Genomic DNA, 144,179 nt, shown 5'->3' with positions numbered 1-144,179 from the left:
AATGTAATTTATCTGTGTATGTATAAATGAGAACGCGCAAGAAATGGAGAAAGGGGAGGTGTGGGGGAGAGAGGGGGGTGGCAGTATTATGAGACATTAGAGTGAAAAATGAATCTAGCGAAGACGTAACAAGATGAGAGGAGAGAGAAAATTGACAGATGTAGAATGAGGTGAAAAACAGAGGAGAAACAGATGACAATGGAAAGAGGAGAACTCATGGCTCTTTACCCCTCAATGGAAATATTTTCATTTTCATTGCGCTTCTCTCTCATGGAAAACCAGGTTACCCACTTGCATTGCACTCTGTGCTGGACTGCTAAGATTCCCCCAGATGGTCCTAAAAATAACAGTCCGCTCTTCCTCTCAGTTTCTTTCTCACTCATCCTGTCTTTCCCTCCCTCTGGCAGTGCACATTGTTGACAAAGATACTATCTAAGGAATGACGGATATTGCAAACACAAGCATAGCATTGTCACTAATAAACTAGAGTTATTAGGCACCTTCCAAGAATACATTACACTTCAGTGTTCCAAGCCTGTTTAAAAAAACTAAAAAACATTAGAGGTGTGTAGAGTGGAGGAGGGTGGGGCCGTGCTGGAATGATGCACACCCGGTCCCCAATCAGCCCTATGTGTCTGTGTGTGTGTGTTTTTATTTTATTAAATATTATTATCATTACAACATTTTCTGAAGGTCAAACTTCTTTTCACTAACTATTTGTTGAAGAAGAAAAAAAGATTATCTATATTGTAGATTATTTTCCCATTCATAGAAAGTACCATTATCAATTAGCAATTGCCCCATAATATGATGAAAAGGATAGAGTGTGTCTGGCGACTTTAGCATCAAGCAGCAGTACCTTTCAGAGTTGCTGTAATGGATGCAGCAGAGAAAGAAACTGCTTGAGTGTTAAAAAAAAAAGGATGTTTTCTGATTAGCAATCATCACCATGGTATTGGAGCAAGTGCATAAAACAGAAAAAACTGATTCTGTAGACAAGTGCAGAAAATTGTATTACTGAGAAACGGCTTTCTAATTAAAAAACAAAAAAGCATGCAAAAACTGAACTCTGTTCAAACTGTGTTCAGTGTGTGTTTGCCACAAGAACAAATGTGTTGCAGGTTGCATGTGACAGCTTTTTTGTTGTTGTTGTTTTGTATGCTTTAAATCTGTATTGTGCTGTTCCAAAAATATGGGGTACCAGTCAGTTTATTCTTCAATAGTTGATGCATAAAGTGTCCATAGATTTGTTTTATTTTATTTATTGTTTATTACATTTGTTTTTTATCAGCATTAAGATTCTAGATTAAACTTTGGATGAATGTATAAGGGAAAGTGTATATCTTAGGTTGTGTGACTGATCACAATTTAGTTTTGTTTTCACAATTTTCTATTAACTTTTTGCATAAAACGTTCCTGCGGTGTGTCAAGTACATTTTAAAAGTGCAGATATTCATTGTAGTTTGAAGTGTGTGAGATCATTAAGCAACATGCATAATAAAGTATGACAACTACCACATAATGATAATTGCACAATAACAACATTAATAGTTTAGTGTGCAGAATAACTTGTTTGATTCACCAATGTTATTCTGCCATTGGTATTTGGCAAGAGGCACGCTATCATATGTGTGTGCACAACACTACTTCATATACTGTATGTTTGCGTGTATGTGCATTTTGTGTGGGTGTTTGTTTGTTTGCATGTGCATGCATGGATATTGTGAAACGCTTGTGTCACGCTTGTTTTGATTAAATATGTGTGATATCAGCATGCTAGCATCATGATACTGACACCCTTCCAAGTTATCAAATCATCATACAAATTCTTCTCCTCTTTTCTCCATCTTTTTTGGAGAGTTGCATGATCAACTGTCCCCTGAGCCTCTATTTCAGATTCTTCCTTTTTTGTCGAGAAAGAACAACAGAGCAGATGATGATCACCCTGTCACTCCACATGCGTGAGTGTGACGTCAGAGCCCGCCTGTGTGTCTCTGATTGTCTCCTAGGCATTCGTTGTGATGTGTTCATCTCTGTAGGATTCACTGCCGTGGGTGTGAGACTAAAGCTGCCTTTTTGTAACACCCCATTTATGGCTGTTTAATCAGAGCCAAGTATTTATTTCTTACCTCACTGCACTCTCTCTTTCATGTCTCCTTGCTGTTTTAGTTTCTTTCAATTCTCTTTCTTTCTGTCTGTCTCTGTCCCACTGTATTGACAGAAACTTTATTCCAAAACCTAGTGAGCTACTTTTCTACCTACATAGGCAGCACTGCCATGCAAAGGCAAAATGCAGTAACTGCACAATTATTAAAAATGTTTGATTTAAAAAAAAATGTATTACTGAAATCAGGTCTCTTAGACTAGGATCTTTCATGTGACAGACAGGCTTGACTCACTATGCCTAGATTGAGAGAAAATAAAGTGCAAAAATTGCTAACTATAAACTAAAGAGTCAACGCTAAGCTAAGGTTTTCCCAATGCCAAATTTCTTAGTTTCAGTGTTGGTGTAGTGCCCTTTGTTGGGCAGAGCTGTCCTCTTAGACAGCATCCAAAATGTCATGAAACCTCATAAGTAAGTTAGTGATTTAGAATGCTCTACCAACATGAGGAATGTTAGAATGTTGTTTCCGAAAGTTCCAGTACACTGGAATAGGACACAGTATTCTGACTCTCTGACAAGCAGCACCTCCCTTGAGACATTTGCATCTGCTCAAGAATGTTTATTTAGCCTGTGGCACAACCGGAAGTGCATTGCATTGACAATGTGGGAGACCCAGGTTCAGATCATGGGAAAACCAAGAAGTAATCACTTTCGCACAATCAGTAAGAGCATGTTTCTGAGGTTGCATTTTTCCTTCTTTCAATACATTTTTACGCCACTCGTGATCAGGTTTAGGTTTGGGGTTGGGTGGTTTAGGTAATAAAATATGCATTTCTCTTTACTGTATTATTTGATTTATTGCACATTTTGAAGGTGCTGAAATTTGACTATATATATATATATATATACTGTATATACAAATTTTCCTGTCAAAATGTGTTTAGTTACTTGCCAAACAAAACAATGTGTACCAATAGTCTTTTATTAACATTTTCCAAACTAAGCATTCCACAGTATAAAGATAGAAATGCACAAAAATAGCACCAAATTTTGTAACATTAAACGTCCCAAAGTCTAAGTGAGAGGTTGACTAATTAAAAGAAAGAGTCTCCATTGTTTGAGTATCCATTGCATTGGCCATTACATTTCTAAAATCCTCATCCTCCACAAAAATGTGGCTATCCACTTTACTAAATAAATCGTGAATCCGCATTAACATGATTTACGCCATTTGTCCATAAAACAGAAGTGCAACGCGGCGAAGAGGAAGTGCGGGTGCTGTACTCCAGCAAGCTTATATGAGTGTGGTTTTAGTTTGCTGCGCATGTGATAGACAGACCTTTCATGGGAGAACTCCAACAATAGCCTGATGAAACGCTCCCTCATGAGTGCCATGTGTAGTGTGTTTGACATTTAGGTGATAGTTAAGACTTGACGTGCTGCTGTGGTAATTAAATTCCACCTTACATAGGGTGCAAAATACTTTATTTTGTCAAGTCTTATCAGGGTTTGTTTTGTACAAACAAAATTATGGTTAAGAGGTTAAGTTGTATTTGATTCCGGACATGCAATGTTCCAACCAGTGTTCAGAACTCACATGAAGCTGAATTTTATGTTAGAATCTAATGTCAAGTTGTTAAATGCATCATGTGGCTAAACATGTATAAATAAACAATTAAACATAAATAAATCTGACAATTAAAAAAAAAAATGCATAGTACACACAAATATTGGGCAAAAAATACATCTTTTAACATACATAATTACATTTATAATCATAATTTCTCTCGCCTTGTCTGCCATCTTGGATTCTTTTTTCACTGAACTTGTTACCGTGCATACTGCAGCAATGCTGCTTCAGAATCTCGTCAAAACAAGGTGAATTTTTCCACGTCCACGCTAACATGTTTTGTTTTAAAAAGCATTGATTTGGCTACATTTACGCCTCTTTATCAAACACTCTAGAATGGCATTTTTTTTATCCGGAAACTTTGAAAAATTATTACGATATGAACTTTATTGGTGGTCTTAGAAGCCAGCATAATTAAGATTCCTACTTTTTGGAACAGTCTTCACACTGGGAGTGCGTCTTTGATGCCTTAAAATGCCGCCTTCATATGCAATTCGATACGTTTTTGAATAGAGTCTGTAATTCCCCTAAACCTGATTTCTAGTTTGAATGTTTTGTTGGAATTCACTGGAAGTGCTAAATGTCCTTGTGAAGGACATTTCAGGGCTTTCAATTGGGTATTGCTGTAATATATCAACACACACAGTGGAAACACTGACACACATATATGAAGAGAGTGAATTCCAGAAGAGCAAGCCAATGTTTTTCGATAATTCAATCCTCCTTTTTGCTGAAGTTGCTATGTGACAGAAAAACGACAAACTAGAATACCTAGTGAACAGCACCCAGGGTGCTGCCTTCTACTTTTGAATTTGAATCACTGCAGATCTGATTTGCTGCCAGATGTGGAGAGGTGGCACTCGTTATATTTATGTGTGTCTACAGTATTGAACATTAAATTAATTTTGAATAATACGCTCATAGGCTGCATATGTTCCTGTCTCAAAATGTTGCACTGTCTGCCATTTAGTCTCTCTTGCCTTAATCTCCCTCTGGATGTGACAGACAGACAGGGATGTATGTATGTATGGATGGATAGATGAGTAATACTAAGCTGTGCAATTTTGCTTAATATTTTTCCCCCATCCATCTCTAGTTCCCTAGCAGCACCCACACCTGCTCTGATTGCTCTCACTCTGCTTACCTTCCTTATTCATCCTTCTGCCCTGAACACATCACACACACCTATCCATGTTTCTTTTATAAATCAACCTGCCTTGCTGTTTACATACACTACATGGATTAAAGTAAGTGGACACACAGACACCACATTTATGCGCTTAATGAGCATTTAATTTCCTTAATAGGTAGTTGGTACTCGTCTAGGAAAACCGTCACAAAATGTTGGAACATGGCTATGGGGATTTGCTGCCATTTAGACACGAGCTTCCTTGAGGTCAGGCTCTAATGTTGAGTGATGGTGTCTAGCTAACAGTCAGTGTTCCAATTAATCTTAAAACATAATTAATGGAAGGGGTTCACTTTTGGACACAGTGCAGTGTACACGCTTCACATATATACCAATACGTTGATTTTCACTAATCCATTTAGCGCATTATGCTGCTTATCTATTAGGGCACATCATAACACTATGGATTTATCCAAAATGAGCACATCACCATCCAGTTTACATTTGTGACTGCTGTAGAATCGATATCTGCCTGGATACACTCCTACTCCATGGTAAAAATACACATGTACACGCTCTGATTTGCCCACCAGGCTCAACCACAGTCCCTCTGCAACACCTACTTGTTATGTCACTGGTCATGTCAACTCATGCCAAACCCATCTTCTCTCCAAATGGAGGAGTTACTTTACGTTATCACCACGATCTACACAGTAGCCCAGCCTATATGGAGTAATTCATTTGTCATGATGTCTTTCTCCAAAGAAATTTACTGTACATTTAAGAATAAAATTGTATTAGTATATTGGTTCCCTGGGAATAAAACCCTTGGAGTTACTCATGCCATGCGCAACTTGTTGATTTTGGTAATCGCTTGATGCAGGCTTGCGAAGAGTGTGACCGATGCAGTCCCAGTGTCGCTTCATGATTTCATTTTGGGCTGGAAGGATGTCTTCTGCCATAGGTCATTTTACTGATGGTGTTTGGCCAGTGGATTTGGAGGATTCTTCATTGAGATCCATTGTTAAAAGTTTGGAATTCGTTGGTTGCGATCAAAGTCTCTGCTCCATACAGCAGGACCGACTTCTTGTTGGTGTTGAAAAGTCTGATCTTGGTTTGAAGTGTTAAATCCTTGGAGTTCCATGTGTTCTTTAGTTCAATCAAAGCAACATTTGAATTTTTTCTATGTGGATGCTGAACCCGAGTTAGGCTGCCATGTTGTTAGTCTTCTCTTGCATCTTTTGGTGCGTAGTAGGGACCGATTGTCTGCAAAGTCCAGATGATAGAGCTGTATTCAAGGTGTCCACTGGATTCCATTTATTTTCTGTGCTGCAGATGTCTTCATAATCCAGTCTATATAGCCTAATATAGTCAGCAAATAGAAAAATTGAGAAAGCAAACAACCTTGACTGACTCCTCACTTCAAAGGCTTCAGTGAGTTGCCCTCCATGTACTATCTTCCAGGGCATTCCCTCGTATGAGTTCCTGATGAGTCTCATGAGTTTATCTGGCACCCCGTAGTGGCGGAGCAGTTTCCAAATGGTCTCTCTGTCCATACTGTTGAATGCCTTCTTTTAGTCGATAAAGTTGACGTAGAGGGGAGAGTTCTATTCCATCGACTGCTCAAACAAATATGCACAAGTTTGCAAACTGGTCTATGCAGGATCTACTCCTGCGGAAGCCAGCTTGCTTGTCTCGTAGCTAAATGTCCACTTTTTCCTTTATTCTGTTCAAGATTACATTCTGTTCAGGTCACCTTTCTTCAGAATCGTGATGAGGTATCCCTCTTTCCATTCTGATGGTACTTGTCCCTCTTTCCAGATGTTTCCAAACATTGGGTTAAGCATGTTTACTGATGTTTCAATGTGTGTCTTTAGTGTCTCTGCAGGCCCTACTGCCTTTCCATTTTGTTGTTGTTGTTTAATGGCTTGTCTTATTGAAATAAGTCTTTAGTTGATCTTCCATAGTCAATAGGCAAATCCAATCTTTTTGATAGCTGTGCTTTATTGTACAAAAAAACAAATCTTTGATGCCTTGAATGCCTTGTTTTGCATAGAATTTTGGTCATAAATACTGCATGCGCATTTGGTTCAATTCCTGTCATATGCTGTATTATTGTCGTCTCACCTCTTGTATCCTATAAAATTTGTCATTCTTCTAAGAATTAAAGATAGCTGCTTCAACAAATAAGTGTAAGGAGGTGCTTAGATAAGTGTGTGTGTGTGTGTGTGTGTGTGTGTGTGTGTGTGTGTGTGTGTGTGTGTGTGTGTGTGTGTGAACGCAATGTAGCAAGAATGTTGCACACCTGTGAAACCGCAGTGGTCATTTTATTCACAAGCAGTAAAGTCACACCTCCCCTGCTGCCCTGCTAACAGCCTGCCAAGTGATAGGCCACAAACCATGTCAGGGATACACAAACACACACCAACATGCACACAGATCGAAATAACAGGTGTGTACTTTTCTGTTTGTGTCTGTGCTATGATATCAGTTGCCAGATCCCTATGACTAAATGGGCTTGAGTCCGATACGACTGTGTCCTGCTGTCTGTAACTGCATGTGGCTCATTGGTAAATGTTTAGGATGAGAGCCAATTTCACGAGCAAGTGTGACTGTAGAAAATTATGCAATAGCACTGTCTGCAATAGAGTGGTGATCAGCTGGGATAGTTGGATGCTGGCATTCCTAAATTTAGGATATATTGGCAGATTATTAAAAAATTCAGAGGCTAGATGTGCCAATATCTCTTGGACTGGTTTGAACACTAGCATAATTTCAACAAAATGTGATGCCCACCACTTCATTAATGCAAATAGTCTTCTTCATCTGAATATCATGATGGTTTGTGTGACTTTTTAATGATTATGTTGCAAAATTCAGAACATCTGCTAAGATGTGCATTTTAAGTTTGACAAAGTAATGCTCATCCATTCCATAATAAGACAAGTCCAGTTACACACATGGCACATTTTATTTTACATATTTATCTTAGCCCTACAAATCATACATTATAACATGTTTCTCAGATGTACAGTGTAGTGTTGCATAATCTGTTGCCATTTATAACAACTAGCTAAGTTGCTGAAATAGAGAGAGAGAGAGAGAGATCTTTGCCTCGGGGAACAAATGACTTCCTGTTATAATTGCCCTAATGAAGAAGAGAGGATAGCTGTGGAATTCATAATAGGTGTGCACAAGTATAAGTGTTCTCAAAATTAGGTGCAAAGGAGAGAATGAACAGTAGGAGAGGAAATGGAGCACAGAAAGATGGGAGATTGATGCATGGTGAGCTAGCCATGGGAAGAGTGTCCCATTCTGTTGTTTTCTCTCACATCTTGCCAGGGTTTTGAGCCCTGACAAATTGTTATATCTGTGTTATAATCCCTGTACTTAAATCCTTGTTTTCACTGAGATGAATGGCTGTTTGTCTGAGAACAGAACTCCATAGGAAGTCAAGAGCTACGTTTAAACAGCAGCTGAACATGATTGTCATGTTTTAGAGTGCTAAATATGGTTCTGTTCACATGTCGTTCTGTTAAAACCAAAAGTGACAACCGCATTCTATAACCAAAGTGTCTTTCCACCAGAACAGCTTTCATCAGTTTTGTGGTCTTGAGTGCAAGCAAAGTGATGTACTCTACACCCAGTGAAAAAATAAATAAATTATAACCACTGTCAGTTAATTAAGATTTGCCAGATGAACCTGCTCCTCGATTGAACTCATTTATTAAATAACGTTGTGTTGTTGTGATAACACTTTTTTATTGAAGTTGCCATCTTTGACATTTACTGTACTTTAGTCACTGTCAATATTGTTAGAGGTGTTATCCAAGTTATTGCAAGAATAATGGGGCTTGACTCTGCTTATTCATTCATCCAGACAGTATTGAAACCTTTCTAGTAATCTGTTTGAAAAGGACAATTCGAGAGTCACACCTGTTAGTAAATGCAGTTGTAATCCCATAAACTGATGTGTGAACATGGCAAAGATGTTTGCTCTAACATAGAAATCACATGACACTAGTGCATTGTACTGCAGTTATCTGCACAGAGAGAAGCCCTGTGTGAGAACACACTTGTATTAATGTAGTGGGTTGAAAAGTCTCTAAAGTGATATTCTTCCACCTACACACATACACACCTTCATTAGAACAGCAATCCTCCTCCATTCTGTTTAGCAATGCCTAAGCAAATGTATCAGTGTGGGTGGGTGTTTTTCTGGATTACCCATCAGGATGAAGAGAAAGAGAGTGAAAGAGAGCGTGAGCAGGATAGAGAAAAAACCCAGGAAGAGGTCCAAGGTTTCTTTGTACATTTATGAACATTGGTACACATATAAGTGGTCGAAAATAGCTCACGAAGCAAGGAGCATGTGACTCATTTTGTGTGTGGTGAAAGCTCCTCACACCTCCGAACTGCATCAGATGAACAACCTGATGCTGCATGCATCTCTATATCATTTTACATAGCTTACAGTAACAATTGTACATTTATATCTGGTTACTACATTACATCTGTTTGGGTATGTACATACTCAGCTGTAGTTTGGGGACACATTTGTCCCCAGAAATAAGCTTAATCTGACAAAACCTTAGTTTGGGATGTCCTCATTCATAAAAATGATCCATAAATACATTTAAAATGTTTTTTTATTATTCTAAAGATGCATAAACTTTTCTTTCTGGGTTAAGAATAGAGTTTGTCTATAGTAGGGGTGTAACCGTTGTGGCGGTTGAATTGTGGCATGATACACAGACGTTAAAATTTGTAAAATATGCATCGTGGAGATTGGACACGCTTTTGTTTGTTTGTTATAAATTTTTTAATTTACAAGCATCTGAATCAAATATGTGCAAAGCCCTACGCCTACGTAATGTGACAGTGGGCGTACACATAGAAATCACTTCAATGCACACAAGGAGCTCTAAAATGTGATTACTAGCTGAATCTGCGAGAACTGAAAGTGTATCCATGTAAGAGAATGTAATACAGTGAGCAGTAGAGAGAAGCGCCTTCTTAGGCGGACAGGATCTGGGAACGTATATTACAGAAAACTTCCTATCTTGATTTAGGATTCTTATCTTATTGTGGCAGTGGGGGCGCGGTCAAGTGCCCATCCGGAGAGAGAGAAGAGGTATGGGCACTTACACCTGAGCTAAATTATGATAAACACCTGTCTTTAATTACAGTGAGCGCAGGGAGAGCGGCATAAAAAGAGCCACACCGCCAGCAGAGCGCCCCTGAAAAGCCAATAAAAGCTCACGTAACTGAGTTTAAGTAATCTGTATTCCTGTGTCCTCCTTGACGTCCCTCTAAACCTATCTTAAAAAATTGTATCTTATCTTTAGTTAGGAAATCCTAAACCTCTCCATCGAGTTCAGTAATCAACTCTCATGTATGTTATCGTGTTGTCTCGTGTGTATTCGTTTTCATTGTTGATGGGTTTTCAAGCGGGGTGATGACCAAACTGAATCGCACAACCTTAAAGCCCAGGGCCCCATGGGCAGTCAAGGGCCCCTGGGGACTGGCCCCATTGGCCCAGTCGGTAATCCATCCCTGCTGTTACCAAGCAACCAACGATGCACAAACAGCTGGTGTGAATTAAACGTTAGCTGAAAATTGAGAAACAAAATTGACGTGCTTTTATTTTCATGGCTGCAGAAATAAAAATGTTTGATAACTGCTAGGCCTGATGTGATTAATAAATAACGTTTGCACACGGTTATTGATCTAATCGCGGTTATTTGCCCACGATTATTGCCCATTCTAATTCCAATCACATTTTGATGCCCAAAAAAGGGAATTTTAAGCAAATATATTGTATAAATGCCATGAACGCCACATTTGTGTGTCATTCAGTTGAACTCCAAGTCCAAGGGTCACTGAGCCACTGCGGATGTCAATCAGCTCCTGTCCGGAAGAGCGTGTGGAAAGCCTTAAGCGCTCTGATGCACATGCTGTCAGCAGAGGCTCGTGGCAAACTCCCGGAAAAATATAAACGAACAAGAATACACCTTATTCCTACACCCTGTGATGTTTTGCGTGAAATGTGGGAGGTAAACGCAGTGTTAGTTGCATCATACGTTCATAAGTTTTTTCTCTGCGGTGTTGATCATTAATTCCTTCTTCGATGTGTGAGCACAGCCAAAGGGAGCTTTCTCATTACAATATACATGTGGCAGGGAGGAGGGCGGGGCCGAGTTGTGATGCTGCACACCACTAATCAGGCTAATCAAGCCCTCGAGAGGGATAAAAGTGACCGGAGGCGGCAGTTCCAGAGAGAGAGAGAGGCTTTGTCTCATTTGAAAGGCTGCATGCTAGGTAGGATGCATCCTTTGAAGGCTGCAGTATACAGAGTGTCCTATTTTAAACAAGCCTTGTTTAAAAAAAGCTTACCTTCGTATGACAAACAGAACGTAACATGGTTGCTATGAAGGCACGCCACTCTTTAACTAGCGCGAGTGCTTTGAGAGAGAAGGGAACAAAGTCCATCTGGAAGGGGATGCATGAGGTACATTTTAGGAGAGTTATAATGATGTAAAGAGAAAAGAAAATTGATTTTGGGGTGATCAATGCTTACGTAATATACTCTGTGCATCGGAGAGCTATCGCAGAAACAAGTTAGTCACACATACTTTTCCATGTGTATTTTCATCTTACATACATTGTAGCTTACTTTGGAAAAAAGTTATTATGATGATGATAATATTAACAGCTTTGTTTTGTTTCTATACATAGATGTGGATTCATTCATGGTATATTACAGTAATACAATAAATCTTCATTCTATTTGTCATGTTTAGTATGTTCATAATTATTAAAAATAATAACAAACTGCCAACAGGAAAAACCACACCTGAACAAGTGTATTTTATTAATTTATTTATTTATTCATTTAATATAATTATTTATTTAATATCATGAAACTCTCCCATCCAAACTGTGCTGCGTTTTGAGAAAAGATCACGGGCGCATAGTGTCCTCATCTGACCACAAACAGTACTGATGTTATCAATAACAGTAATTAATAAGATGAATGCATTACCTACAGGTGATAACCCATTTACATCTTTTTATAATTTCCTGTGTACAGTTTTCTGAATTCAAAATGTCACCTCAGAAATATTGAGAAGAAAAGCACTGGTGCATTAAGATGAATTAGTGGGGTAAAAAAGCAGCAATTCATTACAAATAATTATAAATTTAGCTCACTATATTTAACTTTTTTTTATCAAGAAATGTATTTATGTGTGTATATATATATATATATATATATATATATATATATATATATATATATATATATATATATATATATATATATATATAGGGCTGTCGATTTAACGCGTTAATTCAGTGAGATACATTTTCTAAAAAGTAACGCGTTAAATTAATTAATGAAATTAATCGCAATGCCCCCGAACCATAATAAGGAAGATTCCTGAGAAATGCAAGCTTGTAGTACCACCTTGTGGCAGGGCGGAGGGCGGGGCCGGGTCGTGATCATACCACCCGGTCCCTTATCAGTCTAATTAAGCCTCCGAGAGGGTTAAAGGCAGATGACAGACGGTGGTGCGAAGAGAGAGAGAGATAGTTTACGGACATGTCCGTCATGAGTGTGTTTGTCTTTTGTTTGAGTTTGAAATTAAATAATTATTTATATTGACAAGCCGGATCTCGCCTCCTCCTTGCCCATCTAAATGGGGTTACCCTTTCACACCTGTTTACTCCAGAGGGCAGTAAGTGAAACTTCATCTGTGTGATAATGCGCAGTTTATACAGTGAAGAAAACAACCATTCAGCACCAGCACAACAAAAACTTGTGTTACGTTCTTGCGTTCAAAATACTTGGAGCGCAAATATGAACTAAGAGATCTCAAGATGTGTTCTAAGTATTAAACTATATTTAACTTGACACAGTGACCTAAAACATTTATGTTTATGACGCACCCTGAGATGCTACACAAGCATGTCTGACGCAAGTGTACATTGACGTGTCCTTAAACAAGCCCTCATAATGAATCTCGAACTGATTGACAAATTCACTTGTGAAATGGATTGCTGTGAACTGTGTGCCAATGATTGGCTTATGTTCAATAATATGGTTATTTTAAAACCGCTTTTTGTATTGTCTTATCAATGATTAACTCTTTTGCCACAAGAATGTAATGCATTTTAATTATCTGAATATTTATATATATATATATATATATATATATATATACCACAGTTAGTTCCGGTCCTCGAATCTGATTGGACAAGAGACGTTCCATGTGCACTGATGGTGTGACAGCATCAGCACTCAGACACTTCACTGTGTGTGTATCACTCCGCTTGTGTTCAGGCTGTTCTAAACTAAAGTGTAAGTGTAGTGCATATGTGTTAGGAGTTACTGTCTTTATTTTTGAAATTACATATGTTAGCCAGCAGGTGGTGGCAAAAGATCATTTTTGTGTGTAATATGAGCCAGTTAGTGACGTAAAGTGAATCCGTTAGTCATTGTTTACAGCGCTCTGTGAGTTTCCACATTGGATACATACTGTTTAAAATGGTGGAGGACATCGCTATTTCTATAGTAAATTACATTTGCTCACCGACTACCCCGAAATAGAGAGGAATACCCCGCTTGGACGTCTATATTCCACTGAGAAAACTGACCTTAAGAAAGCTGTAAGCATCTCTGATTGGGTGTGGCAACAGGTGATTGTACACGCTCCATCTCTCTCTCTCTCTCTCTCTCTATCTCTCTCTCTCTCTCTCTTTCTCACACACACATAGACAAACACACACATCCAAGCCGTGATACTATTTCTGAAGTGAACATTTTTAATTACTAATGGAGGCTTGGACGCATCATTTGTTTTGAACCAGCAACGGCAGATTCTGATCGTTCGTGTAATAAAATGTTATACTATATTATGTGTCATGTAAATCATGTCACATACACAGAGTGAGACTGCATTTTTTATCATCTGAAACCATGTACAATGTCTTTCCAATCAAATTTTTTTATATAATTTATTAAATGTCCCTTTTTATCTGATAAACTGTGAAAGATGCGGGAACAATACATGTTGTAATTTATGGACTTAACGTGCTACTTAACAATGCTAGATAATGGGGGCCTTGGTAGCTCAGCGAGTATTGATGCTGACTACTGGAGTAGTGGGGAAACATCCTCGTGGTCGTGATTAGTGGTTCTTGCTCTCAATGGAGCGTGTGGTCATTTGTGCGTGGATCGCGGTGAGTAGCATGAGCCTCTACATGCTGGGAGTCTCTGCGGTGTCATGCACATGAGCCACGTGATAAGATGCGTGGATTGACTTTCTCAGAAGCGGAATCAGCTGAGACTTGTTTCCGCCACACGGATTGAGGTGAGTAACCGTGCCACTACGAGGACCTACTAAGTAATGGGAACTGGGTATTACAAAATGGGAGAAAAAGGGATAAAAAAAAAAACACTGCTAGATAATGTTGCTTTTGGGAAACGTTCTAATAACGTTCAATTTAGAGCTTCTGTAAACCCAGCCGAAGCATTACCCATGCCAAGCGGTACTGCGCGAATGTCTATCTGGTTCTTTCTCCTGAATAAATTCAGTTCATACACAACCGCTGCAGTGTTCGGATCCCAATAATAACTTTGTGCTGATGTGCCAAACATGACAAAGGATTTCTTTGTTGCAAATACCTAAACTAAAATATGATTTAACTAAATCATCCACATCCATTTCTTGCATTGATGAAGCTGCTGGTTATCCTTGTGATTTATGATGCATTGTGATAATGGCACGCTGTTTCTGGTCATTTTGACTTTATCCTCTAAATATTCCGACTTTAATCTCATAGTGTTATGAATTTATTCTCGTAATTTTTTACTTATTCTCAAAATATTATGACTTTATTCTCAAAATCTTAGATTATTTTTCCCCTCATGGCACCATTCTGCCATCGTACATATACCTATTTTATTATTTGATTTATATATTTCAAGTTAAATGTGTAAAAATTACATCTTAAGGTGTACAGTTTGAAGCACACATGCAGAAAAAAACACACATTAAGAAATTTGACAATTTATATGGCAATTAATCGTGAAAGCCCTTAAAGAGACAATTAATCATCATAGCCATTAAAAAAGACAATTAATCGCCATAACCGCAATTGTTTGTTTGACAATTAATCATCAGGCAAATTTCATAATTGGGATGGCTCTATAAACTGCATTATCATATTTTGTGGGAGTCTGTAATTATTTTGAGTGTTTTGACATCAAAGCGCATCATCTAGGTCTTCCGAAAATGTTTCCACCATCAAACATTTATTTTCTGCATTTTATGTCACTAGTAATTGTTGCACTATTCTGTAACAGTGCAAGAGCTATGTTTAATAGTATTTTAATGTGACTAACCATTGGCTTTCAAACAAGGTTTCAGCTATGACCACAGTGGGGTTGTACTAAAGTTAGGATACTTAAAGATTTTTGGCAAATTAGATTGCTTCTCTGAGTGATATGCTCTGACTGCACGTTTGTGTGTGTGTGTGTGTGTGTCTCCTGCCACGTTGATGCAGTGCTGTTTTCAGTGAATGAGTGTTGATGATATCACTGGGGTGATTCATCATGCTGCGGAGAGTGGGCCCCGGGGACTGAAGGGCATGAAGGCAACACACAGGGGACCAACAGAGTCAAATATCTACAGACATGGCTGTCTGATTCTGCTGTATTACACTGCCCAAAGCACAAGAACATCTCAAAACATTCATTCAAGTCAAAGCACAAGTATTTAAGAACAGTGAAAACAGGTTAATCTCCCCCCAAAGTGTAAAACTGTGGCTCTGGGGTGCATTCAAAACAGCACTCTGTTTTTTTAAGCCTCCTACCAGCCCGACACAGCAACATTGGCTCAACTAATAATGTGAGTTTGGGGTGGGACTATCTGTTTGTTGACCAATAACAAATTAGAAATTGTTTGGTAAACCTGTTTGAAAGTAGTTTATTTTATTTATTTATTATTTTTGAAATTTCGGTTTTGTGACATACTGTAGCTTAAGTGTATCCAATCAATAAAAATGTAAATGATAAATTATAACAGGCTTTTAAATGCATATTTTCTCCAGTAAGGTTAAATGTCATCACCACACTGAAATGTGCTGACCCAGTAAGTGCTTTTAAATAGCAACTATGCAGGTAATCTCAGCAATAGTAACTGTTACTAGGTGATGATGTCATCCTCTTTGCAGCCCAGCATGTACTGGAGTTAGGTCATGCAGTTTTGCTCTTTTAAGTGTCTCTGGCTTTTGTCTAACTGAATAATTTATGAATTTATATCATTGACAGAGAGCAGTCTACATTGTTCCCCAAAAGACCAAACATGTCCAGAGAGGTTCAGAGGTTCACAAACAAGTGTTTGTGGAATATCAAATATTGGACAATAAATATCCAATATCAACCCATAACGATAATTTTTTTAAATCACCAATATCGGCCGATAACTGATAAGGTGCCCATATGTATTGTGCATCCTTTGCATGGACAGTGGTGTAGATGTCAATACTAATGAGAAGTATAGCTGAGAAAGGAAGTAATTACCCTCTGTAGGGGTGAAGTGGACCGCATAGAGGGAAGGACATGCACCTCAACCAAAGTGCTGAAAATGCTGTTAAAGATGAAAGAACTTGCCTTCCAATGCTGATTAGCTCAGATCTTTTGATTTACATAAACAACTTCACCATTCTGTCTCCCTTCCTCTCTTTCTCTGTCTTGCAGGTTGAGAAGGCGCAATGGAGTCTCTCTTTGGGGGACAGTTGGGCTTGCTGGGGGGTAATGAGGGGCTAAAAGAAGATGGCTGCGGGGTGGGCTGGTCAAGCTCCCCCTTATCAGAGGACATGTACTCCACCTCCCACTACACCCTCATCAGTGCCTACCAGGACATTAAGACCCGACTGGCCGGCCTTGAGAGAGAGAATGCAGACATCAAAAGAAAACTCAAGATTTACGAAATAAAGGTACAAAACACCCGAAAGATCTTTTAGCCTCAGATAACCAATATCAGCGGAAGTCTTAGATCTTAGATCCTTAGTTTTGCATTAATGATAGCATGCACTCAAGCTGGCAAGAACAAGTTTGTGCAAAACCCGTTGATCCATGTTGTTCCAGAATGATTTGTGAAGAGCATCTTGTGTGGTTCAATAGAAGCAATTAAAATCTGTCCTTTTGTACAAAGGAGTTAGCATGGTTAATGTCTCAAATTATATATAGATTATATATCACAGATGATTATATCCTCACTGCTTTAGGTTAATGTAGATAGTCTTTCTCTAAAATAAACTATAGTATTTATGAAAAAAACCAATAGCCTAATCATGTTTCGAAACCTTTAACTACAACTTTCACAGTTGTAAAAATAAAGTCACGTTAATAGATTTAATATGTATCTATAGCAGTTACCAGTAAAACATTTTAGTAAGATTGTTGTATTTAAAAAAATTAATAATGTAATTTTTTCTCCTCTTTCCCTCATCAGTAATGTCTATATGTCGGGACGGTATAGTCATTTGATAGTTGACTTCCTCCTTATAGCGCTTTAAAGTAGAACATCCAGAATTGAAATGGGTCACGTAGGTTTTGTGGTTTCTGCCATGATACACAGTGTATATAGCCTGAATGACACTGGCAAGTTCCGCTCTGTACTATCCCAGAGCTCTTGCTCTACAGTTGAAAATTACAGTTTACGACTTCTATTTTGTGCATAACATGAGTAATTTTCCAGCAATTTTTGACTATAATTAATTGACTATATCAGAATTCCAGTGGGTTAGAAGTTTGCATACATTATGCAAGTTAGCTGCTCCTTTAAGCAGCTTGGAAAATTCCAGAACATTATGTCAAGCCTTTAGACAACTAGCCAATTAGCTTCTGATAGGAGTTGTACTGAATTGGATGTATTTTAAGGCCTACCTTTAAACTCAGTGCCTCTTTGCTTGACATCATGGGAAAATCAAAAGAAATCAGCCGAGACTTCAAATAAATATATATAATTTTGGACCTCCACAAATCTGGTTCATCCTTGGGAGCATTTTCCAAATCACTGAAGGTATCTGTACATCTGTACATCTGTACGCAAGTATAAACACCATGGGACCATGCAGCCATCATACCGCTCAGGAAGGAGACACATTCTGTCTCTTAGAGATGAATGTAGTTTGGTGCAAAAAAATCCCAGAACAACAGCAAATGACCTTGTAAAGATGCTGGAGGAAACAGGTAGACAAGTATCTATATCCACAGTAAAACAAGACCTATATTGACATAACCTGAAAGGCTGCTCAGCAAGGAAGAATCCACTGCTCTAAAACCGCCATAAAAAAGTCAAACTACAGTTTGCCAGTGCAAATGGGGACAAAGATATTTTTGGGGAAATATCTTTTGGTCTGATGAAACAAAAATGTAATTGTTTGGCCATAATGACCATCGTTATGTTTGGAGGAAAAAGGATGAGGCTTGCAAGCCGAAGAACACCATCCCAACTGTGAAGCTTGGGGGTGGCAGCATCATGTTTTGGGGGTACTTTGCTGCAGGAAGGACTGATGCACTTCACAAAATAGATGAGGAAGGAAAATGATGTGGATACATTGAAGCAACATCTCAAGATGTCAGCCAGGAAGTTAAAGCTTGGTGGCAAATAGGTCTTCCAAATGGACAACTTGGCATCAAGCATACCTCTAAAGTTATGGCAAAATGGCTTAAGGACAACAAAGTTAATGTATTTGAGTGGTCATCATAAAGCCCTGACCTCAATCCGATAGAAAATCTTTGGGCAGAACTGAAAAGCATGTGCGAGCAAGGAGGCCTACAAACCTGACTCCGTTACACCAGTTCTGTCAGGAGGAATGGGCCAAAATTCCAGCAACTCATTATTATAAGCTTGTGGAAGGCTACCCAAAATGTTTGACCAAGTTAAACAATTTAAATGCAATGCTACCAAATACTAACAAAGTGTATGTAAACTTCTAACCCACTGGGAATGTGATGAAAGAAATAAAAGCTGAAATAAATAATTCTCTCTACTATTATTCTGATATTTCACATTCTTAAAATAAAGAAGTGATCCTAACTGACCTAAGACAGAAAATGTTTTCTAGGATTAAATGTCAGGAATGTTGAAAAACTGAGTTTAAATGTATTTGTATAAGGTGTATGTAAACTTCTGCCTTCAACTTTATCTGTGGAGCACGCTGGCTTATGTGCTGCGGTCGTGTGTGAAACCACGCTTCATTCGCACTGATGCATGTGTAGCAAAGACGCTGAATATGGCATGGATACAATTAGCAGCGGCCCGAGTCGCCCGACATTTCCAAGATTTTCAATGCAGAAAAAAACTCTGCCAAAGTTGCTAGTAAAGGCCTTTGCACACCAAATGCACCAATCACAAAGATCGCCACGATTAACATTTCAAAACAATGGATTCCAGTGAAGCCATTCACACAGAGCGAACATTTGAAAAAATAAGAAAGTTTTTTTTTTTCAGCCTGCAATGAAATGCCCTGACCAATAAATCACGTGACAGGAGCCACTGCAGTAACCAAAAAATGGTGGCGCTAAAGGTAGCACAGAAAGCTTTTTTTACCAACATTAAATACGGAAGGAACTCGAAGAAGAAATCTTGAACCAACAGTGAGGATGTGTATTTCATTTGCATCAAATGCCACAAAAACAAAACAAACATAATAAATAAATCTTATATCGGTTCTCTTAACATGTAAATGATATTGATGCATTCTTTGCCTTTGCTTTTAATCTTATGTGAGTTTTATTTATCTCAAATATAATATACTGTATTCTGCAGCACCTTGGCCTTTTGTATCACTTTTTAAATAAACAACTTTTACGGATCTTACATATTTTATTCACCAAATATAAATAATATTAATACTATTGCTGTGACTGTCGGTGTGCCTTTGTATACCAAATACATGGTGGTTTATCCACATAATTATGTAATCGTTATTGCTGTGCTACCGTTAAGTCATTAACAGCTGTGCTGCCGTTAGCAGTAGTAAAGTATTAAAAGAGTTACCTGTCACTGCTGATTTTTACCTGCATTTGACGGGTTGGTTGGTGTTAATGTCAAGCCCTGCATACAGTATAGGAAATTTCTTGGTATGATTCATCTGTTTATCTTCATCAGAATAAACAAACTGAATTGAACACCAGTATTTTATTAAATTTCTTTACATAATTTAAGGAGAGAAAACTAAGAAACTGACCTTTGCATGCCTTGTGAAAAGATGCCTTGAGAGATTCAACTTGGTTGAGACAAATAGACTAGTGTCAATATTGAAAAATGAAAGTGTTATATTTCCATGTATTTTCAGTTAATTCTTCTAGCCTGTGGGAGGATGGAGGTTGCAGGGGGCCCATCAAGTGTTTTTGCCCCAGGCCCATATGATACTAGTTATGTCAATGATGCTGGTAGAGTCCAAACATTATAACTGTTATAGAGTTGCTTTACTGTGAGTGGTTCCATATGATGCTAATGGTGATCTATGAGTATTCAGTAGTTGAATAATGTATACCGTTGGCAGAATTTATGCTTAAGCATGTAAGATTGAGTTGATTAATGACTGCAGTGTGACAGCCCTCAGAAAGAGCTGTGCCTGGGCCTTCTTACATAAAAGAGGTTTATTTATAACCTGGCTGGCACATGAGCTGAGCTGTATAAATACAAGTGCATCCTCTAGGTAAGTAGGAAGTCAGGCAGGGGACATGTAGACTCTTGCATAAACACCAACTCCTTAAACACAATACAAGATACTGTTTAGAATACGCAGTTGTTACGAAAGTAGATCATGCCTTCATAAATCTTTAAATATAAACACTGAAAATTTTTGAGGATCATTCATATACAGTAGGAGTTTTACTTAAAGGAGCATTCAGTAATTTGCGGCGATTTTACGCATTAACAAATAAATTGTGTTTTTGTGAAGAGTGATCTGAATGGTGCACTCTCACATGAGAAGAAAACTGTACACATAATAGTTTTCTTTAAAAAAGTGTTTTTATTATACATGGTGCGGGTCACCACTTGGCATGGTACGCTGTGATCTAATCGTCAAAGAAGAGAATCTCCGCGCTCATTGGCTGCAGCCTATGTAGATAGGCATCTACCTCCACCTCTTAATTCGTTTATTAACTTGGCCCAGCGATTGTTGTGGATTTTGAGTAAACCATGATGTTGGTTTGCTTGGAAACAAAATGAGTTCTTCATATAAAGTATTCATGGACAAATTTGATCATAAAAAAATTCTAATTTTTCCTTTACTTGACATTGATGCTATTTATTGATCCAGTCACCTGAGTCGAAAATGCTTTGTGACTGATCACTACATATTAGAATTTCATACAGGGATTTTTTTAAAAAACGTTTATTTGCTGTAACATTGTAACAGCCCTCCAAAATCATAAAAATTTAGTTTTTGTGCAAGATGCAAATTACATTCATCTGATGCATATATACATAGACTAACAATTAAAAAAATAGCACAGGCAGCACTCGATTCATTGCATTAAAGGAATAGTTTATCCAAAAATCATAATTTACTCAACCCAATAAAATTGTTTTATGCTAAAAACACCATAAGTTCTTGCATGAACATATATTACGCTTTGAGCAAGTTTGTCTCTATAGCGTTCGTGAACATGCAACATCAAAATTTGTTTCATGGTCATTTTGTATGCCTTCAGGAGACTTGGACTGCTTGATAAGCTTTAAAATATAAACTTTGTAAGCTTTAAACTATATAAGCTTTAAAGTGAGGCACTATCTATTTTAATTCCATTAAAACTATAATTATTAAAACATCTCCATTTGTTTTCCACATAAGAAATAAAGTCATACGGGTTTGGAGCGGCATCAAGGTGAGTACATTATTACTAAATTTACATTTTTGGGGGGACTATGTCTTTCTGTTTATTAGAAAGTATTTATTTTCCTTTCTAATACACAACAGGAGTTCATTATTTATGCTGTGCTGTATCCTACTCAACAGAGTGTGCAGCTGGTTCATTTGTTGTGATCTTTGGGTATGACTAGGCAGGTTGGGCAGCTGTCGGGCCTCTGGGGAGAGCTGCAGGTAGACGATGCTCCAGATTGGGCATCTTTAAAGCTCTTTGGTTTATCCCTGCCCAGACATATGCACATACAGTATATGCACCACTGGCGCCTATCCTCTGAAGAGCAGCTGTTTTTGCAGAAGGCGAGAGAGAATGCCTCCAGGGTTCTGCATTCAGTATGGCTCACTGCCTAGTAATGGGCTAAATGTGGGGAACAAATTCACGCTGCATTCATTTCAAAGCTCCAACTGCTACGTAGGAGTAAAAAATGTATAAGATGCAGCATGTCAATGCACATACATTAGCATCTGCTGATGCCAGTAGTATGGTAGAAGATGATGTAGGAACTGAACCTGTAGTCTACAAGAGACAACCTTTTTAAATGGAATGTACTACTACACCACCGATTATAGCCATGAACGATGAATGTTTTACTACTTGATAGTTGGTTGCAGGGGAGGAACATTCTCATTCTAGAGAGCATTTGATTGGACAACAATATGTGCAGTGCAATATGAGTTATCAATACTCTGTGCTATAAATACATTTTGTCACCTTTTAGGATTACACTAGCATATCTAGCTAGTACTAGCAGACTTCAAAGCTAATTGACTAGATGTTAATTACAAAAAAAAAAAAAAAAGAAGAAAAAAAAAAAACTGTGTTTGTGTGTTTGTGTTCAGTTCCCCATGATAAATGAGTTTGGCGAGGACAGAAACTCCTACTGCTCCTTTGAGCCCAAAGACACTGCCCTGCTGCAGTCAGAGAATGGCAGCCTGCAACAGAGAGTCAACATTCTTACCCTTGAGGTAAGAAACTCAAGCACACACTCATGTTTACAAAAGCACACACTCTCCTCTGTCTCGCCTTAATTCCAGGGTTTTGCACCAGTCCAAACTGATATTAATTTCCATTCCTGAATTTGAATTGTTTTTACATTGAAGTAGCAAAAAGGAAGCAGAATTGTATTTCGTATTGGATTTAAGAAAGTGAAATGGAATGGAATGAAATTCAGGTCATTCATATATCTGCAGTAAGTGTTTAGTAATACATTAAAATGTTTTATTAGGACATTACCCATAAATATGTTATTATACAGTACATACATGTGGAGTATTTACTAATACTGTATATTAAAGGACTACTTCTGGTTCATTCAATACAAGTTAAGCTTAATTGACATTATTTGTGGAATAATGTTGATTACCACAAAATTAATTTAGACTTGTTCCTCAATTTCTTTTAAAAAAGCACAAATCGAGGTTACAGTGAGGCACTTACAAGTGAATGGGGCCAATATTTGGAGGGTTTAAAGGCAGAAATGTTAAGCTTATGATAATCATTGACATTAAAAGCACTTACATTAATTGTTCTCTTAAAACACATGTATTATTTGAGCTGTAAAGTTGTTTAAAAGTAATTTTTACAGTCATTTTAGAGTTTTAGGGTATTTGACATTACACCGTCATGGAAATAAAGTTGTAAAATTGGCAATAACTTTACACAGAAAAGTTTAGTAAACAATTGTATCACACTAAAATCACGTTTACACGCATATTGTTTATGTCTTACGGCGATGCTTTTGAATAAGTATTTTAAAGTATAAAAATTGGTCCCCATTCATCTTCCATTGTAAGTGCTTCACTGTAACCCAGATTTCTGCTTTTTTTAAAGAAAAGAAAGGGCATGTCAAAATACATTTTTGTGGTAATCAGTACAATGCCACAAATGCTGTTGATTGGGCTTAACTTGTACTGAACACAGAATATATCTATATTGTGTGTATATATATAAAAATCTATTGCTTGTTATTTTCACACGCAAATGAGCTTGTGATTCGCCGCAAATATTTGCAGCTCTTCACCAATAGTGGTGAACCTCCATCAAACCTTTGGGAACAATGGACAATTTGTGTCAAGTTTGCAGAAAATTTGCCATGAACTCTCACTATTTTTTGCATTATTAGCATTTCAATATATAAATTGGGCATGTGAAAATTCTTCAATTCTTAACTTTGCTCAACCCTGGTAAAAACACACACACTCACTTATAGATATCAACATATATCTATATGTTGTGATTTACATTACATTTTATAACTGGATTACACAAACAGTAACAGAATGGAAATATTAGATTAGGTAAAAAGATTAGTAGGGTAATAATGTTGGCACTAGACTACTTCGGATGCCCAGTCATTCATAACAGGAACACCTTACATAATGTAGATCACGAAGCGTTCAGTTCTGTGTGCCTAAACCCCGCTCTTATCCGTCTCTCCTGACTGGCTGTGATGTGGAGTGTAAATGGGCTGATCATTCTGTCTCTCTGAATCTCTTGGCTTATCGCCCAGCGAAGCATCTCATTAATTAATGATGCTTGCTATGTGTTTCCATAGCCACCCAGCAGCTTTCCCTTCATTTCATGATGAACCCGATTTCTCTTTGTCATCTGTTCTTCTCTCTCCCACACCTCCCTCGCTTTCGCTGACGTTTGGTACTTTGTGTGTGCATTCCTTACTCTTCCCTGCCCTACTTGTTTTCCTGAGCAACTGCGTCCTTCCTCCTTGATTTTTGTCTTGTTCTGTTTCATTACTTACATTAATTCCTTCCAGACATTTTTTCCTCCTTTTTAACAGCCAGAGCTTTGCAGTCATGATCTGTTGCTGAGATCTGATGCAGTGCAATTGGAAGTAAATACCATGTTCTGTTACATTTATTTAAAAAAATAAGCTATATTATCCATAAAGCCAAAGCATCCATTCAAAGATGTGTGTTATGGAATAATTGGAGTAGATGCATATATCTGGTCTAAAATTAAAGTGAAGGCAACAACATGAGAGTGAGAGTGTTTGTTTCATTTTAATGGGTTTAATCAGGCAGAACAACATTTGGGTTTATTAAAGCAAAACGCCATGAGAGACTGTGCATTACAATTATTTTAACATGGGTAAGGGGTGTTTTTAGGCATGACACTTTAACAGTGGTGAAATCACTGTAAAGGCCTATCAAATGCGAGACAAACTCAGGTAGCATATTGCTCTAAAAAAATGGCAGTAACAGCAATATGATAAAAGGCATCAACGTGTACACTTAATTACAGTTTCTCTAATAAATTCTGCTTCTTTTGTAGCCAATTTCAATTTCAGATTAAAAAACCTGTGTGAGATCCTGTAGCATTGGCGCAATTCAATTCTCAGTCTCTTAGAATCACGTTATTATACCTACATTTGTGCAGTATGATTATTACTTGTTCTACGCATCACAACACTTTCCATGTGAAGTTAACACTAGAATTGCAACAACAATGAGCAAAACTGCAGATTATCAGTTCATAAACACAAACTTTTTGTTCCTCGCTGTTTCTCACAATGCTATCACATGACATCTAAACTCTTTTACTGTAGTGCATGATTTGTCATGCAGTATATTTTAACGTCTGCATCACATAATCAACTACATTTGCAAGCTTGTTCAAGTGCAACCAAATTGCATGTTAGCTCAACTGATAGAGTGTTGCACTTTTGGTACAAAGCAAATAGTTTTATAGAAGCTTCACAAATTGATGTGGTCCTGTCACCAATTGCATTTATCTTGACCATTTGCTTTTTATGACAATATCAGTTAGGATTAATGTTTATGGTTGGGAGTTAGCTTTTGTTCATTTAAAACTCAATACAGCTTTAACCTTAAAAACCTCATCTGTTAAATTGTTTAAAATGTAATGCTCTTTTAGCGCCACTCAGGTGTCACTGCAACTCTAAACTGCCACAATAAGTTTAAGGAATAACACACAATCATTTTTCAAAAATATCACCACATTTGTGTAATTCTAACAAGATCTGGCTCAATTCTGGTTACAATGGCCTATCTAGGAGCACCTAGGAATAGCCATTGTTAGGTCAACAATGACTGTTGATTCCCTGTCATTTACTTCACTGTCAAATATTTATTTATAGATTTGTATCAGGCTAGCATTCTGCAAACCTGTTACCATAATTAAACTTTCTAAATGACATAAATCCAAAAAGATAAATAAACAACTCTGCGAATTACAGGAATGGCCATAGCGAGAATGCTATAAAAGGATGGGAAAACATCATAAAAATTTCCATTAGTGCCACTATTTTTACTGCTGTTCCAAATTTTAATACATGATCATTATGTGTGGTTGGGTCTCAACCCATCGGATTGGTGGAACACCAATGTGTGGCGAGACAGCAATGTATTTACAATGTCTGTTTGTGTGTGTGCATATATGTGTGTTCTCCAGCTTCAGAAGAGCAAAGAACGTGAGGAACAGCTGGAAGATGTAATTCAGGCTTATGAGAAGATCCACATGGAGAAGACCAGCCTTCAGCGAGACCTGGACAAGATGGTGAGGCTTTTTCCAACACAGCCTCCCAAAACATTAATTCCATGCTTCAGACCCACCTATTTCATCTGTGCTAAGTTTGGCTACAGGCAGAAGGGCAGTTGTGATAATTAGCCTCCCCATGTGCTACAGCCTTTAATCCAACCAGGTGTCCACTTGATTAATCTTGTACTATGCATACAGCCTAACTGGCTGCAAAGCTGTGTTAATTTCATTTGGCTCTAGTGTTACCCAGCCAGACCCTTATATTAGTGGACGATGCTTGATATTAGGGTTGTTCCGATATCAAATTTGGCTTCGGTAGGAGACCAGCCCTGGTAACTCGGTATCGATACTTAGGCAACAAATTAAAAAAACTCAGATTTGATATACACTGATCAGCCACAACATTGATACCACCTGCCTAATGTGTAGGTCCCCCTCGTGCCGCCAAAACAGCATCAACCCGCATCTCAGAATAGCATTATAGGATGCTATTCTTCTCACCACAGTTGTACAGAGTGGTTATCTGTGTTACCATAGACTTTGTCAGTTCGAACCAGTCTGTTGTGTGTGAAAATCCCAGGTGATCAGCAGTTACAGAAATACATAACCAGCCCATCTGGCTCCAACAATCATGCCACAGTCCAAATAACTGAGATCAAATTCTGATGATTGATCTATACATTAACTGAAGCTCCTGACATCTGCATGATTTTATGCACTGCACTGCTGCCACACGATTGGCTGATTAGATAATTGCATGGATGATAGTTGGTGCCAGATGGGCTGGTTTGATTATTTCTGTAACTGCTGATCTCCTGGGATTTTCACACACAACAGTCTCTAGAATTTACTCAGATTGGTGCCAAAAACATCCAGTGAGCAGCAGTTCTGTGGATGGAAATGCCTTGTTGATGAGAGAGGACAATCGAGAATGGCCAGAATGGTTCGAGCTGACAAAGCCTACGGTAACTAATAACCGGAATGTCCAATTGTGGTGAGAAGAATAGCATCTCAGAATGCTATTCTGAGATGCAGGTTGGCACTGATTTGGTGACACGAGGGGGACCTACACAATATTAGGCAGGTGGTTTTAATGTTGTGGCAGACTGGTGTGTGGGTTATTTCAGCTTTTATTTCTTTCTTCACATTCCCAGTGGGTTAGAAGTTTACATACACTTTGTTAGTATTTGGTAGCATTGCCTTTAAATTGTTTAACTTGTGTCTAACATTTTGGGTAGCCTTCCACAAGCTTCTCACAATAAGCTGCTGGAAGTTTGGCCTCCAAACTGGTGTAACTGAGTTAGGTTTGTTGGACTCCTTGCTCACAAACGCTTTTTCAGTTTTGCCCACAAATGTTCTATCGGATTGAGGTCATGGATTTGTGATGGCCACTCCAATACCTTGGCTTTGTTGTCCTTAAGCCATTTTGCCACAATTATGGAGGTATGCTTGGGGTCATTGGGAAGACTCCTTTGCGACCAAGCTTTAACTTCCTGGCTGATGTCTTGAGATTTTGCTTCAATATATTCACATAATTTACCTCCTCATGATGCTATCTATTTTGTGAAGTGCATCAGTCCCTCCTGCAGCAAAGCACCCCAACAACATGACGCTGCCACCCCCATGCTTCATGGTTGGGATGTTCTTCGACTTGCAAGCCTCACCCTTTTTCCTCCAAACATAATGATGGACAAACAGTAAAATTTTTGCTTCATTAGACTAGACTAGAGGACATCTTCCTGAGAGGTATGATGGCTGCGTGGTCTTATGGTGTAAATACTTGTGTACTATTGTTTGTACAGATGAATGTGTTACCTTCAGGCATTTTGAAATTGCTCCAAAGAATGAACCAGACTTGTGGAGGTCCACAATTTTTTTCTGAGGTCTTGGCTGATTTTCCCAAGATGCCAAGCAAAGAGGCACTGAGTTTGAATGTAGGCCTTAAAATACACCCACAGGCACACCTACAGTTCAGTACACCTCCTATCAGAAGCTAATTGTATAAAGGCTTAACTTAGTGTATGCAAACTTCTGACCCATTGGAATTGTGATATACTCAATTAAAATTGAAACAATTTGTCTGTAAACATTTGTTGGAAAAATTACTCGTGTCATGCACAAAGTAGATGTCCTAAATGACTTGCCAAAACTATAGTTTGCTAATATGAAATCTGTGGAGTGGTTAAAAAAATGAGTTTTAATGACTTCAATTTAAGTGTATGTAAACTTCTGCCTTCAACTAATATATATAAATAAATATATATATATATATATATATATATGCTGATATTCAGTAAACTTACTTATGTTATATTGCTTACAGATAATAATACTAATAATATAACCATTTAATATTATATTATTGTTAAAATGAGTATCATTGCAACTGCTTTGAATATTACACTTTTATACAGTAGTAATTTTTTTCTGTTGTCATGTCTTCAATTTCATGCAATCAGTTGAATAGAGCTCTCATTTCAGGTGCACATTTATTTTGAAAGGTCTTTAAAGTTCTTATTTGTGAAGGGTTCTTTATATCAAGCTACCTGTGATTCGCACGCTGAAATGTCTGAGCTGCAACGGGGAAAGAGTTACATTACAGAGTTCACAGCCATTAATACTCACAAAACACTGAACTGTGGCTCTGCAGATGGATACTATTGGACACATTGCATGAAAATCAGGCATTAGTAGAGTGTGTTGCGTTTGTTGGTGTGTTCATGTGTGTGACTGTGTTTTCATTTGCATGCCAGTGTGTATTAAGGAGATGACAGGGCAGAGAGGCACCTCTTATTCATACTGTGGCGTGAAGCGCGTGTGACTGTATATTATTTCATTTAGGGATGCACCGAAATTTCGGCCGCCGAAAACTTTCGGCCGAAAATGGCACTTTCGGTTTTCAGCCGAAAGAGAAAAAAGGCCGAAAATATGAGCCGAAAATATATACCTCCTCGCCCCGCCCCTCAGTGCTCAGATTTCACTCTGGATCGATCTAGCCCTTATCACGGCGCTACCAAACAAAGGCCGATCATGTCAGCGGTGTGGAAATTCTTCAAAGTTTCTGATAAGGACATCACATTTGCGATCTGCACTGTTTGTTCAGCAGAAATTTCAAGATATATATATACAGAGTACAGCAAGAGATTCTACAGGAAAGCACCCCGATCCACAGCAGTGCCACAACTAGCGCTGCTACAACACAACTTGAGACGTATCTAGCTGAACTACGCCAGAAGCGACAATCCCCTTGACTATTGCCGCATAAACAAAGACCGCTTTCCTTTGCTTGCGCGGATTGCGCATAGGTATTTATCTGCCCAAGCACCAGCACAGAGAGTGAGATACTGTTCAGTGCAGCATCTCATGTTCTTGATGAGCTTTCTGACAGGAGAGACTGTCAGAAAGTTTAGCAACTTTTGTTCTTGAAGAGAAACCGGTCACTTGTACTTAAATATAAAGCGGTCCAATATGATGTGTATAGCAATTACATTACACTTGTTCTTCACTTGAGGATACATCTGTCGTTTACAGTTGAGGTTGGATTTAGTTCAATTACTGCTGTTTTGCACTGTTGTTTTGCACAATAATGTTCACTTAAAGTGTACATACGTTTACATAAACAGAATAGAGCACTGATCTATATATATAATTATATATTATAGTTATATATATAGATCAGTGGAATAGAGGCCCTCTGCCATTCTGTGTTCTGCCTTTTTGTTTTAATTAAAATTACTGTTGCATATATAAACTTTTTGACAGATGCTAGCTAAGTTCATTACTTGACTGTTGTTTTGCATATAATAGTTTTCTAAAACTTTACATTATTTGGATAATTGTTAATAAAATCTGTCAAATTAGATTTTTACAGAAATGAATGAAGAATAATATTTAATAATGTTTTAATATATTTTTTGTCCAATTTTGGTGTTACTTTCAATAAAAGTGTGATTTATTTTATTGGTTTGTAGTTTTTCAATTCAGATTCATTAAATTCATGAAAAAGTATAATGTTAATACAATTATACACAAAAAATATATTTATTTTTTTTCTTAAATAGGTAAAAAAAAAAAAAAGTAGGTTTCGGTTTCGGTTTTCGGCCAAGTGCATCCTGGATTTTCGGTTTCGGCCCAGAATTTTAATTTCGGTGCATCCCTAATTTCATTAAATGACATCCTTCTGCTGTTTAATGATCACACTTGGCCATATAGAGGCTTTTTAATTATTATTTTAAAATGGTCTTTGATTTGCTCTCAAAACTCACATTACATTACATTTTGCTAATGGCAGCATACTTTAATATGGTACCAAAATTAACAACAAGATTATATCGTACTGTTTAATTTGTTTGTTATCGCAATATTTGTTTTACCAGTATACTGCGCAACCCTTCTTGATATAAGAAACATCATTGCATTTGCGCATTGGCATCCTCAGTTTTATGGCTGAAATTTGTAATTTATGCATCACCAGTTTTGGAATAGCATAAATAAGCATCGTTGTCAAATAGCTTTCCTGAAGACTCTGCCATTGGCCAAACAAACTGATAGTCAACCCCAAACTCACACCATTGATTGAGTCAATTGGTCTGGATGCACAAACAAACAGAATAAAGTTCTGAGTTTACACTTTTTGGGGAAATTTACCTACAAATTGTTTACCTATCCTTGTCTCTGCATATTAAGTTGGGAAATGAGAAAGTAACATTGAAAAATGTACACACATCAGCTTTTAGCAGGTCTCAAATGGTTTTGAAAATTTCATGTTGCAAGAATTTGAGCATCTGTGCCTTCCACCTCTCTGAAATACTGTTACATCTACACATTCTAATCTTTTATTGCTGTAAAAAAAAATAAAAATCTTGTGGATATGAACGTGAAAGTAAAGGTGAAAGTAAAGGTCTTTCTGCAATTGCATCTTTTGATCAGTCTATCTAACTCTCTGTACAGTTCTCTCGTGGTGTTTCATTTTTAATATTTTATCATCTCTATTTTTGCCTTTCTCACTCTCTCTGTGTTCTTTTCCTTCTCTTCTTTTATCTCTATCAGACATCTCTGGTGGAGAAACATGTTGAGCGGATCCATAGTTTAGAGTCAGCTCTGAGACAGAGGGAGAGCTCTCTACACAAACTCAACACACAGCTACACAACAAAGACATGCAGTATTTGCAACTACACAGTTCTGAATCACATAGTAAGTCTTGTGTTGTGTGTGTGCATACAGGTGTTCTTTCTGTTATAATTTCATGATATCATATACATTTATTGAGGATAACACTTTTGACTCTAGTTAGGGATGTTCATCAGGCTAAGGGGCCGTTCAAACCGAAAATTGTTTTTCTATAGTACAATAGTATGTGAACATGCACTAGACAAACGTCTTTGACTGTTGCGCCACATCTCTCACAGAAGCACCACGTTTTGTAGGCGCTGTGTCAAGAACTTGGAGTGGTGGTGACGTAGTGGGCTAAAGCACATAACTGGTAATCAGAAGGTTACTGGTTCAATCCCCACAGCCACCACTATTGTGTCCTTGAGCAAGACATTTAACTCCAGGTTGCTCCAGGGGGATTGTCCCTGTAATAATTGCACAGTAAGTTGCTTTGGATAAAAGCGTCTGCCAAATGCATAAATGTAAATGTAAACTCAAGATTTTTGCGTTCTGTTCTATTCTCTGCACTCTACCTTTTTGTAGCGCAAGAATGTGTTCGGTCTGAAAGGTCCATAGCATGTGTCCTAACCAGCCTCAAGCAATAAAAAGATATCTCTTCTAGGGCTGTCACCTATCGATTATTGTGGTAATCAAGTAATATAAAAACAATTCTGACGATTAATCATGTGATCAGAAAAAATATTTAATAACTCAGATTGCACAAAGTTGTTGAGGTGAAGTCATGTTTGGCTAAGATGCATTCATTAGCCTAAGTTTTGATGTATTTTACGATTGAAAAACAACAAAACAATTGTGCAAATAATATCTAAAGCCAACAAACACGTAAAGATGTATATAGACTGAAAGAGATTGGCTTCTCCATATGTTCCCAACTTTTTTTTTAAATACAAGATCTACTTTTATCTTTAAGTAGTTCAACATGATCTGACCATTTTATTTTAGAACTCAAATATGAGAAAATCGGCCATGGACACAAAATATTTATCTTTTCAGAAACAATGTCTGCCCACCAATCTTGATTATTGAGGAAAGTTATATATGTGGATAAACTATTTTATTTATTTGTTGTTTTTGATTTATTGACATTAATTTCCTTAATGAGTAAAAACTTAATTTCACCTCAGGTAAGCCAAAGTTTTATATCGAAATGCTCAGCTGTGGCTTAAACAGCAGACTCAGGTTGAGCTTTGAATCAACTTCTTTTCCCTTCACTCACTTCACTTTCTTTCCTCCTAACAACTTTCTATCTATGAGGTGAGGCTCACCACAAAGAAACAAACTTAGTGGAAAGTATGTTTTTGACAATGTTGTAATTTTCACCTGTGACCACTTCTGGGATCCAAAACAGTTCAGTCAAACCTAAGTCATGCTAAAATGTTTTTCTCCCAAGGCATGCAACGAAATCTGATAATTGCTGAAAATGTAAGCAAATTATCTATTTTTGTAAATTATGCACAATATTATCTGTTACCCTATAAAATAATAATACAGGAATGATGTTAGATTTATGCAAGCTCATGAATACACATATTACATTCAAATGTAGGAAAGAGTGTACAGATCTGTTTCACTGTGGCTTGGTGTGAGATGTAGGCATACATTCTGCTTGCTTATTGCTTAACCATCACAATAGCTGCTGGCTCAAGGTCTTCTTTTCTATGAGCTGCTGAATCATAGTGCCCACGCTGGAGAGGAGAGTAGGATGCTCTGACAGGAAATAATCATGCATTCTCCATCTTCAAGGTTTCAGGTGTGCATCGAGTAATGGCGGCGTGTAGGGGGACTTTAGGTGGATCTTTGCCCTGTTGGCCCTGGAGCTACTCTCACCCAGACCTCTAACTTGCCATTTGTTTAGGTCCATGAACAGTCAGGGAAGGCGGCATATTTAAAGGAATGTTCAGAGTTCAATAAAAGTTAAGCTCATTTATAAAAATAAAAAGATTCTGGTGATAGCCACTCACAGTGGACGTGAATAGGGCCAGTCCATAAACTTTCAAATACACATTGTTTCAAAAGTTTAGGTAAAAGATGTAAACATCATTACCTTACTGATCAGCTAGCCAGTTGTTTGTATAGTTGACCATCATAACCTATCCCTATCGTATAACTTGGTGTTGATCACAACATTGAAAATACAGTAACTAAGGTATTGACTGTTGGAGGATGCACTTTTGAGTACATTGCACATAAAAAAAAATAGGTGTTTCTCTGTTTTTTTTATTGGCAAGCTAAAGCCTGTTTTGAGTGGCAGATGAGGTCAGAGGATGATCAAAGTCTGTTATTTCAAAGACATGTTGCTGGACAATTTGTCCTCGCATCAGATCAGATGGATATTTTGAGATGACATGCAGTGGCCCTTTTGAGAAACACCTGTGTATTTTTATGTTGGAAGAGTGAAAAAGGGCAGCTGTCTGCCAGGTGCAAGTGCTGTAGGCTGAAATTAAGATGTCTGAGTTTGCTCTAGGCCTAAAGCTGAAGCACTATATCAAACCACTAAATAAGCTTGTGGATTACAAACCACTAAATATAGATTGCATTATTATAATCTTTTTCTTGCATTTTGTGCATACTGCATTCTGATTTATCCTTGCGTTCTTGCATTATTTGCATACTGAATTGTGATTTTGTTCTTTGTTTCTTTCATCTTTTTAAGTATTCATAGCTGCCTTTACACAGCAACAAAATTAAATTAATTTTAATTTAATTTACACTGAAACAAAGTCTAAAACCTTACCTTTTGCTGCCTTTGGGAAATTCAAACCTCCTAGGTATATATATATATATATATATATATATATATATATATATATATATATATACCTTGCTGAGAATATTTCTTTGATGACACACACTATAGTACAATAGTACAATACTACTGTGTCAGCAGTAAAAGGCACTTGATCAACATGTTGATTGTCTGTTTTGCTAGCCTAATAATAGTAATTTCATCTGTCCATCTCTGTTGCTAGACTGCCCCATGACCCTACAGAGCTCCCGAAGTCTGGACACCCTGTCCGACCTCAAATTGCAGCGTCTGGAGGCAGAGCTAGAGGGGGCACGGCACGAGGCTCAGGGGGCATGTCAGAGAGAGGAGGATCTAAAGGCTGAATGTGAGAGGTTACGGGTAGAGCTCAGAGAGCTGCAAAGCAACCATAGGCAACGGGTCAGTGACACCAACATGCATACCACATTTACATGTTTCAGTTAGAAACATTTTCCAGAGAATGTCTTTCCTAAGATCGTAGATCAGAGCTTTCGTGTTTTCATGAAATCTGACTTCAGTCTCACATCCATGCGACAAACCACTGATTAAGTATTTGTAATGGCAGCAGCCAAATACTGGTTCTTTTCTCCACTGTTCAAACTGCATGTGGCTCAGAGTGATCAAATGTAAAAGTATAAGGATCTGCCATTTGAAAAACTGGTTGACAACTAATCTGACTATGTGTGTGTATTCGGGTTGGGGGAGCATATTCTTCCACTTTAATGTCTATTAATGTACTGTTATGGGCCTGGATAATATACAGCAGGTTAAAATCTTGACATGTTTCTCTTTTGCACAGGAGATGAGTTCAACGTGTGGACAGTGTGATGTGGAGTGGATAAAGAAAGTTGGAGATGAACAGTAAGATTCTACATCCATAGTTCACAGACCACAACTTCACAACAATAGCTGTGCAGACTCTTTAAAAAGCAGAGCGTATACAGGGCTAGTTCTGACACTCGGCAGGTCGTGAGCCCCAGCACACATTATGAGTCCGTTTATCTGATAATCATACAGATGCAGTGGTACACGACATGACGTAACGAACTGGCAAATTCTGAAGCAATCGCACAAATTTATGTGCTATTTATCATTATAAGACATAGAGCCAGAGGAGGACTTTGCTTTCATTCCTTGTAGCTTGCAATTTAGACATAAAAAAGAAGACTGGCATGGCCAGGGGCTGCATTATCTGAAAACTCATCTGCCAATTAAAATGTATGTATATATATATATATATATATATATATATATATATATATATATATATATATATATATATATATATATATACAGTTGAAGTCAGAAGTTTACATACATTTAGGTTGAAGTCTTCAAACTAATTTTTTTAATCACTCCACATATTTCATATTAGCAAATTATTTTTTTTGGCAAAGTCGTTTAGGACATCTACTTTGTGCATGACACGAGTAATTTTTTCAACAATTGTTTCACATTTAGTTGACTATATCTCAATTCCAGTGGGTCAGAAGTTTACATACACTAAGTTAACTGTGCCTTTTAGCAGCTTGGAAAATTCCAGAAAATAATGTGAAGCCTTTAGACAATTAGCCAATTAGCTTCTGATTGGAGGTGTACTGAATTGGAGGTATACCTGTGGATGTATTTTAAGACCTAATTTCAAACTCAGTGCCTCTTTGCTTGCCATCAAAATAAATCAGCCAAGCAAACAAATTGTGGACCTCCACAAGTCTGGTTCATCCTTGGGAGCAATTTACAAATGCCTGAAAGTACCACGTTCATTTTACAAACAATAGTATACAAGTTTAAAAAACATGGGACCATGCAGCCATCATTCCGCTCAGGAAGGAGACGTATTCTGTCTCCTAGAGATTAATGTAGTTTGATGCGAAAAGTGAAAATCAATCCCAGAACAACAGCAAAAGACCTTGTGAAGATGCTGAAGGAAACAATATCTCTCACATATCCACTATCGTTTATATACAATTATAACAGGCGCTATACCCCCCTAAATGTCGTTGCATTAGACTAGACTGAATAAGATTAGATTAGATTAGATTAGATTAGATTTTTTTCATTCTGACCATCATTTGAAATATTATTTGATATTTGCATGTTCACAGCAAGAGCATTGTTAATTTCCCTTGGTCACTGATATGGGCATACTGGTAGCCAGTAGAGGGCAGTATAACTATTGGCAAGCCTCCAAACCACTTCCACAATCTCACAGAAGTGGTCTGAGATGTAACTGACAATGAAGAGAATGCAGGTGAACTGAAAGTTGCCTGGGTTTAAGTGAAATGAGGAGTCTTGGCACAGTAATGCCTACGTCTCTTTGCACGTCAGGTTTCACACTCTACTCCCCCTCTCTCTTTGAATGGCTGATTCTTGTAAAAGTCGTGATTTAACAGAAAAGATCCAAAACTTTCATGCAGTTACTCAGATGTCTTTTTTTTCTAATGAGGGGTTTATTAGGAAAATAAATCGATTTGTTTTCATTTTCAGACTGGAATTGGAATTGGCATACCTTTTTTTTCATATAAATTTAGTATAAATGTGTTATATTTTTATTATACAGTTGAAGTCAGAAATGTACTTACGCTTAATTTTTTAACCACTTCACATATTTCATATGAGCAAACTATAGTTTTGGCAAGTCGTTTCGGACATCTACTTAAGTAATATTTAATATTAATATTTAATATTATAATATAAGAGTAATATTTCCAACAATTGTTTACAGACAGATTGATTCACTTTTAATTGAATATATCACAATTCCAGTGGGCCATAAGTTTACTATGCATTTAAGAAGCTTTGAAAATTCAAGAAAATTAGGTCTTCAAACTCAGTGCCTCTTTGTTTGACATCATGGGAAAATCAAAAGAAATCAGCCAAGACATCAGAAAACAAATTGTGGTCCTCCACAAGTCTGGTTAGTCCTTGGGAGCAATTTCCAAATGCCTGTTCAAACAATAGTACACAAGGATAAATAATTCTCTCTACTATTATTCTGACATTTCACATTCTTAAAATAAAGTAGTGATCCTAACTTGCCTACAACAGGGAAGATGTTCTACGATTAAATCTCAGGAATTGTGAAAAACTGAGTTTAAATGTATTTGGCTAAGGTGTATGTAAACTTCTGCCTTCAACCTTATATATAACCAGTTGAATAATAATAATAGTATTTTGAACATAAACTCAACCTGGATTACATGTGCTTTTTTAGCCATTTTCTCTAAGTTGGTTACTTTTTAAAGCAGAACTATTATTGTAAAGTCAGAAGATTTTCTTTTATATGTCTTTGTGTGCGTGCACATGCATGTGTGTGTGTGTGTTTGTGTTATAAATCTGCTGACATGACTTGCCAGCCATAAACATGAGGGAGACATTTCACTGAGCCTTGGGGCTCATCTAAGCAGCAGGACAAAGGCAATACTACTTGTTTTTGCTACTAGATTATATATAGAAAGAGTTTCCCACATTTAAAGGTGTATTTTTGTGTACAAAATTTTGACATTCAAGAAGGACCTTATGAAGTTTTAAAGATAACTTGCATGTATTTGCTGACTTCATTCACATGTCATTTGGGTGGATATCTGATACCATACTTTAAGGTGTGTGTGAGAAACAAATGAAAGCAAACCATTTATATGTTGAATTCCCCAAAAAGTGTAAACACAATGTCTCAGTGGCAGTTTAAATCATCACTCTGTTTGAGCCTTCCAGCCAGCCCAACATTGCAAAACTGGTTCACAGTTGAGCGAATTTGGTTTGTGACTATCTGTTTGTTGACCAATGGAAGACGGGGAAAAAGTTTTTGCAAATCTGTTTGGTGAAGCTAGTGGTGGCCTATTGATTCAAAGGGATGAGAAAGATGTTTTGCATTAATTTGTAATAATGCTCCCTGTGGTGTAGTATTTATTTGTTTCTGATTATGCTTAATATCTAGTGGGCAGTATGGCCTGTGCTGATTAAGTTTTTCAGGGTTATATTTCAGTTTTGATTAAAAACCAATGATAAATTCACAGAGCCTTATAGCCAACATTTGTTAGAGAAGACATGAAGAAGACAAAAATACATTATAGTTTCAGAGCAAAGGTCAGGCATCGCTAAACCAGCCCACATACCTATCCACCCACACTTATACACACACACACACACACACACACACACACACACACACACACACACACACACACTCATACATTTGTTCTTTTTCTACTTAACTGTACATGCTTGACAAAAGCACTTGCTCATACTTTTAGGGCTGTTTATTTTTCCTTTATATAAAAAAAGAAATACATTTAAGGAAACGACACACCAAAAATGTTAAATCACAAATAGATTCCCACTTTTTGCCATTCTTATACTATAGTTGACAGCTAACCCATTTGATACATATTTATCGGAAGGTGTTCACACTTCAGAGAACATCTCTGCTCAGCACAAGAGGTGATGCATGGTGGTGCTTTAGAAGTTCATAGATTGTGTGTGTGTGTGTGTGTGTGTGTGTGTGTGTGTGTGTGTGTGTGTGTGTATGTGTGCAAATGTGTGGAGGTGAGAAAAAAAGTGTCACACATCATCCAAATCTGCTGTAAATACCTGTTTGATAGAGAGTATCAATCAAATGATGGGTGAGAGTTGGACAGCTGAGTTGTTGCTCAGGCATCGGTAATGATGGAGGAGAAAGGCAGCTCATTATCGCTGATTCTTGCTGAGTGCTACAGCTGCTTAAGCATGTCTGTGGAGGCTCACAAGCCCAGAGGGCCAAACGAAGGACACAATGAGCAGAACGGTAAGAATATCTGATGGTATGGCTCATTGGTCGGTTGAAACAAGCTGGTTTAAGCTGGTCTCCCAGAATGGCCAAGCTGGTCTTCAGCTGGATTGGCTGGCCTTACTGCCTGACCATCTGAAAAATTCCCAAACCACCTCTAGAAACCAGCCAACAGACCAGTCTGACCAGGCAGGATGACCAGCTTTGACCTGCAAACCAGCTTGGGCTGGTTTAAGGTGTTTTCTTTTTTAATTATTATTATTATTATTATCATTACTTTAAGCAGGGTGTCCACCAACAGAGGTTAAAACTGATTGGACAATAGTTTTGTTTGACCTGTAGTCAAGGACTATGAATACAAAATCTGGTACGTTGCCTAGATTGAGTACAATTTGTGCTCAGACCTTAGTTCTAAGTAGTCTCAATAAAAACAGATACCAGGCATGATTATGCAACAGTGCTGCTGATTTCTCTTATTCAGCTGAACTGTCTTGTATGCCAATTTCTAGGGCTATGTGGTAATTTTCATGTGTGTTTGGCACTGAGAAAGGAGATGTGATGTTATCTTGTACCAGACCGCTTTTGGTGGTGCCTGAATTATATAACACATCTTAATTGAAACGCAGTGAACTTTATGGGTATTTTTGTCCCCTTTTCATGTTTTCATGTCCCTCTTCTTACTTCTATTCAGTCTTTATTGTCTTGGATGAATTAATCAGAGTTTATAATGCATAAAAAAACTGATAGTTCCACAGACACCTTAAAGTATGTTCTGCAGCAAAGCTATCATTTGAAATTTTTTGCTTATTTTATATGATTAGAAAAATATATATATATATATATATATATATATATATATATATATATATATATATATATATATATATATATATATATATATATATATATATATAACACAACAGTAATGGTGTTCTTAGCATTTACTTGACAAGTACAAATGAATTTAAGAATCAGCTTGACAGTAACACTGCTTACTATATATTAACGAGTGGCACAACTGTGGTTCTGAAACTCATGACAACGCACGCAATTTAAAGTAAAGTTGAGCGGTCACACATGCCCACATTCCAAGTAAAACTGAAATGTCTGTCCTGATATATCAGACACAATCTTCAGAGCTATGAGTCTTTTTATTATAAAGCACTGGAGGTTTTTGCAAATTTGGTGTGTATAATCAGGTAAAGTGCATCTGATTATAGAGTTTCTGTATGATTCCATCAGTGTAAGCTGGTGTGTTTGTACAGTTATATTTGGATATTTATCAAAACTTTCTCCATATTTAAATGATAGTTTTGTCTGTTCATATCCAAATCATTTATCTTAAGCAGTTAAGATAAAATGAAGACAAATCAAAAAATAGACAAGAAGGGAAGATCTTTACATTATCATGTGTAGCCTATTACTTCTTACCCAAACAAGTAAATAAATAAAAAGAAATATTGATTTGAACTGAATTTATTTTATTATGTGAGAAGAATGTGATCACCGATTGAAATGAAAGACATGAAACTACCAAAGCTCTGTGTTGCCAATGTTTTTGATGACTGAGGCTTTTAAGAAATTTGAAAATCTCTGGGGTTTTTTTTTTTCTAACTGCTTGGTTTCTATAGTAAGTGACTGCTGAGTCGGATGATTTAAAACTACAGAGTTGTGTTCTCTGGACCTATCATGCATTAAGTTCTTGCTGGTGGAGTGGCACATATCGCTGAAATAGTGTTACTAACTGTCACAAACATAATTGTCAAACATTTTTACATGCATAAGTGTCACTCTTTTTCTTTTTTTGCATTTGTTTGTCATACAGCTACGGGCTGAAGCGAATAGAGGTTATGACGCTGATAGTTATTTATGTTTTTGTCATAGTGATTCGTACAGTAGTGTTGACATGATTAATGTTACTAGAGTGTACATGCAGTGCAGTTCCATCTTTGACTGCCAAAAGTTATTCTCTCTCTCCCTCCCTTTTTCTCTTGCTCTCTCTACCTCAGAGTAAATTTGGCTTTGGCCTATACCGAACTAACAGAGGAGTTGGGCAAGTTGCATGATCTGACCTCCAAACAGACCGAGATATTGCGAAAGGCCTCAGAGGAGCCTGCAAGTCCAGGTACAATGACAAGTTTCACCATTCATCTGTATGTAAAGGCCAATTATACATTATTGAAACAGTTCAGTATGTAAATAGATGTAAGAGAGAACAATAATCAGAATTATTATGCACACATAACAATGACATTGTTGTTGGTTACATTCTGAATGCTGAACATTTAATTAATGTAAGTCAAAGGAAGATTTTCAAATACTAATCTAATGTTTACAATAGTACACAAACGTGCCAAGTTCAAAATTAATACAAATAGATATAGACACCTAAGGCTGAAATTATCTACAAAATAACATTTATGTGTTCATACGCTATGTTATGAAGTGTATACGTTAAACAGAAATTTGTGGACAAGAAAAAGAATTAAGAGGAATATCAATGCATTTCTTGCCTTGCAAGCATTATAATATATAGTAGGTAATATTGAATTTGTCATATTTTCACACTATAATGAACCTCTTTTATAATAGAAGCACTTTGTCAGATTCATCAACATTCAGCACAGTGGCTGTGTAAACGGGTGCGTTTTTTAGTGTTTTGTATTTTTGCTGACATGTTCTGATCGCCTCTCACGTCGAATGTCTCTTCTTTAGAGTTTAAGAACATAAACAACTCTCTTCTTATCTTATTGCACCTCTCCACTCAACCACACAAGCCATTTTATATAGGAAACTAGACCAAATGCAGAAGCGGAGATGGAGAAAAAAAAACCTAACTGATTCATCGAGGGACTGATTTCTCTAAATAGCTGATTGCAATCTCACGATTGCAGGAAGTTCAGTATATGCACGTTAGTCTTATTAGAGAGAAGCAGATGTATTTTCTGTGCAAGGTCTTTTGTGCCTTCTGTTTTAGTAGCAGTGCCACAGGTGGTGGGGTTGAATGCACAAGAAAACAATGAATTAAAATATCTTAAAGAGGAAACATGGGGAGAATGAGGAAGTCATTACAGACATCTATCTGTTCATTAGGGACTTTCATTGTAAATACAAGTTATAGTGGGTTTTATTTATTGCTAGGTTATTTTATTTACTTTTGAGAGATTTTTACATTAATAAAAAAAAAACTATACCATTTATCACAAAGCTATCCATACAGAGTGATATTTAAAATGGTTATGTATTCTTTCTTTTTCAGGCTTAGTGTTAATACTTATTCTATTGTGCTTCTTTTAGATTCTGATTTCAGGCTAAATTAGATTTATTGGCACGGTAACAATAATTGGTAGCATTATACAGTATACTGTATGCGTAGACACAAATTTAAAAACATATACAATGTAAAAAGGGAAAAGTGCAGTTTGTTTCAAGTAACAATTTCTACCTTATCTGATCCTTAAAATTGACAACTTCAGTGAAACCTGACGTTGACATATTTTATTATATTTTTTTTATTCTGTATATAATATGGAATACAAGCATGCAATTTAAAAGAATACATTGTCATCTAGAAATATAGAAAATTATAATAAAATAAACCATCAAATAAATAAGTACAGTATATAATTATAAAATAAAAATGGAAATAATTAATTTCATTAAATAAAAAATATTTAGAACTAGATATAGAAAATAAAATAATAAAAACATATTAAGATAAATAAATATTTACATAATTATAGAATAAAGTGTAGAAATAATGACGGTTTATATTTCGCTGTTTACACGAATGTTTATGCCACATATTTCACTGTTCAGTCTTACACTTTTCTTCTATTTCTTGTGTCCATCTTGTAGTTCAGCGTCACTCTCCTGTCCCTCATCAGAGGCATTCTCCTGTTCCCCAGCGCCACTCCCCAATCCAACAGCGTCATTCACCAATACAACAGCGTCACTCCCCTGTGCCTCAGCGCCGTTCTCCTGTGCTGCAGCGTCTCTCCCCTGACATGCACCGGCGCTCACCTTTGCCTGAGCTAAGCAATGGCCCTGCATCCTATTCCTGCAGGCCCACATCCCACCACCTGAGGGCCAGTTTCCAGGGCAGGCGAAGTTACTCAGAAGTAGCCGATCCGTCAGCTTACCAGCGTCCACCTCGGTTCACACTAGACCCTGTGTCCACCCTGCCAAAACCTCGTCCATATGTGGACAGCTACCACAAACAACAGCAACAACAGCAGCAGCAACAACAACAGCAGCACGGGGGCAGCCAGCACATGATAGTTCAAAGACAGGGCTCTCAAGCAGGGATGCAAGGGGTGGGAGGAGACGGGGGTTTGGCTGAATCTCCACGGCTGACCAGGGAGCTGTCGTTCCACCACTCTGATATATCCCACCTGCATTTTGAGCCTCAGCCCAGCCCAGCACCACTGCATCCATCCGCTCAGCCTCCACAGTCCTCAGAGGATGAAGAGGAGTGGTCCTGCCCTCATCCCATCAGTCCTCCGCGAACACTGGGGGTATCAAGCCCCTCATCGAGCAGCAGAGGCCCTGCGTCTTGTTCTGCCTTCCCCATTCCTTCACGCCCCAACACCCTAAGCTGCCACCCACCTGGATACCTGCACGCAGAGCATGCCCAGTCTTGGCCATCAATCAACGTGAGTAGCAAATCACATTTACATATTTATTAAAGGGAGCGTTCACCCAAAAATGTAATTCTGTCATTGTATACTAGGGATGCGCCCGAAGCTGAATACCTTATTCGGAATGGTATAAATAATGACTTCAGAACGAACAACAGATTCACACGAATCATATAAAAAATATTAATATGACTGATTATCGAAGAGGTACAAGGATAAAATTACATTTTAAATAAACATATCCATAATTACAAATAATTTATGGATCTGTGCAGACAATATTCTAATGTGTAAACCTTCCATACAGGTGACATGAGAGGAACGATGCGATTCTCTAATGAGCATAAATACGCAAAACTCACACACATTTTGGGTAAACACATTCTTGCTTCGTCTGCCATCTTGGATTTATTTTTCCAACAAGCTCATCACTGTGCATTCTGGGATCACCTTTGCGGGGAAGGATACATACAATGATACCTTAGTGTTTGGCCAAAACTAGATATCTTAGGAGGTAGCAGAATTAAGATACCTACATTTTGGAACAGCCTTTGCATAGGGAGTGCATTTACATTTACATTTATGAATTTTGCAGACGCTTTTATCCAAAGCGACTTACAGTGCACTTATTACAGGGACAATCCCCCCAGAGCAACCTGGAGTTAAGTGACTTGCTCAAGGTGGCTGTGGGGATCAAACCAGCGACCTTCTGATTAACAGATATGTGCTTTAGCCCACTACACCACCACTCCAGTGCACCTATGATGTCTTAAAGTTCTGCCTCCGGTGGCAGTTTGCTAAGTTTTGGAACAGACCCTGAGACAAACATTCTGTCTAACAGCTCTTTTTGTGTTTCATGGAAGAAAGTCATACGGATTTTAAACAACGTGACAATAAATATTTTTGGATGAACTATGCCTTTTAAGTGATTGAGAGTGTGTTCAGGCATTGTTTAAGTACTAACTGTGGAGCGTATGTCATTGTTTAGACTTCATTTTCTTAATAGTGCGGGTCGGCTACCAATCGCAGGGTTGGTGGTTCGAATCCTGGCCCACACGTCTCCACATGCCGAAGTGTCCTTGGGCAAGACACTGAACCCTGAGTTGCTCCCAATGGCAGGCTAGCGCCTTGCATGGCAGCTCTGCCGCCATTGGTGTGTGAATGTGAGTGTGGATGGGTGATTGGGACACAGTGTAAAACACTTTGGTAACCTCTAAGGTTAATAATAAAGCACTATATAAGTGCAGACCATTTACCATTTAATGAATGTTCTTTGTCTCATTGTGAATCTTTCATCAGTACATGTTATTTCATATAAAAATAAAAATTCTTTGTAATCTTGAATCAAAATTAAATAACTTATTCTTCCACTGAAATATTGTTCCTTTCCACTGATGTCACTTAGGCAATGTAGGCTATTGAATAATAGCCAGATAGCTATTTAGGCATTGTTTTAGCAAACTCGTATTCAGGTCTGGCTCCCTTCTGGTGTGGAACACCCAATTTCATGATCTAATCCATTCCTGAAGTGCCTCCCTACATTTTCTCTCACTTAACCCTTGTTCTGTGTTCATTTTGTGCCAACACATTTTGTATTTCCAGTCAAAAATGACTGGCCCACTAAGATTGTTTATAAATCTCCCATTTTGCATATGTTTTATATATATTATTAAGATATTGCATTAGGTCTTTTTTATCAACTTCTTTTTTAGTAATAATGACAGTGTTTTACTCCTTTTTATTTTTATTGATGGGCTTAATTGAACTGTGCTTATACCAGGGCAGTGAGGGGCATTCCCACTAACACATAAATATAAAAAAACAGAAGAGGCTTTTTGTCACGTGTTCCTTAAATCTTCCTGAAACATACATATAACATAGACAATTACATAATGTAACTTACAGCAGTCTATAGCTATTCAAATGGGCCCAAATACAAAATAATATGTTCAAAAATATGTGTGTGTGTGGTTTACGACGACAATTTTTTAGGTTACAAAACTGGTAATAACAAAGGTATTATGCTATAAATTTGGTTTATGAGGACATTTCTAATGTCCCCATAATTTAAATGGCTTAAGAAACATATTTAACTAGGTTTTATTGAAAATTTAAAAATGCATGAAGTTTTCTGTGAGGGTTAGGTTTAGGGGTTGTGTTAGTTTTAGGGGATACAATCTATAGTTTGTACAGTATAAAAATCATTATGTCTATGGAAAGTCCTCATAATGATAGGTAGACCAACGTGTGTGTGCGTGCGTGAATGCGTGCATGTCTAGTGTTGTGTCTGAGGACTTTGTGTGTGCAAACACATCCACATATGTGCTCATCTAAAGGATTGGGATGCTCCTGAAAACTTAATATTCTGTATTTTGTTGTCAAATCCATTCATTTGGAACAGAACAGTGTAACAAAGTGAAATTGAAAAAACTTTAATGCCCTGTTTCACTCCAAAAATATGTCACTTTACATGAGTAAAATTAGGTTGTGAATGAGGATTCACATTGATGGTAAAGATCAGTTTAGCTGTGGACTTTAAATGTAATGGCTGTCAAGAGTAACCGTGTGCCCTTTGCAGCTGTGGATGGAGACAGAAGAGGAGGGTGATGTCAGGAGCTGCCCACTGTGCCAGCTAATCTTCCCTGTTGGTTACCCGGACGATGCCTTGATCAAGCATATTGACTCGCACCTGGAGAACAGCAAGATCTGATACCCACAACAACGCCATGACCTTCTGTTGTTCCACACTAACATTCATCACAGCTCCCACTATATTATAGCTGGGTGCTTTTAGAGAGAATGTAGGTGATCCACCTGTGGCCGAGTCAATAAAAGTGAAACAGAAATCAATGATAACATACACAACTAAAAAAACAGATATGTCAAGAATCACAAAGAGAGGCCATGAAATATGCATATGGCATCCATTAAATATCTCCATTAGGTTTCCTTTAAGTAAATGTACTTACAAATATATTTTGGCAATTACTCACACTAAACCATACTGACTCTCCAAGTGAGGCAAAGGGCAATGCATATTGCAATATTGAGGTTGTCATTTGTGCTTTTAGCTACAGTTCCCATGATCCATTGCTTTATTTACACTATGGCATCGCCACACAGTGTGCTTTGTAACCATTAGTAGAAATGAGCAACTGTTCTAGCTGACTGCATTTATGATGATGCTATGCAGGACAAGATATGAGTGAAACAATGAGACACATGACCAATGATTGCATTCATATGTAAATTTCATTTGAATTTCAGCACTTTATATAAGCTTATTATCCTGTTTACCTTTACCAATTTTACTAACACTGACGCAAAAAAGAAAAACCTTAAAGATATAATTTATTTTTTAATACTCCATGATCTTGCCCATTAAATATACTGTATTTTATTTTGGTAGGACTTCCTTAAAAAAAAAAAAAAAAAGATTTTGTATTAAGTGTATATTCATCCTCACTTCTATTTTGTTTGTCTTCTGGGATTTTTGGCTGTACAAAAAGGGAAGATTTTTCTTAAATATTCTTAAAGCATTTCCTGTCTTAATTTGATTGCATTTGATTGCAGCTCTGTGCAGACAATTTTAGCCAACCATTGACAGAACACCAGTTACTGTATCAAGACAGTACAAACTTGGACAGTCTGTTTACTGAGCATAGAACTTCATGCTTTCTATGCGCAGTGCTCTCAGTATGGCGTATTTAATTGGTACGCCATTTCCAGTTATCACTTTATATTCCATGTTTGATCAGACAGTTTATGTACTTAGACTACATCTGGAAAACATTTTTGACAAACTAATATATTTGTTCTTTTAATCACATCACTCAATCAGTTTTATCAGTTAAAACTTTTTTAATGTATTTATTGTAAATGTTTACCTGTATTTAATGCCAATTATATGTATTAACCTGTATATATAATATAAAATATAAATATGCATTTTGCGAGCTCGGATAAGAGCAAATGAATTGCTGAAGATCAAAAGAAAACCATTTATTCAAATTATTTGCATTGCTGTGATCCAAATGAGAAAACCACCCAACAAAAAACAGTTGGGTGTTTAAATGAAAATCCTTCTATTCCCTTTTAGGTATGTGTTAAAAAGGTTTCTTATTTGCAACATTCCCTGATTCTGCCGACTTTGTGACAGCAAGGGCACTGGGTATGCTACTAACCCAAATACAGAGAAACTAAAACTGGAAAGTAGAACGAAAAAGTCACCACTGGTCCACATGTGCGAAACTACAATGCCATAAATAGCAAAGCGCAAAACGAGAAGCAATGCTGTCTATCAAATAGCTAGGAAGAGCTTTCATCCAATTGGTTGTCTTATAATATGTGGTAACTGCTAATATTCTAATGGAAAATACTGGAGTCGATAAATAGACCAGCCAGTTGTTGTAAATAAGAATCATCTATGATGTCACCATTAACTATACCATGAAAGACTAAAAACAATTGTGGATACGTGGATAAAATGAAATACCATCAAATCAACCAAAGACAGCTTGCTTGTTTTATTTATATCTTTCAGATTATGACCAAGCGCCACATAAGAATATTATATTGAAATATGGTGAAATTGGAAAACCTTTGGCCATAGAGTGTCGATGCGGAAAGCTGATGCGGAAGTGTAAAGTCAATCAATTTCTGCAAAATGTCACAACAGTGAGCACAACATCTTTCCATATCTAACTTGTTTAGCACCCTTGTTCACAAAGTTGCAGAGTAGAAGTGAAGAAAAACTTTAGCCACTATTCACAAAGCGTTCACTCAGGAGTTATTTAAAGAGCTACTGCTGTTTTCTTCTTCCTCAAGATAATGTTTTTCTCATACTATTCAAAATAGCAAACTGAATGCTTTTCTGATTGCTCAAAATATATGGTCTCTCTCTTGCCCTGTTGTTTGGTGTGTGACTTTTTTTGTGATATTCTTTAATAACTCAGGGGATAAAACTTTGTGAATATGGCTTCTTGACCATACACGACTAACCTCCATGGGGACAAAGTGATAACTTGCCAAATCTTTTAAAGAGGTAAGAGGACACTCATGAGAGGTTGAAATATTTTGTGATAGCAACAAGGTATTTCAAAGGAAATGGGAACATTGACAATTGAAAATGAATGCATATTGTGTCAAAATATTTCATCTGTAAATACTATGTGAAATAAACTGGAACATGCACTGATTTAGTGTCAAATGTTTTCCTTTATTCTTCATGTCTACCTGTTCGATCTTTTTAAGAAATATCACAATTATTACATACTACTGGTATTTATATTGCTACTTACATGGTTGATATCGCATTGCTAAACAAGATGGCAGGGAAATTTCATATTTAAAATCCAAGTCCCTGCATTTAAATGTCTCAAATCAAAACAGCATTCTTTTCTAATGCCAATTAATGACCAAAAGTATGTTTTAGTGCCTGTAATGTCAAAGACATGAGAAAAATGTCAGAAATTTCTTAAAAATCCATCATGCTGTATTCATTCATTGAAATGGTAGTAATCATAGAGAATGTTTTGTTTGAGTACTGTTTAAAATACATCTTATGTGTTTTCCTTTAATTCCCCCACCCCACTTCCGACCCTTTGTCATTTCTCTGCCACATGCATACATACACACTCAGTGAGAGATGCATTTCTCTTAAGTTCACAGGATGACCCGCCCATCCGTTCAAAACCACATGCTCTCCATCAAGAGCTTAATACTTCTCTTTCATTCTTTGTCATATTCTCTCTGTCTCATTATCTCTTTCTCTGTTTTGTCTGTCTTTATCCTTTTCTTTCTTTACACCATCACACAAACAAATAAAAATACACTTGGTGATATGGGCACATTCTCTGACATCAAACATTTCAATATGTGGTAAACATAAGTTTTAGTGAAATAATTTAAAGCTAAATCATTATAGTAAAAATCAAAGCCAAGTTAACAAAATAAAGTCCTTATTTCAGCATGCATTTGTTAACTTATTTGCACAATTACATGCAGTGTACAAGTAAAATTAATCAGTTTCGTCCTTTTATTGTTTGCAAAACTAAGACAACTCTGAACAATGATGCATCAGCTTCAGACCAACAAATGACGAACAAACAGCAAACTTAATAATATTTCAATTAAATTTGACAAATATCATACATTATATCATATAAATGATATATTTTTACATCGCATATCTGATTTCCTACATATGCATATATAATATACATATAAAGATATCCAAAGTAAAAATATCTTGTAATTCTTCTAGTGTTTGTGGTAAGTTTATAATGATACCCCTTATATTATTTTCACTATAAAAATGTCATGGATTTATGACCTGAACTGTGATGATATTTAATCAGAGATATGTTAGAAACAGTGGAAGAAATATATCGGTTAAGACTTTTCAAAGAAGTTGCTTTCCTAAGTTTGTAGCTATGACTTTTTCTTTGTCTGACATTCATGAGAAAATACAATTGAAATAACTCGATAGAGCATAATAAGAGCATGGTGTTAACGGCTGACACCATTTTCTCTTCCCTGAAGTTTTGCGGATCTTCACACTTTAGTTAAGGCCTTAGTCAAAATGAATACAAGTCTCGTAAATGCATGGAGGACAAATTGATTCATCCAGAACTGTATAATGAAGGCCGATCTTTAAGAGCATGCATTAGTGTTGCCCTTTACCGAACACAAGCACATGGCTAGCAGGTGTGGTAATAAAAGCAAACATGCCTGACTTTACATCACCTTCATCTTGATCAACATACAAGGCAAAAGCAGTTTTTAATGTTTTAATCTTTTCCGTTACATGGAAAATAAGGCCGAAATATACTCCATGCAAGTACGTGAATGCAGACGCTTCTAGTTACGCAAGCTCAATTTTGTCAAAATGTGTCTGATCGGAATTCATGTCACAGTCATCAATTTTTGTTGTTAACTTCGCACCCAAAACCAACTGGATTGCTTAAGAACACATGGATTAAACCTCTAGAGTATTATGGATCACTTTTATGCTGCTTTTATGTGATTTCTGGAGCTTCAAAATTGTGGTCACCATTCACTTGCATTGACCTTATTCTTATAAAAAAAAAATGTTTGTGTTCTGCAGGAGAATGAAAATCATACACATCTGGAATGGCATGAGGGTGAGTAAATGATGACCCATTATTGGGTGAACTATTTGTGTTTGTTATAATATGCGTTTGCCTCATTATTCTCAGTACTGATGTCCTTAGGTTTAAAGGGTCATATACAGTGGTGGATTTTGGCTAATTACCCAATCCATTAATGCCTTACAATGGTTAGCTTGCTTGTGATTTAAGTTCAGTCATAAAGGACTAAATTAGGTAAGAAATGCCTTTAATGAGGCTCTAAATATAACTTAATGACTTAATAAAGGGCCTTTGTTACTCTTTCATAGTATTTTATCCCAACTGGTTAATTAATGAATTGGAGAAGCAAATAATAAGTGTAAATGTCACATCAGAAAATGAAGCCATAATTGCTTCCTTGAATTAAATGCTTGACGTTTTAGACTTGATTTGCTTGTTTGATAAGATAATCCTACTATCAGATCCTCAAAGACTGTCTTAGAGTAAAGACAGAATTATAACAACAGGGTTATTTAATACTACAAAAACAAAAACCTCTTACAAATATTGGAAGCTTTTTCCAAGCAATATTGAGGTTAACATTATGATACTTAAATAATGCTAAAACAATAAGCATGTTTTGCTCTAAAAGCTACCTGCCCTTATCTTCTCTGTTTTAAATATCTTTATATTTAGACATTTTGTGGGTCACGTTTTGGTTCAGCGTAATTAGCATTAGCCCTGAATGTTACAGAAAGTTAGCAACATCATACTGTATCCCTGTGTATCCTACATATTCCACTAGATGGCCAGGAAGATCACAAGAACGAGCTCTTTCCCTGGCCATTGCGTTCCATACACAGAACATTCAGCAAGTAAAGTATAACAATGTGGGTGGGGAGAATTTTTATCTGCATCTGCTGGTTATATCGCTACCATAACAATCAAATGTGGCCCACCAAAAAGTGTCTGCCTTTAGTGACAGACCATCAAATTGCCCTGTAAGTACCTTTTATCTTGCATGTAAAACAGAATGAGGCTGGTAGTACACAAGAGGATTACACTGGGCAGGAATCAAACAGTACAGCACATGAGTGAATCTGCTCTGTAAACAGACAAGTCATCACAATGAGCCAGTCAGGACAGGGTGAGCCATCGACATGGAGCATGAAGCTATGACCAGCATTTGAACCACTGACCTGTGAAACTCACCCCTATTGATAACAGGGCATGCACTACCATACTCACAACTTAACGCTTCAACAAGCACAACATGGCCCTGGGCAAGAGCGACTGAGGAGGGGAAATGGAAGTGGAGAGAGCAATCATGGGGAGTTAAGTGTGTAGATTTGGGACAGTTAATTTAGTGGGACTTTACAATGGAATAAGTATTGAATTTATGCATTTGACAAACACTTTTTATCCGAATTGAGTTTGTATGCGCATTTAAGGTGTTTTATACAGTTTATTAGTTCGAAACCCTGACCTTTGGTGTTGTTAATACTGTACACTACCAGTTGAGCTACAGCACCAAAGATAAATAATTGGGAACAAAGGAAAGCAAACATTAGGCTGTGCTCAGTGTATAAACTGATGCCCTGTTGTGCCCTTTCCCTACAAAACCAAGAACAGACCAATGAAGTACAAAATGTCAGCAAAAGTATCAAGGAACAGACAGTAGTGTGTTGAGTTTATGACATCCAGTAGTATGTTATTGATAAGCAACTCAGCGTGCTGTGTGTCAGTTATTTTCAGGATCACTTATTCATCCATGACTGATGTTCCCTTGACCTCAGTTACACAACAAAACACAACATTCAGTGGCAAAATAAGAGTGGCGTTTAAATATTCATTATTTGTTGGCCCGTTCCTGGTTTTCTCTCCCGGCTTTTGCAAAAATAATATTTTATCCACTGTGTACACCTCCTTTTAAAACCCATTTATTACTGTATTTTCATTCATGTAGTACAAGAGGCTGTGGTATATTGTGAATATGGTTTATTTACAGCCTTTTTGCATTGATAAAGCAGTTACTACTTAAAGTCGAAGTTAGAAGTTTACATACACCTTAGTAAATACATTTAAACTCAGTTTTTCCCAATTCCTGACATTTAATCGTAGAAAACATTGCCTGTCTTAGGTCAGTTAGGATCACTACTTGTGATGGCCACTCAAATACCTTGACTTTGTTGTCCTTCAGCCATTTTGCCACAACATTGGAGGTATTCTTGTGGTCATGGTCCATTTGGAAGACCCATTTTCAACCTAGCTTTAACTTCCTGGCTGATGTCTTGAGATGTTGCTTCAATATATCCAATATATATAATTTTCCTTCCTCGTGATGCCATCTATTTTGTGAAGTTCACCATTATCTCCTGCTGCAAAGCTCCCCCACAACATGGTGCTGCCACCCCAATGCTTCATGGTTAGGATGGTGTTCTTCGGCATGCAAGCCTCACCCTTTTTCCTCCAAACATAATGAGCCAATTATGGTCATTATGGCCAAAAAATTACATTTTTGTTTCATCAGACCAGAGGATCCTCCTGAATGTAAGATATTTGTCCCCATGTGCACTTGCAAACTGTAGTCTGCTTTTTTAAGGTTTTGGAGCATTGGCTTCTTCCTTGCTGAGCAGCCTTTCAGGTTATGTCGATATAGGACTCGTTTTACTGTGGATATAGATAAATGTCTACCTGTTTCCTCCAGTATCTTCACAAGGTCCTTTGCTCTTGTTCTGAGATTGATTTGCACTTTTCGGACCAAACTACATTTATCTCTAGGAGACAGAATGCGACTCCTTCCTGAGTGGCATGATGGCAGCTTGGTTTATACTTGCATAATGTTGTTTGTACAGATGTACGTGGTACCTTAAAGGGTTAGTTCACCAAAAAATGAAAATGATCCCATAATTTACTCACCCTCAAGCCATCCTAGGTGTATATGACTTTCATCTTTCAGCCAGACACAATCAGAGTTATATTAAAAAAATATCCTGGCTCTTCCAAGCTTTATAATGGGAGTATGTGGTACCTTAGATTTTGAAGCCCAAAAAGCACATCCATCCATCAAAAAAGTAAAATCATAAAGGCCTTCTGAAATGAAGCGATACATTTTTGTAAGAAAAATATCCATATTTATAACTTTATAAACTATAATCACTGGCTTCTGAAAATGTCCGTCCACACGTTCACAACAAAGACGAGTTCCAGCGTATGATGTAGGCTTAGTATGCTCCGGTGAGAAGTGACGAACGCGAAAGCGCAGAGGATAGAGCAAAACAAACGGCGGTCACAAATTAGAAGACAACAATGAGGATTTTTAAAGAAAAATGTCGGAGGATTTCGATATAAGAGAAGAGGAGATTGAGTTTTTTGCCCAGCCTTATTTGTTTGAACCGGAGTACTCCAACGAGGAACTCCGGGAGATGGAGGAGGCTGCAGCAGTGGCACAAACTAAAGAATCAGGTATACGGAGAGTACGGGAGATGTGGTGGTGCTCACGCTGGAAATGCGAGGTAATACCAACAGAGGCTGAGAGTGTTTGCTGCAATGAATGGATGATTGGAATGATTGGATAACAAATGCACCTTTTTAAGACTAATACAGATCTACAGTATAGCTAAAACAACTCACTTCTTTTCGCCGTTTTCCTTAGCTGTAAACAACGTGCTTCCGCTTTCATCACTTCTCACCGGAGCTTACACTACACCTACATCATACGCTGGAACTCGACTCTCTTGTGAACGTGCGGACGGCCGTTACTGGAAGCCAGTGATTGGAATGGAATGTACTTTATTGTCCCTGATAGGGGAAACTTTATGTGAACTCAATTGGCAACATTTCTGCAATTCATCACATCATTACCCGAAAAATATAATAAAATAACAATACAAAGGCTACATCAATTACACAACAATTCAACATAGCATACATTTCCATCAATCATAAAAGAATATCTTTAAATAAAGGCATCCAATTACGATAGAAGCCATCCATCCATCCATCGTCAACCGCTTATCCTGTACACAGGGTCGCGGGTACGATAGAAGCATACAATCTAAATAATTTGGCATCATTTAGCAATTTAATAGAATTGTAGTTTATTAAGTTATAAATATGGATATTTTTCTTAGAAAAATGCATCGCTTCGCTTCAGAAGGACTTTATTAACCCCCTTAAGCCTTATGGATTACTTTTTTGATGGATGTATGTGCTTTTTTGGGCTTCAAAATCTAAGGTACCATATACTCCCATTATAGAGTTTGGAAGAGCCAGGATATTTTTTTGTATAACTCTTTGGCTAAATGGGTATACTGTTTGGCTGAAAGAAAAAAGTCATATACACCTAAGATGGCTTGAGGGTGAGTGAATTATGGGATCATTTTTATTTTTGGTTGAACCTTTAAGGCATTTGGAAATTGCTCCCAAGGATGAACCACACTTGTTGAGGTCCACAATTGTTTTTCTGTGGTCTTGGCTGATTTATTTTATTTTCCTATGATGTCAAGCAGAAGGTACTGAGTTTGAAGGTAGGCCTTAAAATACATACACCTTCAATTTACTCCAATTAGCCAATCAGAAGCTAATTGCCTAAAGGCTTGACATAATTTTCTGGAATTTTCCAAGCTGCTTAAAGGCAGAGTTTACTTAGTGAATGTAAACTTCTGACCCACTGGAATTGTTATGTAGTCAATTTAAAGTGAAACAATCTGTCTGTAAACAGTTGTTGGAAAAATAACTAGTGTCGTGCAAAAGTAGACATCCTAAACAACTTGCTAAAACTATAGTTTGCTAAAATGAAATCTGTGGAGTGGTTAAAAAATGTGTTTTAATGACTTATACCTAAATGTATGTAAACAACTAACTTCAAGTGAAAGTAAAATGTAATGGATATAAATTAAAGTAGGCATAAAAACATGTTTCTATGGCACCAGGTTTAAGATATTGCCTTTTATCTGATATAAGAAAATGTTGCAATGAAACAAAAATAACAAACAGCTATACTGGGTGCCTCTTGGATCAGAAATTAGGGGAGGGGGCATGATACGGTGAACTTGTGTCATAGCTGTAACTATATTGTTGATTTTAGCACCGCTGCAGCACTGTATTGAGCAAGCAGCATTCAAGACTGAATCTATCCATTTTATATTGGACACATTATATACTGCAGTTATTGCACTGCATACTAACTTGAAATTATGCTATTGCGAAGCCTGTTGTGAAACCTCTTCGTGCTCAAACCTTTGCCCAGCTGACCCAATTTCAATGAATGAATATGACCTCATCAAAGAGATTTGAGGGTTTAAATTTCAGCGCATGTTTCTCTGATTTGTAACAATATCGGCAAAACACATTGTTACTGTTTATGTCAGTGACCAAATCCTTATACATGTACATGCCAATGCAGAATTGCTTGACCTCAAACCCTTAAATTGTTGGTTTGTGAAGCAGATTAAAGGTTGTGTCCATAGATAAAATCAATGTCTGTCGAAACCAACACATGTTTACATTAAGCTTTGTGGTAGCACATAGCAAGTTGTGTGGTTTAACACAACCCCCTTTCCTTGTTAGTAGCACACTCATATTATTCTTAAGAGAGGAGTTTAGTTTAACAGGAAGAGTGACTCACACTCTCCAATCATGAGTGTTAAAAACAGCATCATGATCAATATTTGTAATTATTCTAAACAGCGAATGAATAAATCGTATTTTTCTCTTATTTTTCTCTCTTTTTTAAAGCGATTTCATTTCAAGTTCAAATTAATTTGCTCTTGCGACTAGTACTACGGCAATGTTCATCTGTCAGGTTGCATTTCAGTTCTGCGTTCGGCGGACATGTAGCGCAATTTAGCAGCGCTCATTATTAGCTGTTGTCGGATGGCGAAAGGGTGGTGCAGCCATTTTTTTCCATCCGGCAGTATCACAGCTCCGATCTGTCACCCTTTGCTCGCCTTAATGTGTGAAAGTAAGACGTGTTGCGCCTATTAGCACTTTCTGGCAAGGCTGGCATGTTGATCTGTCCTCCCCGGGGAGTAAGGCAATATGGTGGCTTGCACTCTGGGCCTGCCAGACAGGGCGCCCACTGTCACTCTGCATCAGCTCGACATCAACTGCCCAATCAGGCAGAGATACATACACACACACAAATCAAAACATGATTAATTCATGTACACCATTTCTGTTTGGCAATTTTCAATGAGATATGCATATAAATACTACAAATGTACTCGTATGTAAAAACATATGCATTTCTCAATCTAAGGGCTCTATTTTCATGAGTGTGCAAAGTTAAATGTACCGTGTACAACGTCTTTTCCGATTTCCGTGAGAGTGCTAATTCTAAGTGCAATTTTCATGGCAGCGCAAGTGGCCGTGGGTGGGAGTGTTTAAGCTAACTGTTTGCATTCCTAAGAAATAGCTCATTGCACTAAGACGTTTCAAAAGCAGGTCTGTTTCAGTGCAAAGTCTACATTCAGTTCCTACATTTGCTGTGTGGAGATTCCACGTGCCGGCTGTTATAAAGTTCACATCCAAATTCTGAAAATATAGTGGAACATGTTCCCCACCAATCATGGTTGTAGATGTTTTCTGAAACAAAAAATTATGAGATTTGTGTTAAACTATCTATAGATCATGGTTTATTTTTCGGTTGTTATTATTATGTTGATATTTACGATTGTATTTATGATCTGACTTGTATTGGGATTTTTCCACCTGTTGTCAAAGAGTGATTTTTAAGTCACTGTAAAATGTGCCAGTGAAAGAAGTTTGAGAGGATAAATTTGGATTTGGTATATTATTTTTTTTACCATATCATTATATTGATTATATTTTAGTTTTGTTTGAAAATGTAACTTTTTTTTTTTTTGTGTTTCAGTTAATTAATTTATTTGTTTAAAGGAGCAATATGTAACCATTTTCATGTAATGCAATGCAACTTGTAACTTATAAGCTTGTAACGCAACTTAAAAATGTTGCCCTTCCCAGACTTCCTAGGTTGCCTATTAAAGCCTTAAAATGATTTTCTTGGTAAGGGAGCGGGCCGCTTTTGAAGGGGAAATCCAAAGGATGTGATGTTTATGCGTGCTTCCGAGAGCCTTGCCTCAGTAACATCTTCTCTTCCACGTCAACAGACAGTCTGCAAGACTAGCAAACGTCCGGCTCCCAGCACAACTCCGACTCCTACACAAACTCAGAGTAAGCCAAAAAAAAAACATTTATCTACTGAATCCCGTCTAGCTAAGCGGGAACGTGATTGTTGTCGAGCGAGAACTATAGTGAACATCGCCAGGGCTTTTGATTCCTGGAGGGACTTTCGTTCGGTTTTGGGGATCAAACCGACCCTAAATTGGCATTCTTCTTATTGGTAAGCTTACTGCAAAGCATGTGAAATATAGTGCCATAAGGATTGATCTGTGTAATTTTAGCTAACTTGATCTTGCCTGCAAATTAACTGTCATAAACAATGTTTATCTGTAATTATTCAGCAAGGCAAACTACAATAACACATGAGATGAATGATAGACAATGTTCAAGATCAACGTTCAAAGACCCATTCTTTAGTGTAACGTAACTTGGTTGCACAGAAAATCTATATAATCTATTATTATAAAACAATAGCTCATCGAAATATATAAATGACAGTTGTGATGAACATATTTATAATGCACAGTCTATTTTATAAACAGATACTGTCATCATCCACCAGATTTAGCAAACAGCTATTGATAAATACAGTCAATGTATCATGCAAAGAAAAGTGATTGCTTCAAACTACAATCTCGCATAGCCAGACCTATATCCTAACTTTGTTTTAGTCTTGTTCCAGCACTGGAGAGTCAAATATAATATACAGTCTCAAAGTTTGCAGTAAAACAATCATAACTGTGTGATTTTAATTATGCTACCTCATCTGTCAGCATGATGTCGGTGAATCACGTTGTCTCTTTGGACTGTACATCATTTGTTTTGCAACAGGTGTATGCACTAGCTGGCTGCAGTTCGCTTAATGGCCACAGGTGTTATTAATAACAAGGGTTTCTGAATCTTACATAATGCACCTTTAAAATCAATATAAACTGGCAGAAGTGAATTGTGTGCCGATACTATCACTGTTCTTGATTTGCCATGATTTGTGTGTCAGTAGATTACATTTATTAATAATTCTTACAATCCCTATCATTTTTATGGAGCTTAAATCCAAATCCTGATGAGAATCACATTTTCTGTGCATGTAAAAGGAGCATGTCACTGCCATAGAAATATTTCTATTCTTCTAATTCTTTGCATACAGTCAATTTACTTCTTATGGATGTGCTGTCTTTGTTTATTATCACTGGTGCTTGAGGGAATGGACTATATTACAGGATGCAGATGGTGCAATAACAGGAGAATTAAATTTCACTCGACCCAGCCAATTAGCTCATTGCACACGCAATTTAGCCAAACCCACTGGAGCCTAGACATAGCGTATGCTTGCACAAAAATACCAAAACTTCATGGCCATGACCATTGGCTTTTGTTATGACTTATGGTATAGCACTGCCCTTAGCACTAGCCCTCTTATAGCACTAGGCCCTAGGTGTACATTCAATCAACAAAATTATATTAGTGGCTTGAACCAACACTTGATAAACATTTTATTTAATGTCTATACTGTAAAAGTGGTAATCTGCAGTTGTTACCATAAGGAGCTATTTTTACCTGATCTAACCCTTAACATTTGTTTTGTTGGTGTAACCTAATGAATTCCAGTTGATTCAGTAATATGCAATTATATTTTTGACTTAAATTAAAATCAGTTAATTTAAATGTTACCACATGAAGCCAGTTGTAGGCTTATTTTTATCAATGACAAAACTGAGAAGAATAAAAGATGGTTAAAGGAATTGGAAACACATGACTTTTTCTTTCTTCTGTGGAACAAAAAAAGACAGTTAATAGAATGTCAAAAATTGAATTTTACATTCAGTACAATGCAAGTGGATTGGAATAAGGCAAACTGTGGTCACCATTCACTTACATTGTATGAAAAGGAGAAGCATAGAAATGATAGAAGCTACAGTAGAAAACTTTACGTTCCATGCAAGAAAAAAAGTCATACCAGTTTGGAACAACATGAGGATAAGTAATGATGACAGAATGTCAATTTGATTTGCAAATATAATTTTGCTGTGAACCATCCCATTAAAATAAACTAAATTAAATAAATGCATAGTATATGTACATTAGGTTATTAGTAGTATTTGACAACTTTGGTTTGAGTACTTGGATTAATGTATATTTGAATTTTAAATAATTCAACAAAACATTACTGATAAATTACTATAAATAATAATCATAAAGTGGATGGAATACACTGCATAGAGCTTTAAAGGTCTGTGTAGTCTTAATCAGTGTTCATCATGTTTGAAATGGTGGTGTGAAAATGTTAAGTACCTGCCAGTGAGGTCACTGACCTTGATCTTAGCATGCTGAGGCCTGATCCTCACAGAAGAAACACTCACAGAACTCATGCAACATTAGCAGAAAGGTCAAGAGTGAAAAAACGTCAAATGACATCATCTTCCAACACAAGCTGACCCAACACATTGGGAGTCACTTTTAAAGGCCACAGATATTTTGTATTTGTTGACAGAGTCAAACACACAATTCACAGGTTTGTTTATTAATCATGTCATGGCACAAAGAGACTCTTTAAAAGATCGAAAAATAGAGACAGATATGGTGATAACATGGCTTGTGGCTGTAAAAACCCTCACGCTTGTCTACAATGTGATATCTTGTAAATCTGACATCACATCTTCCTTATAGGCAGGTGTGCGATTGATGAGGTATCATAGCCTGGTGCCAGGGATTGGTTGTTTTTTGACCTAAAATGTATTTAAGATTAAGCAAGCCCAGTGGTGGTAGAAACGGAGTTATGCTGGGAGCAGAAGTGTGGGGGGCTGGGTGGTCTACCGGTCTGTCACAGCTCCACGCTTGGCTGCTCAAGTTTGCATTAATAGTGACGAGACAAAAGGGTGACACGTCCCAGCCTGCAGGGGCCGGTGCAGACACATACACACACGAGACACACGACACATACCAACACACTCGTGTGTGTGCATACACACAATTCACATGCACATGCGTACAAATGCACACAAATATCTCTATATGCCCTCCGGGGTTGGGAGGGTCAGTTTTAGTTCATTTCAGTCGGTTGAGGAAATGCAGCACTGCAATACTGTTCCAATTTATTCTCACATTTCTTCAATTTGAATTTGAACTGAACTGGATTTTCCTGAATAAAATGTAAGAAATATAAACATGTTTAAAATATCCTCAAGAAATATTTGAAACAGCACCTAATCACACTATATAGGGGTATAGCCTACTGTAGCTGAAATAAAGACTGGGCAAGGTAGGGAAACCTCTTTTAAAACACTCAGGGACGAATTCACTAAAGAGCTGTGCCACTTTTGCATGTGATATTTTAGTGCAAAATCCTTTATCACTAGTTTCTAACCACCACAATCTATTTTAAGCAGGTACAATCAATGCTGAAGTAGCACTGCATCTAGACTCTAGATTCTAGAGTATTTACTCTGTATTGTCCTATATAATTCCTTTCATTGTTCTATGTTAAAAAGATGATTCAGGTGTTTGAATCACAGTAGTGGAGTGATGCTGTACATTCCTGGTATAGTGTGCCAGTTAATGGTGATTTTGATGCATTCTCCAATATACAGCACTCAGAACCAGCCCGCAAGATTGGAATTGTGCCATGCAAAATTGGGCTCGGCACTGATTTTGTTGGTATATTTATGCCCACATAATTCCTTTACTGAAATGGGTGCAAAACCAACACAGACAGCGTGTGCAAAAACAATTGCGCCTTTATTCGCACATTCATTCTTAGTGAATTCCCCCTCATTATTTTTGCAATTCCATTTGGTGACACTAGTAGTGCAATTTCACATTTCACCTTTAAACGGACAAATACCGTGACACGACACGGTCACTAGAACCGGATAGCAGGTGGTAGAAACAGCTGGGATGAAGGAGTGTACACAGATACACACACACACACACACACAAGTATCATTATGGTTCACAAACAGTTTGGTTGATGGATATGGGGTGGCAGAAAGCGATGCCTGAGCATGACAAGATTGAACTTTGCGACATCTCTGCATTCGACAGCTTCAACAAGAAGAGGGCAGCAGGCGGTCACCAGGGGCATCGCTGCGGTCACCAGGGAATGACACAGTATAGGGGAGGGGCTGGAGATGGAGGGTGGAGCAGGGGGTGAGAAGGAGAGGAGCAAGGGAAGGAAAGAAGATATAAGGCGTCACAACATCACTGTACTGCCAGGCCATGTCAGGCGCAATCAGCACTGGATGTAATTTTCTGAGCAATTAGAGTGCTTATATTGATAAATCTGGATGGCAAACAGGGTGTCCAAGCAGCCATGCATGCAGGAATAGTTTGCCAGTCACACACACACACAAACATACCATGAAGCCAAAGTCTCTAGATTTGCTGGCTCCATCTTTCTATCTATTCCTCTTGTTGTTCTCCATGAGTCATTCTATCCTATCATAAGTCAAGTCAGTTTTATTTGTATAGTATTTTTCATAATACATGTTGTTTCAAGTAGCTTTTCCAAAAACAATGATTATTGGTGATGTGTGTACATTTTCTGAAGTTAAAATACTATCGTGTATATCAGCTTGACATGCAGAGACAACTAATTAAGCCATGAATATATTAATTAGATTGAAAAGTTTAAACCGAGGGGCTCTTTGGTGCAATAAAATCTTTGATCTGTTTGTTAGAGCATCCTGGCATAATATTGACTCAACCAGTGGCAAGGGTTTGGGGCGGGACTATTTGTTTTTTTACTAATAGTAGATAAAAGCAAATCAGTTATTAGGTTTATAATTTCCTTTGGTTACACTAGTGGTGAAGAAATGACACACCTCACCTTAAAAGCCCCTAGTGAGCTAAACAAAAGGCAAGGGTTTTAATGTGTTAATATCCATCATATAATATTAAAATACAGTACACCATGCAACATACTCTTAGTTCTCATTTTCTCTTTCTGCAGTTATTAATTAATCCATCATACATATTCTTCCATTTTCCCCACATCATGTCTTGTTTAAACAACAACATTCAGTGACAAGCATATCAAGACAGATTATGTATATGAAATTACTTCATGAAATGACCCATTCATACTTTGGATGGACCCACAGAGGTCTGGTGGAAAGAATTATGGTCAGTTAAGGACAGAAAGTGTGAGTGCAGTCTCTGGAATCACTGCGTATGGGGGTTATGGATGTATTTTGGGGGGGTTACTGGTTCAGTCACCACAAAAGATGGTTTTGCTCCACCTCCACCCATTGGGTCTTCAGAATGATGGCAGCCCCCTTAAACACATCTTCCCTCATATTCCTCTTGCATAGTTGTTTACTGACAAATGAAACTTTAAAAATGACTGATATTGCAGGCAATTTTCCATCTCTGTCATTACCCCTTTCCATTTGTTAGCCTTTGCTGATGTAGTCATTTCAATCTAAGAAAATACAATTAAAAATTACATTATAAAATCATACAATCATTACATTTTAAAACCAGTTTGTGTTATAAACTGTTCATGTCAGTATATTCTTTTAATATTTTATATCCCAATGTTTTATTATGCTTTAAATTTTATTATACTTTTATTATAGTCATAAACAGCCATAATACACAGTATATACAGTATAGGCCTACATTTAGAATAAATATCTGCACTATTTCTAGGTCTAGTCAAATTTTTAACATATACCATTTTAACTCCTTTGTCCGAAAGTTCAGATTTATTTGCTTCCAGTAAACGTTGTCTTTGGAAAATTCAAAAATACTGGCATGACAAGAATCATCAGGTCCATGAGAGTCCATGTCAGCTCGAGTGCATGCTACCATTAAAGCAAAAAGGGGACATATTAAATGCTAACAAAACATTATGTAAATACTATAATATGTATTTTTTAAAATAGGTATTACATTAGAAAAGAATGCAAAATAGAAGCATTTTTACTAGTAGTGTGTGACATCTAACTAACTTACAGATGCATACTTGTTATACAGATGGTTGTTATTATTATTATTCACAGTTTCTAGTCTATTTAATGACAAATTGTGTATAAAGGACACTTAAAACTGTTGAAAATGAAATTGAACAGGACAAAGTGAGTCACAATAGAGCAAGGGTGGGAAGGGGTGACATCAAATGAAACAGGAAAGAATATTAAAGTACACAGAAAACAGATACAGTGAGGGTAAAGAACAAGATTGAGCAAGTTCATAAGAAATTAGGCGATTAACAAAACTCATCTTTCCTTTCCCTGAATGCATGCCTATACATCAAACCCTGTTTACAGTTGTGCTTCCCACATGTCTGATTGTGTCAGAAGACACCAGCAGGGAAGATCTGGAGATGTCTTCTGTTATCAGTAGAAATGTCTAAAGACCCCTCAGCCTCAATATAGCCTTCTCCATCCAGGCGGAGACCTTCACAGAGGCTTAATGTCTACCGGACCAGAGGGTGTTGGGCCATGTCACCCCCTGTTACTGACACATGTCTTTTCAGGTCCTGAGCTCATATCTCCCTGCTTCAGCTGGCCCGTCTGCTCTTGTTGGAAGAGCCCATATCACCAGCCAAACTAATGCCTGGACTGAGAGCCACTCTGCTGGGGCAAAATGATTTGTCACATTCAGAGTTAACACTCCCCTGTATATATATATACAAAGATGACATGACACAAGCACATTACAAATTTCAGATGGCGACACAGATAGGGGTATGCAAAGGAAGGATCCGGGATAGGATTCGCTGTATCAAATTGAATGAAAGTGCAAATGAGTGGGAAAGTAATCGTTTTAAATAAATCCTTGTAGAATCACAATATACAGAAAAATTATACATTTTTATTATTATTTATTTATGCATTTGGCAGACGCTTTTATCCAAAGCGACTTACAGTGCACTTATTACAGTGACAATCCCCCCTGGAGCAACCTGGAGTTAAGTGCCTTGCTCAAGGACACAATGGTGATGGCTGTGGGGATTGAACCAGGGACCTTCTGATTAACAGTTATGTGCTTTAGCCCACTACACCACCACCACTTTTTAAAAAATGTAGAAATAAATGGTTAAAAAAATTGTAGCCAAGTGGAGAAATTTCATGAAATTTAACACTAGTCATAAATGTGACATGGCCCCTTTAAAAACCATAGTTTTGTGACAACTGAACATGTGTGCTGGTTAGAGCGACGTGAGAACACATATTGCACAAGAGAGCTCCCGTGTTTTGTTCTTTGGGTAATATCACATTTTACACAAAATGCTTATAAATTGCATTAAATATGTGTTCAGAAGAGTTGCACAGAATGTTAAAATTGAGTGTTTGTTATGGATAATTTTTGAAGGATGCATATGGATTGCATGTGTGGAGTTAGACCAAGTTCCCCTTCTGTCACTCACTCAACGTTGTGTCGAATGAAGTGAAACAAGGGGTCTTCCTGGGACTCCAAACGTAACTCTGAACCTGAGAAAAGGCCAATGTCAAGTTGACAGACAGAATTTGCATGCCCCGCCCTGGACATATGGGTATAAAGGGAAGCGGGGCAGCGAGTGCCAGTCAGAATTTTTCTTCGGAGCCGAACGGTTGTGCAACAAGCAAGCTGAAGTTCACCACTGTTTCACTCACCTCTGTCAGTGAGAAGCATTGCTGTTGGATCTACGGCGCATTTCCAGCTGGCGTTCTCTCTCTCTGCACGCTGTGCAGTCTACGCCCCTGGGCACTTCAACAGCGCTTTTCACTGTTAAAAGAGTGTTCTCCTCCTAAAAGAGTTTGATTTCTCTAAAAGAGTTTGAGTTTTCCACTCACAAAAGAGCAATACACAGCGGCATTGAACGTCCTTTTCAGGACGCGTCTTTTTCAAGATGCCTTTCCGCCCCTGTGTTGTTCCTGGATGCAGTCGATTTCTCTCCAAGACCGACGGCCACAGATGCTGCCTCGTGTGCCTAGGCAGCGATCACACTGAGGCGGCGTTCGTGGATGGCTCATGTACTCATTGCGAGAACATGACCATAGCAGCGTTGCGGTCGTGGCTCTCCTTCCTCAAGGTGAATGCCACTTCAGCCACACCCAGTGTCGCTCCTTCTTCCCACGGGATTGAGGACGACCCGGCTGGTGATGAAGGCTATATGGGGATAACAACGGGCTCGGTTTCCCTAGGTAAGCACGACTTGATTGGAGACTGAACCCTCCCTGGCCTAGCCTATTCTCCTCCTGGGATCTCTCAGTGGTCCTCTCGGGCCTCAAGAGACCCCCCTTTGAGCTGCTTGATTCCTTAGCAGACATCTGCAGAGCAGCGGGCTGGGCAACACCCAATACCTTTACCAGATTTTACAATCTCAGGGTTGAGTCGGTCTTGTCCCGTGTTTTGTCAGGTCCGAGCTGGTAGAACTCTGTAACGCGGCACAACCGACCGGGTGTTCCGCTTGCACACAGCGCCTTTCACCAAGTGGATCCAGTGCGCCTTCTATCCCAGGTTAGCCACTAAGCGTCGCTCCCTGGATATTCTCCTCCCTAGCCTTCTGGCCTGCGAATTCAGCGGAGCAATTCACGTCCAGACACACTACGAGTCACAGGTGCTCTGTAATGGGGTTGGGCTCCATGGGCTTAGTTCCCTTTTCAGGCAAACTCCCCTTGATGTATTCCCCCTGTCGGTGGACCAGCGTTTCCCTTGGGTAGCCCCACTGCCCTGGTCACCATGCATGTAGTGTCCCCCCTCATTAGGCTGGACCTACCACCGCGCCATTTCCCACGTACGACTTCACAACCCTCGTGGTGTATTTGCCACATGTTACCTCCCCATAGACTGGGCAGGATGTGGCCTCCGCAGGGTCTTTTCCCCCTGAAAGAATAGGACCGGGAAAGACTGCCTTCCCCAATGCATTTCATGGCATTAAGATAGCCCCAGCTGGGCTTGCTGCCATGCACCTGCCCCCCCTTCCAAATCCTGACTGGCACTCGCTGTCCTGCTTCCCTTTATACCCGTATGTCCGGGGCGGGGCATGCAAATTCTGTCTGCCAACTTGACATTGGCCTTTTCTCAGGTTCAGAGGTAAGTTTGGCGTCCCAGGAAGATCCCTTGTGTCACTTCATTTGACACAATGTCTCGTTCCTTCCCTCGGGGAACAGAGGTTACAACAGTAACCATGACGATTTGCACACATGCGAGGTCTGAGTATGTAAATTTGGAATTAACCATTTCTTATTTAATGATTTGTAGCCCAGATTGTTTTCAATTAAGTGTGCATGTTTAATGAGAATTATATTGTTTAAACTGTTATACATGTCATTAAAAGTGCATAAAGTGCTTTGAGTTATTTAAGCATGTAGTAAGGTGATGTATGCTGACGCATATGTGTAGGCTAATGCCCTATTTTTCCTTTCATTTGGATATTAGCCTATATCATATTTCATTTTCGCATTTCATCGTACCATATTTCTTTGAGTTTCACTGTGCTGAAATTCACTGAATAATTTTTGCTCTTATTTGGGAAATTGTTCTTTTTGAGTCCCATTTACATATTGTCAGAAAACTCCTGGATTGTAAAAAAAATTTTGTTCTTCAAATAAGTACAAATACACTGTTTATATAATAAAAAAAAATTTATTCCTTTTTTCTATATGGCCTCATCGACCGCTATCCTTTTTCTGAGACAGTAGTCAGAATAAAACCCCAAAATATATTTTTGTATCCTGTGTTGTTTCTTTACAACCCACCGGCTACAAAAATTTAAATCAAAAATCTAAATTAATCAAACAAAACTTTCTTTTTTATTTCACAATATGAGGAATAAAATAATTTTATTTAATTGTTGAGAATGTATCTGATCATTTAGGGGCACCAAAAATTATTTGGATACTTAAAGTTACACTTAAAAAATATATATATATGTTGGCGCTTTCTGGTTTTTAAACATGACAGGAACAAGTCCATATTAATGTGATGAATGACACTTAGTTATTCTGCCAGTGCACCTGTGTGAACATGAGGGGAACTGACTTCATAAATCCATTAAAATCACCTTTACACCAGTTTCTTCAAAGCAAAAATGGCTCAGACAATTGAAGTAGTTTAATAAAAGCTCTAGCATCGTGTTTGGAGGTGCCGTATATCTCATGCAAATACATTAATACATTTGTGACTTACAAGTGTGACTTTAAATATTTTGGGGGCCACTGATTAATTTGACCACTTAGTTGAGTAGAAATAAAAAGTTATGTTTTTCAAGAAGGTGTGGTTAATTTATATACATTGCAGATTATTGGTAACAGTTTACAATAAGGGTCCATCCATTAACATTAGTTCATGCATTAGGTATAATTTACAAACAATAAACAATAAAACATTTTACAACATTTATTAATCTTTGTTAATGTTATTTAATAAAAATGCAATTGTTCATTATTAGTTCATAGTACATAACTAATGTTAACTAATACAACTTTTGATTTTGAAAATGTATTTGAATACACTGCCACAACATCAGCCACAACATTAAACCACCTGCCTAATATTGTGTTGGTCCCCCTCATGCCACAAAAACAGTGACAACTGTTGTCACCACAATTGTACTGAGCGAATATCAAGACTGAATATCAAGACTCGTTATCTTCCACACCAACACTAACCTTTGGTCTGTTTCTTTATTTGTCTTCTCAATTTGCACATAAACATCATTGTTTTAAAATAACAACCTGTGATATATCCATTTTTATCTTTCTTCCTCTGTTTCCTCAGTGTTTTTTTCTTTGTTCTCATTTTACATCTCCCATTGTTCTCTTTTTCTCTTTCTCTCTTCTCCTTCCATCTGGACTGATAGTGGTTGTGATGGCTGGGGTGTGAGGCGCTGCCTGGGTCCAGTTCCATTCTGGTCTCCCACACCATGTGTCCCATAGGTGCATATAAATACTGCGAGCCCCGTGGCCATGCTCATCCCAGCAGGACCTTTTCTGGCCCTCTGCCCCCCTCCCTGCTCCCCTTCAGTTCTTCTGTCCCTAATTAGGATCTTGGGCTCATTAGGGCCTGAGACCCCTGGGCCTGCTGACACTAAGTTGATTCTATCTGACGTAACAAGTCAATGCTAAGGGGATGGATGCTAATTTTATTTAATTGTACGTAAGGGTCAGTTTGTGCTAAAATGCAAGTGGAAAGTGTAGCCAACAAATTACCAAGAGGTAGGCCACAACAACAATCACCATCACAATTATATGCCCACGACAGAAAATATAGCATCACTTCAGGAGTCTGTAACCTCTTGTCTACAGAAGTCATAGTAGAACTTGTTGATGATTCCCCTAAACTCTCTCTTTCTTCAATCTCTCTATACTTAGGACTGATATATTTCTGGTCACTGAATGTTTGCATGTATGTTGGTATACATAACATATTAAAGGTGTAGTACACCCAAAAATAAAAATGCTGTCATTATTCCTCTCTTACCTGTGCAATGGAGCAGTGAGAGCCAGCTGACTGTCTCTGTGCATGTGGAGGAACCCAGCTGTGGCATCCTCTAGTGCCCTCTCATAACATCAGTCTAAGTGATGCCAAATGCAGCTTTTAAACTAACGGTGGTATCATTTTGTCTTCTGCCTCATCTGTTAGGCATGAGTCAGGATTATCTAATGGACAAGGGTGAAGGTCGACATCTCCCCCACCTACTGACTCTAAATGTCCATTAACACCTCCTCCTTCACACCTCACACCTCACACCCTACCAGCATCCTTTTTAAATGCAACCTTCCAAATGCTTTACATTTCATTACAACCTCCTTTTCTGCCACAATGACAAATCTTAATCGCTGGTTCCTCAACAAATCCCTGTTTTCTATACACATCCTCCCCCCTTTTCTTTCTGACCTAGATTTAGCAGTTGATCCGGATTGGAAGGTTAAACCCTAGAGGGAGCACCTTGTCAGCCCGCCGCCCCATCAGTTCACACACAAAGGGCACCGTTTGTCACTTCACATTTCCAGGCTTTCTTTGCCTTATCATTGTTTCATTGTAATGGTTATTCTGCTAACAGGGCTCATACCCAACTTTGGCACAATCTCAGGTGGACAGCTGCTCAAATTCTCCACAGTCAAAAAGTAATTTAAGTATTAAAAATTATTAAATTAAATTAAATATTTGGAATTAAAGGCCTATGTGTGTCAATTATAGGAGTAGTCCACCATAGAGGTGGTGTCCAAAAAAAGTTTCAAAAAAAGAATAAATCATAAAAGAACAATAAAAGCAGTCCATGTGACTGTATATATATTCACTCTATTCCTTTCACTATGAACTTCTTGAATGGCAATTTTGTGTTTTATAGATATTTTTACCTCTATTTTCTTTTTTACATAAATATAAAATTGTGTGCACTGTGATTGCTGTATTTTAATTATTATTACAACAAAACAACAATGAGTGATAATATCACTTTAACCAAAACTAAATTTTAAAATGATTAAATTTATAAAAATCTTGAAATCATTTAATCATTACTTAATCATGCCATGGGACAAGTAATTCATTCTATTTGTGCGCTATATTCAAAGCCTTTGAAGTCATAAAATAGATCTGATTGAGGAATAAACCACAATTTAACCAAAAAAGTCTTTGAAGATCTTCACCTCCAATCTGCCATAGTGGCCGTAACAGTCTGCACTCATTTAAAGATTCAAATAAGTTAACAATATTGTATTTTGCAACAAAAATTGTTGTTACTGTACATTGCCTGTTACATTTTTATTTTTGTAAAACAATTGTTATGTTTAGGGGAAGGGGTAAGGTTGAGGGATCTAAAATATCGCTAAAACAGTACAAATGTAACTATACAAATATACTTAGTTTATACTTAAACAGAGAGCTGTTTAATGTGAGAAAGCTGCTGAAGACATAAGCTGCATGCATTGTGTAATGCTTCAGGAAATACGCTGCAATAGATGACTTTCTCTCTACATGAGACCGGTGTTCCCTCGATGCACTTCAGCACATATGCACATGCGCACTCTTCAAAAACATAAAACTGCACTTATGCATTAACATAAACACATAAAAGCCGTGTTCTCCAACAGAAACCTTGTGTAATTAAGCGCTTTCTTGTAACAGCCTTTAATCCCTTAATGATCGTGAAGGAATCTCTTCAACACTAGTGTATGTACAGGATATCTCTACAGATATTGAAATGAAATACAAAAAATTATATTTAGAATATTGGTACTTTATTTCTTCTCAAATATTTCCTTATGGGCTTTCGTCTTTAATTATTGAAAATAAATCCCTCTCAGGCTAGACCACCACAACTGAACAAGCATTTGTGGGCCAGTTTCAGGGCAGCTCAAAAAGGAGCCCGCTTGGAATCTATATAATGCACAGCATGAGTGAGTGGTGCCAGGGTGTTAGAGCTGGTGGCAGAAGGAGAGCTAGATTGGCTGTGGCCCTTCCAGGGGTCAGCACCCATCATGCACCGGACCCTAATTCTGCTGATTAGAGAAAGGCTGCCCGGCAGGCCTGCGGAGCCTCGAGGAGTGGGCATTCAGCATCAGCGTAACCTGAGCCGACAAACACTAGCACACATAAAATCAAGAACATGCACACTCAAATATACTGGAGCAGGAAGTCGTTGCTTCACTGTCCAGTCCATTTTCTCCCCAATTTTATTTTTGCAAAGCAATTTATGCAGAGGAACTATTTTTTTGTATACAAAACTTATTTTAACCATTTAAGCATATGACGGTACACAATACACAATAATGTACCATTTGTTACTGTAACATTAGTAAATGCATTAGGTATCATGAATTAACAATTGAAAACATTTTTAAACATTTATTAATGTTAACATATCCAACTACTTATTTTAATAATTTATTAGTAAACCCTGAAATTAACATTAAACAAGATTAACAAATGCTGTAAAAGAATTGTTCTTTGTTAACAAATTAAGTTTTATAGGGATAGTTCACCCAAAACTAAAAATTCTGTAGTCATTTACTCACCCTAATGTTGTTCTAAACCTGTATGACCCGAAGTGACCCTTGCTGAGCCCCGCCTCAAAAGCGTTTCTGACCAATCCTATCTTAGCAACTGTTGCACTGAGTCTATGGGAATAATGTGTTTTTGAGAAGTTTTAAGTGGAATTTTACAATAATGATCCACAAAATTAAAAAATTAATTGCTGGGTTATTTGGAATAGTGACATGAAGTACATAGAGAGGATACACACAGTGTTTTTTCTTCTTCTTTATAATCTTTGAATAAATATCGAGAAGAGCATACAGTGCATTCATAAACAATAAAACATATTACTTAGTTGAAGCACCTTTGGCAGCGATTATAGCCTCAAGTATTTTTGGGTATGATGCGACAAACTTTGCACACCTGGATTTGGGGACTTTTTGTAATCCTCTCAAGCTCTGTCAGGTTGGATGGGGACCATCGGTGGACAGCCAATTTCAGGTCTCTACAGAAATGTTTGATTGGGTTCAAGTCTGTGCTCTTGCTGAGCCGCTAAAGACATACATAGAGTTGTCCATAAGTGTGCTTAGGGTCATTGTCCTGTTGGAAGGTGAACCTTTGGCCCAGTTTTAGGTTCTGAGTGCTCTGGACCAGGTTTTCATTAAGGATATCTCTGTATTTTTCTGTGTTCAGCTTTCCTTCAACCCTGACCAGTCCCTGCTGCTGAAAAACACCCCCACAGGATGATGCTACCACCACCCTGCTTCACCGTTCAGATGGTATTGGGAAGGTGATGAGCGGTGCCTGGAATCCCCCAGACATGGTGCTTGGAATTGAGGCCAAACAGTTCAATCTTCATTTCATCAGACCAGATAATCTTGTTTCTCACAGTCTGAGAGTCCTTAAGGTGCTTTTGTGTCTTGCACTGAGGAGAGGCTTCCGTCTGGCCACTCTGCCATAAAGCCAAGATCAGAGGAGTGTTGCAGTGATGGTTGTCCATCTGCAAGTTTCTCCCATCTCCACACATGATCTCTGGAGCTCAACAAGAGTGACCATCAGGTCCTTGGTTACCTCTCTCACAAAGGCCCTTCTCCCCTGATTGCTCAGTTTTGCCAGTTGGGTAGCTCTGGGAAGAGTCCTGGTTGTTCCAAACTTCTTTCATTTAATTATTGAGGCCACTGTGCTCCTAGCAACTTCAACGTAGTCGAGAAAATGTGGTAGCCTTCGCCAGATCTGTGCCTCGACACAATCCTGTCTTTGAGCTCTGAAGGCAGTTCCTTTGACCTCATGGCTTGATTTTTGCTCTGATATGCATTTTCAGCTGTGAGACCTTACTTAGACAGGTGTGTGCATACTTGAATACTTTCTGATTGCTCTGTATGTATTAAACTGTGTCATTCCACATTCCAATTGAACATGTATAACATCAGCAAGGACACCTACATTTGCACCAAAGTAAATTAAAGTTTAAATGAATTAATTTACAGTACGTATTGATTCAGGTCTTAGTAAATGCAATAGTAAATAAAGAGTTCACAGCGTCATAGTGAGTGTGTTATGAAACATTATGAGCAGTTCTGTTCACTTATTCTACTGTTATTAGATGTGCAATTACCATCAATGAAGTTTTTCTCTTTTCAAGTGACTGGGATGCTCATTTGTCTATATTTTGATTCACAGTCTCCACAGTTTTCAGTCAAATTACTGTGTAATTCAACCATTTCTTTTACATAAAAAGTCAGATAAATATCCTATCCTTTTTATTTTAGCCCAATTAAAATTATTTTCAATATTTGCCATTCACGGCAATCTCCCATTCATTCCTAAATGGGAAGTAACTGAATGCTAGCCTATGTCACTCATCCCTCTTTTGTTCTACACAATGAAGTGAAGTTAACATTCTACCTAACATCTCCTTTTGAGTTTTATGTAAGCAATAATTTTGGAACAACAAAAAGATGAGTTAATTATGACAGAATTATAATTTTTGGGTGAACTATACTTTAGGTTTTTACTGGAAGACCAAAATAACCAATTTCAGTCAAGTGTAAACTTTTGACACAAAACGTTTGTCATTAGGGTGCATGCCTAAAGATGGTGCATCATGTGTATCATAGGTAAGAAAGACATCAAAATACACTCATACACTTGTCAGCACTGTCTGTGAACATTCCCACTGAGCTTGCAGTCTGGTCACATGTAAACCAACGGCCCTCAAATTAGCACAGCTTTTCCTCACCTTCCTCCTGCACAGCTGCCGTTTGTTAAGCAGAAGGATGTAAACCCCCTTCCAGCAACTTCTTCAGGTGTTTTGCACATCTTTGGTGCTGCAAAACCCCCTTCAGTCACAATTCCCATTGGGATCAGTAAATATGGCAAAGCAGAAACAGAAAAAGTGTCACATGACTAGACCTAAAACACATGACTGAAGTTGACCTCAATAATAATTTGTAGTTATTTGTTTTAGACAGGGACAACCTTGTTGATAATTTTTAAGACCCACAATCTGTAACAAATCATGTCACCTGAGGGCTAATTCAGTAGTCCTTATTTTATTTTAATTAAACTATTATTATTGAGTATACAATAGATATGAATTGAGCAAAGGTGGAGATGAGGTGGTGGTAGTGATACCTTCATCTAATATATTTTTTATTTTCATCTAAATTGTTTATATATATATATATATGACATGCCTTTTTAATCATATGTGAGGTTCACTTTAATACTGAAGTGTTTTTGCTAAAAACAGACATACAGTATATTTGTAAAGCATGATTATTTTTCACTGTCATTTGTAACCTTCTGTCAATAACACTTGGTTTTGCTGCTGCTTCTCCTTTAATACTTGACAGTAAAAGTCCACTGTTATGATGGCTCTTTGTTCTTGACAGACCTGCTCTCTTCTTGCCATCTCACTACTGGGCAGGCTTATGTAGTGATAAGTTAAAGTAGGCATTGATATGTTGTTGTGGAGGTGGTCAGATGCAAATGCCTACCACAGTGTGACATCACAATGTGGAGGAAGTAGATAATGTGTCATGTTGGCAGCGTGGTTCCAACAAATACTTTTTTGTTGTTGTTTTTGCTATGAGGGGGATTGAGTTCTGAAACTTTCAATCTGTTTTTATAGTACAATGACCTCTTAAATAGAGGTGGGTAAAATTATTGTTATTTCCGATTAATCACGATCTTCATTTGAACAATTTCGATATCGATTCTTAAATCCCAAGATCGATCTTTCACTAAATGCATAACCCTCCACTACAGTGAGAGGAAATCACTCGCATTTGAAAACAAATTTCACATTAAGCAACTAAAGTGAATATATTTGGCAACTGGTTGGTAAATGTTTCCATTTCACCCGAAAGTAATTTAGTAGTTAGTCGTGCTGCTCAGCAGCAAGATGCTTTCACAGCGTTTTGAGAGTAAAAGTTGTTCCATGTAATGTGTGTTCAAGGACGAGAGCCACACAACCCTTTTGTCATTGAATACTTTCTCTTTTAATACCCTTTCTGTTCTTTACACTCAGTTGTTGATCAAAAACGACTACACATTTTTTAATTATTCTAATAATGCATCGCACAGGTGCGATATAGCCATTTGAGGCCCCCCCTAGTTAACATGCACTCATTTAAAGAAATCCGTAAAATAAATGCAGTTTTTTGTTAAAGATACAGAACTGGTCAGTGGTGGCATGGGAAGAGAAATTGTCCTGGGATATTACATAGAAACTGGCCCAAAAGTTGTTGAGGGTTGTTGCTGTCCTTTTCTGCATATCGCTGCCTCCTTCAGCATATTGAGGTGCCGTTTTGTTGCTCGTTTTGCATAATGCGGCGGCTCACTTCGCAGCCGGCCCACCGAGAAAAGTCCCGGTTCTCCCGATAGCCAATCTGCCCCTGATACTGTATTAGCATGTGTTCAACAAATTAGTGTATATACTTGTAAACAGTACAAATTATGCAATTTAACAATAAATTTGTAACAAAAATAAAGTATGAAATATAATATCTTTATTGATTGAATACATTATTGGTTCATTTTTTAAAAGCCAAAATGTTACCATAATGATGGAAAAAGTAATACAATATCATTATTAACATTTATATTTTTCTAACGTATCTAGTTAAAAGGTCCCCTGTATAATTAACAGCATTAGCTGAGAGAGAATTTATTTTATATGTAAGTAAAAGTGTTATTATAACAGAAATAAACCCATATGAATCAATATTGAATAGAATCGATTTGAGAGCTAGTGAATCGGAATCGAATTGAATAGGGAAATCTGTATCAATACCCAGCCCTACTCTTAAATGACTGATAATTAAAACTGATCATTTATTTCAATTCATTGATTCAACTGAAATATTTGACATAAATGGACAACGGGCTTGTTATTTTATGGTTAAGTAAATGTCAGTTCCAGGGGGCAAATATTGCCCCTTGTAAAAAACGTAATTTCTGACACTGAATTGGATTCTGATTGTCAGTATTAAATGCGCATCCTCCTCTTGAACTTTTGGCTAGAACTCTAGGAAGAGACACATGGTAGTGACTTCACTGTGCCATGGTTACTGCAGTTCTGCTATATATGCCAGTGGCCAGTAACAATGAAGACCTTCAGGGATAAAACATAGTCTCAGTTGAGATCTCAAACAAATGCAAAAATAAATAAATAAATATTGATTTTTTTTTATTTTTTTTTTTGTTTGTTTCCTAACTTTCTCTAATTTTGTAAGTGTGTATGTTTGTACACATGTTCCCTTGTTTGTGCCTTTCCAGTTGGTGGATGGCTTGGTAAATTATTAAGCGTCAGCAACCCTGTGTTGTGTATGGCAGACTGAAACACTACATTTGTCTAGATGACAATGTTTCCAATGGTTACTTACCAAATCTGCCATTCTTGTGACATTACGGTGCATTCTGTCTAATTGTACTTCTCAGTATTCCATCAGTCAGCAATACACTGCAACGCTAATTCCATAATTACATAACCTTTATTCTCATGAATGACAGGTGACTTCTCGGGAGAGGAGCTGCACTGTAGCATAATACGGAGTAAAAACTGAGCAGTTGACCTGACCAGTTAAGCTTTGGCACAGAACACCTATCCAAAATGCTTGTGCTTACTTCTACCCTATAGGATCCCTTAACAGGGTCTTGACCCTCTTAACTTACACCCGCTGCCAAACAGTCTGCCAGCCACAAGCATTTTAACCTCCTGAACCATGTATTGCAAGAAATGTGTGGACAGAAGTTTCTCTTAAATATCATCATCTAAAATAATCAAAACATTGTTTTATACAATACAATAAAAAAATGTGCCTCAGTTGTAAACAATTAACAAACAAAACAAATATGACAATGTCATATATGCACATAACTTATTCAAGTAAAAACAAAATGCATAAACAAATCAATAATTGTAAATTACATATTAATTTAATATAGATTTTTGCAATATATTATAATTGTTATCACATTAAAAATACAATTATTAATAATGGATTAATATGTATTAATACATAAATTGGAATATTTAATTTTAAGCAACAATTATTAAAATTAATTAGCACTCCTTAATTATGGAGCTGTTTTATAAAAGCAATATCAGGCTCACTATCATGCTGCTATACTGAATATTTGCTTGTGCCTAAGGTCAAATCAAAGTTTTGATCAAAACAACACTCTTTCTTGTGTGATATTGCTTAGTTAAATATTTTGTGAGCATACTTTGAAAATCCTCAATAGTTCATACATGCATGTATGTTGTTTCAGAACAATAATATACAGTAAGACTTCAATAGAACATTGGACAGTAAATTACTAGCACTATAACTCTAATTGGGGTTATAAGACTAGAAAAGCTAGTGTGTGTGTGAGGGTGTGTTGTAAAGCAGAGTAGCTGAAGGGGGTAGCAGAGCTGAAAGGAAACACCGTTGTGTTGATCTTTAGGAATGCAACATGCCAGAAGCCTGGCTCGACTGGCACCAAACCCAAATACCTTGCCCACCACTCTTCCTGTGACTATTCCCTTTCTTCCATATCTCTCCAAAGAACCACTGCTACAGCCTTCCTCCCCAAACTCCTACCCCCCACCCCCTGTGAAATGGGAGAGTCTCCTTCTCCACTTCCTCTGACAAGATCAGCAACCGCCCTCCCCCTCAGCAGCATTCCTGCCCTGGTATTGCTGTTGCTGGCCGGCTGTCACAACTGGACAGCCAGAATAGCTCTGTGACGTCTGCTGAGTTACTAGAAAATGTAACTCTCCCAAGAACTCCCGGGAACAAGGATATGTAAACGGACAAAATGTATCCGTCCACTTGTGGCAATGCAGTCTCTGACACAGACACAACTGCTCAGGTGCATTAGGGTCAAAATATATGCAGAGAGACACACATACACAGTATTAAATGATGATTCTTAATGGAATTTTCTGAGTTCAGTAGAAGTGAAACACAATCAACAGTATTTGTGGCATAATCTAGAATAAGATAAAAATTACTTAGACTCGTCCCTTATTTATATATATTAAATATATATATATATATATATATATATATATATATATATATATATATATATATAAACCTGTGGTTACAGTAAGGCATTAACAATGGGAGTGAATGGGGCCAGTCCATAAACATTAAAATACACTTTCAAAAGCAAAGCCAAAAGACAGAAACATTATACATGTAAACATGATTTTAGTGTGATAACATTTCTGTTCTTCATGATTTTAGTGTGATAAAATCACTTAAAGATTTTACCGGCTGTGTTTAGAGTTAGGAACTAACAATGAAAGTGAAAGGGGCTAGTCCATAAATACAATAATACACATTGTTTCAAGATGTAAACATGTTAACATAACTTAAAGGAATATTCAGAGTTCAACACAAGTTAAGCTCAATCGACATTTGTGGCATTATATTGATTACCACAAAAATGTACTTTGACTGGCCATCTTTTTATTTAAAAAAACATGCAAAACATTTAATTGAGGTGACAGTGAGGCACTTAAAATGGAAGTGAATGGGAATGGCGAGTGAATTTTTGAACGTTAATATACTAAATTTTTCAAAAGTATAGCCACAAGACATAAAGGATATGTGTGTAAACATGATAGCCACGATGATGTAATGTCAACAAACCCTAAAACCCTTACAATTTGAACAACTTTAGCTCAAATAATACATGAGTTTTAACAGAATAATTAATGCAAGTGCTTTTATAAAATTATAAGCTTTTTATAAGAGTTTAAACCCTCCAAAAATTGGCCACTTTCACTTCCATTGTAAGTGCCTCACTGTCACCTTGATTTGATGAAAAGGAGGGGTCTAAATACATTTTTGTGGTAATCAACATTATGCCACAATTGCTGTCGATTGAGCTTAACTTGTATTGAACCCAGAACATTACTTTAAGTGTGATAAAATGACAGTACGTTAGCAAGTGATTATATAAAAACAATGGTGAATCTGTAATTGAATCAAATAAATTGTGACATCTAAGCATTCCATATCTATGGTTTCCTAAACCAATATATCAATTGCTTGTTATGGCTGGGTTTCCCGAAGCAATAAGTAGGAAATTAGTAGCACTTAAGTAGTACTTAATCTCTAAGATGCATTTCCCAAAAGCATTTTATTCAAGTAGTTCGTAAAAAACTTTCCTAAATTAAGGAGAGATTTGAACAGCTCTTAAGTCCATTAAGTGCACTTAAACATATCTTTCTGGCATCTTTCACAGTTTATCAAAGACAATGGGACATTTAATAAATTGCATTAATGTATTTTTGTAATTGGAAAGCCAATATCAACTATTTCAGAGGATAGAAAAGTGTTGAAAAAGGCACTATGAAATCAGTAGGCAGTCTCTGCAGTCTGCACGTGACGTGATCTAAATTACAAGACACATATTACAGTATAAAATTATATTAGACTTCTTTGATAAGCATAATTGTAATGGCAATATAAAGAAATGTCTTCTTATTAAACAGCCTATTTAAGAAGACATACATGAGTAATGTGATCATGCAGTTTAAAACTTAAATAAATGTGCCTAATAAATAATTAATATTTGGTTAACAAAGAAGATAGTTAACCAAAGTCTTACTAAAGCCATCATTATTTCTTAGAGATTAAGTACTACTTAAGTGCTACTAATGTCCTACTTAGTACTTCGGTAAACCCAGCCCTTAGCGGTTAGGAAAGGTTTTACGAATGTTCGTTATGTTTTACGTGCGTTTCCCAAAACTGCACTTAACATGAACATGTGATGACATGCTTTAAGTTCTGCTTAAGAGGGTTACTGTCTGTGCAACAGTGCTGAAATGTGAATGTATAGTGGTGCTTGTCATTGTAACCAGGGGTGGACTGGCCATAGGGATAACTGAAACTTTTCTCGGTGGGCCAGCCGCAAAACGGGTCCGAACTGGCCGAACAGATGGCGATAAGTTGAAACGGGCCACAAAAATCTTTACAATCATTTGTAATTTACCTCGCTAATATTTGTTTAAAATTATTTTCTTAAATATTCACATAAAAGTTTAGTTCAAAATAAACAAATCATTCATGAATGACCCATCACTAGTCCCAGGTCTCCTGGAAAGGCGGGAGACTAATCGCACATAACTTTATCATTATTTCACAACGTTCTGTTTTAGCCAAAAGGTTTCAAATGAATTCAAAGTCAAAACACAGATTAAAACTTACATGCACGTTTTCTTCTCTTCTCCATTGGACACTTGGCAACACACAATGTTTGTTTCAGATTTCTGATTAGAAAAACAGATAACTCATACCACTTTTTGATTCTTTTTGAGCTATTCAAAGGAGTCAAATGTAAAAGATTCGACTCAAATGAATCTTTCACGAAACAAACATCACTATAACCAACCCACATGCAATTTCTACTTGTAAACAGAGCTAATTTAAGGCAAAGAGTGAATATGCAAATTGATTGGCTGCAAACACTTCAAAGGAAATATCAAACCTTCAATCCTTTCCAGTGGTTATTTTAGATCATTTTAACTTTAACAGCAATAACATTATACCTTAAATTAACTATGTTGGCTACAAGTATAAAACAACTGTCATTTTTATTTTTAAACAAGAAGACAATCAAAGATTGCTAAATGCTCTAAAGTGGTACAATAGTCCTATGAAATAGGCTAAATTGTGCCATTCAAAACAGAAAATCTATAACGTGATTTTTTTATTTAACTTTTTTGGGTGTGCAAAAATACTAGTATTACTGTAATATAAATAGCCTACCTGTGGATTCATAAATGAAAATACATAAAACTTACAAAAAATACAAAATGCAATAATATTTTTTCTTTAGTTTAAAACACTGTGTAAACTGCCAAGTTGAGAAAGATATGTTATAAGATAAGTTTGAGATAAGTTTTTAATATATATCTAATACAGTCTATGCTTTGCCAGTTCACACAACAGTAGGCTGCATTAGTTACAGAGTTTTTGTCAGTGTAATGACAGTAAGTTGCCTTGTGATTACATAAAGATCTTCCAAAACCGTCCCTTGATGGTTAAAGGGATAGTTCACCCAAAAATTTTAATTCTGTCATTATTTAGTCACCCTCGTGATATCCCAGGTGACTTTCTTTCTTCTCCAGGACACATTTGAAGAAAAATAGAAAAACGTCTATTTTAGGTCCTTAAAATGCAAGTGAAGGGAGCTTTCTCTTTTGAAGCTCCAAAAATCACAGACAGTCAGCATAAACATCATCGATACGGCTCCAGTGATTAAATTAATGTCTCCTAAAGTGATATGACCACTTTTGGTGTGAAAAAAATATCAATATTTAAGTACTTTTTAACTGTAAACCATCACTTCCGTTGGTTTCAGAAGAGTGTGGAGTCTAAGCGGTCTCTCTTGTGACTATTCCTTTGCCATGGATACAAATGTAATTTCACATGCTCCACTCTGTTGAGACATCCAGGATAATCACACAAACGCACCATTTTGAGTAAAGAAACAGATTAATACAGATCTACACAAAGACCAACCAAGCTACTGTACAGTGTTCCTCCTACTCACTTGTGAACAGTGCTGCTCTTCCGGCTGTGACACACCTGCCTCAGTTCTCACGTGTTTAAAATGCCAACGCTATTACGTCACACGTGTATTCCACTGCAGAACGGAATTATGATTTAGTTCAAATAAGTCATGATCACCAAATGTGATCATGTCACTTTAGAAGTCATTAGAAAAATCGTCATATCTCCATTCACTTGCATTTTAAGGACCTACTGAGTTAAGATATTTTTCTATTTTTCTTCAAATGTGTTCTGGAGAAAGATTAAAGTCATACACACCTTTGATATCACGTGAGTGCGTAAATAATGAGAGGATTTAAATTTTTGGGTGAACAATCCCTTTAAGCTGTGGATGCATCCAGTCAAGTTTGCTATCTAGATATTCCATATCTATGCTTTTCCAAACCAGCATATCGATTGCTTGTAATTTTTAAGAGCCTGAGTCCATTTTTACAGAAGCTGAAAGATCAAAGTGTGTGGAAACCAAGATAAATGCATCAAAGTGATCAAAAACAGAGCATCCATCAAGAGATAGTAACTTTGATGGAAAAACGTTATTATGTATCGGTATGCTATTTAAATACAGTTGTATTTACTCTAGTTGGTTGGTTGGTTACTGAGTTTTTACCTGTCAAATAAAGGCATTGCAAAAACTGTCTAATTTAAATTATTTCATGATATGACTCCAAACTTAGAGGATGCTGAGCAGACAATCTTGTTGCCCAGACATCTTTAAAAGACACGTCTGTATGTGTTACTGTGCCATTTGACCTAAAATATCTGACTGGATATACAGGTTTAGCTTACTGCTGCACTTACAGTGCTGCTCTTAACAAAAACCCCTCAACAGACACATCTGTCTGCATTGCTTTCACAGGTTATGAAAAAATCAGGATATGAAAAATCTGACACAAGGAATCCAAAAAGGGGTCTGACCTTTTTATTTAAAGAATTTATTTAAACATCCTCACAACAAAAGCTTACACGCTCTCAGAACATTCACTGAGCATGACACTGCGCCTCAGCTCTGTGTCAAAAGGAATGATGCGTTTTGACTGTATCCCTGCATTTGTCAGATGAGGTGTCTGTTGTAAAATTGCAAAAGCCAGCCGATTGACACTCATTAGCAGGCCACTGCGAGCCACTGCCTAAGGAAGCAGTCCATATCCCACTAAAAATAAATTATTCAAATGATTGGTACTGATAAAACCGGTTGAATTTGAAATAGAAGAGCGCTCAGGCAAGACCTCTGGTTGGCAAGCTGTTGTCACATGGAAGGCCGCTTAAAGCCTCCATGACACCCACCACCCCCAGCCTCTTTGTGCTGGTGTTGGCCACCCTTAAGCTGAGCCCCCCTTTTCCTGCTGCCACTCACAGGCACACGAATACTGTAAATTATGCTCACCCACACACACACACACACACACACACATATACACATATACACATCAATGTCTGCTTCATGCCATGGTTTAAAAGCAGGAGTGGCCAAGGCCAAATCCTAGAGGGTGAATTGAGTAACAGACACATTCACCCTTACACTCCAAGCATACGCCATTATGAAGGTCCTGCCCTGGTCTTTATGCCTAAGTCCTTTGCACTTTATATGGCTTCACAGGCAGAAAGGGCACCTGTCCATCATTGGGATTGTTCACCATCCCTAAATTAATTAATTCATCATTTGCATGTTTTAGTCTGTCAATCATTCAATCAATTGAAACATTATTACAATAATTTAAGAATCAGGCCCTCAAGCACACAAAGCAAAGTAAAATGAGAAGGGAGAAACTTTGAAACTTTTTATCATTATTATTTGTTTGTGAATGGCATTATGCAAATGAAAATTAATAATAAAAAGTAACACTTTGATGAGTTGAGAGATATGTTCCATGTGGCTTACACTGACCATGTAAAACAAACTTTAATTATATATTTTTTCTAGATATTTTCTTAAATCTTTAATTTTAGATTAAGCAATAAATTCACCTGTGCCTATCTATCTATCTATCTATCTATCTATCTATCTATCTATCTATCTATCTATCTATCTATCTATCTATCTATCTATCTATCTATCTATCTATCTATCTATCATCTGTCTGTCTGTCCGTCCGTCCAGCATGCCAGCCATCCATATACAAACCCACCCACCCCACCCTTCCACAAGTTTTAAGGTATAACAGTACAAATATCAATATTACTGTAGTTCTGCAATAATATAATATAATATAATACAATTATAAAATATTTAGATAACTATGTTTATAGTAATTATCATTTCACTGAAGGTCTGACGCATCAGCCATTGTTTTCCCCTACAGTTTCTCAAATATGTGTTTGAAATTTGATCTTGGAATGAAACTAAATAATGTAAGCATTTATGTAATCGGTTTATGTCAAGTAAGATTTTATTTAAGAATGTATTACCTGTTACACTAAGAATTAATTTATTGTTTATGCCCTAATATATCCTATTCTAATAACTAGGACTATAATAGAGTATTAAGAACCTTATTAGATGTTATAAATAAATAAAAACAAACAGAAGAATTATTTTATTATTTGTGGTCATTTTTGGTGGTATTTTTTACCAAGACCCTCTTCAAAATTCTGACCCTGGTGATTTACTCAAGGCTGCAAATGTCTAAATGCAAACAGATTCAAAAATTATTTTTTAATTAAACTGCATTAGAAGTCAGCTTTTTAAACCTAGTATGCTTTGGGCTATGTAAAAGAAAACAACTTTTACATCTGCCTAAGAGCTTGTATTATTTAAACAGTGCCCAATAATAATTGCTCTTAACCCTTTACATGTCTTCAGTTATATCCTTGCCTAACACATTGCCCAGCAACAACCCATTTGTACTCTACAAGCACTGATGTCTTTTTCCACACTGTCTCTCTGTCTAGTTCTCCTCCTGTCACTGTCCCCCCACAAGTATTAAGATACAAAACTCATGCTCATATTGCCTTGTTACAGCCCATATGCGAAAGTGAATTTAATGGGCTTTTGCAGTGATTTATGGCAGTCAGGGCTCACCAACGCAATTGAGACTTGACACTGGCCCACATTTTCCAGGCCACGAGCCAACAGATACAGACGCACTATTGCTCATTCATGATTTCAGTCACATCCGACGTGGTAGGGCACATCAGCCCTCTCATGCAGTTTCAAACATCTTTTAGAGTCAGCTTTCTCCCAGCAGCCCCGCTGGTCTGCTCCCAAGAGGCTATTGATTCCACATGCGCTGACCCCTGTGTGACAGTGTAGACATGACAGTGGTGATGATTCCTTAATGTTCGCCAAGTGGGCAACAGTGGGGGGCCCAATTCTGACATTAGAAGAGAGGGGATTGAATGGTCCTTCACCCAATAAGAGAAGCACATGCTTTTTGGGGGATTGTTTGGGGCCAGAAATGCAAGCTCAAGGAATGTGAGAGAGCACAGCTGTCTTCTTTTTTCAAATAGACTTGTAAACTCTATAGAACAGATGAAGTACAGCTTGGCATCGCATCTTCATGAGCCCTCCCCAGACTGGTGGACACTATAGCAGACATTATAATCCACAGTGTCCTACAGTCTTGCAATCAGAAGGTTACAGGACTGAACCTGAAGTAACCAGGTTCAGTCCTGCAGCTTTCTGATTACAAATCATGAAATTACTTTCATTTTGAAGTAATTGGTTTGGTGCCAGAGAGATTACATGTACGGTGGATGTCGAGGGACAAAAGTGATTTTGAAAGTTGACAGTGTTGTGTTGTATTACTGTCAAAAGCACTACTCTGATGAGACACATATTGTAAAATTAAACAAAGCAACTCAGTTTAACCCTTAGAGACCCAGCAGAATTTCAAAGTTTGTTTACTATATCTATTTTATATATATATATATATATATCAAAAATATATAATTTTTGTTGAACTATTCCTTTAAGTTTCACTGATAGACATTTTCTTTTTTTTTGCAGTTTTGTTAAAAATTGCAACCTGGTCCTTGAGTATCACATTCACACAAAGCTGAATACAGATTTCTCTGTTTTGCCTCTGTTGAACAGTGGCTGAATAGGAAAGGTCACATCTGGAGCCCTGGTAATATGACATCTCTTATACAGTACATGCCCAAGAATGTCCAACCTAGCGCCTCAAGCTTGCAGACAGTCAGTGTGTTTATGGAGGTGACACGGGGTTCAGAGGCTGGCTGGAGAATGTAAATCCCACAACAACATCAGCAGACACATTAAAAAATGAATGTGCATGTTAGTGTGGAAAATCCCCCAAGATGAAACCGTCTTTATTGTCATTATAAAAACGTAGGTGTTAATGCCCATAGTTAACTGAAATATTTGGCAATTAGTGGCACATGTAAATTTCTAAATTGCTAATTGAAAGACCTTATGGACATTGACAAGTCTTCTCCCCATTCCAAGAGACTCAGCATTGATTAGCAGCTAATTATAAACTAAGGAACTGGCAGTTTGCTTGTATCTAGGGTTGCAGTGGAATACATCTGCACTTCTCCAAGAGATCTTGTGATATCGGGTGAGAATTCTGCAGAGCACTAAGTGAGACCTCCTCTGCTCTCTTCTTTTCCTTCACTCTAGTTGTCTGTCTCTCACTCCTCTAACGCTTTCTCTCTACACCTTTTAATTCCGCCGCCTTTCCTCACCATTCCAACAACCCCCCATGCACCATGTTCACAGCCCCTGTAGGTGGTGCCTCCCAAAAGCTTTCTTTCACACCCAAAGTCGGGATTCACATAAGCATATGCTGCGTTAATTAGGTCCCTGTGCCTGACAGGAAGGCCTAGTGTAAGAGCTAGGTTGAAGAAACATATGCCACTTAGTCTCTCTAATCAGAGTTATTCACACAGTGATTATTCGACATGTTCAACTCATGTTCTCAACCACTTCCCTCATGATAAACCCACAAATTAAGACACAGATATCACCAATAGCATCAAAAATGGAGTTTCACACGTTATTGGTAACTTTTTTAACATGAAGAATTTTATCCAAAATATTTATATTTCTATATTGGAATTTGGGTAACACTAATATAAGGCTCTATTTTTTAACATTAGTTAATGCATTAGATATCATGAACTAACAATTAACAATATAGTACTACAGCATTTATGAATCTTGGTTAATGTTAATTTATGAAAATATATTCATTAACTAATGTTAACTTTTCACTTTATAAAAATGTATATGTTGAAATTAACATTAACTAAGATAAATATGTATTGCTCATTGCTAGTTCATGTAAACTAATGTAGTTATCTAATGTTAACAAACAGCCTTACTTTAAAGTGTTATCAGAAAATGTATATTTTAGAACTGTTTTTTTCTTTAACTTTTTCACCACTTTTAATCAACTTTATGATTTAGTTAATTGCAATGGCCCTGCGGTATGACATGTGAATTTTCCAAAGTACACATATTTAATTGTGGTCTCACATTTAATTTGAGCTCATAAAAACTGTATGCACAATATTTATAACACAACCTGAATTCTGTTTAATGTAGCCTTAGAAGCAGTCTACAGTAGCATGTTACACTGCAGGACTCACACTGCAAGACATTTCAAGAAATTAATATTTTCTTTCAAACATTTAGATATGCCATCGACCACAGGTGAGTAAATCTTTTTTATTATTATTTTAAATACATTTTCTTATTTTATGCTTATTAATGCTGAATTTCTATCGTTCTATAATGTGGATTCTGATCACCCATTTAGAAAAAGTGAGTCACTCCAAAAGATTGTCTTTTTTCAAAATGTTCTTTTTTGTATTTGTAAGGTTATTTGTAAATTCATGACCAATTGTTTTAAAAAATAGACAATAATTTGACAATGCCAATATATTAGAATTGTATTTCTATCCACAAATCATTTTAAAATGTTTCTCTATTTCACATATCATATTATCAGGTCAGTCCACCACAGGACAATTTACTTATTATCAAATATGAAATACTTAAATATCATAAATAAGATTTTATAAATGTAAGATAAGCCAAATTATAAAAATATAAGAGAATATGATCAGCCTTTTTCCTTTGAGGACAGTTAAACAACATGCAATGTCACCTGCACTAATATAGGTCTATTTTGGGCTAGGTATTTTAAGTTATTGTTTTTTATCTGAGGAAAAAGTCCAAAATGAAGTCAATAGGAATAGAAAGTGATACTTGACATTTTACAAGTGCTGGTTTGACATCATGGATACAGCACAACATGACTGATGGAGTTCAGGCATGGTCTAAGTCTATAGGATCATTAGCCACGCTCAAATTTCAGTGAGGACTGCAATTAGGCACTATGTCCTTCTCTTTCCTCTGTAACGCTTAGACAAGAGTCACACACTGTTGTAGAAAGAAAAAGAGACTGTGAAACTATCAAAGATGCCTAAAGCCATGCAGAATCGAAGGTATATTGCTTCGCAGTGTAGTCTTTACTGATGGAAAATCTCAGATGTATAGAAAAAGTGCAACACAGGATGAGTCAGAATTACTTTTCGCAACACTACCCCACCACATGAAAACTGACAACCCCCAAACTACAGGAAGACGACATGTGATAAAGAAATCTAGCAATCTTTCAGATCACTCTCTCTTATTGAACTTCAACTGAAAAGACATGATTTTAGGAGTGCTCTACTTTCAGAAACACAACAGAAATATCTCACCATTAGAATGTTTTATCAACTTCTTGATAAAATACAGCACAGTCTTGGTCATGGATTCATGCCAAAACATTTCCTGTGTTCTCTGGCCATAGCTATCAATGTGACTCATTAATATCATTACTGCTCTCTTGTTTAGGTAATATGGCAGACTTACAAATGACTGGGGATAAGATCTTGTATAAAACAAGTCACTACTGTAATCTCAATGATAATATCACTGAAATGCTTACATTTATGTGCTACCGATACTGTGCTCACAAGAAAGATTATTTATAGGCCTACCCATGTCAAATTCAGCAAAGAACCAAATAATTTGATTGTCATGTGTTATTACTTCAACAAAAGCCCCACTTTTACATACAGCTGCAAACAGATCCTTCTCCAGACAAATGCAAAATCTCTCCTCCTACACACAGTGATTAGAGAACTGCCATACACCTGTGACAACTGCACCAGCTAGATGTGAGAATGTGTGGCATTCATAGCCGTTGCATAAATGCATTTAAAGACTGCAGGGCACTAAGTTGAGAGTCTAGTGTGCTATGTGTGATTGCTGATACAGTATTTGAGAGCTGCTTGTGTTTCAAATTTGTGTTGTGGTGAACTTGCCTGCGGCAGAGCAGCTTAACTAGGGCCTAAGAGGTGCTGGTCACCCCCACAGGGCACATGGAGAGGATTCCTGCCAGGCCTGGTGAATGTGTCACGGGGTACAATACGCTATCATCCAGGGTGTCAACACCAATGAGTTCAGTTGGCGACCTTGTGAGTTCACCTTGCTAGGAGAGACACAGGAAATGGAATTAGAGAAATTATAGTGCGGAGAGGCAATTGTGTCATACCTGCACTGGGGGACACTGATCTGCGTGAGTGTGCATGCGTGCGTACTAATACTTGTTTGAGTAAGTTGCCGGATGGAATGGGTTATTGATTGTTTTTTTATTATTATTTATTTTATAATTCACTCTTGTATTTTCTTTTATTTTTATTTAAATACAATTGTATTGTTTTTTTAACTGTATAAAAAGTAATGGCCAACAACACAAGACTATAGGTTTCATGTTTAAAATTTAGAGTTTAAAGTTTGCAAGCCTTAGACAAATGTCTTTTAGAATCTCTGTTTTATGAAATAATGATGATGGATTTTTTTAACAATGCATATTTTTATTAATAGGCCTGTTTAATATTAAAGTATGACACATTCTTTTTTAATTATCTAGATTACAGAGGCAGTGTGATTACATTGCATAAACTTTTCCTGAGTCGCAGCAGGTGCTTTGATCTTTCACGTTGAGCTGAAACATTTTCTTGGACAGACAGAAATCACTGTACTTATTTGCTTATACTGTATATAAGTTAATATGCAAATTCCAAAATAAAAATGCTCCTATAATAACAGACTGATCCAGTGCTGTGCTTGATTGAAATTAACCTTGATGAAGATTATGTCAAAACATCCATACTCTCGGCAAGATAACAAATATTTAAAAGTGGGTGAAAACTACTTAACCTGCTTATCTACCTAACAGATTATACAGCGAACACATACATATGTATATTATTTATCTAAAGAATATGTTAAATAGGTTAAATGCTACAAAATATCTATACAACTATAAAACGGACAGTTATATCGTTTTAAACCCATCTATTCACAGTTAGTTATAGAGTGAGAACACTAAAATTGTTTTGGTTCAAGCTATTTGAATTTATATAGCTGGGCTAAATTATCTTAAAGCGCCAAACAAGTTAAGCGTATAGCCTATAATTCTATCTATTATAACGATGATGATCAATTCTATTAAGCGAGCGTCAAAGAGAGAACTGAAGCCCCTGAAGGGAAGGCCCTGTCCTCATGTATTAAGCCTATCACGCCCAGTGTGAGTTTAAAGCCCACCTCCGGACCAATTACCACTCGAGATATGGATATATCATAGAGTCTTTTCATGTGTTTGAATCATCCGATTCCTATATTCAAAATACACAGTGCCAGATTCTTCAACATATTGAGATAGTTCAAAGAAGTTATTTAGACTGGAAATTTTGTGAGAAAGGACACAGAAGTTTATCTAGAGATTGTTTGCATTTATGTAGAGCTTGTTTACAGTCTTATGAATTATTATTTTAAATGTTAAAGAACAAGGACAGTAAACCTATGACACCGTTAGTAAACTCGGACTGGTGCTGCAGATGGGCGGCATAGGCAGACATTTTTACCTCAATATGTTGAATGGAACAGACGCGCAAAGTTTCGCTAAAGACGCAGAATTAAACAGCCATCTGCACCGCAACCGGGAGTTACCGGACTTGAAAATGGGCATCCAAGACACCAGGTTTTACTACCAGGACTCGATTCCAAACGGACAGGACAGTCTGTCTTTGCCGTTCCACGCTGAGCATCAGAGTGTCTCTGGCGGATTCGGAGCGCAGACGGGCAGGTTTTACTCACCGGCTCCGCTCGGCAGCTGTCACTTTAACACCCGGAGTGGGACGGGACAGTCTTATGTTGCGACAGGAGCGGATGCATATTCAACGAACGGTAAAGAAGTTTACCCGGGCGGCGTAGACGGTTACACGGCTCCTTTTCAGCACGGGTACCCGCGAGCACCGATGTACTCTTTACCTGGTCTACAGGTGTCGGGGAAGACCCAGGTGGTCCTCAACAATTACCCGCTCTGGGCGAAGTTCCACAAATATCAAACAGAGATGATCATAACGAAACAGGGACGGTAAGACGCCTTAATATACTCCAAATAGCCGACTCTTTATTAGGCTACATGATAAGAATAATTGTCAAGTAGACTGTAATTTGTAAGTTGTCGCCCCAAAGGTTCAATGCACATGTTTACAAGTTCTGCGCTTGGTGACAACTGTGGATCAACAACTTGTCACGCTTGTGACTGTAAGAAACTTGTAATTTTGCATTGACAAGACCCCCTACAGCCTGTATGAATATCTGTTGCTCATATTTATGATTAACTCAAGGTGTCCCAGATATACTTAATGCAGAGTTTATGTATTTGAAGTGATGCAGGGGAAAATCACTTGGCGCGCGCGATGAATAAAGCAGCGCGAGCGCAGTGCCAGCCAGGGCAGGTGGGCATGAAATCGAGCCTTTGTCGTGTCTCTTAAATTTAGAAGCTTAATTAAAGCGAGAGATGAATACATGGAAAGGCAGAACGGCATTTGATCTGATTCTGAAATCTTTTTTTTTTCTTCAGCAGACCGCGACATGGTTTCAGTTGTTGTCAAAGTAAACAAATGCTGTTGGCAATTATGTCCAATTTATTCGCAGTAACCTACCTTTGTGGAAGTTAACTCATTATTTGAAACAATTTGAACAGGAGTTTTAGAGAAGTGCTGTTATCCACTGAAATGTGGTTGACTTTTTAATAAAGATGAAAAATGTTGACGGAACATCATCAGAGTTGATTAGGTTTATGGAATGAATAATCATTGCTAAGAAAACACTATCAGTTGAAATCATTGTGTCATTTGCATTGTGTATAAAATGCTTTTGGTCCCTTTAGACCCCAGAGAAGGAGGAAAGCGCTTGTGGGGACGTTTGATAGGTCATCGAGTATTAATGTCTATGATGACTGACGTCCGTGATGATTAATCTACAAATATGCCACATTTCCATTTCAAATCTGTTTTCAAGACATACGACTCATACAGTCATTACATGATAAGCATTAAAACGTCAAATGACTAATGTTGATGTTTTAACATTAAAATACTAACCACTCCTGACCAAGTTTGATTTCAATGTTTGTCGCACAATCTTCGTTACATATTGAAACAAATCATGCTGAATTAATAATATCTAACCAATTAAAAATTGTGAACAATATCTAAGCTGACCACACCTATTACCAAAAATTATTTCTATTTAAATAAATTAAAGAATGAAAACATCAGGGAGTTTTTCTAATCTCATTAGAAAGGTTCAGTTTTATTCTTTGCAGGAGATATATATATATATATATATATATATATATATATATATATATATATATATATATATATATATATATATATATATTCTAGATTTTAAGAAATAAGAAAGTTATACATGTAATATTGCATTTTAGGCTCTTTGTTTTCACAAAATTAAATGAGTCAGAGTTTGACCTTTGGAAATTTGCCATTGCCGGCTGGAAATGGAAAAGCGTACAAATGTTTAGAATTCCATGAACTGCTGTACTGTATGCAACACCAAATTACAGTCTATAGTATATAAATCCTGACCCTGATATCACTTTAAAACTCATCACTCATTTCTGTCTTTATTTTGTACATACATCCTTATACGCACCATATCAAAATGAATCCTATGCTACATGTTTTTAAATGTTTGGGTAGGCCTATTCATTTAGTTTCAATTTTAATGGATTCTTTTTTTTAGCTTTTGCAGCAAAAAGGTCTTTACACTTTAACATGTGTATGCAGTTGTGCATTGTTAGTGCGTTAGCGTGACAAATGAATGCACATTATTTGATGAGACCGTAGTACTAGCATGTGTCTTGAAACCTTTTGCAAACTGTGGTCAGCGCAGTTGTAAAAAGTTGTACATTCTTTTTATGAACACATAAACAGCTGCACGTACTTTGCTTTTAGTTCATTAAATTGCAGAAATGAACCAACATGCAGAACTTAATTAAAAGAATGAAAGAAAAAAAAGAAAAAGAATGAGAATGTTGCAAAAGTAGTATGCAGTTTATTGGCAGAATGTTGTACCTGTTCTTACAACAAGAGTCCATAAGTCATTCATTAATTTACCATTAACCAAAGACTTTATATCTCATTATGTTACACATGCAATTATTTCAAATCACCCATATGTTTGAATAACAAAGGCTATTCATTTCACCACTGAATAGCTTGTATTTGTGAGATTATATTGTATTAAATATTTACAGCAATTGTGAAACTTGACTGATATTCTCCACTTGTTATAACGGGAAAACCATACTGAGATCACATGTTTTCATACGGCATATTTTCAGTAGTGCTACCATGATCCTACCATGAATCATATTTTGGCAGACTTTAGCATCAATTTTAGTCAGTTAATTTATATACATTAACTGCCATTTGATGCTTATTATTATCTGTGTTTTTACATCCTGATACGGATGATTTCAAGTGCATTACAACTGCAGGTTTATTTTTATTGGTTGTTTGAGAGTTTGAGGTGGTGGTTCTCATTGCCAATGAGTGTCAGGTAATTCTGCCCAAGACAGGAAGTGGAAAAGTAAGGAGGAGGGGGTGGTGTGCATGGGGGCAAAGTTGGTTGAGCACCACTGAAACTCTGATGGCCATACACATCAGTGGAGGTAGCTTTGAAGTGCAGGAAATGAAGGAAGTCAGTTTCTTCCTCTCTCTTGCTTACTCTCTCTCTTTCTCTCTCTCTCTCTCTCTCTCTCTTTCTCACATTTTCTTTGCTCTGTCTCTCCTCTGGTCTGGTACCCTGTGAGCGCACTGAAGCGCATTTCCTCAGAAGTTGAGGTGCAGTCCGAGTCAGGGCTTTGAAATGCACCGTAAGGCCCACAGCCTGAGACGTAAGCCTTTGGCCCTTTTCAAGTCGAACTCTAAAACTGGCCCCTAGCCTCACTCCTGCCAACAAGTTTCACAAACTTAAACAGGCATGAGGCCACTATCACCTCTAAACTTAGATTGGTGTAGGTGTGCCTTGTCTTCTTTTAATGGTAGTTTAGGATCCATATAATGCAACAAGATTGCACTAAACGTTAATAATAACAGGACTGAAATCCACAGAACGTCACAGAGAAGGAAAATTAAACTACTACTGATGGTGGCTTAGATTTATACCTCTGCATGTTCATTGGCTGATAAATATAAGTGAAGGAAAAACAAAAATTTTTTGGGGGCTATCTAATGTCAAATGCGTCTACACCATATGCCTGAAAAGAGGAACTAATGTCTCTCAACATGTGACAAATGTATTTGGTTGTTGGAAAAAAAAGTCTGATATTCTTTAATAACTCCTCTGTGGCCTGGGCTATACTCAGGTGCTTGTGTAGGAGATGTGAGTCAGTAGGTTCTTTGTTGGTTCCTACTGTACCAGTTACATTTTTTATTGTACGCCACGCTAAGAGTCATGGGTCTCTGCTTAAAGTGTAAAAGAAACTTGCACTCTGCTTCAATGGAGCTTCACATGTCTCATGAAACACCACAAAAGGTATGACGTTTTCATCAAGTTTAAATATAAATCCAAAATAATCTCATGACAACTCATAATATTAACTACAAGAAGATATTGTAGGACTTAGCTCGCACAAAAGGGTATGACTTTGATTCAGAGACCAACTAATTAGCAAACAGAATTTCAAATGAATACTATATAGGCATCACATTTTAGCTAGTCACCTATCCAACACTTTATTTTCAGAAAGGAAACATCAGTGAACACATTTTGTAACTCATTTCATATTTATTCAAGCCATACAAATGACTGTCAAATGTGTGTCAATATAGACTGATCTCATGGTGAAATCGGAAACAGTAGGATGACTTTACTTTAGCTAAAATCAGTTTGTGCTTACCGAAATATGAAACACTGCCCCCAGTGGTCAAAGCAGTAAGTGTTGATAGGCGTATAGGCACGTGTCCATGGAGGGGTGTCAAAAGTGAGTTGTTAAGTGAGTTGTTTTCAGCTGTACAGGATGTAATATAGTTAAGATAAATACATTTTTTATAAACTGAAACCCCAACCCAAATCTTAATACTAAACCTAACCATGGGAGGAGTGAAAATGTAATGTTGAGGGGGGAAATGCAACCACCGAATCGCGCTCGTCACTGATTATGTGAATGCAACAACTTTCTGATTTCAATGCAGGATGCGAATCCATGTCTCCCACACAGCTGACGCAACATGCTTCTGGTCGCATCACAAGGTAAACACATCTAAACCAGTGCAAAAATGTCTGATGGGAAAAAGCGCTTGCCAGTAATTCGGCATAAATTCGCCGATCCCAGGTTACTGAAACTCTCAGAAACAACTTGCCAACTTCCCATGTGATCCATGTTGGTCAATAACCTTTTATATGTTTTTCTTCTGTGGCACACAAAAGTAATTTTCATACTAGAATCATTGTGGTGTTTAGGGTTTGGGTAAGGGGTTAGACTTTATGGTTAGGTTAAGGTTTGGTTGGGGTTCAACTTTGTAGTAACATAGTTCATTGGTCCATTTATTTTTCTCAATTGGAGTTAAAATCATACATTTTTGTCTGCGCCTACTCATACGATTTCACCATCTCGTACTATTATAATGACTTGTCATGAGTCCAGGTTGCCTAAATCACTCAATAGGAGCAGATTAATTCTTAGGACAGATATTTATTCCTTCACAAACTCTCTCATTATCCCCTCATTGTATAGTGGAATACCGCACAACAAGTTAAATCCATTCAAGTGCAGCACAGCAGAAAGTTGAGTATTATTAATTTATTGTGGCCATCATTTGCCCTCGCTTGCCCTCGCTTAATTCTAGCAATAGGTAAAATAATACAAATGGCCATTTTATAGATTAACCCTAATATTTATATATTTATTAACGTTATTGCGGTTGTCCAGGCTTTTAAATAAAAAGCCATCTCTTTCTCTCCTGCACAACTCAAGGTCTCTCTGCCAGTTCTCTGCTATAAAGGCGTGGAGATATTTTTGTCTGTTTTAGCCTTTGAGATTTCTTCTTTCTTTTTTTCAACTAACAAATCACTTCCTGTTTAGCTGTATATGGTAGCATGGAGTATGCAGTCTTGCTGCAAAAACCCAGACCTCAGAAGCAACAAACTGTGTTGCTTGATGAATTGTCACTGCTCATTACAGACCAGATTGATCGCTGTGTACATAATTTCCTAAGTGAATCCCAACAAGTTGCTGTAATAGAAACAGACACATTGTGTCAGCAGCAGATCATCAGAACAACATCAAGATCAAAGGGACTGTTTGTTATGAGGAATGAATATGTGGTTGCTGGCTGCTCCATTTCAAGCCACTGTTTTTCAGCAGCAGTGCTTCGAGCTCCTCGGTACAGCTATGACAATTCTCTAACATCAGCAATTATACTGTGGTTTCTGAACATAACCACATTCACATAATAACTACAAGAACCGCATAAACATGCCATGCTTACTGTACATCCCAACGTGCTCACGTCACCTTTGTATTTTACCTTTACATTTAAAACTTCCATAAAGCTGTGTAAAAAAAGCCATGGACTGGCATGTTTCAATCACGTAAGATTAAGGGCTCATTGGGAGACATAAACTGGACCTTCCTATACTGGTGAATCAGAGAATGCACTCAAGGAGAAGAGTCCACTCTCTATTTTACTAAAAAATATGCATTCCTTATGAGTACTGAAGAGAGTCCTAGACAGCAGAGGAGGCATTTCTGTTTGGCAACCACCTACTGCCATGTTCATGTCTCCATCACTGAGTCAAGGAGTGGCAGATAAGTTTCCAAAGGTTAACCTCTAACTTTTGTCGTGAACCTTAGCCTCCTACTCATGCAAAACATTCCTTTCAGTGGTGAACCCACTGGTTTCCCCCTCTCCGGGTACTGATTTCTTATAAATGTCTCATTTTAAATAAGTATGACAATTTCTGAAGCTCAGTCAGATGAGGAAAGTGACTGCCACAGACAGTATGGTTATAAGTCAGAAATAGGAGGCAGAGAGCGTAGAATGATACAGAGATGATTCTGGTTTCTGTTTTCACTTATATTGACAACTGATGTGGAAGAAGAAACCCTTCACCTGTTCGGTCTCTTCACCACCACAAGCCTTCACAATGCCAGGGTTCTATCCGAGAATGATGATTGATTACAGCTGCCTGTGGGTGGGCTGGCCATCAGCTTGTGTTATGTTGCTCCATAGCAAAGAGTTCCTCCGTATTCTGATCACTCGACATACGTCCTTTACCCTACTTAAAGTGAAAGTGAACTACAGCTGAAACTGAAATAAAACTGAAAAACCTCTTAAAGGGATAGTTCACCCAAAAAAACTAAATTCTGTCTTTATTTACTCCCCCTCATATGACTTTCTTTCATCTGTGGAATACAAAAAAAAATTTGGCAGAATGTTAGCCTCAGAAGCTATTCACTTTCATTGTATGGAAAAAACATGCAGTGAAAATAATGGTTACTGAGGTGGACACTTAGTGGACAATTAGTAGAACCTTGCTTATTGATATGATTCATTGGCAGAGAATGGCTGTCCATAATTATTGTATGTTATATCCTAAAGTGGAATATTCTTTAAAGGAATATTCTGGCTTCAATACAAGTTGAGCTCAGTCATCAGAATTTGTGGCATAATGTTGATAACCACAATAATTCATTTCAACTTGCCCCTCCATTTCTTTAAAAAAATTAAAATCTGGGTTATAGTAAGGCACTACAATGGAAGTGAATGGGGCCAATCCATAAACATTAAAATACTCACAGTTTCAAATGTATAGACACAAGACATAAACAACAAGTTTGTTAATATTTTATTGTGATAAAATCATTTACTAATCTTATTTATAAGTTATATCCAATTTACAACTTCGTTGCCATGCAGGGGCATCACTAGACTTCAGTGTCATCTGGGGCTAAGCCCACAGGCCATATTATAATATAAAAATAAAAAGAATTCTTCCTTCCATGACTTAAAATAATTACCACCCTTGGGGGCCTGGGTAGCTCAGTGGTAAAGACGCTGGCAACCACCCCTGGAGTTCGCTAGTTTGAATCCCAGGGCGTGCTGAATGACTCCGGCCAGGTCTCCTAAGCAACATAATTGGCACGGTTTCTAGGGAGGGTTGAGTCACATGGGGTAACCTCCTCGTGGTTGCTATAATGTGGTTCGTTCTCGGTGGGGTGCTTGGTGAGTTGAGTGTGGATGCCGCGGTTGATGGCGTGAAGCCTCCACATGTGCTATGTCTATGCCAATGTGCTCAACAAGCCACGTGATAAGATGCGCATTTTGACAGTCTCAGACGCAGAGGCAGCTGTGATTCGTCCTCCGCCACCATTCCGTCACTCCGTCACTATGCAACCACAAGGACTTAAAAGCGCATTGGGAATTGGGCATTCCAAATAGGGTGAAAAAAGGGAAACCACCCTACCTGTCAAATAATAATTGTATTAAGCTCAAAACTGACACTGGTTCAGAACATTATATAAGCAAGCGTCAGGCGCACAATAAACGGATCAAACACAAGGGGATCAAGGTGAGAATTACAAGTTGTCATCTCATTGTTCGTTGAGCAGAAATTAACACTAACAATAAAATCAAGTAATTTAACTATTTAAATTTGCAATTTATATATAAGCATTATGAGTTTAAAGTGGTAATATTTCGAGAAAAGATCGAAAGGAAAGTAACATCAAAGTTATGTGGAGGACAACAGCAAAGTGGAGCATCTGGGTCTTTACATACAACACCACTAACCAAGGAGATATCTTGGCTATGCAACTGAGCTGAATTTGTGGGACTTTTTGCAAGCTCTTTGTTAAATGAATGATGTGTGCATTGGTACAGGAGTTTTCAACATGTGGGCGCCTGTCAAGGGAGGCGCAAGATATGGGCTCGCACTCAAGTGAAGTGAAAAATAATTGTCCATATCAAGATATTGTATGTGGTAACATCCCCTCAGTTACCAGGATGGAAACCCCAATAACAACGCCGAGCGGGACTGCGCAAATCTGTCTGGTTCTTAAATTAAATTAAGAGTAAATATAATTTTCTACATAAACGCTGCAGTGTCCGGATACTAATAACTCTGTACTGATGAGGCAAAAGACCAAGGATTTCTTTATTGCATAACTCATATCCTAAAGTATGATTTAATTACGTCCTCCACATCCATCTCTTGCATTGATGAAGCTGCTGACTCGGCATCCGTTCTATCGTTGTGATAATGATGCTCTATTTAGTCTAATATTAAACTTTATTCACACAATATACTATTTTATTCTCACAATGCTATGACTTTATTTTAATAATTTTGAATTTTTCTCATACGAAATGTAATATCATTATGCTATGAATTTATTGTCAAACTATTATGACTTTAATCTCATAATGCTATCACTTTATTCTCGTCATTTGATATGATAGTTGTGGGTGAGAAACAGTTCAATATTTAGTCCTTTTTCCTTCATTTTCACTTTCTCCTTCTGTTTTTGGTGATTCACATTCTTCATGCATATCGCCCCCTACTGAGCAGGGAGGAGAATTTATGATTCAAAATGACATTTAATTTTTGGGTGAACTATCCCTTTAACTCCCAAATTATCTATTTAAATTAAAGTTTACTTTTACAGAAAATACAAAAAGTCAACTTTCTTTTTATGCTCTTCACAAGTGGGAAAAAAGGTGTATAGTTTCATTCCGCCAGCCCACAAGCACAAGGGGGATAGCAGGATGGAGAGTGAGAGATTTTTAATATGCATACTCATAACCTAAATCCATTCTGGGCCATATACAAATTATTTGGTGTGTATCCAATTCATGGAATTGATATGATGCAGACACAGATATGACCAGACAACTGCACTTGAGTTTTACCTGACATGAGCATCCAACTGAGGAAGTGTGTAAGCTTGAGCAGCAGAGCCTAAAACTGCAGAATCTATTGAATGAGTGGCAGCCGTGTGTTGACAGCTATGACTGTCCTTATAGACATCTTATCTGAAGTGTATTAGGGAGACTGAAAGCATCATAGTATTGGGTGAAGATGAATTAAGTCAGCATGGCTGATGTCAGGTGCACTGTTGTTTTATCAAGCCTGTTTGAGCCTAATAAAGAGAATAGAATGAAGAGTGCTTATTCATTTTTTTAATACAGTGTGAATGTAGTTTTAAAAAAAAAGTTAGACTGATGTTTCTAGCATAAAATTAGCCTCATTATTACATTTCTTTGGATAAATAACTGTGCAGCAATGGCAAGAATAGATTTTTTATTCATTTAAATACTTGCAAAAAGTATATACTTTAAAAGGTATATGATTTAGCAATGGATAATAATTAAAATTTGTTTTATTAAACTAAACATTACTGTAACTGATTTACAGTAACTATTAACTACTACATGAAAATATGATCGAATTGGCCCTAGCTTAATATGTCACTTAAATTGTTCTTAAAATGTAAACCACTTACTATTAAAAAGATCTAAAAGAATATATATATATATATATATATATATATATATATATATATATATATATATATATATATATATATATATATATACTTTAATAAAGGATAATTTAAAAAGAAATCAGAATAAAAAAACATATGAAAACTGCAATGAGATCATTTATCTCCAATGACTGAATCCATATCCACCACATCCATATCTATTTCACATTGTTACACAATGTTGCAGTGTGTCCTCTACATTGTGCAACATGTCAGAAAAAGATTTTTAAATCACTGCCAGGATGTAGTGGCAAGGAAAACATATTATATTGGTTTACATCCCTTCATAATTATCAATCTTACAGTGTAAGCATCATGTGCTTGCAAAGTGAAGAAAAAGTAGTGTGTTACACTGTGCAATAGAGGCTTAACGTAACAGTCAATCAGTGAGATAGTAAATGTGTATTATATCATAAGAGCTGCCAAGGTAAAAAGGGACATGAAAACAAAGAAACATTTTTTTAACATTGGGGTTGTTTAGACTAACAGACCTTGCAAGAAATTGCATGTTTTGGGGTTTGTACAGCTAAATTGTGAGCTAACGGCACTGCCTTGGGACACACTGACCTCCAAGTTACCTCTTCTCCATCATTGCCCCCGTGATTCAAAATCTGACCAGCAAGGAAATCTACGGCAATCAAGCATCTCCCAACATCTTTTATTAATAGTCATATTAAAGATTCACAGACAGCCTGCACTTCACTGCCATCTCTATCAAAATCTCTGTGCCCACATAATTATTACTACTGAATATACCATCCACATATACAGTATACAGAATAAGCGCATTCAGATAAACAAAGTATCTCAAAAGAAGTCATAAAATTTTACTTAAAAGCGTCTTAAAAGCACATAATGCAAGAAGTATTTGAAACAAACGTTTCAGCTGGTTATAGAACAAATTAATCTTACTGAGCTAGTGGCACCAAATGACAAGTTTAGTTTGTTCTGGATGAAGCTTTACAATTTGTGCTGCAAAAGTTACTTAATTATTACTTTAACAAAGGTAATGCCCCTTAAAATCATTGTATAGTTTGCACACTGTAACATATGAATAGAGTATTTACATCTTGACCTATACCGATATTTTCTTGTAATGACATTATATCGTTCCTCTGTAATCTCACTGTGTTTTATGATCTATCTTTTCACAGGAGGATGTTCCCTTTCCTCAGCTTTAACATCAGCTCACTGGACCCCGTGGCTCATTATAACATATATGTGGATGTGGTTCTTGCTGACCAGCACCATTGGAGGTATCAAGGTGGCAAATGGGTTCAGTGTGGCAAGGCAGAAGGCAACATGCCAGGTACTTGTTTCTGGTCTTTATCTACACTTAAAGGAATATTTCACCCAAAAATTTTAATTCTGTGTAATGTTAAGATGTGTATCGTCCTGCTGATCCTCACCAGAGGCACAAAAACAATATTTGCAAGGTATGCAATGCATATTGGCGCCATGTAAAGGGGGCTCCGGCGGCCCCCTAAACTCGACAGATACATGGTTCCCAAAGTTTTGTTACACATACCTGCATGGAAATGGGTTGTTGTTCCCCTGGTCCTCACAATGAAACTGAATGGTGACCAGAACTCAGAAGGTCCAAAAAGGTGATAAAGGCAGAATAAAAAGTAATCCATATGACTCCAGTGGTTAAATCCATGTCTTCAGAAACCATATGATAGGTGTGGTTGAGAAACAGATCAATATTTAAGTCCTTTTTATTATAAATTCACACTTTCACTTCCACATTCTGGTGTGGAAGTGACTCACTTTCACATTCAGCCTACTTGTTGGGTAGTAAAAAGGACATAAATATTGATTTGGAGTCTTATGGATTACTTTTATGCTGACTTTGTCCTTTTTGGACCTTCTGAGTTCTGTTCTCCATTCACTTGCGTTGTGAGGACCAACAGAGCTGAAATATTATTTTAAAAGCCTTTGTTTGTGTTCTGCAGAAGAAAGAAAGCTATACACATCTGGGATGGCATGAGGGCAAGAGTAAATGATGAGAGAATTTTCATTTTTGGTGAACTATCCCTTTAAGCTATCTACAAACAAGATAAATGTCTTTATCTGCTTTGAGTGTTTTTTGAGCAGTGTAGAAAACTTCACGTCCCCAGAGCTCTGTCTTTTTGTGGCCAGAAGTGTATGAGTGTTTCTGATACCACTGTATGCCACAATCAGAGGAACTTAAGTGTGTGGCCCACCACAATAGCTCTGCACTGCAACTGCTCTTTAAGGGTGACTGCATGTGAAACGGTTGACATTGCACTCTTAACTGACTCCAAGCAATTCCCAAGAACAAATGTTCCAGTTGGAAATACATTCATACTTCAGTCTTTCCTTTTGTCTTTCTTTACTTGAGATCAAAATACTATGGTTTAAAGCTTGTAGCTCATCTGGTAGAGCATGGTGCTAAGAATGCAAAGGCTCTTGGTTTGATTCCAATGGAACTCACATACTGTCAAAATGTATGCATTGAATGCATTGTGTGATAGGGACCAAACAGTCACAAGCAGAATCACACCAGGGGAAGGAATGGCACTCCAAATAGATGTTTAATCCATCAGAGGTGCAAAATGTGCAAATCAATAGTGTTTAAAAGCAATAAAAAAACAGTCTAAAACTAGATCTGTTTCAGGTACAGTAACAGTACCTACTCCTCTCCCTAAACTAAAGACGCTCTAGCAGTGTTAGCAACCTTGTCCCAAGTGCTCCAAACACTTGTCATCCATCCTGTCTTTCCCCCTAGTGGCACTTGTCTTAAATACAAAATTTTCCTGCCTTTGCCAATTGGAGCATACCATTATTTTAACAAATATAAGATATACATGAATATTTAAGTTTCTTTCAGTACTGTTTTTTTTTTTTTGTGAATTATTATGTCAGTTTGCATTACATTTTAGATGTGCTTCAGTTTTGTTTTTTGTCTTTTTATAGGAAACAGAATGTATATGCATCCAGACTCTCCAAATACTGGGAATCACTGGATGAGGCAGGAAGTTTCCTTTGGCAAATTGAAACTCACCAATAATAAAGGCAGTTCAAACAATGTAGCACAGGTAATGACTGAGTTCTTAGTAAATTGGTTTTAGTAAGTCTTACTAAAGGTGTTTATAAAATAAATGACATGCATACTGTATACACACACACACACACACACACACACACACATATATATATATATATATATATATATATATATATATATATATATATATATATATAGACACACACACACATAGTTTATACATGGCTACACACATACAATAATGTTAATTTGGTCAATGTATCATTTCATAACTGAACTAAGCATTGATATATAGTTGAGATCAGAAGTTTACACACCCCTTGCAGAATCTAAAAGATGTTTATCATTGTAAAAATAATAATAATAATAATAATAATAATAATAATAAGAGGGGAATAAAAATAGCATTTTGTTAAATTAAGCTATTTTAATAACAGAAATGTACATATACTCCACAAGACAAAATAATAACTGGATTTAATCACATTCACTTTTTTTTAAATAATCTCTTATATTTGTATTAATTCTGCATTTAGGTTGGTGGAATAGAATTTGTTTAGTTATGCTAAGCTCTAAAATATTTCCTCCATATATATTTATTTATTTTTTTATTTTTTTATTCCTCATCCAGCATTCAAGAACAACTGGAAGAATCATATTGTTCAAAAGTTGTGGGGACCCTGAGGCTATATTTAGCCCCCATCTGAAATGCCATAACATATCATCTTCACATTCTCTCTGACATTTGCATTGTCTGTTATACAGATGATAGTGCTACAGTCACTCCATAAATACCAACCACGTCTACTCATCGTAGAAGTAAAAGAGGATGGAACAGAGGATCCCTTCCTGACCTCTAAAACTCAGACGTTTGTCTTTCCTGAGACTCAGTTCATCGCCGTTACTGCCTACCAGAACGCAGATGTGAGTCATTGTGATATTATTTGAACGCAACGTGCTGTGAGTTTATTTGCTTATTAATCAGAGTGAAACTACCACAACCACTGCAAATAGAGGGGCATGTCATCACAGTGTGGAATGAACTAGACAAGTGTGTTGTGAATGTTGCTGTGTCTGCTCTTTGAATATGTGATGTTTTGTAAAGGGCTTTAGGTTTGCTAGAGCTTTAAATAATTTGTGAGTTATTTCTTAATGATTTTGATCTTGCTGTCTCCCTTTCTGACCCTCCTTTCTGTACCCGTGTGGCATTACTTTTATACTGTGTCTGTCTCTCTCTCTCTCTCTCTCTCTCTCTCTCGCTCTCTCTTCACCCTGCCCTCTCTCCAACCCTTTCCCCTGCCACTTCTTTCACAGATCACGCAGCTGAAAATAGATCACAACCCTTTCGCTAAAGGTTTCCGGGACAGTTATGACATGTAAGTAAGCCTGGAGTGAATTAAATAAAATAAAAGTTGTCTCTCAGGAGCACTACTTGTGATTTAACAATCTTGCATAAAGAAAATGTTTGCAGTAGTGTTCATTATTAAAGGGGTCATGAAATAGACATATAAGAGGCAATTGTACTATAAAATAAATTTCATAACTCAAATCTTCCTCCCCAGTCTTAAAGGAGCATTTATAGATCCCACACTGCTGAAACATCTTATTTTGAAAATTGTGTGTTCGTGACATCACAAGTATTTACACGTCCCATGTGTCGTTGCACTTCTTGCTGTGCCCATCTGCACTATTTTTAATTGTTGGTGTATGTAAACAAGCACTAGCTGGACATCTTTGACCATTTGGATGCATTTCTGGTGATCTGTGCTTCAGCGTACCTCTGTTTGTGCGTCTTGTTCATTGTGCTATGGAATATCAGCGTGGACTGCTTGTGAACCAGTCATAATACGATTTAAGTGTTGCAAAGGAAATGTTACTGAAGAATAGGGCAGTTAAAAACAATTGGACTTTACTGCAAAATCATGAGTAAAAGTTTCATTTATGAATATTTCATATGTCATGACTTTGATAATAATGGTGCTGATGTGCTTGAGTGAATTTTTAAATATTCGGATGCAATGTTTTGGATGTGTGTGTGAAATTTAGTTTTAGAATGTTGTGGAGAGTTTGTTTATTCTCTTCTGATTGAGTTTCAAATATGGCTGAATTTGAGGGACTGCACGATGTTAGCCAATCAGAACAGTGGGCATTTACATTGAAGTTTAAAGGAGACACTGTGGCCAAAACAGACCGTTTCAGACAGAGAGCCAGAAACAGGGTGAAAATTATAATTTATTATTAAACCATGACAGTTTTGGTGCAAAACACTTTACTGACATTATCAGTGGACTTCAGTGGGGAATATAATTATTTAAAAAATAGCATTTTATGACCCCTTTAATGTAAAATTTCAGATTTGTAGTATATAATCAACAAAGAAAAAACTGTATTCCTGAGCTATATTTAAACTATTAAGAAAGGGATTTGTCAGAAAATTTTGATAATTGACCCTAGGTTTTCCCATGCAGGCTGTACGCGCCACCTGACTCAGAACGCCTCACGCCTTCCCCAATTGAAGGCCAGCAGCTCTTGCCGGGTAGTTGTTACCCTCATCAGCCCTACCTGTCTGATCAGTACATGAGCCACCTGCCTCAGAGTAGGTTCTATGGTCGCGAGCCCATCAGCATGGCCCAGCAGTGCCCCAAAGATCCTGCTGCCAGCCCTCACAGCCGCTGGTACCTGCCAGGCCAGCAGGGGGTGCCGCCCAACCGCCTCGACTTTAACACATACGAGAGCGAATACACTTCCAACAGTCTCTACAAACCTTTTCCGCTTCAGACGTCCCCCCATCACCCGCTGAGCTACTACTCTGAAAGCCCCTTCGCCCCTGGGCCAGCGTCTGGGGCCAGCCCAGGACCATGGAGCTCGGCAAGGCCCACACCACAGTACCTTAATCATCCCCACCATGGTAAACCCGGGTCCAGCCTGAGTTGGTTTCGAACCGTCTCCTCCCCAACCATGTCCACTTCTCCCTCTGCGACAAGCTCACGGTTCCATCCTTCCCCGTCGTTCCTGGAGCCCCAGCGCCAGCCACTGCTCCAGGACAAGTCCAAAGAGTCTGGGGAGGACCCCTGGATAGAAGCCCCCTCAGTCAAATCAGTGGACTCAGCTGACTCAGGTTTGTTTGAGGGAGGAGAGAGCAAGAAGAGGCGGGTGTCACCTTACACATCTAGCACTGAAAATTCCCCTCCCAACCGCAGCACAGAGGCTTCTGAAAAGGACAATTGCAGTGATGCGGGCTACTATGGCTTCTACACCCACTGAAGACCAGTCTTCCACCCACAGTCTTGCACTGTCTGTCTGCTTGACCAGAACACAGGGGTGAAGCTCTCTGTTATAGTAACTAGGGAACAGGAGGGTCAAGTAAGAACACACAAACCTATCATGTTCTGTATACAATGCCAGACAGAGCAATGCTCTCAAGCCCCTTTTCCACAGAAAGGCTGCCAGTGCTAATGCTGCAGTCATTGTCCATTCTAGAATTATACTATGCATTTCCACTGTGAAACAAACTTGGTTCTAGGCAATAAAAAAATAGCCCCTAAAACTTGCTGGCCTCAAAACAGGAACCACTAACATAAGAGGTGTTGGGGGAATGTTTAAAGCAAAGCAAAGCAAAACCAGTTTGTGCAAACACTTGAAAGAAACCGTTATAATCAACAAAGTTTTCTACAGGGAAATGCGCAAGGAAATGGAAAAGGAAATGTTCAATGCAGGGTGGAAAATCACTTTCACACAATAATAAATTAAGGCAATTATTAATAAATCAATTCCATCTTAAATAAATGTTAATTTATTCATTGTAATGTTATAGTATAAAGATATGAACTGGGATTCCATCCACAAATTTGTATGCACATTTTGGGATATTGAATAAAAATTGCTGGATGAAAACACCAAAATTCAAATAAAATTTCCAAAATGCACACAAACAACTGATACGCTCACTTGAAGTGGATAAGTTCTTTATTCAAAAAGAAGACATGCGTATAAACTACGATTAAAAACACATTTCCCAAATGTATTACTACAGAGCAGTGTTTCCTACCACTGTGTCTTGAAAAATTATTAAATTCCACAAAATAAATAAACACATTAATACAAAATTACAATTTATTCGCTGTGGCATTGCAAGAACAAATCTACAAATTAGATTGTTTTTTTCTTTACCCAATATTGACACCGGTGACCTCATTATACAGCATACCTAAGTGACTTGCATTTTTTGCAAAGCCAAATTTCAAACATTACGAGTAAACACACACTGAGACAGACAGAAAACATGGACAAGTTCTTGAAAAGGAAAAATATTGACTATGATTATGTGGGATTGTTTGTTTTTTTCTCGTAAAAATTGTGCCATTTCGTTGGAAAAGGGGGTTCAGTCTGCTATGTGTTAGGTGGCTCCTCTTTGCTTTGTGTTCCCTCTGTTAGATGTTGGGGGTAAGGTCATGTAGAGGTGTTCTGAATGTCAGACAAAGTTAGGTGGTTTCAAGAGCCAAGACAATGTGACTGCACTCAAACACTGGCCTGGAGACACACAGACCTAGACAGACAGACCTGTGTGGCTTCAGTCACTTTAGTAGCTGAAGAATTCACAGCACACCTGCTGACACTCCCCCAAAGGAACTGTCTTGTCCCTCTCATCAGACCCTGACATGGAAAACACCTCACAAAACCCAAACGCCACTCTTTCTCAAGTACTTACCTAGAAAAATACACACACGCACAAACATGCACTTCATCACATTTTCATCGGTACTTAAAAAATCTGAAGGGGTATTAATGGTCTATAAATGGAGCAGAATTGATGTGTTATTTCAAAAGGAGATGTTAGGCAGAATGGCACCCTCAGTTACTATTCACTTTCATTGTATGGAAAAAAAAAAGATGTAATGAAAATGAATGGTTTCTGACGCTGTAATTCTGCCTAACATCTCCTTTTGGATTCCACGGAAGAAGAAGAAAACGTAGGGGTTTGGAACAGCATGAAGGTGAATTAATGGTGACAGAATTTTCATTTTTGTGTGAACAACCCCTTTAAGTGTTGTCAAGTTATAAAGCATAATCGGTGTAAAATAATCCATGTAAACACACTATGTATTTGGAAGTAAGCTTTCATTACAGTAGAAGCCCACATTCCTGTTTCCAGTCAATCCCAAAATGCACCCCTGCAGGGAGCAAAATCGATTAGCATATTAAAGCCCAGGCCACTCAGACAACACATGCTGGAAATAAAATAGCCAGAGTGTCCAACAGAGAATGGCTCTACGCACAAGCTGGGATTCCATCTTTTGATAAACAGACATAATATGGTTGATAGAATGAGTTAGATTATATATGCTTATGATGAAATACTTGATCTTATGGGTCCTTTTCCTGTATGCACAAAGACAGAATTGCACAGCATGTTATGAGAGACATAGAAACAAAAACATACACAAAGAGAAAGAGAGTTAAATGTCAATAAGTCAAAGAGGACAATAGTGACTAACGGTTCGGCTTTGTATATATATATATATATGTGTGTGTGTGTGTGTGTGTGTGTGTGTAACCTGCTCCATCATTTTAAATAACTTTGTCACTGAAACACATTTTGAGTGTTGCACACTAATGCAAAAAGGACAGATTGAGCAAACATTTAAATAATTATTTCTAAGCAATATCATATTTTTATATCATTAGACAGCTATAGATTTCGAAAGATTTCCTTTTATGTTAGGGCAAATTTTAAATGTGGGTCAAAGTCACTCAAAATGATGGAGAGGATCACATATATTTTACAAAATACCACCATGTATGAATGACCCTGATTGCTCCTTAACAACCAAATAAAGGGATAGTTCAACCAAAAATGCAAATTCTGTCATTATTTACTGACCCTTATCATGTTCCAAACTTTTCCATGCAACACAAAAGGAGATGTTAGGCAGGATGTTAGCCTCAGTCACCACTCTCTTTCATTTTATTTAATAAATGGTGCAATGAAAGTGAATGGTGACAAAGGCTAACAGCATGCCTTACAGTACATCTACTTTTGTGTTCCATTGAAGAAAAAGTCTTATGGGTTTGGAGCAACATGAGTGTGATTAAATGATGGCAGAATTAAAAATTGTGGGTGAACGTTACCTTTAAAATGCAAAACTTCAGACCTGTTAGACAACTTTGTGTTGTAGGAGAATCATTATTTCACAATATCCCTGAAGTTTCAAACCATCACAAATAATTTCATTTTCAAACTGTAGAAAAGTTAAAACTGGACATGTATGAGCCCAATTGCTTTAGGCAGAATCTTGCAATCCTCAGGTCTCCATTGAAGTCAAGAGTTAGGATAAACGCACAAGTGTCAATCTGATAACCTGTAACAGGCCATACTTTAATCAAAAGCATAATGTCTGGAGGCATCGGACATGACAGTATGCAGACAGACAGGGTGGAAAAATGGACACCTGGCAGGGTCTTCAGACTGACTACACATCATCTTTATTCATACAACAGAGAAAAATGCAGACAGCCCACACAAAGACGTCAAAGACACAGAGGAAGAATGAGCCCTCAGTCTAAGCCTATCAGGGACTGCAGACATTCAAAAGTGAGAATGACCTCGGACAGATCAGTGGGTGACAAGACACCACTGCAGAAGACGGTGCAAGGACTTGAGAACTCCTGCAAAACAACTGTATATTTATTGATTTCAGTGTCTTGCTGATCACACACACATATGCACAGGCACATGGACATGCAGGGTGGTGACGAGAGTTTAAATGATGTAAAGCTAAAGCGGTCTGTACCCTCCTGTTAGAACCTGAACTTTCTTTATCACAAAACTTACAAAATAGTTGATTTACAAATATGATTCATGTTAAAATGTATGACATTTTGTCTGAGCCATCATTACATTTTTAGAAGTTTCTGAAAAATTGTAACACTGCAAAAAACCAGCATGGTATCAATGTTCTGTGGTCACTCTGTGGTCACAGCTTTTAAAAAGTCAGCAAACTGACTCTAACTGCCTCTCTCTCTTTCAAATATGTATTTCAATGCAAACCCAAATAAAATATGAGTAATATGATTTAGAGGCAATCGCACTGCATTATTTTACAATGCTATTATTGGATTAAAAAGCCATGTGTGTCTAGATTATTGAACCTTACAAACAGTTACAAGATTACAAGTGATTAAGATACAGGGAACCTTTTTTATATCCTGCAAATGTAATAATTTAAAAGAATTACTTTGCTAATTGGTTTAGTGAGATTAGTTATTAGGATTTTAAACTGTTAAATAAAACAAACATGGCTACAAGTAATAGCAACAACCTTATTAAACCAACAGTAAATGTTAAAGAACCATTTGTATTTTAAAGTGCAATTAAAGAGTGTTTCCATTTTCATTTAAAATGTGTGTAATTAATGTTCATGTTTGGTTTCTTTTACTTTTCTTTATTTTCTTTTTTTTTACACTTGAAGTTGCACTGAAACTTTTTGTTACAGTTGATGTGCACAGAAAATCCTCTGAACAAATTGTCTGTTTTCATATTTGCAATCAATTCCTGTTTTGACTGACCCCTGGTGGACATTATACTCCCAGATCCTCAAAAGTGTCAATTGCAGGTCTTTTATGGCTATTAAGAATATGTTCTCTCTGACACCATGTGATATTAGATTTGTGTATATTTCTGTTAAGAGCAAAAAAAAAAAAACATATTTATAATTCTAATAATAGTAAAATGAATAATTAGTAAAGGGGTGCTCTGTAGTTAAACAAGCTAAACTTGAGTTTCTTCCGCCAAGCACACTGAGCCTCAGACACAGCAGGAATGCTGTCGAAATACTGTATATAATAATAAATTATGTTTTTGAATCATTCTAAATGTAATAAAGACTGACCTATACTAAATGCATTCCTTTTCTTTCATTTTGTGCAATTAATTGCTGTTTTATACAGCATATGCGCAAGTCATGACTTGACTGAAAGTTTATTTACTAGACATTTGTACATTGAATGTAGTAATATATCTGTCAGGTCTACATAAAAGGGTAATTTCTGATTTCACAGTTCAGGATATAAACAGTCAGTTTAATTCACACTTAAATGCCAATAAATATAATGCCATGGCCTAAAATCAAAATATGGCATTTACTTTTTTTTTATTTTTATTTTTTTATTGCCATATAAGAGTGACAAGGACACATTTCAGCAATCAAACTCAGTATGAGTCAATGAGTGCCCAAATTAGAATTAATCCATTTACTGCTAAATCCTGCTCAGGGTGAGTAATGGCTTTGCAGAGGAAATAACTGTCTGTTTATAAACTGAAGACTTCATCTGTCACTCTGAATATTACATTGAAGTACAATAATTCACATTCACATTGCCTTTCTTTATCCAGTCTCCATTGAGGGATCTTTATGCTTGTATCCGGTAGCATGTAAGTTCTTATAATTATGACACATATTTTAGCATAGTCCATAGAAATGTGCATGTCCAATAATATTCAAGAGCGGTTAAAACAAAAAAATATGTCTAGAACCCACATTCATCTCCCTGTTTACCTTTTGGATTATATTTATCTAAAGCGGAAGAAGAGGTCAAACTGTTCACAAGTGTCTGTGTCCTCAGCCATGGAAAAAATAGAATTGTTCAAAATGTAACTCTCCAGTTGCTTTTGGGTAAAAGCACCATCCTTGCTCAGTGGATTCAGTTTAGTATGAAAACTGGGCAATTCATCTTTGCTCCCAAAAGCTTCATGTTCATGTAGTCTTTAAAAAAAAAGAAGTGTGGAATCTTAATTTACCACAAGTACTTATTGTCCATAGTACCTGCAATCTGCCTCCTTCACCACAATTCCAGGTTTTTAACATTGGAAAATCCAGGATTCTCCCTGATCTTCCAATATGTTCCATTGAATAGCCATACATCCCTTCCAGCATAATCCAAAGTTTTCCTGTAAATTGGGGGGCATTTAAATATTTCAATCAAATGTTTAAGAACAAATCAGATCTATGTTTCATTCCTACTAGGCAATACATTTTTATGTCCCTATCATAGGTATTGTGTGTCAATTTATTTGATCAAATAATAAACTTGCAATTTTTTAAAGATGGAAATCATATGAATTGTTGTTTGTCTGTTTTTACAATTAAGTGTAACATAGGGGTAAATTGAATAATTGAACCAATTTGGAATAAGCAAATGTTGACATTTTTGCGAAGTCCCCAATTTCAGTTGACATCATTCACCAGAAAGTGACATCATTTTTGGTGGGTAAACAACAATTCATACAACAGTAAGTATTTACATTTACATTTACATTTATGCATTTGGCAGACGCTTTTATCCAAAGCGACTTACAGTGCACTTATTACAGGGACAATCCCCCCGATGATTGTCCCCCCGATTGTCCCCCCGATTAAACCATTAAAGATGGTTTAAAAGAAATTAAAATGTAAACTTAAGAGGACTCTTACAAGATAACTGTAAGTTAACTCTCAATCAATCACTGAGCAATGGCTTAATTAAGTCCTTTATTTCTATCCATCCTATCATTCTCTTACCATTAAATACACATATACATAATCAGATTAAAATTCATAATTTTAAATGCCTGAACTTGACTAGAGTAGAAGTTTAACCAGTAATTTAATTTCCTTAAAAAAAAAAAAAACAAGCATATTCAGAGTTCAAAGGTACTGCACAATGAATGATCCAACTCACCTGAAGAAGCGAGGAATGTGTTCCTCTCCTCTCTTGGCCAGAATTTTTCTTCTTTCTCTTTGATTCTCTTCCAATTCATCCTTCTTTTTATCAGTCTCCTCTATTTTCCCTTCCTCAAGTAACCTAGCAATAACAACACAGAGGACACAGGAAAAACAAGACTAAATGTTCCATTCATAATCCATTTGTACCAGTGCATCAGACTCCAAGGTCTTTTTAACAATGTTTATTAAGAGGGTCTCACCTTTGGTCAGGGCGCAGGCGTGTATCTGTAGGGGGCAGCAGGGGTTTAAGGTTAGGGGTCAGTTCATTCATCTCCATTGCAAAGCTAGAGAAGCCATAGTAAAGCAGGTAGTTCTTGGGCTGTGGATCTGTAAGGAATAGCAGACGTCTTAAAAAGAGGGGTTATCACATCTCTGATTTATTTATATATTATTATATGGAACATTCATACAGATCAAAGCAAAAAGGATAGCTCACCCAAAAATGAAAATTCTATCATAATTTACTCACCATCATGCAGAATGTTAGCTTCTGTCACCATTCACTATCATTGATTGGAAAACAGATGTAAAAGTGAACGGTAACTGAAGCTGTCATTCTGCCTAACATCTCCTTTTGTGTTCCACAGAAGAAAGAGTAAATTAGTAAATGATGCCAGAACTTTCCATTTCAGGTGAACTCAAAAATAGTTGTAAAAAATGGGGGGTGATTCAGCTGTCCTGTACTCACTTGGCTTCCAGATGCACTGTGGATTGGGCAGGGTGTCACAGAAGATTCCTTCATGCCAAAATCCACCAAATCGGTGTACAACATTACCAGTCTGATCAAGAACTTGACCCTGAACTTCGTTTTTGGTCCCATCTGAACCCCAGTAACGAGACTGTGTAAAAAAGTTTTTCAGCATTTGTACATACACTGTACCAGTACACTTAACGTTTAAGGGATAGTTCATCCCAAAATGAAAATTCCATCATCATTTACTCACCCTCGTTCTAAAGCCACATGACTTCCTTCCGTGAAAACAAGGTAGAACGTAAGCCTCAATCACCATTTACTTTCATGTGTTTCTCTCCATACAATGAAGGTGAACAGTGACTGAGGCTACCAAACATCTCGTTTTGTGTTTCACCAAAAAAGAAAAAGAGTCATGTGGATTTGAAACAACATAAGTGTGAGTAAATGATGATTCATTTTGGGGTGAACTATCCCTTTAAGAAACATGACCATAATTTCCAGTGAAAACTAAACACACCTTAACAAATACGATCTTACAGGTGCAGACCAAACTTTTCAGGTTGCGGATAATGACCTCGCCATAGTGCTCAAGGTATCGCTGCTGACTAAGGACATTATGGATGCACGTTACCACTTTGTTCCATTCATAGTGGTCACCATACCTAAGGGTGTATCAGATATCAGTCAGATTCCTCTACCAGCATTCAAAAGATATTTAAATATTATTGACACCAAGGTCAAGCAAATACTTGCTTTTTAAGAGTCACATTCACCATCCCTGTTGGCATGATCTCCAACGACTTGCCCCAAAACTTGTTCTTCCATCTCTGGTCTGTTCTCAGCATGTAAAGGTAAATAAACACAAAGGAATGTGATTGCTCAATTCAAACATAAAGCAATTGTATACATTATGCACGGCTGTAAAGAGGACACAAATCATACCCTGCCAGAAGCTGAAATTGTCTGATTCTGCATGGCAAGCAGATATAGGTGGATGATGACAAACCTGGGGACAAATACAAACCATTAGATTCAACAACCGCTTCATAAAACACTTCTCTGATGTAAGATTAGGGATGACGGTCACTTACCTGCTCACTAATGTAGTGGAAGCCTCTGTCTTCTCTGATACACTCAAAAGTCTCACCCAGCACTGGATTAAAGGGTTTGTAACGGTTGCGATATTGAGCCGTGGCATAGCCAGATATGGCAAAAGCTGCGATATAAACCTTTACAGAGGAAAATAATACATTCTACAGTTTAGAAAGAAATTTAAACAAATTTAAAGGCCAAAGCTGCAAATACTTGCCAGATAACAATTATTTTGCCCACAATTTTATCTATTCCAAGCATTGCACCTAATACAGAATAATGCAATGACATTACATGTATTTCAAGTGTAGCTTAAGAGTCCAAGTACTTTTCGGGGCCAGTATGCACACTGTGTATTGATTTAGTAAAGATAGCTTCATTCAAGTCATTCCAACATACGCAGCCCTGCCAAAGCTTCAGTAATTCTCACCATCCTCTGGTAGGGGTCTTCAGTATGGTTGGCTGTGTCCAGTAGCTCAGAGTATTCCAGCTCCTCACAGAGTCTCTGCAGCAGGCACACAGGTTCATTCAGAGCTGCTGGCATGGAGACACGGGACAGGTCTTTCCCGATGTTGTTGTACAGGATAGTCATTAAGCCAACATGGCTGTTGTCAGGGCAGACAGCAGGCAGACTAGTACGACGGCCGGTGTTCTTGATGGTGGGCAGTTTTGGTGGCGCCTTTGAAAGGCTGGCACGGTACTTGCGTGAAGCCATTGCTGGTGAGTTTATTAAGATAAGGAAAACTTAGAATGTTAAAACACACACGATATAATATTCTTTTTTTAATAGTATCTCATGCTCTTCCCCATGTTGTCACAGAGAGCAAAGATGTTAGGGGCACAAATGCAATAATTGTTCCTAAAAGTAACATTTGCCTGAAATGTAATAACTGTAAAATGGTATAAAGGCCCTAAATGTTGCTATTTTTGGTCTTAAATGCAATAAATGAATCAAATGAAATAATGTTTGGTCTTTAGTTTAATAAAAGCCCATGTGAAATGTAATAGTGGCCCTAAATGTACTAACTCTTACAATTCAAACCTAGGAACCATATATAACTGAGTTATCAACAATAAGTATAAACAAAGTATATTATAATATAAACTGGGCAGTTACTAACACTATTAACATATGAAAATGTACCTTAATATAAAGTGAGTAGGTACAGAGATTAATAAAGTGGTAATAGCTCATTAATAAATTGCTCATAGGTGTAAAATGTAAGAGTTGTTATATTTAGGGTCTTTTTGATATATATAGTACCAATTATGTTATATTTAGGGCATTTCTTATATTTAGGACCAGTTTTAACTGCATCTGTGCTCTCTACAAGGTGCAAGTTAATGCCTCCTAGAAGGGCAAGTGTCTACTAACCATGAGCCTCAAAAGGCTCTGAATTACTGGATCCATCACTCAGGCCGGACTCATCAGACAGCTCGGAAGAACTCGCACACATAAGCTCATCACATGCATCGAAATATTCAGCTGTTGAGTCAGCCACAGAGGGCGCACGAGGAGACGAACTACGGCCTGAGACAGACTGAGTGAAACACAGACAGACATTAAGATCATTAGAAACTGTGATCTTGATTGAATAATACTACTAAGAAAATATTGACAGGACAAAGGAGCCTGTTTGGTGTATAAAGAAGGTGAAACCCTTCCACCTCTAAACAGAATGAAGTTGAGGAAGGAGAGAAAGTGAACAAAACATGGAACTGGGAGAGTAGGTTCTAAGTGGGAGGAGACACACCTTCCTTTGTACCACAGTACGATAAGACTCTTCAGAGGAGTTGGAGGACACTGACAGTTTGTGAATTTTGGTGTGACGGGATTTAACATCTAACTGAAGAAACACATACACAAAGACATACACACAGCTATGCAGTAAAGCACAACACGTGATGCACAAAACAACATTGTAACTAATACCAGGGTTGGGCAAAATTCTGAATTTAAGAATTTGCTCTGTTTCAAATGATGAATTGCACTTTCAATGGCCCAGAGGATGTTGAATAGGAATTTGAATTTGAATGACAAGAAGAGGAATTTGACAACAAAATTCAACAAATTGCGTTTGTTAAACAAATTGGGCAACAACAGATAACTTCCTAGCTATTCTGTTCAAAATTCCATTTTGTAAGCCTGATTTATATATATTTTCAAGATTACATTTTTATATAAGAGTATATAATTGCATTCTGTGAAATCAAGTGCTCTTTCACCATGGTTTTGTAGTAAAGTAATTTATTAAATGTATAATATAAAAAAATATATAATTTAAATATATTTTATTATATTATATTTTATTATTAATAAATGTGTACATAATGAATTTATGTATTTATTAATTTATTACAAATAATTATATTTAATGTATATATATATATATATATATATATATATATATATATATATATATATATGTGTGTGTGTGTGTGTGTGTGTGTGTGTGTGTGTGTGTGTGTGTGTGTATAATTGAATTATTTATTATTATTATTAAATAATTAATACATTTATTAAATATAATTATACTCTATATATATATATATATATATATTTATATATATTCTTTTAATGTTACCTATAGAAATGTGCAGTTAATTTTATGTATTAAAAAACCCATATGATGTGTGTATAATTTTATTTGTATTTCATTATGTTTTGCATTTTATTTGCTACCTCAGTTCAAATCCAATTCAAATTCTGATTCTTGCATTCTAAATTAAATTCTGAATGGTGCACAACCGTAACTATTATTTGCATTAATAACAAGATAAGTTGAAGTAAATTCATCTATGCACTGCATGTATGCAAAGTACATTATTATGCTCTATGGGCTTTTCACTAACTAACGTAAGTAGTGTAAGTCCTTGTCACCTCAGCCAGGCTGCAGAGGTTGTTGATTTGGGTAGAGGTGGTCTGGTGGAGCTCCCTGCTGGACCAGGCATCATGCAGCCGCTGGCGCTCCTGAGTAAGAGCCTCATGTGCAGAATGCAGAGAGGCATGAACTGTGAAGGCAAGAAGACACAAACAAAACTTAAGACATTCGGCTCTCAATATATGTAAAAAACATGTGATGGGTTTTAATGTGAACAATAAATACATTCTTCTAACCTGTCAGGGACATGGAGCAGATGTCCTGCTGAAGTTTCTTGCCTTCTGAGGAGGTGGAGGCTGCTGGGTTCAGCTGGGCACTTACATAATCTGGGATGGAGGGCACGGAGGTTCCCAGGTGGGAAGAGCTGTTCAGGTGGCTTGAGGATAACTGCAAAGGAGGTAGAGAAGACCAAAGAGGAGGAATTGGTGCCAAAGGATAGGGACTAGAGCTTAATTTCTACATTTGCAAAGACTAGGCTACTGCAATTACATATGCTGTACATTATACAATATAAGATAACTTAATGTAATACATTTTGCTACCTGGAATGAAGATTGGAAATGTTACCTACTATAAACAGCAATTTACTAACAGAGATTACTAACACTAACAAAAATGTATTATGGTATTACTGTTTTTCATACTTGTACTTTGCTAATACCATGATTTTGGACATGTATTGTGGCAATACCATGTTTTTTTTTTTTTTCATGGTATTCTTAAAATTATCTTGCAGTAGTACGATGTAAATACCATGGTAAACAAATATTGTAATCATTCAGTACCATGCTATATACAGTATCTCACAAAAGTGAGTACACCCCTCACATATTTTTAAATATTTGATTATATCTTTTCTTGTGACAACACTGAAGAAATGACACTTTGCTACAATGTAAAGTAGTGAGTGTACAGCTTGTATAACAATGTCAATTTTCTGTCCCCTCAAAATAACTCAACACACAGCCATTAATGTCTAAACCTCTGGCAACAAAAGTGAGTACACCCCTAAGTGAAAATGTCCAAATTGGGCCCAAAGTGTCAATATTTTGTGTGGCCACCATTATTTTCCTGCACTGCTTTAACCCTCTTGGGCATGGAGTTCACCAGAGCTTCACAGGTTGCCACTGGAGTCCTCTTCCACTCCTCCATGACGACATCACAGAGCTGGTGGATGTTAGAGACCTTGTGCTCCTCCACCTTCCGTTTGAGGATGCCCCACAGATGCTCAATAGGGTTTAGGTCTGGAGACATGCTTGGCTGTCCATCACCTTCACCCTCAGCTTCTTTAGCAAGGCAGTGGTCGTCTTGGAGGTGTGTTTGGGGTCATTATCATGCTGCCCTGCGGCCCAGTCTCCGAAGGGAGGGGATCATGCTCTGCTTCAGTATGTCACAGTACATGTTGGCATTCATGGTTCCCTCAATGAAATGTAGCTCCCCAGTACCAGCAGCACTCATGCTTGACTGTAAGCAAGACACAATTGTCTTTGAACTCCTCACCTGGTTTCCGCCACACACGCTTGACACCATCTGAACCAAATAAGTTTATCTTGGTCTCATCAGACCACAGGACATGCTTCCAGTAATGTCCTTAGTCTGCTTGTCTTCAGCAAACTGTTTGCAGGCTTTCTTGTGCATCATCTTTAGATGAGGCTTCCTTCTGGGACGACAGCCATGCAGACCAATTTGATGCAGTGTGCGGCATATGGTCTGAGCACTGACAGGCTGACCCCCCACCCCTTCAACCTCTGCAGCAATGCTGGCAGCACTCATACGTCTATTTCCCAAAGACAAACTCTGGATATGACGCTGAGTACATGCACTCAATTTCTTTGGTCGACCATGGCGAGGCCTGTTCTGAGTGGAACCTGTCCTGTTAAACCGCTGTATGGTCTTGGCCACCGTGCTGCAGCTCAGTGTCAGGGTCTTGGCAATCTTCTTATAGCCTAGGCCCTCTTTATGTAGAGCAACAATTCTTTTTTTTAGATCCTCAGAGAGTTCTTTGCCATGAGGTGCCATGTTGAACTTCCAGTGACCAGTATGAGGGAGTGTGAGAGCAATGACACCAAATTTAACACACCTGCTCCCCATTCACACCTGAGACCTTGTAACACTAACGAGTCACATGACATCGGGGAGGGAAATTGGCTAATTGGGCCCAATTTGGACATTTTCAATTAGGGGTGTACTCACTTTTGTTGCCAGCGGTTTAGACATTAATGGCTGTGTGTTGAGTTATTTTGAGGGGACAGCAAATTTACACTGTTATACAAGCTGTACACTCACTACTTTACATTGTAGAAAAGTGTCATTTCTTCAGTGTTGTCACATGAAAAGATATAATCAAATATTTAAAAAATTGTGAGGGGTGTACTCACTTTTGTGAGATACTGTATCAAAGTACCATGTTATTATCATCATACACCATTATTGTGCCATGGTAACACCACAAAACCTTTGTACAGGAAAGAAGTGTCTTGTGTTGACTCACCGATTTAGTAATCCCACGAAATGGCTTCATGTAAAAAAGGAGTTGACTAAAATTACTGGGGGTTTCAAATCTCTAATGTTTCCTACACATTAGCACAACACAAATACCTGACTACTGTATTTAAAATAAAAGTACACACTGCACATGAATATGGAATAAATCCCATAGTAGTTTCCAAACCTTTGTGAAAACCTGTAATAATCCCAATGGGAGGGAAATCCTAGCAGGCAATCATTAAAATTGCTTCCAAGACATCCTAATATCAAATAAAAAAATAAACTTTCACCATGCAGCCTCACCATTCCTAGAGCCTCAACCCGAGAGATTGTGCGAGAATGACCCCAAATCTTGCCAGACTTCTTTTTGGGCTTGTCAAGAGTAAGATTCTGTGGGTCAAAAACATGTAGCTTAATCACAGTACACTATAAAAATGTTTTAATGTTTTTATCATTACATTATAACATCAACTTTGGATCCATCCAATTTCTGTAATTTTAACTCAATTTTATTTTCATTGTAATTCAAGTTAAGTGGTTTGGGAGAGTGCATTGAACTTATAACTGCAGGCGATAACTGTGGCACGACTTTTAATTTTTAATTAAGCAGCTATTCAGTTAAAAAAAAAAATCTAGAAGTTTTTTGGTTTGTGTGTGTTTGTGTGTGTGTGTGTGTGTGTGTGTGTGTGTGTGTGTGTGTGAGCGTGTATTTATCACTTTGTGGGGACCAAATGTCCCCATAAGGATAGTAAAACCCGAAATTTTTGACCTTGTGGGGACATTTTGTCAGTCCCCATGAGGAAAACAGCTTATAAATCATACAAAATTATGTTTTTTGAAAATCTAAAAATGCAGAAAGTTTTCTGTGATGGTTAGGTTTAGGGATAGGGTTAGGTTTAGGGGATAGAATATAAAGTTTGTACAGTATAAAAACCATTATGTCTATGGAAAGTCCCCATAAAACATGGAAACACAACATGTTTGTGTGTGTGTGTGTGTGTGTGTGTGTGTGTGTGTGTGTGTGTGTGTGTGTGTGTGTGTGTGTGTGTGTGTGTGTGTGTGTGTGTGTGTGTGTGTGTGTGTGGCCTAATAATGGACATACATGTGGCAAATTTACTCACAAGTTATTCAAATAAACTCAAGTCATTGTCATCATCACATGGCTCCTGTTACTAACCTGCATACTGATAATCCTCTGAAGGTTTCCATTATTGACTGCTTGGCCTGATTCTAAAGAGTGCAGCCTTTGGACCAACCGTTGCAGCTCATTAAGTTCCATTTGACAACGGTTGAGTTCTAGAAAACAGCAGAAAAATGTATGACATTGGCCAAACTGTTTTCTAAATCCTCATCAGTGCTCATGTGTCCTTGTATTACTGTACCTTGGGCACAGATGTCAGGCTCTTGGGTTTGCTGTAGCCAGGCTGACACTTTCCCATTAATGGCAAAATTGACACATGGCAGATTTCCACTCTGAGTTTCACCCAAGTAAGACACCGTTGTGCTCTATATTTTAATAGAATTGAAAAAAGTATTTGAAAATTGGACAAAAAGACAATGGAACAAAACTGTGTACTTAACGCCTTTCATGAGGGAATGAAGTTCTATGAAGCATTGAGGATGGTGCAATCAAATTAAAAATTATGGAAAAAATATAAAAGTACTGATTTAAAGTTGTTGATTATAAGTATCTAAACAAAATTTTAAAGTATAATAGTTTTAAAGTACTATAGTTTTAAGTTGCTAAATATTCAGAACTGTACACATTTAGTTTGAGATTGTAGGGACATAGACACAGCTGCATCATTTGCAGTGTGTCATGGAAGTGGGCAGTTGCTGCAGAGCTCTTTTGCCACAGTTTGTTTGCCATTATTCTCTGATTGGTCAATATGTTTCTGTCAGATCATGGATAGTGTAATTCTTCACCAGGAATTTCACTGTCATACTTATAGTTGTCTCTGAATATTCAGATGGGAATGGATAAAGTATTTAATTTTTTTTTTTTAAATACATACTTCAGCTTTAACTCTTTTAGAATAATCTATTATTACAAAGCCACTCAGATAACACCACCATCTGGGATGTGAGGTGAATTGTCTAATCGCTAATCAAGATCCATTTACTCTGAAATTGTAATCCCCAGTGATTTAGAGTGCTTCGAAAAGTCAGAAAGGCTAATTAGGAATTAGTGAATGTTCTACTCACCATGTCCTGCATGGCACTGTTTTTATGAGATAAATGACTGCCTTGGGACAAGGCCTGGAGGAATCCATTGTGAAGGTGTGCAGCCTCATTTTTTTTATACATCCTATGTGCACTCAGCTTGGTGACCCATATGTAATATAAATCCTGACTCTTGGCCTAGTAAGAAATTAGAGGAAATTGGCATTAGCACATTAGCAACCATATAATAACAATGCAGTTATTAGTATTAATACAGAAGAGTAGAAAGGTATAAATTATAAACAAGGTATACATTTTAATTTACTAATTATACACAGTGTATGTTACAAAAAGTGTCCCAAATTGGAAAAGTAAATATAGACAAGAGTAAACAATTTATGGCAATGCACACAATATGCCCAGTGAAAATCAGAACTGGAAGAAATGAAGTTATCAATTTAAAGTTATAATCTGAAATTTGAGAGTGTTTCTTGTACCTATCCAGATAGTTCAGGGGGCACTGATAGTTTCAGTGTTTGAAAGTTTCTGTTGTTGCTGTGAAAATTAATGGAAGGCCAATTGACACTTAAAGGTGCAATACAAAATGTTACTCCTAAAGAAATTATTTGTAATTTTGAAACATATCTATAAAATCACCACCACTCACATGAGATGAAGACTCTAGGCATATCAGTAACCTTATAAAAGCTGTTTTATTCTACATGGGGGAGGGTGCCCTCATAGTGCCTGCCTTTTAGGATCACATTACCAGCTGAATATTCTTGCTTAATCTCAGTAACCATCTTTTTATTGGACACTTTCACTCTTGGATAAAATGTATCATAGTTAATTGTGAATAGTGAATTTCTCCAATAGAATTTGTAACGGAAAACTATTTATTCAAAATTATGCTGCATCCACACCACTAAGTGTCATTGTAAATCCAAGATGATATGAGCAAAACGTTACTGAGTGCACCTTTAAAGGAATAGTTCACCCAAAATTGTAAGTTCTCTCATTTTTTACTCTCCCCTATGCCATCACAGATGTGTATGACCTTCTTTCATCTGCTAAACTCAATTCAGATTTTTAGAAGAATTTCTAAGATCTCTTGGTCCATACAATGCAAGTGAATGGGTGCCAAAATGTTGAAGCTACAAAAATGGCATAAGTCAGCATAAAAGCTATCCATAAAACTCCAGTGGTTAAATCAATATCTTCAGAAGCAATATGATAAGTGTGGGTGACAAACAAATCACATTCAAAATATTTTTTTTTGAGTTTTTGGTGATTCACATTCTTCATGCATACTGCCCCCTACTGGGCAGGGAGGAGAATTTCAAGCAAAACAGGACTTAAATATTGATCCGTTTCTCATCTATCATATCACTTCTGAACACATGGATTTGAACACTGCCTTTATGATGCCTTTATGTGCTTTTTGGAGTGCCAACATTTTGGCACCCATTCACTTGCATTGTCTGGACCAACAGAACTGAGATATTCTTCTAAAAATCATAATTTGTGTTCTGCAGAAGAAAGAAAGTCATCCACATCTGGGATGGCATGAGGGTGAGTAAATCATGAGAGAATTTTCATTTTTGGGTGACCTATTCCATTAAGTAGATGAATAATGGATGAACCACAAATAATATCTTAAATACAAGAATTAATCAATTTGATTCATTTAATGCAAATGATAAAATAACTTACTTTCATGTGATATAAATTGTCTCCGGCATCCAGATCTACACGTCTTGACTTTTTGTTTACTGACATAACTGCAAGACTGACATCCACTGAACCATGCATTTTCCCTCTGGAAAACTGTTGAAAAGGTAAACCCATGTGTGTTAAAAGAGTTAGATCCAAGATGTGTGGCTTTTTTCTTAGTATAGAAGAAGAATGAACATACTTACATCATGTTGGTTCTTTGAATATCGTAAGATCCCTTTATCCAAGACAAAATATCTCTGTAAGACAGTATGACAAAATTACTAAATTAATTGTACAAGAATTATCAAAGATATTATACTTTTACTAATAACTACCTGAGAAAAAGCAAGGAAATAAATAAAAATAAATACATAAAATAAGAGCAGACACATACTGAGCATCACTTTTTCTAGTACCTTGTGCCAGCCTTTAAGAGGCCACTTTCTCCTCTTCATTAGGTAGCCTTCACAGATTCCTGGAGGATTTGCATCCTGCATGCTCTCTCCAGTGAGGTTCATATCAGCTGGAAAGTAATCCATTACTTCCCAGTCTTTTATGTTCTATTAAATACCAGAAGAAATAGGCAATCACATTTACACACAACAGGGCATTTCCCATTCACAATAAGTGCATCTGTCACATTTCATCCCTATGAACAATACATTACTGCAGAGATTAGGACGTATGAACTTGTTGGTTTGGCTTTGTCATCTTCTGATTGTACCCTTGGAAAATGTTGAGCAACTGGTTTCAAACACCCAAGGGAAAACAGCCAGTACTTACTTTTTACCTACAGTACATATGTGTAAGGAAAATGTAGGTGTGTCCACAAACAGTTAAAGGGATAGTTCACCCACAAATGAAAATTCTGTCATCAAGTCACCTTCATTTCTTCCATGGAACTCAAAATCCATGATTTTCCCATGATCTTCCATGGAACACAAAGGAGTGAATGGTGGCGATGGCTTTTTAATAAATAATGACATAGATTGCAGTCTGCTCCTCACAAAAAGTTATCATATGGCTTCAGAAGATTTGTTATAGTGCATGAGTTGGCCCCCATTAATTTTCAAAGGATAGAATAGAGTGGTGTAAAACTTCTTCAAAACGTATTTTGTGTTCCATTGAAAAAATAAAATGATATCGGTTTGGAATGACAAGTGGGTGCATAAATGATGACAGACTTTTCATTTTTTTAATGAAGTATACCTCTACAATAACCAGAGTTTGAATGTTTACATGTCAAACAGATGCTACAAACCAGCCGTGAGTGCCGGGATGATGCTGTGCTGCTGCTTCTGGAGTGAGTGGGCTTTTGCCAGCTGCTGGGCGCCTTCTCCATCCCAATCATCAGTGACTGGCTGTGGTCTATTGATGATCCATGTGATTCCATTCTTAAAATGTCCTCTTCTGCACTTAATTTGTCAAGCTCGGTATGCTTTGCTAGAACCTCCTGCTCATCGTAAACTAGAGCACATTGTGTCTGGGAAGCAAAGATACTACATTGTAAGCAAGTAACAGTTTGTACTATCTTTTTTAGAAAGACAAATCATTTTCTGGTTAGTCAGGCAAACATGTACATTAAGAAATTGGTTTGTTCAGACATGTTTTTAATGATATGGTTAATGTTAGGACTCACGGGAACCTTAATTTGAAACTGTACGACAGTGTATGTGTGTACATGTTTATACTATATTGTGGGGCCTAGCCAGTGGTCCCCATGAGTAAGTGGCTTATTGAACATACTAACAATGTTTTGTGTGTGTGTGTGTGCATGTGTGTGTGTTCTCTGCAATGTTCCATTGTTTTTGTAAAATCTGATACCAGTAGAAGAGTTAAAGTTAAAGTGGCAGTTCAGTGTCCAGAGAAAACTAATTTAATTATTTTACCTAACAGCAGAGATCAACCTGAGCCAACACTTCCGGGGCAGGACATTAGCCTTTGCCCTTTACTTAATCACACTTGTTCATCTCTTCATAAATACAGTACTTGTTAATTGGATTAACAATAAACACACCACCAAGAGAAGTGTCAGTTTTCACCAATAAAACCGTGCTACTAAGGAAACCTGAATACACTGGCATTAACATAATAAATATAAAATTAAAACTGTCAGTTATGGACCAAGGATGCGCCTTTATTGCTGGATGTTCTCAATTACAAATGTATAGGATCACATGCAGATTACAGAAAAAGTATGCTTTTCCAAATATAAACCAAATGTAATGTCATCACAAGGGTGTGCTAGAAACCAAACATGTTTACTAAAGCCTTCTGTTGTCTTGACGATGCTGACAAGATCATACTTGCCTAATAATCTAGAATAAATAAGGGCAAATGCATTGCAGCTTGCAGTTGAGTAATGAACCCACTGATTACATAACTGGCAATATTAAATAATACATAACTGAAGTAAAAGCAATTGGAACTAGATATTCAATTAGGACTAACATTATAATGTTTTACAAGTATAAAAAGCTGGTAAAAAAAAAAGCTGGGGGGTTAAGAAAATTATCATTAGATTACCATTTGTTTTGGTAATCAACATTATGACACAAATGCTGTTGATTGAGCTTCACTTGTAATGAACCCAGAACATTCCTTTAAGAAAGTCACAATATACACAGTAACAGATATTAGATGGTAACCTTTCCAAGGTACCCATCTCCACGGGAGAGGCTTAACATCATTACGTAAATTGGCTTTAAATACCCTTTTTTTAGAAGTCATTGGCTTGAATAGCTCTTCAACGTGCACATGATGACAGATCACAGGAAGAATGATTAATAGCATCAGGTAAACAGTATGACGTACACCTGCCTGAATAATCCAACAAGATAAACTAGAAATTTAGAGAGCTACATTTCATGTTATTTTAGAATTGGTTATAACTTGTAAGAACAGAGAATGCTTTAAAAAAATTATAATGCAACAGGTGCACAGTTTTGATCATTTTAACCCTTTCTCTTTGACGGTGTCAGCTTAGAATTATAATGTAATAAAATATATGGAATAACTCTGAGAACTGACACTGTTTACTGATCACCGCATGATCACAACAAAATTGTCACAGAATCATATAGTAGTTTTGTGATCATTAGGGTGACACATCAAAAACAATCATGTCTGAATCATATCTTTGCTATAGTTCAGAACTGAATCATAACAGAACAATAGATGCAAATTGGGTTATGTGTTATATATTAGGCTATTTTTGTCCACCATAATACTGATATATTTTCCTTATTTATCGGTTTCTAAACTGTGAATGTAAAAATCCACATTTTGACATCATAATCACAGAAATACTATGGTTGTGATTGATCATTTAAAAACCACAAGTTTACTTATGTATTGTATTCAATATTCTTACCTGAGATTCCTGCCCTTGTTCATTGTGTAATGGAATTCAGAATAAGTTTCTCCAGGTGTCTAGCTTTCATGTTCCCCCATTTGTACAACTGGGTGTGGGCGTCACTCTGCTTTTTGGGACAGGCAACCAGTTCAACCACTTTTAAAACTAAAAACTAAAAAACAGAATACAGTTTTTACATGCGTATACTAGTACTGTGTATGGTTGATAGCTCACAAACCATCCTCCACTGGTGACAGAACATCCTCCAAATCCATCAAAGGCTCTGGGGCCAAATCATTATCCGCATTAGTGTCTTAAAGGCTGTCCGAATTACAGGCACACAGGAAGAATTGTACTGACTGACAGCCAACCATTCAGATACACTAAAATCTATTGAAACGAATGGGCTGCTCCGCCACAACCTGATTACGGAGCTGTGATAACTCTCTAGTTCACAAATTTTCTTTAAAGAGTGGGTAATCCCTCTTTTGTTCACCAAATCAGCATATGCCTTTTATTTATAGTAGAATTTTATGAATTCACATGGATTTCCCTAAACGAGTACTATATGTAATTACAGAACTGACCTAAAATAATGATTTGACATAATATGTACACAGACATTTCTACAGCAAACCTGTTCTTGCACGCATAAATGACTAACTGACCTAGATCCAACTGACTAAAATCCAAAGATTAGCACTAATCAGGATCCATGACAACAAGCAAGTGTTTATTTTGTCTGTAAAAAGTGCCTTGTCTGAATGTTTAAACTACAATTGTATTTTTTTTTTGTTTAAAATTTGATGAATATACAGACATTAAAGGGATAGTTCACCCAAAGATAATCTCATCATTTACTCATCCTCATGCATTCACAGATGTGTATGACAGTCTTTCAATAGCACAACATAAAAGAAGATTTTTAGAAGAATATCTCAGCTCTGTATGTCTATTCAATGTAAGTGAATGGAGATCAGACATTTGTAGCTCCAAAAATCAAAAAAAGGAACCGTAGAAGTAATCCATATGACTCCAGTGGTTAAATCTATATCTTCAAAAGCAATATAATAGGTGTGGGTACAGATACAAATTTAACTCCTTTTATTACTCTAAATCTCCACTTTCACATCTTAAAGTCACATGTGGAGCATGTTTAATTTCACTTTTACATTTTATAATGAAAGTTAAAGTGGAGATTTAGAGTAAAAAATATTTAAACATTGTTTTTTTTCTCACCCACACAGCTTCTAAAGACATTGATTTAAACACTGGAGTCATATGGATTATAATTTATTTTTATTAAGTGATTTTTGGTGCTACAAATTGCTGATCAACATAACCTACAGAGCTGAGATATCTTTCTAAAAATCTTTGTTTATGTTCTGCAGAAGAAAGACATACATATCTGTGAAGTCATGAGGGTGAGTAAATGATGAGAGAATTTTCATTCTTGGGTGAACCATCCCTTTCATGTTAGACAAACAGACAGCTAGACAGACAGAGAGAGAGAGAGAGAGAGAGAGAGAGAGAGAGAGAGAGAGAGAGAGAGAGAGAGAGAGAGAGAGAGATCAGCCACAACATTAAAACCATCTGCCTAATATTGTGTAGGTCCCCCTCGTGCCGCCAAATCAGTGCCAACCCACATCTCAGAATAGCATTCTGACATGCTATTCTTCTCACCACAATTGTACAGAGCGGTTATCTGAGTTACCGTACACTTTGTCGGTTCGAACCAATCTGGCCGTTCTCTGTTGACGTCTCTCATTAACAAGGCATTTCCGACCACAGAATTACTGCTCATTGCATGTTTTTTGTTTTGGCACAATTTGTAGTGCATTTTAGAGACTGTTGTGCTTGAAAATCCTAGGTGATCAGCAGTTACACAAATATTCAAACCAGCCCATCTGGCACCAATAATCATGCCATGGAAAAATCAATGAGATCACAATTTTTTCCTCATTCCGATGGTTGATGTGAACATTAACTGAAGCTCCTGAGCCATATCTGCATAATTATATGCACTGCACTGCTGCCACATGATTGGCTGATTAGATAATTGCATGGATGATAGTTGGTGCCAGACTGGCTGGTTTGAGTATTTCTGTAACTGCTGATCTCCTGGGATTTTCACACACAACAATTTATTGATTTTAAGAAGCCATAAAAAGTTTATAGAACAACAACGTTTGCTTTGTCAAGCCAACACAATTTCAAAATACCCCTTTTTGCATATTACGAAGGTATAAATTTAAACTACCAAAAAAAAAAATGTCAATCTCTTTGCCCACGTTTTCAAAAACAAATTGCAATGTTTTAGTGTGGCAAATAAAATGCACCTTTTCCTATACTTTGTGCATTAGCAGTGCAAATTAATTGTAAACACATCGACATTTAATTGTTTATCTCTAACAACAGATCTTTATCACACTTTTTTTTTTCGGAGCGCAGAGTAGACGTTTGCAGGGTAAACTTTGACAGCGGTGAATGGGAGATCACAGAAAACATTATTTTCACATAATCTCACAGAAAAAATCCACTTTTACGTTTGAATGACTTTCCAGAAGAGGAAAAAACAATGGGAGAAGATGCCAAATTTACTGTCACTCTCTCAGCAGCTGCAGAAACCCCCTCGCAGCTGTGGTAATTCATTTTTTTAAACTAATTCCAGAGTAGTATAACACAAAGCATAATATTTTACATTTACACTCAATATTTAAAAAATGCATAATATAAAAACTGTGAGATTTACACTGATAAATAAGGCGGACCCACATCATCACAGTCTATTGTGATAAAAAGGTCTATTGTAGTGATTCACAACAAGTGGTGAGAGTACCTCGAGCAGGTTCCAAAGGGTACTTGGAATGATTTTGTTTTCTTTGTGAAACGCATAACATACAAATTGTGACTAATATATATTATTTCTTTTTAAGGAAATAAATGCCTTAATAAATGTGTTTAGAAAAGCATATTGCTGGTTTGCTGTTAATGAAGGGTTATTTGATCTTTACTGATGAGGATGTGGGGTACATAAGACAAAAAGGTTGTGAAACTATGGCATATGAAGGTACAAGTGTTGATGAAAAAAGATTCAGCAACCTTGACAATCTGACTAAATAATAATTTGAAGTAACAAAGTTTTATTATGCACATATTGATCATACACAGTAGTTCTCTTATACACATCCCTCTAAATGTCTCATCCATGTCTGTTAATACAATTCAGGAAGATTCTTCCTGTCTTTCAGGAGCATCTTTATCTTAAACAGGTACAAGTGCTTCCCCAACTGTTTGCTGCTGTTTGACATAGTGCTGGAGGAGGGTGGAAAGATAGGCAGGGTGGAGATGTAGCAGTGAGATAGTCTGTGAGGTCATCATTGTTAGACCACTAACCAGTTCACCATGAACAGTGGTAATAGATGGGAGTTTGGAGTAGCTGAGAATGCCTTGATATGAGAGCAATGCGTTCTCTATACACGCTCCTGAAAGAAAATATTTGTCAGAAAATAACAGCCTTCCTGAAACACCTTTATGAATGCAATTACATTGAGAGTTCATGCATCTGAAGGACTCACCTAAAAGCACCATCCAAGGACTGCCCCTCAACACTTGCAGCATCTCTGTAACTTTTGGCTCTACACGAACAAATATTAGTCTGGCCAATAAATAGAGGCAACATGTTACTGCACATGCTGTCATTGAGGAAGGACGGCATCACCTGCAAAAAACATGTCAAATGTTGTTACATAGTAGAAACCCACACTGCATCAGTTGTAACCATCATTATAATGTGCCATTACCTGGTTTGGGAAAAATTTTACATTAATGTTGTATCTTTTCAGTCTGTGTTTTAGGAGAAGCATGTCCTCTGCATTGGTTGCATTGTTCTGGACCACAGCAATCATCTTACACTCTTTAAATAAGGTGTCTAGGGCTTTCCTCAACAAAACTGAAAGACCACTTTCCTAAAAGGGGTGAGATTATTTATTATACATTATATTTTTCACATTATACTGCACTGTACATACTGTACACTGTATCCATTACCAGCCTTTTACCTTACCTACACGCCACTGGGAACTATAAAGGGATTCTTGCATCTTGCACATTGCATTTTTTTATAGCATATATATGTTATTTATACTGTTCATATTGTAATGCATTCTGTACACTGACACTCCAATTGAAACAGTTTAAATTATCTAGACACTTGTGTATATGGTGCAGTGACAATTAAGTGATCTGATAAAAGTTGAAGGATAGAGCCACATCCACTAATGGATCTGTAAATTCAAGTTAAAGTGATCACATTATCTCAGATATGCAATGAATGTAGCCCTGTTGCACAGTTACTGATAATTCATTATTAAACTCATTCAACCAAATTCCTTCTGATGATAGTGTTACATTAATTAAAGCAGTGACACCCCTCTTAAGTCTTTCTAACTCAGGGAGTCAGGGCACCAGACAGGGGGAATGTACTCTGTGACAGCCAACAGCTTCTGCTTGAGAAAGTGCACTGGCCTTCTGTGACAGGTGACTGCTTTGGAGCCATGTCAAACACTTTGTGTTAAAGGCAGCCATCCTGTAGTTTGGGGAAAAACTATATTAGTAAGAATAAGGCTACAATGTGGGCATGAGTATTTTAAATGTGGGATGGATTTAAAGCAAGTCACAAATCATCACAGGTTACATAGGAATGACCCACACGCAATGAACTGAAAGAAATAATTATCTTAAAATGAAATACAGAGTCTTGTGGAAATATAAAATGCCCTTCAATTGCATCAGTCTTAACAGAGAGGATAAAGGCAACAAACCAAATGACATTATAGGGCGAGTTCACGCCAAAATGAAACTTTAATAAAAGTGTCTTTTAAATGCAATATAAGTGAATGGTGACTAAGGCTTTCAATCTGCCTAACAACTCCTTTTGTGTTGCATGGAAGAAATAAAGTAATACAGGTATGCAACAACATGAGAGTGAGTAATGACAGAATTTTCATATTAGAGTAAACTTTCCCTTTAAATGACAGTCTAATTGGAAAAATATAACTAAGAATTAAAATAATAAACCAGAAATCAACAGACATCATAGGGGAGTGTTGATTACATCAGCATATGAATTCAAGTATCACAATACAGTCCTACTGTGTCTTTAAACTGTATTTGTTTTCATGATGAAGAATTTTAATGAAAATAAATTACATTACATTACAGCATATACAACTCTGGGAAAAAAAAATTAAGAGGCAGCTGTAAAATTATCAGTTTTCTGGATTTACTATTTATAATTATGTGTTGAAGTCTAATAAAAAATAATATAGATATATATTATTATTCTATAAAGTACTGACAACATTTCTCACAAACTCCAAATAAAAAAATTGTCATGTAGAGCATTTATATGCAGAAAATATCAACTGGTCAAAATAACAAAAAATAAGTTTTCAGACCTCGAATAATGCAAAGAAAACAAGTTCATATTACTTTTTAAACAACACAATACTAATGTTTTAACTTTAGGAAGAGTTCAGAAATTAATATTTGGTGTAATAACCCTGATTTTTAATCACAGCTTTCATGTGTCTTGGCATGCACTCTATCAGTCTTTCGCATTGCTGTTGAGTGACTTTATGCCACTCCTGGCACAGAAATTCAAGCAGAACGGTTTTGTCTGGTGGCTTTTGGCCTTCCATTTTCCTCATGATCACATTCCTGAGGTTTTCAATGGGGTTCAGGTCTGAAGATTGGGCTGTCCATGACAGGGTTTTGATTTAGTGGTCCTCCATCCACACCTTGATTGACCTGGATATGTGGCAAGGAGCATTGTCCTGTTGGAAAAAACTATCCTCAGAGTTTGGAAAACATTGTTAGAACAGAAGAAAGCTAATTTTCTTCCAAAATAACCTTGTATATGTCTTGATTCATGCATCTTTACAATGACGAATCATCACTAATCCTCTACCTGGTTGTCTAATGGTTATACAGAGACCTAGAGAGGCCCTCTAGCCATAGTGTCTCACACCCACTGTGAAATTTGGTGGAGAATTGGTGATGATCTGGGGGTACGTCAGCAAGGCTGGAATCGTGTAGATTCGTCTTTGTGAAGGATGCATGAATCAAGTCATGTACAAGGTTATCCTGGAAGAAAATTTGCTTCCTTTAGCTCTGACAATATTCCCCAACTCTGATGACTGTTTTTCCAGCAGGACAATGCTCCAAACCACACAGTATGACTCACTTTTAATATTGTTAACAATGAACTTGAGCAAGAACATATAAGAGCCCTCAATGGTCTTATTTCCTCAACCCATTGCAATACCATAAAAATTGCCACCATTTCTCCTGTAAACAATGAAAGACTGTCTGAGATTATTTTATTGAATTGTACATTAAACTGGAACATTGATGCATCAGAATATATATATAGTCATAGCTGTAGTAGTTATCCTGTAAATATTTATTTGTTATTTCTGCATTTGGTGTGTATGTGCGACCTTCAGGACATTTTTGACTTTTTCAATCATTTTAGCTGTGTTAATGCCAACTGCATAAATTTGGCCAAACGTGTGTATTTGGGGGGAATTTTGATATTTCAACCTCAGTTCCTATAATACATCTATAATACACTGTGTACATAAAATAGTTACACTCGGGACCTTAAGGACACAGATGTACCCATTGAAACCCATTAAAACTGCAATATTTGATCCTAGTGCCATTAAAGCATAAAATCATTAATTTTTTTTTTAAATATTTTCCACCAGATGGTGCCATTTTTCTCACATTTAGCCTATGGAGCAAATACATGCTTTTTTCCTACTTTCTGTTTTTTGTATTATAGAGCACAGCAGGCCAATTGAATAAATGATGCAGCTAAAATTCTCTGTGTGTGTGTGTGTGTGTATAAACAACAGTGGTATTATGTAAACTGGCATTTAAAGGGTTAAAATCCTGAAAATGAATGCATTTTTGGAAGCTTTGATCAGCACTGATGTTGGTTAAAAAAGTCATTGAAAGTGGAAAATAATATTAAATATATATTATTATGGCAGTTTTTTGACACAGATATTTTTGTCCTCTAAGGACCTCTGAGTAACTTTTTAAATTGACGGACAAGGGTTAAATCCCTGATCCTTACTTTGCTTATCTAACAATGTCTGAATTGCTGACCATGGCAATGTTTGGCTAATGGGAGTCTTATTTATTTCTATCTCTTCTTTATTTCCAGTATTTCTCTTTCCCAAAATGTTTTTTAAACAATTCTTGTTGGATGTTCTTGATTATGCCCCTGCATGTTAACCCAATACTTTAACGATAGTTGCATTCTTCGGAGTTGTAACTGTATTTCTCCCATTTAGATCTGTAGAGCTGCAGTTGGTATAGATCTAATAGCTCCTGCACATCATCTAAGTGCCTGCCATTTAACTTTGTCTAACTCCATCAATGTAATATTGGATGCAGATTGAAAAACGATACACCCATAGTTTAACAATGATCGTATTAATCCAATGTAAATATTATTGAGGGCTGACTTCTTAAACTAATAATGATGTCAAAATAAAACGGTACCCGCTCTCGGGAGAAGCTTGCCACACAACTTCGCTGTCATCTTTATCCGGATGTGACGTGTGACGGTGTGCTTGCGCTTACAAAATAAACGTTCTGTCGTTATTTATTTATTTATTTATTATTTTTGTATTATTGTTTAATAATTTAATCATTATTATTATTATTTGTATATATGCTTGAATTTAAAGTCACTTATTATACAAACTTATTTATGTTAAACGTTACCAAACCGATTGAGTTTTCATAACAGTTTACGTAAGAGAGCATAAGCGTGCTGACGCAGGTTTGCAGCTGCAGGAATGAGACGTCTATTTAGTTGCTGTACGTCAAAGAATATCAGTTATATTGTGAAAAATATCAAACCCAGCGTGTGCTCGACAACCCGCAATCCACCGTTATATATCTCGTCCTTCTTCAGAAACTCTGCTGTCAGCAGCGGCACAGGCATGGATCTGAGTAACATGAGAAAGAGCTATAAGAGCGACCAGGAGGTGAGAAGCATAATTTTGTATTTCTTTATGTCCTACATAATTATTATGACAATAGACCCTATTCACACGTGAAAACATTGCACAGCCATTAGTTGTGATTTGTACATTAAAACAAGGCATGTATACCAATAAACAACCCGATTTATTGTGTTCCAATACCTTGTGAACCCGTATCAATGCGGTATTAAAATGTTGTAGTATTTGATCCATGTTCTGCTACTGATTTATTGTGCTTGCCAAATGCTAATAAATAACAATTGAATAAATGAGGTCATGCGTTATCAGTTGATCTTGAAATGACTCATTATGTTCATATGAAGCAATTATGCTTGTGTCAATGATACAGTGATGAAATAGTATAACATCCGTCGTTACCATATGTATGTTTTTGCAACAAATTTGCTATGCATGCACATTAATATGCGATTTAAAAAGCAAAACATGTAATTTATGTGTATTGAATTCACTGTTTCTCAATTTCACCATACAGTGTTTTGAGGAGGATCAGCTTGCATCTCTTGATCCAATTAAGCAATTTGGCAACTGGTTTGATCAAGCCACTAAATGCCCAGAGGTGGGCGAAGCTAATGCAATGTGTCTTTCAACAGCCACCAAGTAAGACTCTTCATGGTTCAACAATACCTAGGTCTATAGTTTTTTTTAATATAAATCTTGCATAGACTTTACTTATTAAGTCACTTGTACATTTTACAATTTGCCATTACATGTCCTTCTTTCTTTTCTAAAGGGATGGACGCCCCTCTGCACGCATGGTTCTGCTGAAAGGCTACAGCGAAGAAGGATTTCGATTCTTTAGCAATTATGAAAGTCGGAAGGGTTCAGAGCTGGTGAGTGTTCAAAAGAGCAATTTCATATATGAATCAGAAGAGAAAAAAAATCCTCATAATGACCCTTTTTTTGCATTCATGTAGGACAGCAATCCCTATGCCTGTCTTGTCTTTTACTGGGAACCATTAAACAGGCAGGTGAGTGCATCAGGAGGTTTCAGGCCTTCGAATCATCTCCAACAAATACATCTGTTTGTAATGTCTCTGTCTGAAAGATTATTAGATCATTACAGTATATTTACATTACAGGAGAACTCATGGCACCTTTTAAAAAAAAATGTCCTTTTTCTGGTCACAAAGTGTATTGTGATTGAAAAAACTGATTTATTTTTGTTGAGTATATATGGAGCAACATCATTTGTGTAAAAATCAATAATAATGGTAGGTTATTTTGATAAAAAAAAAAAATTAAATCTTGAGGTGGCCTTTTACCCCCCACTTGGGGGCAATAGTTGAAGGCCAAAATTTGGCAACTTATGCAAATAATTTTTTGACCGCACGCTGTTTTTTGAGTTGCAATTTAAGATAATGCTTATTTAGAATAATCACTTTATAAAAGGGTACACCGTTTTCTGTTCATTTCTATCACATTTGTCATTTCATAACATCACAAGTATTCTATAAACAAATGAATCTCCATTGTTATTTGATCACTCAATGTGAGTCCATTTTGAACATTCTTCTTAACAAATCTATTCCTCCTAATAAAACATTGTGTTTTATGGGGGCCTTTAGCCCCTGGAAGAAGGGGGCTTTTTAGCCCAAATACTATCTTTCATATATTGCATAGTGGAAAATCACAAGTATTTTGTCTCAAAATAAATGTGATAATTTCAGGGATTTTCATTAGCTACATAAATTTGCAACATTTAAAAAAATTATAAAATGTTGGATCAAATTACTTAAAAATCAACTTTTTGACATTTTATGAGATGACTTCATGGATCAGGAATATTTTGCAGTGCATAGTGACAAACAGGTGGTTAAGAAAGTGCTGTGGTAGTTTTTGTTGCTATTTTATTTTGGGGGAAAATAAAATCAAAAGTGCATTTTAACCTGAGGGACCTTTAGCCCCATTGTTTTAAAGTCAACGTGAAAGCCCATTTACAACGCCCATTTACAACACCCATTACACTTACATAATTTGACGTCTTTCAAAAGTGAATCAGGGTATTTAATGAGATAATTATTTAGAAAAATACTTTTATCAGGCGGGAATTGATTGGATCGTGATATGTGGGCGTTACATACTAGAACAGAGCTGCTGGAGAGTATTAATGAAGCCATCTGAAAATAAAGAGGGGGAGCAAGTTAACTACATTTTGACAAATTATGTATGTTATGTATTCTCTATTTTATGTCCTAACAGATTCGCATTGAAGGCACTGTAGAGAGAATCCCATTTGAAAGTTCATGTGACTACTTCCACTCAAGGCCCAAGACCAGTCAGATTGGGGCTGTTGTTAGCAGACAGAGCACAGTAATACCAAGCAGACAAGTGAGAAACATTCTCACCACCATCTATTTCAGCATTCAACTGAAATGTTTCCGTTGCTCACTATTCGCACTGTAATTCTTTTCCTGGTTTGGTGCAGCACCTGTTTTATTGACATATTTCCTTTTACTCTTTAAAGTACCTGAGAGACAAGAATGCAGAGCTTGAAGAAAAGTATAAGAACACAGAGGTACCAATGCCAGATTACTGGTGAGCCTTCTGGAATTGTATTTGTTGGAATTGTTCATCTGTTCTTTTGGGTTCAGGGTAAAGAAATTACACGCTTCAGCTAAAATGTCTAAATCCTGTCTGTTTCTATTTAATTGATGTTATATTTGTTTTTCTCCTATATTGTTTGCAGGGGTGGATACATGGTCAAGCCTTTTCTGATTGAGTTCTGGCAGGGTCAGACAAATAGATTACATGACCGTATAGTGTTCTTGCGGCCCAAAGAGGGAGAGCCCCAGCTGGGGGATATGCAGCACCAAGCAGAAGGGGGCTGGATATACCAACGGTTATCCCCTTGATGGAGCGATTGCTATGGAGTCACTATCACCAACTGGGATATTAATCCAATCATTACTTGGCCTCCAGAATTCGGCACTGACATTAACTAACTAGTGAAGCCTTTGCCATTTTCTTTCTACTTGTGTACTGTCTAAAGCAAAACCTGGAAATTTAGCTTTTGTTGATAATTGTAGACATGATTTTATGAATATAAATCAAGTGATTGCATTAAAAATGGTGCTCAGTGTTTGTTGTTAAGCCTTCAAGACTGACCTCAACATGTTCTTAAACTATTACTTGCAAGTGAATAGTCTGTTGATTGCCTAATGTTGATTAATAATTGAAAAGCGCAGTTGTACTTACAACCTTAACTCATTTTATATAGGCTTTGACCTCTGTCAAAACTAGAAAGCAGTATCTGTGAAAATCAAATGTCAAGTGAGGAAAATTGGGTTTCCATTCCCAGTTTTAACCCAACATCACCGTTTATTCAGTTTTATGAAAAATCCTCTAATGTTCTCATGATACACATTGTCAATGGATTTCAAGTGTATCAATGGATTTTTCTGCAAGACAAATGTGAAATATTTTAATTAGATTATATGTTATAAAGGTGCCAAACATAATTGTAATATAATTGTCTATCTGTCTGTTTACTGTATTGCTATGTAAGTTAGTGATGTCTAGGTACCTGTTCTGTAATAAAATGTAAAAGTAGGCAAATTTATACCAGCAATGTTTATTGTGCTAATTTGCCAGCAGATGGCAGTAGCTTTAAATTTGTGCTTTCTGCTCGTGAACTGTGCTCAAACATCACATAAGGATTTTTTTAACACAATTTATCATATCTCTGGAATGTCAATAAAACAACTTTATTTAGCATGTTTTAACAATAGCCCATTTAAAAGACAATAGATAAGTATAGGTTAGACTTCTAGGCAAATTAAAGTAGTTGTCTATGTAGTAAAGTATCTAGTCATAGCTCTCACGTGACGTGGGACTGTTTTATTGTTGCAACCACACACAAAAACAAAATATAAAACATAAACACACACTAAGTATTAATCAATAGGCACGTCAGTCCGTAACTTACAAGCCAAATAATCTGTTTCCCTCAAGTTTATGTTTAGTTAATAGTATTGGAATTATGACCATCTTCTAAATGTAAAAATAAAAAGATCATGGGAGTTTAATTTGACAAAAGACTTGTCAGGCAAAAAGGATCATTCTTTCACTATTTACTCACCCTCATGCCATCCCAGATGTGTATAAATGTCTTTCTTCTGAAGAACACAAATTAAGATTTTTAGAAGAATATTTCAGCTCTGTAGGTCCATATAATGCAAGTGAATTGTGAACAAAACTTTAAAGCTCCAAAAAGCACATAAAGGCAGCATAAAATAAATCCATACGGATCCAGTGGTTTAATCCATGGGTTTTGGGTAAGAACAGACCAAAATACCTTCTTTTTCACTATAAATCTTGACATCGGCAGTTTCCTTGGTGATTGTGATTTCAAGTGTGATGACACTTCTAGCACCATCTAGTGCTCTGTGCATGCCTCAAGCACTAGGATGTGAAATAGGGCTTGAAGTTGAGACTGCATGTGCAAGATGTGTAGTGAAAAAGGAGTTATATTTTGATCTGTTCTCACTCAAAACTGATTAGATAACTTCAGAAGACATGGAGGTTTATGCTTAAACCAGAGTCAAATGGATTACCTTTATGTTGGCTTTGTGTTTTTGTTGCTTCAAAATTTTGGCAACCATTCACTTGCATTGTATGGACCTACAGAGCTGAGATATTCTTCTAAAAATCTTTGTTTGTGTTTTGCAGATGACAAAGTCGTACACAAGTCTGGGGATGGCAAGAGGGTGAGTAAGATGAGAGATTTTCATTCTTGGGTGAACTATTCCTTTAAGGAGCTGCTTGTAAAATATAGTAAGGGTGATAAAAATACATTTTCTGTTCTAGTATCTTCACTCTGTGAATCGTAACTCCTCTTGATTTGTGACTTGTGTTGTGAAATCACTCAACATGTGGAGTTACAAATTTAAGAGCATGTATGTGTGTATAAGGCCCCAAGTAGTGTACTTTGTCAGTTTGTTAATTTTCAACCACATGGTTCTTGTCTGTCAATGTTAGGCTCAGGAAAAAGGCTGGGGTTTTCTGCTAGGGTCGCTCGAATCTTCTTCTTCTCTTTGAACCTCCCAGAATGCGAGACTTTCACATGACGGCCCTTACTGGCAGATTTGTCCACAATTTTTTCCAGTCTGGCATCTAAATTGCTGTCTGTGGCATCGTTGTTCAATTCCTTGTTACCACTGTTGGTGCTGAAGTCAGGAGGTATCTCATACAGGACTTTCTCTGACTTCTTTTTCTGCAAAAAGGTGAGCTTCCACCATGCAGGGTCACTTGCCATAACAGGGGGGTTAGTAAAGTGACAGACCTGTAACATGAATCCAGATTTGTCAGGTAGGTAGAGGTAACAGATATTGAGTAATCAAACCTTCCAATTAAATATAGACAATCAAAAAAGCTGTTTATTTCTCCATGCAATGGTTCTCATTTATCACCAAGGATTTACACCAACACTCTCATCAACAACATGATATGAGATAAAGAAAGTATATTCAGAACATTAAAAGAATAGTTCACCCAAAAGTAAAAAATCAGTCATCATTTACTCAGATGTCATGTTGTCCCAAACCTATATGATTTTTTTTTTTTTTTTTGTTCTGTGGAACACAAAAGGAAGGGTTTTGAAGAATGTTCATGCTACTTTCTTCCATACAGTGAAAGTGAATAGTGAACAGGGGCTATCAAATTCTGAAAATGACAAAGAGCATTATTAAAGAATATAACAGTAGTCCTAACAACTTGTTTGCTATATTCATAATTAAGTCATAATTAAACATACATTAGCTTTTTGTAAAGAAAAGACAGAAATGTATTATGTATTTAAAACCTTCCCCTATGCTGTAGCTCTCAAATCTCAATAATGCAATCTGAATACATACATATGCAAGAAACACAAGAACCAATTACATTTAGCATCAATGATGTCAAACCTGGCATAACATGTCTTGACATGCCATAGTTCAGTTTACATAAATGCAAATAAGAATTAAAATTTGTGTCGGAAAACAAGATTATTACTGAATAACAACTTTATGTCTTTTCTTCATTCAAAGCTATCATATAGCTTCGTCACAAGAAGTGTGGATTACTTACGGTGCTATTATGGCGTCTTTTATAATTTTTTGGATCATGACAGTCCCTGGTCACCATTCTGTTTCATTGTGCAGAGCATTGTCAACATTCTGATGAACACCTCCTTTTGAGTTTCACTGAAGAAACCAAATCAAACAGGTATTTGGGTGAGCTGTTCCTTTACATTTAAGGCTCATTTTCAATTTTGTACTTCCAAGTGGGCTTTGCTGAGAGCACAAACTAAGTCTCTATTAGGTCATATGTGTGGCTCCCGTCATGCATAGATAAGGTTAGAATAACAAGAGGACACCTGACACTTTTGCTCAGCTGTTTAATTAATGAACAGCACCACTGGATCCCCTGTCTCTCCCCTGAGACCTGAGATGCACCAAAAATAACATACGTAAACCAAGAAACACGAACATCATCCTTGATGGACAACTTTGTATTTGGTCTCTCCACTCCGATAGTCTTGAATCATTTGTTATGTAATATTGGACAGACAGTGTATTGCTATTGTATACATCACAAAGCATGTACAATGATTTACACATGTGATACCACCCAGTGTAAACACAGGAGCCCCATACACCTGTTACTAGTGGTAACAATAGCGAGGGCTTCTTTTCCACACTAAGGTGCATCATTTGGTCCCTTAGCAACATCATAATACAATGTATTAATTAATGTATTATAAGTGTGATTATTTGTCTAGTAGATGCAGCATGTTTTATAGAGTTGGTGTGTATTAAGATTTCTAATATCAGATCTTAAGTGAAATTTAAAAATCATAAAACAAATGACTACTGAACACACCCTTGACTGGGCAGTTATGGTTCTTTCCCACACCATGTACATCAAATTGTTACAACAATTGTAAGTTTGTGCAGTACAGAACAAGAAAAATGTCTCCACATGTATTATTTTTATGACAAAATCAACTAATATGTGACAAAACACCTGTCTACACTGCAAAAATGGTATTAATCTTTTGTCTTGTTTTCTATTAAACAATATATTATATATTAACACAATATACATTTACCTGAGAAATGTACTTGTTTTCATAGAATGTTTCTTAAATTATAATTTTTTTTAAATTATTGTTTTAAGCATAAACCTCTAAATTTGGTCAGATTTTGCTTAAAACAAGAAATTGTCCCAATGTCTGCTGATCACAAAATAAGCGTATGTGTATGCTATAAAACACTGTGCACTGGATGCATTGGATTTTAATTGATCTTCTGCAATAACATAATGACAGGATTCAGTCACTTTTAGAAGCAGCTACTACTCTTTCACCTTAATTGCACTTAGTTTATTGTGGCCAAATAGGTTGAGAATATAGAGATCTTATCATTCTCCACAAATGTATGTAAGGTTTAATCTTGACAGGTACTTTCCTCAGCTGTTGTGGGTTTTGGTTTATGTAAAATTATTAGATTGTTGTACTGTTAAATTGATAATGATTATTGAATGTTCACCTAAAAATGACAATTATGTAATTTAAGTTCTTTCATTATGATTACATTTTTCTGTGGAACACAAAAGGAATGTCCAAGCAGCTCTTTGAATATGAATGCTGACCATGGCTGTCAAGCAAGATTTTCAGTGAATAACAACTCCAATTCTAGGCTGTTCTGAACACACAGCTATCATAAGGCTTCTGAATGCTTGGAGTATGGTGAATGGACTAATTTAATTAGGCTTTATGTGCTTTTTTGTGTGTACTTTTATTTTACTTTTTGGAGCTTAACAACACTTTTGTTCCCTGTATGGAAGAGAACAGCTCCAACATTCTGCAAAAATTCTCCATTTGTGTTCCACAGAAGTAAGAAACTCATATGGCTGAATAAATGATAACAGAATTCTCATCTTTGGCCGAACTATCTCTTTAATTGATTGCATCAAAATAGGAGCCACAACAGCCTTAAGGTTAAGCCTAAACTACATGGAATGAAATTTAACTTGCACTACAGAATTGGCAAAAGCAATTTTGTCTTTTGCAATGATTCTTACCAGAAAGCCACCTGAGCCACTATAAGAAGCCCTGAGACAGACCCTTGTACCAGGAGGTAATT

The 144,179-nt window shown here is 37.0% G+C and overlaps 4 protein-coding genes and 1 pseudogene across 8 annotated transcripts in view; 3 read left to right on the top strand and 2 right to left on the bottom strand.

Annotated features, from left to right (window-relative positions):
- The window catches only part of LOC127633675 (TANK-binding kinase 1-binding protein 1-like), a 56,873-nt gene extending 8,011 nt beyond the window's left edge, over nt 1–48,862 (top strand). Inside the window, exons 2-10 of one of the 2 annotated variants that reach the window (XM_052112920.1) lie at nt 16,628–16,866; nt 22,657–22,782; nt 26,252–26,350; nt 31,382–31,526; nt 34,475–34,668; nt 35,069–35,130; nt 41,044–41,159; nt 42,893–43,689; nt 46,253–48,862. In XM_052112920.1, coding sequence (XP_051968880.1) covers nt 16,642–16,866; nt 22,657–22,782; nt 26,252–26,350; nt 31,382–31,526; nt 34,475–34,668; nt 35,069–35,130; nt 41,044–41,159; nt 42,893–43,689; nt 46,253–46,384 — 1,896 coding nt within the window. In that variant the 5' untranslated portion in view covers nt 16,628–16,641 and the 3' untranslated portion in view covers nt 46,385–48,862. Of the gene's footprint in view, nt 1–16,627; nt 16,867–22,656; nt 22,783–26,245; nt 26,351–31,381; nt 31,527–34,474; nt 34,669–35,068; nt 35,131–41,043; nt 41,160–42,892; nt 43,690–46,252 lie in introns of both variants that reach the window. The other variant, XM_052112919.1, reaches the window with a different exon arrangement.
- Nucleotides 48,863–90,547: 41,685 nt separating this feature from the next.
- On the top strand, nt 90,548–107,651 carry LOC127633420 (eomesodermin-like). The gene is made up of 6 exons (XM_052112498.1): nt 90,548–91,296; nt 101,940–102,094; nt 103,726–103,847; nt 104,582–104,740; nt 105,131–105,192; nt 106,285–107,651. The coding sequence occupies exons 1-6, from the start codon at nt 90,758–90,760 to the stop codon at nt 107,078–107,080; spliced, it is 1,833 nt and encodes a 610-aa protein (XP_051968458.1). The 5' UTR covers nt 90,548–90,757; the 3' UTR covers nt 107,081–107,651.
- A 229-nt stretch (nt 107,652–107,880) lies between these two features.
- LOC127633418 (oxysterol-binding protein-related protein 6-like) lies at nt 107,881–128,268 on the bottom strand. Of its 4 annotated transcripts, XM_052112494.1 has the most exons (24): nt 128,205–128,249; nt 127,985–128,093; nt 125,873–126,094; nt 125,028–125,171; nt 124,815–124,868; nt 124,609–124,722; nt 122,938–123,093; nt 122,115–122,238; nt 121,910–122,028; nt 121,036–121,122; nt 120,737–120,760; nt 118,482–118,632; nt 118,245–118,375; nt 117,118–117,210; nt 116,739–116,904; nt 115,794–116,080; nt 115,363–115,500; nt 115,214–115,277; nt 115,025–115,103; nt 114,789–114,933; nt 114,266–114,416; nt 113,778–113,904; nt 113,534–113,656; nt 107,881–112,763 (listed from the first exon to the last, which is right to left on the bottom strand). In XM_052112494.1, the coding sequence occupies exons 3-24, from the start codon at nt 126,002–126,004 to the stop codon at nt 112,655–112,657; spliced, it is 2,718 nt and encodes a 905-aa protein (XP_051968454.1). In that variant the 5' UTR covers nt 126,005–126,094; nt 127,985–128,093; nt 128,205–128,249; the 3' UTR covers nt 107,881–112,654. The 4 variants fall into 4 exon arrangements, with proteins under 4 accessions (XP_051968454.1, XP_051968453.1, XP_051968457.1 ...); XM_052112493.1 differs by having other exon boundaries at nt 127,985–128,267; XM_052112497.1 differs by lacking the exon at nt 117,118–117,210 and having other exon boundaries at nt 127,985–128,268.
- A 2,832-nt stretch (nt 128,269–131,100) lies between these two features.
- On the bottom strand, nt 131,101–133,324 carry LOC127633469 (39S ribosomal protein L10, mitochondrial-like; annotated as a pseudogene).
- Nucleotides 133,325–135,619: 2,295 nt separating this feature from the next.
- On the top strand, nt 135,620–139,600 carry LOC127633468 (pyridoxine-5'-phosphate oxidase-like). The gene is made up of 7 exons (XM_052112593.1): nt 135,620–136,035; nt 136,526–136,650; nt 136,784–136,883; nt 136,968–137,021; nt 138,253–138,381; nt 138,518–138,588; nt 138,740–139,600. The coding sequence occupies exons 1-7, from the start codon at nt 135,844–135,846 to the stop codon at nt 138,903–138,905; spliced, it is 837 nt and encodes a 278-aa protein (XP_051968553.1). The 5' UTR covers nt 135,620–135,843; the 3' UTR covers nt 138,906–139,600.
- The last annotated feature ends 4,579 nt before the right edge of the window (nt 139,601–144,179 follow it).

Source organism: Xyrauchen texanus, chromosome 40, assembly GCF_025860055.1.
Source record: "Xyrauchen texanus isolate HMW12.3.18 chromosome 40, RBS_HiC_50CHRs, whole genome shotgun sequence".
Lineage (NCBI taxonomy): Eukaryota > Metazoa > Chordata > Actinopteri > Cypriniformes > Catostomidae > Xyrauchen > Xyrauchen texanus.
This window is presented reverse-complemented; position numbering and strand designations above follow the sequence as displayed.

Coding starts and splice junctions, on each gene's coding strand:
- LOC127633418 (XM_052112493.1), bottom strand. CDS start 126,004: ATGGAATCACATGGATCATCAATAGACCACAGCCAGTCACTGATGATT. Junction 122,239..122,937: donor ACAGTGCCATGCAGGACATG/GTGAGTAGAACA, acceptor ATTAAAATATAG/AGCACAACGGTGTCTTACTT. Junction 116,905..117,117: donor GTACTGTGGTACAAAGGAAG/GTGTGTCTCCTC, acceptor TGTTTCACTCAG/TCTGTCTCAGGCCGTAGTTC.
- LOC127633468 (XM_052112593.1), top strand. CDS start 135,844: ATGAGACGTCTATTTAGTTGCTGTACGTCAAAGAATATCAGTTATATT. Junction 136,036..136,525: donor GCTATAAGAGCGACCAGGAG/GTGAGAAGCATA, acceptor TTCACCATACAG/TGTTTTGAGGAGGATCAGCT. Junction 136,651..136,783: donor TGTCTTTCAACAGCCACCAA/GTAAGACTCTTC, acceptor TCTTTTCTAAAG/GGATGGACGCCCCTCTGCAC.
- LOC127633420 (XM_052112498.1), top strand. CDS start 90,758: ATGGGCGGCATAGGCAGACATTTTTACCTCAATATGTTGAATGGAACA. Junction 102,095..103,725: donor GGCAGAAGGCAACATGCCAG/GTACTTGTTTCT, acceptor GTCTTTTTATAG/GAAACAGAATGTATATGCAT. Junction 105,193..106,284: donor TTCCGGGACAGTTATGACAT/GTAAGTAAGCCT, acceptor TTTCCCATGCAG/GCTGTACGCGCCACCTGACT.